Source organism: Alligator mississippiensis, chromosome 1, assembly GCF_030867095.1.
Source record: "Alligator mississippiensis isolate rAllMis1 chromosome 1, rAllMis1, whole genome shotgun sequence".
In the NCBI taxonomy this organism is placed as follows: Eukaryota; Metazoa; Chordata; order Crocodylia; family Alligatoridae; genus Alligator; species Alligator mississippiensis.
The window spans coordinates 246,524,697-246,668,875 of NC_081824.1; the positions used below are offsets into that span (position 1 = coordinate 246,524,697).

The window sequence follows — 144,179 nt, forward strand, 5'->3', positions numbered from 1 at the left end:
AGCCTGACTTTGGACTTGGTTTACTCCGGTCTTGGGCTGGGAATAATATTAACCTGGATGCCATCTGCAAGGCTTGAGCTGTGGGGTAGGGGAGGAATGGAGCTGCCGATAGCGTCCCCTGGCATTGGGGCAAGAATAGACAACCTCCCACCTAATTAACACCATAATTATGCATCATCAAAGTGTGGCAGGAAAGGAGGCGGGCAGTTGGCCTAGAAACAGGTGAGCGGGCCAATGGCAGACCAGCCCCAAGAAACACCAGTGTAACGGGGCTTTCAGATTTCAGGTAGGGTAATATGTTATATATCCAATGTCTATAAAGTCCTTATTTTTTTTGCATTCAGTAGATGTATGAAGTGAAATTCATAGGCTCGTCTATGAAAGGTATTTTGTAAGTTCCTTTTAAGCATTAGAACTGAGAGATTGGAGAAGAAGCGATTGTCTTGTGAGAAGTGTGCACCCACAGGCAATTTGATATTTTAGTCTGTGATGGATTTTCAGTGTGCATTCATTCTGGTGCACAGTTATTTGGTTCCTCCTACATATTTTTCGAGCACTGGATGAGATGTATTATTTCTGGAGGTGCAGGTGTAAGATTTGGGAATGGTGATGGTTCTGTTGTGTAGTTATATTGGGATTGATGGAGGTGTGTTGGTAGGTTTTACGTTTGTTGTCCTGGCATGGTCTGGATCCATTTGGTGTGGTTTGGGTCATATGAAGTTTGCTTCTGGTGATGGAGTTAGTAAGGTTTAGTGCTTGTTGAAAGGCTAGGATGGGTGGCTCTGGAAAGATTGCTTTAAGAATTGGGTGGTCTTCTAGTTTGGGTTACAGTTGTTTGAAGATTTTCTCTACAGGTTCCAGGGAAGCGTGGTATGTCATAACTAATGGTGTGTGATTTGTGGGGATTTTCTTTTTGTACTGCAGCAAGTCTTCATGTGGTATCCTGGTGGCTTTTTCAGAAGTGTGATCTATCTCTCTGGAGAGTTGTATGTAGGCACCTAAACTCCATTAATTTAAATTACGGAAGTTATTCAATTGAGTTGTTGAATACAGTTCACAAATCGGAGGCAATACTAGTGACATCCAAGGGTTTGAGAGGAGATTTTACTTCTGGTTACCTTAAACCCTTTTAAAAGAATATACAGAATTTAAATGATCAAAGTTGTCAGTCCTCTCAATTTAAAATGCTATTATAAAGATGACTTGTGCAACGCTCACTTTAGAAACCTTTCACTGATAAAGATGGGAGTTTTGCCCTTGTCCTCCCAGTGCATAGAGTTGGGTTTCTAAATGTTTGCAAAGCCCTGTGCACACAAAGAGGGCAGTCCAGAGATACTGATGAATAAACTAATATCCTCTTGTGTAATTGTACTTTCTCACCGGAGGTAAATCCAGGCCCAAACAATTCATTTCCAGCCGTGTAACTATCGGCAGAGCTCCTTCTGCCTGTTGCTTAGCCCAACAGCTCTGGCATAAACCTGCAGTACCAGCAGATGTGGGATTCTCTGATTACAGACAGTATGGCAGCCTTAAAGGAAACAGTCACTTACAGTAACTTATGGCTGATGTGATAAACATAGGTTTAAAATAAGGTTTTAAAAACAGAAATGGATCCAGTGACTGTGAATAAGGGTCAAAGCCTCGGTCATTCACATAGCTTCTCCAGGAAGCCAAATGATGTCCTGCCAGTGCTACTCTTCCTACCATGCTCTGGTTTCCCTTCAGCTGCATTGGCGTCTCTCTGCTTGGAGGAAGCTATGACTGTCTGCCAGGGCTATCTCACATTACGAAATCCTGAGCACTGAACTAAAAGAGGGTTTTGTTCCTACTTCATCTTCCAAGAAATGTGCTTTGTTTCAACATCACTTCTTGAATGTGGTGTGGGTTATTTTATTTTATTTTTAAATGTGTACAGCATTGGCAACTAACATTAAAAATATCTTGAGAGAGATGATCAGTTTGTGAACGTTTATGAAAGGAAGAGTCATGCGAGTTAAGCAACAATCTCAGCTTTTGTTTTAAAAAGTAGGTTTCAATACTTCATGTCTGTGCAGTGGTGCTCAATGTTTTCCTTGTGTGGGCTGGATGAGTGGCTCAGGGCCACTCTACAGGCTGGATTGGACCCATGAGCCTGCCCTGTGCCAGCTCCCTTAGCTATGTGCTACCATGTTGCTTCCTGGGGCTGGTCTCTCTATCCCCAGATCAGGCCCTGAGACACCTAGGCATGTAGGAAGTCAGATGGGCTGGATAGCACACTGGATCCTCAAGTCTAGAAATTTGGCAGCAGGAAAGTGGCAGCTGCTGCTACTGCTCCCCCTCTGCCAAACTTTCAGACCTCTGAGAATCCCTGTGGGCTAGATGGATCTGACCTACAGGACCATGCTGGCCTGTGGCCCGGGGTTGAGCACCCTTGCTGGAAAACTAAAACAAAACAACAACAACAAAAACCCTTGAAAATGGGCTCTAGAGAAATGAACCCAACTGATTATTTTAATGATCTTCCTACATAAGGGGCAACTTTCACTTTACACTTTACCTCATCTTTTTATTTCTCTCTCTTTGTAATGCACAAAACCAAACCCACCAAACAAGCAAAACTGTCTAAAAGGTTTTCTTTTTTTCTCATTAAAGTGCTCCTTTGGCTTTTGTGTTTAACATTGGAAGCAGCAGGAATATAGGGCACTTTAATGCATGCTCTGGGGTTGGGGAGGTGCTTCAATTTGAGCTGCTCGGAGAGCTGCTATAATTAAAGCACTACCATGTCTCCTGTATCTGAGTCCCAGCACTTAAAAATAGTGGTGGGGGCACTTGAACTAAAAATCATCCCATGCTCCAATAGACTGGATTAATCAAGTCTACTCTCACAAGCTGTAATTCCAGCATGTTGGAGCAGCCTCTGTGCCTGTGTATAGGCACCCATAAAGTCCAGTCTTGCCCGGTTTCACTAGGGGACTTATTGTTCATGTAGCCTGTGCATTTTCTCATCCTTTAGCTGAAAGGGCAGAATGGCATTGAATCTTTAACATGCAGAACTCTTCTCCTAAAATGTTTGATTTTAAGTATTTATTAACCTTATGAACTGACATGGACTTCAGTGCCACGCTGGACTTGAGCTTGCTCTGTGGGCCAGCAGGTGACACTTCATCATGGGAAAGAGCTGCAGAATTTGGCCCACTCAGTGATTCTGTTACTTCTCTTGCTCACCTGGAGTGCATCCAGCAAGGGCAATCGTGGTATGGGGTACTGCAAACACACTTGCAGCGTCACATACCACACAGTCCAGTGTTCTCTGCATTGCAAGGGCACACTGCCTGTGCAAGCGCTGCTCCAGGTTTTTTTTCCATCAGTTTTTCTGACCCCTGAACATCCAGGGATCAGAAAAAAGATTGCGGGGGGGAACTGGGCAGCATGCACTGCTGAAAAGCGGAGCCAGGCCACCCAGAGCTGTGCTGTGGCTGCCAGCTAGGCTCTGCTTGGTAGGATTGCCACAGCTGCAGCCTTGGGAGGCCCCCAGGACCCCTGGTAAGGCTGCTGGGGTCAGCATAGTGCTGGCCCCTGCCTCACCTACTGCTCCAGGGTAACTTGTCATGTGCCAAAGTGCGCATAGTACAGGCGTTCCCTGGGGACAAGTAGGCATGGCACAAGGTGTGCCACTGCTAGTTGTCCCCAGGGAACCAAGCATCCATGACTTTATACAATTGCAGCTCCATTGCCTTCACGGGGATTACTGCTGGTTTACCATGTCAGTAGTGAGAGGAGGCTCAAGCCTTCCATACCCAGTAAGATTACCTTAACCCAACAAATCTTATTGGGTTAACCAGGTAAAATTTGGTTAAACTTCAAGTTCAGAGCCAAACCTCTGAATCTGTCCTAACTTACTATTTGCAGGCTTTTCTGTAGGGTTTTACAGCACCACATTTTTACTGCTACTCCACAGCCTGACTGCTGCTTCATTTCTGCTATGTCAGAGCTGGAGTCAAGTATTCTTCATTCCTGACTTCCTGTTTTATCCCTCAAATTGCCCCTTAGCAAGACCAGCAAGTATGAAACATCCAGAGGTATGAAATGGGTTCTGTTCCTACAGCTACTTTTCAATATGGCTACATGCACTGCAATCATACCTCCTTTTGCACTGTAGACATACTCTTTGGTAGAGGGATGAGGAAAGAATCCATAAGCTCAGTGGGTCAGAGTGTAGGCACTTGTTCAGAGAGAGGCACCTAAATAACCCATTCCTCTCTCGGAGATCAAAATAACCATGTCTTCAACCACCTACCAACAGTAGCCTCATCATCCTTCACCCTATAATGCACTTGGCTGTTGGGTTCCTGTCTGAAAATGAATGAATCCCTTCCCTCACTTATGGAGATAACCATAGCTGCTAGTGTAGACCATTCTGAGAGACCGAGGTGAGCAGGGCTAATGGTTATTATAGAGAAATGAAAAGTGCATCTCAACTATAATGAACACCAAGAAAAATAAAAGGTAATGATGTAAGATGTGGTACAATCAGATTTTGTGTGTGCTGCTGAGTTGTTCATCCCCTGAGCCCTTCACACACACAACATACAGAATTATTTCTACCTCAGGGGGGGAAAAAAGACAGCAGCCAGTACCTTGTAAAACAGCCAGAGCAGGTCAGCTGAGTCAAGGAAAGTAATCTTGGGCCTGACACTCCATTGCTCTAAGGCCTTTAGCAGCAAAAGGGAGCCTTCTATTAGGCTGAGATGGGTAGAGCTGTTTGAAACTTTTTTCTACATGGTGTAAAGCTAGCAAAGGAGATCTCTTCTGACCCTGCTTGCAGTCCTACCCCCCAGCAGGTCAAAAATATTACTAGAGTGCATGGCATGAAGGCTAGTCTCTTCTACCTGGAACCTACCAAGGAAGCAGAGGCTAATTTAGGGCACTGACAGAAATGATGTTTTGTTGTGTAGTTGGCCACTAAAAGTGCTCTACAACTGTGCATTCGCCCCCTGGCCCTGCTTCTGAGAGGCAGCAGTGTGGGGTGGTGGTCCTCTGTCCCCACCCACCCATGTGTAACCCCTAGGGCAGGGGAGGTCACTTATTTTGGGCGGAGGGCTGCTTACCGAGTTTTGGCAAGCTGTTGAGGGCTGCATGGGTAGTCTCACCCCTTGACAGGTGCCCTGCCCCTGGTCACCATCTTGGGACCAAAAGTCCCCCTAACCCCCCACCTTTGTCACCAGCAGCCCCTCCCTTTGCCCCTGGAAATGTTCCTTTCAGCAAGGGGTTTTGCCATCTCGGAGCCAGAAAAACACCAAATTATATTCTAAAAGCCAAACATCTACAACGTTCATTAATTTGATTTCAAAAAATACTTTTGTTCTGATTTACATGCATTTGTGTAGTATACATAGAGGTGATCATACAATAGTTTAAAATGAAGTGTTATTCTTGTGTACTGTGAGGGTGTGGGGGGCATGAGAGGGTGGATATATGTTTGTGGGGGTGGACAGGTGAGTGGAGTGTGAGTGTTGGAGGAAGGGAGCATGTGGATGTATGGATATGTGGGGTGTGGTTGGGTATGGGGTTTGTGGGGGCAACTGGGGTGTGTAAGGGGGTGTAGGTGTCTGCGTGTATGGCAGTGTGGCTGGGTGCATGTGTATAGTGGGGGGTGTTTTGTAGGACTCGCCCTATGAACACATGCACACTCTCCCTCCCTCATTACACACATGCACACACTGTGTGCTTTACTCACTAGGCACACTGTCTCTGTCTTTTGTCTTCCCCTCCCTCATTGCACAGATATATGCACACAATTCCCCCTTCCTCTCCTGGCCCTGGGGTACCCAGTGTGCCCCTGCTTCTGTGGTCCAGCAATACAGCCATGGCCATGTGGTGCTGGAGCAGCCACATGCAGGGAGAACTCCAGCAGGCAAAAACTTCTGGCATGGGGGTGGGGCCAGGCTGGCCTTTCTCTTAACTCCTTCCCCTAGGCCCACTGCCCCTGTCTCCTGCCAGCTTTGACAGGGAGCCTGGAGCAGATAAATATTAATCTTCTAAACCTTGTAGGTGTCCCATGGGCCAGATAGAATGGCCTGGTGGACCAGATCCAGCCCACAGGCTGGATTTTGCCCACCCGTGCCCTAGAGCATACTCCTGATTGACAACCCCCAATTTAACTCATGGCTCTTTCTGTGAAGCACTCTAAATTAGACCGGAGAGCTGCATGTTTATCCAGCACCCTTAGAGTATCCCTCCGGCTGCTGTAAGTTATACCTGAGGCTAGGCGGGCCTGTGCACAGCCCCAAATTACAGGTCTTTGGCTATGAGCTCTACCTCAGTGGTGCTATGCTGATTTACTGGAAGTGAGGAGCTGGGCTTCAGAGTATGTGGCTAAAAGCCTTATAATAATGAAGGGCTGAGCAAGACCCAGGAAGGATTAGAGACAAGTCCCTAGGTGTGACTGTTTCATACCACTGCGTCATTCCATCAAGCCCAGAGAACAAGTTTTTTCCAAAATCATTGTTAGGATTGTTGCAGCTCTTGGACATATGCAAATTTGTTCCAAAATACATTGGGCTTGAACAACACAATGGTTATTTTGTGTAGGGCCAATCCCAGGTAGAGTTTGGGCATAGGACACTGCCACTGAGAGTCAGAGGCACAGACATGGAAAAGTCCAAGCCAGAATCAATCTAATTTACACAAATTTCTGTAAGTGGTATAGTTTAGATAAGTAGCAAACAGAACACATATTCATCTTTTGGTTTGGCAGGGACCACAAATCTTAGACTAGGTTCTGCCATTTTGAAACCAGTCTTTGTATGCCAAACTTCTGTTCTGGTATGAGTATAGACTGGTTTCTGATCGCATATACTGGTAAAAGTGTAATGTCTTTAGCTGGCCAGAATGTAGTAGATTTTTCACTGCCATGCTTGCCTGAGTTGCATACATTAGATATGCTCAACTGAGAGCAGCTACACAGAAATACCACCTGAGCTACTATGTCTGCTGTGGCACTAAGACTTTTAGGGTCATATCCCATGCACAGCCATCCCTTGGTGGGGTGGGGGTGGGGAGGGGGTGCGAGGAATTGGAGAAACCACCCCGGGCCCTGCACTTTGGGGGACCTTTGGATGGTGCCGTACAGGCCCTGTGGATATCACCATTGGCATGTGCCGAGGGTGCCACCACTCTGCGTGGCTGCCACACACTGCTGGCTTCATGTTCTGGCTGCTTGCTGCCACTGCCCTCCCCCCGCCTTGCACAGGCTGATATGCCCCAGGCCCTGCACACCCCTCATGTCAGCTCTGATCCCATGGTTCTTTGCATTGTAGAACATTGAGTCATTGTATGAGTTCTTTCCCAGTGAATTGTGGGTAAGCTTGTCTGTGCTTTCTGATTTATATTAAAATATTGTGAGAAAGCATTGGAGGACTAGGGACACTCAAGGGGAGCTAGATGGTGTCTATGTTCTCATGGTTTGTTTTTCACAGCTGGTGAGTTGCCCTTACTTGAGCTGTAGTCCATATGCTCTCTAATGACAACCAGTTTGAATAAAGAGCACTACTGCACTGTTATGTGCATAACATAACTGCACTGTTATGTTTCTGTGTATGGATGGGACTCTATTTGAAGGCAATTCCACTATTACAATTCAAGTAATTCTGCAGTCAACAGAAGTCACTTGCTGCCTGTCCAGGTGTGGGAGGCTGAGATTGGCCAAGGACCCTTCTTGGTCCAGAACTCAGAGCTGGAGCATGAGCAGAGGGGAGGCCAAACTTAGCACAGCCCCATGGTGTGCTTACCGTGGCTGAGAGCGGAAGGAAGCTGGGGGTAAGGCTGAGTGGCATTGTAGGGTGAAGGATGACAAGGCTCCTGTTGGCAGGTGGTTGAAGACATGGTTATTTTGATCTCTGAGAGTGGAATGGATTATTCAGGTGCCTTTCTCTGAACAAATGCCTATACTCTGATCCACTGAGCTTATGGATGCTTTCCATATCTCTCTACCAAAGGCTATGTCCACAGTGCAATAAGAGGTGTGTTTACAGTGCATGTAGCCATACTGAAAGTAGCTGTAATCCAGGTAACTCAGGGGCCAGTTGTATGGCTGCTGCAGTAGCCTAGGTTCAACTTGATCTATATTAACTCTTACAAGACCTTGGATGCATATTCAGCAGGTAGCCTGTGACCATGCTGCAAACAAAGGTGATACCTGTGCTGCAACCAAACCTCTCTAAGGTCTCTCCCCTGTAAAGGAATCCTTCTTGCCTACCAGGCAGCTGGGAAGCTGCCTCTGCATTTGGCTCCTGAACCAAAGCTTGTCATGTAAGGCATAGGAGGAGACATCTCTGCACGTTCCTGCCATTTCTAAGGTATTTCCTCCCTACTCAGGAGAATGCTGACTGTTCATAATGGATCTGTTATCCTTGGGAAGTTGGCCAGGACAAGCTATTAATAACTCAGTTCTCTGTACCATGTCACTAGTGAACAGAGAAGAAAATCAGCTGCAAGGCTGTATGAAGAGGCAACATCTCTGAATTGTGCTGTGAAGTTCCCTCCTCAAATGCGTGATGAGAAAATATTTTGGACGTCAGTAATTCCTTCCAGCCATCCAAGTGCTTGGCAGATGCTTAAATATATCTTGGAACCCTTCAGTGAGGAAGGAACCATAGGTCTGATTATCCCCACTTTTTTTATAGCTGGGGGAAATGAAGTACAAAGGGACAGACGTGGAATGGAAATTCAGCGTCTACTCAATATTGACATTGGACTTAGGACACACTACTACCTGCCTGACATCTGATTCCCCAGGTACCTCTCCACTTTTACCTGCTACATCCCCTGCCAAACTGTCTCTCACCCCCTGATGCCTCAATTTACATCTAAACTGACTGACTTCTTTTGCCGGCATTGCATGCCAGCCTCTGGCTTCACTATTCCTTCCATCCAGGAAGAGCACACGCACAGACCAACTAGATGCTTCCTTAGCCTGATGAAGGGTTTTCAACCCAAAAGCCCATGCCTCACACATAGCATCCAAGGCAGCTAAGTTCACCTAGAGCCTCACAACTCCACTGCAACCAGCAAGCTTCCAACCTCAAAGATTAGGGGTCTGGGCTTTCCCTACCCAGGACTGTGTGGGAGTGTAGTGGCTGGAGATCATAAGGCACCTCCTACCCACCTTTCCCCAGGGAGGTCCTCGGTCCTGGCACTTCCTAGGCTAGGGGCTGCTGCACTGCCAGTAGTCCTACCAGGCTTCCCAATCCTGGCAGGGTGCAGTTCTAGGTCATGCCCAGGACCTGGGCCCTCCTCCTTCCCCATAGCCCCAGACCATCCCTCCAAGTTTATCCTGGCATGGAGAGCAGGGCATTAAATGGATTTAAAAAGGAAATAGGTGTGGATGGAGTGAGAAGAGTAGCCTTCACCCTGTCTGCACCTGGAGCTTGGGGAACCTTAGCAGCAGGAGGTTTACCTTGAACACCAGCTGCTCCACCAAACCAGGATCCAAGGAGGTGCAGTGGGGTGTGACGACATCCCCAGCAATGCTGAACACCTTCTCACTTGGAACACTGGTTGGGGGACAGGACAGGTGGTCCCGGGCAACTGTGGCCAGATCTTGCCACATCTGGCTGCAGGTTGCCCAATAGGCCAAAGGGTCTCAGTCTAGCGGCTCCACATCTTTGGCAAGATGAATAGTCACCAAGGCCTCTGTGCTACCTGCCCGATGCTGGGGTTTGGTGCCTCTGGACCCCACCATTAAAGCCATGCCCTTGGCCCGCATGGGCAGCATCTGTCATGGAGGAGACTGGCTGCTGCTGGGAGTGCTGGCACAGGAAAGTGGATCCCCCTTTTCCACGTTCCCCCCTGCCTGTGCCCTTCTGCCTCCCAGACTCTGTTCACCAGCACCTCCATCTAGTGACCCAGGGTTTGGCTGGAGCACATGCTCCCCTTCACCATCAGGTTGCACATGGCTGACAGCATGTGGACTGTACTGGACCACAACAGATCCAGCCATTTCTTGATGTCTTCCCTCAGCCACTTCACCAGTGCCTGCACATCTGGTGACAGTGGCTTGCCCCAGCCAGGAACACTGATCACCTGAAACTTCTGGCTTTCAAGTTCCCTCATTATGGGGATCACCTGGCTAAAGATGACATCACCAGCGCTGATGGTCTCAGTGGCCTCGAGGAATGGCTTGAGGACCACCAACATCTGAAAGATGGTATCCCACTCTGTTGTTTTTTTGTGTTTTTTTTTAAGTGGGTCACTGATCCCAATCTCCCCAAGCAAGGCCATCTCATGGATGGTCATCTGTTGCTCCACCAGCCTTTCTAGCATGAGGTATGCAGCGTTCCACCGAATCTCCACATCTTGGATTATTTTGTGCTGTTTGCCTGCCTGTTTGTCCCACAGTATCTTGCCCTCCTTATTGCTCCTGTGGAAGTAGTCCACCACCTTTCTGCATTTTGAAATGAACTGGCTGGTTGTGATGGCACCATCACTGGCAGCCCTGTCCCCCTCCAAGGTGCCCCTGAATACAAGATGGAACTTGTGTGCCACACAGCAGATGTCAATAAAGTTGACCTTAATCATGTTGACCCCATTGTCAGTGGCCATGATCCTGTGGGTGAGCTCACCCTGCCCAATGAGCCACCCCTGCACCAAGCATGTGGGCCTCCATGATCTCCATTGCCATTAGGGACTCATTCATCACGTCAGCTTGAAGGAGAGCCTACTGATGGCCTGACTGATTGCACCAGTGCTCTGTGAGGGAGAGGTAGGCATGATCTCCACCCTGGCTGTTCCAGATGTCTGAGGTGAAGTGCAAGGCCACCTGCAGACCTGCCTTATGCAGCTCCTCCCTCAAGTACTCCCTGTATGCCTCATACAGGGAAGGCACCACCATCTTGCTGAAGGTAGTGCATGCGGACACTTGGTAGAATGGGGTACGAGTGCCATGAGCTGCCTAAACCCTGGTCACTCAACTAGGGAGAAGGGCTGGCCATCCAGAGCAAGCATCTCCCTGATGCTCTGGGTGATCTTGCTCACCTTTGCAATGTGCCCCTCCTTTCTGTCCACCTTTGCCCCACTGTTCCAGAGTGACCTGCCTCTGCTTTGTGGGGACAGGGGCTTCAGAGTGAGAAGGGGACTTCTTTTTGGGCACACTCCCACTGGTGCCAGGCTGAGGAAGAGCAAGGACAAGGGGGTGGCCCATCCTGAGATGCATCAGCATCCCTGTGGTGCTGAAGTGTTTCTCCTCCTTGCCCTGGCTGATCGTACTTCAGCAGTGTAAGCAGATAGTGTACCTGAGATCATCTGACACCTCAAAATGATCCCATACCACTCTACCCCCTTGTCCTTTGGGGTGCAGGTGCAGATCCTGCCTGACTTTCCCCCCCTCCTCAGAAGGCAGAGACACAACAACAACAGGAGTTGCTGACTCAGCTGAGCCATTTGCCTCCACAACCTCAATGTCAACCTCCTTTGACCTGGCTCTAGGGGAACTTGATGGGGAGTGGAACACAAACTCCTCCTTGGTCCCCAGAATTTTTTTTGTTAGGGCACTTGGGTCCCCTGCTTCCAGATCCAGCTTCTCCTCTGACACTGGAAGGTTCAGGCTGGGAACTGAAATGGGGGTGGAGGAGACTGTCATACTGGTGCTGCTTGTCATGCTGGGGTTATTATTATGGCTGGTGTTATTGGAGGGAGTGCAGATGCAGGCACTGGTCCCACCTCTTTGCTGCCACTAGCACCATAAGCCTCATACCTGCTAGTGCTAGGGAAGAGGCTGTGTCTAAGTTTGGGGAGGGTGGAACATACAGCTCTCCCTCTGCCCCCTCTCTCTCCCTGGCTAGAACACCTGGTACCTGCCTTTCCAGCACATTTTGTATTTCATGTGCTGGAAGAAAATTGGCATCTGGGTGAGTGTGTATGTAATAAATGTATGTGCATTGAGTGCTTTCCTGCAGTGCACTGTGATGAGACACTGTCAGGCAAAGCACTGCTTTCTTTTTCTAGGTGGGAAGGTGGAATAAGAAGAATAATGCAGATGCAGCTGCAAAATGGCAGAGAGCAGTTCACAAACAGCCTTTTATGGTGCTTCTCTGTCCCTCCCCCAGAGCCCTGGGATTGGAAGGGACCTCAGGGACAGATCACTGTCACTGGCCAGCTACAGATGTCAATATCAGAGCAGTCCTCCCTCCACCTTTCCCCTCCCTCCTAGTTTCTCTTTCCCTGCAAGCCCACCTCCAAAACAGCTCTGAAACTATCTGAAACGTTTCAGAAACATTCGAATCATTTTGAAACATTTTCAAAATGTTTGGGATGTCCCCGTTTCATTTTGGAGCTGTTTCAGAGCCTTGCGTTCCATTTTGGATTTGGCGTTTCAGCCTCCGAAACGTCTGAATCCAAAATTTAAACGAAACACCCGCCAAAATTTTGCACCACTTTAGTACATGCACAAGGTTGGTGTAGTCCTCAAACATAGTGCATACTAGATTGTCTGTGTTACCAGATCTTCTGCTGCCATCACTACACCACCAGACTTATGTCAGCTCTATGTGGTTTCACCACAGCATGAGGTGTGCCTGAGAAGGCGCTAGATACTCTGTGGAACTCGGTGCCAGTAGAACGGTTGGGAGTGTCTGCACGTGCTTTCAAGCATGTGTTCAGACAGCTTTGTGCAGCTCAGAAGAGGTAGGGGGGAGCTGTACTGGCAGAGCAGATGGTCCTGCTAATGGAGAGAGAATTTGTAGGGTAGATGAAGCCAGCCAGAGATAGTTTATGTCCCATGTAGTTTACAGTCTAAATAGACTGAAACGAAAAATAAGCAGAACATAATTGAGAGTGGCAGGTGTCTATCAAGAGGAGGTGTTCCTACAGAGAACCAAAAATCCTATGAATTTAAACTACGTTTCCTCTCCCATTGCTGGTGGTGGTGTAAGGCCCTTCTCTGTAGCTCCTGCTTATTGGAACTTCCTCACTTCTCCATCTCTGCTAATGTCAGTAAGAAACTTCTCTCTTTCCTGTGTCCCCTAATTTCTCCCTCCCTCTGGTCTTCTTTGTCTCCATAACTGACTGAAACAGAACCTCACTAATTGCTGTGATACCCACTGCAAATGACTGAGCTTTTAGCAAATTAATGAGTAAAGTGAACAATTAGTTTAAAAAAAAGAAAAAACTAGGCTAATGCATTGGAAAATGTATTGAATTCATTTATTTCACCAGTGTGGTATGCAGGATAACACTCGATAGTATGTTAATAGAAATCCAAGCGAGGAGAGATATTTGGAAGAAGGAGATTGACAATTACCAATTGCTCTTAGAATTTTAATTTGATGCATGCTTTCATTCTAAGCCTGATCTTATGTCAATGGGAAGTGGGCCATTGACTTTCTTGGGTGAAGGATCAAGCCATGAATGCTTGCAAATGCACAATGTATGAAACATAACCTACCTGAGGAGGTTATCAGTCTTCCTTATTGGACTGCGGCTGTGTGAGTGCCATTTTGAACGATTAAAGGTCCAAGGTAAGTTTGAAGGTTAACACTTCCAAACATCAAACTAAGCCACTAAAAGGACATCACATCTTAGTACTAATAACTGTATGGACTTTTTTAAGGCATACATGTTGGGAACAAGACTTCCAAACTGGAAAAAATTTAAGTTCAGTCAAGGTCACTGTTTTTTATTGATCCAATGTGAGCCAAGAATGTTGTCAATGGTGATAGCCTAGTTCACCTGAAGAGTGGACTCCTGATAACAATATATGGCCAAGGCAGTGTGTTTAGCGAGTAATGGAGGCCTTCTTTACTCTGGGGATTTGCCCTGATTTCATCTGTCAGAGAAGCAAGACTTGTGAGGTAATATATTTTATTGGATCAACTCCATAGTTGCAAAGAATGTTAAAGAAGCTTTTGGGTAGGAACGCATCATGTGAAATAAAATTAAAAAATCTTTCTTCTTGCATATTCCCTGGACCATCACATTAACAACACTATTACAGCAATTAATGCAGCTCTGCTGAAACTTCTAGGCATATTACTATACCAAAAGGTGCAGTGAGCTGGTATTACAGTCAAAAGCACCAAGATGCAAATAAGAATATAAAGGGACCTTAGTGGAAAGGAGAATTGGTCTCCAAATGTAGATGGGTGAAGCTACTATTTGCTTTTTCCTTTGGTTCTTATCAGGGGTAAAATTTCCTCTTGTGCAAATAATGTCATTACCCTATATACACTGGCATTGGAAAAAATGAGCTCACACTGATAGCTGTATCCAGGGCTTATCCCCAGTATTATAGAGAATGCCAGAGTCTTGTTGCAGCACTGCCTAAACTCATTTACAATTACAGGGATTTGTGTGCACAGAGGTATGAAAAATTAGTGAGGTATGCACTAGATGGCTTTTCTTGCATTTGAACCATGTGGGTAGTGATCAGGGATACAAAGCGTTTTGTACAGAGATACTAGGCAATGCAAAATAAAATGGTGTGAGGTCATAGTGGCTAGGTATGAAAAAGCAGCTGTTAATAAAATGTGTTGCACATTATAAGCATTTTAACTGGGAGATGCAGCCACAAAGGAAAATGAAGAGAATCCTCCAAAAGTGCAGTTATAAGCATGTTACTAGACCAAAGGGTGCATTGGGTTGGTATTGAAGTTAAACAGCTCCAAGAGACAAAAAAAGATCTGTGACATCAGCAGGAAGCTGATGATTTGGATGCTTTTTGTAAGTTTGCATGTCCTTTTCCTTTTAGTCCTCCCCCCGCCCCAAGTTTGATAGAGTCACTATGTCTAAGCATTCTCAAACTGACAGTTGAAATCTGTCATCCGGCAGACAATGAACTTCCACTGGCGATCCCTGCATGGGAAGAAAAAGGAGAAACGGACATCAGTGAGACAAGGGAAACACTAGAGGCCACATCTATATAAAAGGGTTCTTCAGAAAGAAAATACTTCCTGTCTGCCTCATGCTAGGCCTCTGAGTATTATGTGCTCTTCTATTATGAAAGGCAGGTCAATGTTTCAATGCCCTTTCCTTAACATCAAGGGCATCAGAACTTTGAGTTCATCAGAAGGTGATGACTTGACTGTGATCAAGCCTGAGTCAGCTTCAAAGCAGCGACCTAAAGAAGAGCCAGGCTTGTTCTCATCCATGGTCATTGCCATGTGATGTGTTACTAAGTAATGTGAAATGAATGGATGGGTTTCAGCCCAGTTCTCAGTATCTCACTAAATACACTCCTATACTGGGCATTATTTGATAAATACACTAATAAGTTAATCAAAGAGGCGAAAGAATGAGGAAGTCAGAGATTCTGAACACCCTTGTCATTCTAAGTAGTGGTGTCTTCAGCCATGTGGTGCTTGGTCACTTGTAAAATATTACCAAATGGCAGTTTTTCACAGGGGTTGAAGATGTCAAAAGTTTCAAATACAGGTAATTGTCCAGCCTTGAACCTGTATTATTGGGCTGGTCATATTACAAGAAGGGCTGAAATGGGACATTTTTCTACAAGAGTCATCTTCCATCAGTAGGCTCCCCATAGATGATGCAGCTGTATGTCCTGTCTGTAGGTGCTGCTATGCAGAACTGGGGCATATTTTGCTCTTGCTTATACTGCTGTGCACCTCCATTGACTTCAGTAAGCTATTCTTGATTTACAATGGTGTAAGTGAGAGAGGAATTTCACCCCTGGAGTCTAGGTTGACCAAAGCCTTCTCAGTTCAACTTTCATTTTCTGTATGCTTCATTCAGTCTGTTCGAGATGCTACTCATTTTTTACTAACCATAAGGAACAGCATCTGCCTCGTATTACTTAGCAAGGTTTAAAGCTGTATGGGGTGAAAGTGGAGATATTTCCTGGCTAGCTATATTTGACTGTCATTTGCTCAGGCAAGTGGCTCAGTGCAGTACAAATCATATTTTTAGTTTAATTTTAAGATATTGTCATCAGTGATGCATGTAGCAGGTCACAGGCATTTACTACCCTTTCTGTCTCTCAGGCCTCCAAAACTACAGAAAACCTGGACTGAATAAGGTTTTGCAATTCAAAATGATGGCCCATTAAATTAGCAGCTGTTTTGGTGGAGGCTTTCCATTCAAAAGCTCAGATCTAATCAATAGCAATAGGCAGGGGGCAAGTGGGGCACCAACACTGGCAACCTGCTTATAGGGCATGCCAGTATGCCCCCTGTCTCCAGGAGTCTTTGCCACAGAAAGTGCTGCAAAGCCTACAAACTGGGCAGGTGTGGCCCCATGACCAATAGTGTCTGTAGGGGGTGGGGGAAGGTGATGGAAAAATACTGCTTAACAGGAGACTGCCATGTGAGGCATAGCCCTGGGCCCAGGGGTGGGGAAATGGACAAGGCACTAGACACGGCCCAAGGAGTCCATGACACTGCCTGTCCCTCAGCTGCAGCAGCCCAAGCCCACACTGCTACAGTAGCGGCTGTTGCCCCAGTGAGGAGAGCTGAGGTAGGTACGCTTCTATCCCCTCTTCCTTTTTCTCACTCCTCCTTCCCCTGCTCTCCAGTAGTCAGCATAATTCTCCTCCACCCCACCTTTGCCCTAGGTGGTTCTTTTGCCCTTGGATCTAATCATTTTTTCCCATAAAGGGACATTGCCAGATAAGAATCAGACCTATTTAAAATAATGTTTTACTTTCATGTATTAGTAATACCATCTATTAAGGTTTTTTAAAATGGAAAGACTCCTGAAATGTTAATGAGGGTCTTGATCTTGCAAACACTTAAGCATACAGACATGTGCTTCATTTTAAGGTATTTGAATAAGTATTGTGTTTAAAGTTAAGCGTAAATGTATATGCAAGTCTTCACAGGACCAGGGACATATTTTGCAACACTGAAGCTATTTAATTTATCTCATAAACACATCTGTGAGCTTGGATAGAGCAGCTTGACTTTTACTTTCACTCTCTGGTTTTCATATGCCTGGTGGTGTCTGGGTTTCTAACCTTGCAGGGAAATCAGAGAAATTCTTCAATCCCTAAATAATCTATTTCCTCTTTTTTTTTTTTTTTTTTGTCTGGTGAAACCTAATGAAAGGCCTAAAATACCTGACATGTTTGCATCCAGTGATCTGTCTAGAGGCTTTTGTGCAGCTTACCCTGATGAGTCTCACAGAAGTTAAGAAACTGTTCACTATGTATAACACCACGTATATAATATTATTAATCTTCAGTTAGATGTGCACCAGAAAACGTGCAGTTGGTATTGGCTTTTGTGGCCCATTTCTTTCTCTTCCAAGATCTTTTGGGTTTGGCCCAAAGGCTGTGGCTGCCAACAAATGTATAGAAGCAAGTTTTGTGAGGTGAGGGAATATAAAATGCCCTTCCTCTGGTCACCAGCTGTGAATTTGTCCAATAAATGCTATTATCCCATATCAGAAATCCTGTTTCTTGCATATTCCCTGAACCTTCACAGCTACAACAGGTCTACAATAAGGACAGAAAAGCTGCCACTTACTGGGTGCATCTACAAGTTCATCAATACGCCTTAGTTATTGCGTGGGCATGTCTACACGTGCATCTATACTATCTTAAATTTACTGTGCAGTACATTACTATGCTTAGCCAGGTATAGGCCAGCATCTACACCTGCAGGCATTTAAGTGAATTAACTCTGTGTGTGGACTGATTTGGGACTAAAGTTAATCCTAAATCAGTCCACACACACACACTGTTACTGTGCAATAAAGTGTCTACATGTGTTACTGCTCAGTAACTACTCGGGCATAACTTTGATACTTGCATGACACAGGTATCAAATTTATGCTCCAGTTAGCATAAGTCACCATATTTACTGTGCAGTATGGGTGTGCACGTGTAGACATGCACCTGTACCGCACAGTAGTTTTGGTTACTTTGCAGTAAATGCACATGTGTAGATGCACCCCACATGTAGTTTAGTATTTGCTTAATGAAGTACTAACTAAATGTACAGTAACTAATGTTACTGCACGGTAGCACCACCACACAGTTATTTTATGATGCTTACTGTGCATTAGCCTAATAACACTGTACAGTAGGCTATTAGCACGGTTTTTAACTGCCACGCTACTGTGCAGTGTTATTAAGCTAATGCACGGTAAGCATCTTGTGTAAACGTGGCCGCTTGGTCAGACCATTGTTCCATCTTGCACATATCCTATGTCAAATGGATGCTGAAAGGTGGAGTGAACAGGGTATGACCTAACCCAGAGAAGCCCTAGTGATCCTAGCAGATGACTGGGCAGGTCACAGTGACCAATACACTTCTCCTTTCCTCCCTCTGAGTCAGGGATGCAGTCAGATTTACCCTTGAGTGGATGGGGTGGGTATTTAACTCTTCACCAAGCCATTCCTGGAAGGAGCTAGCTGAGTTGGTACACCCAAACTCACTATCTACATCAGTAATGATGGCTTCACCAGTTAACCTGACCAAGCACTCTACACACTGCTGGCTATGTACCTGCCTTTTGAAAGGTTGGCTACAATAAAGCCCTTTGTCCTTCTGCATGACAGTTTACTCAGACTGGATTGTTAAAGGGCTATCTACTTTTATAAAGGTCTAGAACCAAAAAAAAAGGTTAGATTCAAACACCACTTAATTTGATTGAAGCTCATATTCCAAGTGAGCTTTCTACCCAAGACCCATAACTAAAGACATATTAAAAGAGTTCATTATGGGCTTTGGTCTTGTATCTGAAGAACCAGATATTAGTCCTTGAGCCATACCAGTTAGCTGCCACAGCTGATGAAGCAATAGTTAAATCCAGTACAGCAAATGTTTTATTCTAGATATGTATAATTGGTTGCTGCAAGAAGGGAATGTCCATTTTTTTCTGCCCCTTCTGACAACAGAACAAAGCAAGAGGCAAACCTGTCCACAGCAGAGAAAGTTGTAGTGGCCCCTCGGATGTAATGATCATAAGTATACAGCATCATGTCCACATCTTCCCCATAGTGTCCTGGATATTCTGTTGTTAACCTTTACAGGAAGGAAAAAATAAACAGAATTTACTGTCTGGAAGAAAAGTAGAACAAAACAGCATTTACTGGATGCAGATCCAACAGTAGAATTTTTGCTTTTTATTCTTTAGCAACAGCAAGCTGCAGAGACCTCTATGTAATGTTATTTTGTTTCTCCTCCAGGCAATTAGTTCTTCAGTCCTTTGGATAATTTTAGTGCACTTAGCATTACTTAGAGCATGCTTGAGTATTATATATATAGTAGCAATTCTAGGAAGAAAATGATGTGAAAAAAGAATTGAAAGAGCTGAAAGTCTTATTTCTTCTGTCTCTTTTCAAGCATATTCACTTGCTGTTTTCCGTTTTGTTTGATTTGCCCCAGAACACTGTAAATATTGCCAAGCCAAACAAATACCAGCATTTATCCATTTATGAATTATACTGACATAACATCTAATGCAATCTGCTTTCTTCTTTTCATTTTCCTTCCAGTTTGTAATTAAAGAAACAATGACTCAGATCACAGTTGTACAGTATAATTTATCTAAGGATCTCAAAGTGCTTCTGTAAATATTAATTGATAGTTACAGTCTCCTCAGAAAGTAGGAAAACATTATTATTATTATTACTCCTGTTTTACGGTTGAACAAACAAAATTACCAAGAAGGCTTGGAGCTTGACCAATATCACATGTCACAAGGCGGAGGTTAGGAAGAGAAACCAGCTGTCTGATTCATCATTGCATTGCATCAAGTGTAGGGAGGTGCTAATGAAGTTACATCAATGGAGCTATAGAGAGGCAACAACAGTCTAACCCCACTGTAAATGTGGAGTAACTAATGCATGATGAGTCTTTTTCCTGGGGTGAGCCCCATGGCCCCACTCCCCACCCTTGCTGTGGGAGAGGCCAGAAGGCTCTGCCAAAAAAAACAAACAAAAAAAAAAGGATTGGGCCCCTTGCTGCTTCTGTCTTCAGCAGGCTCCTGTAGCCAGCAGGATGTCTGGGGCCGCCCGGGAACTGGCTGGCTTGTCCCTGGGGCAGTGCCGGGAGGCAGCAGGAGGGCAGCTGGTTTTGCTGGAAGTTGAAAAGGCAGCAGGGATGGTGCACAGGGTGCTGGAAGCCCAGGCAGACTCTGGGAAGTGTTGGATTGGGTGCCACTCAGGCTTTCAGCGTCCCATGCACTGTCTCTCCCGCTTTCTCCAACTGCCAGCAAACCCAGCTGCCCTTCTGCCACCTTCCTGCACTGCCCCAGGGACAAGCCAGCCTGTTCCCTGAAGGCCCCAGGCGTCCTACCAGCTGCAGGACCTGCACTGTTGCAAACTAAACTACACTGGGATGAGCTATCTTTAAAAGCTATCACTCATCTTTAAAACCCCCAAAACTCTTGCATGCGTACAGTGTGGCACCATTAAGCCACACACAGTGACATTTTTGTCACATGTACATGGTAATAGCATCACAGGTACAAACACCCCGCTCCTCTGAAATGTTCTTTGTGTAATACAATGTCAGGCACCTCACAACACAGACAAATCAGCTTGACTTTGAACAGGTTATGTTGCTAGTTTATCTATCCCTATTCTAGCTTATATTAAGAGCACTTGAAGCCACTCTAGTATCATAATAGGGCCTTCCAGGGGGTGCAAATAATTTTCTAGAAATACTCCCAGTGTGGGAACCCTGGACCCCCCCTATCCCCCCAGCAGCTGGTATCTTGCTGGAAGGACTGTTACACTGGCTCAGGCCCCAGAGTAGCAGGTGAAATAACATGTCAGAGGCAAGGCCAGAGTGTATTGTCAAATAACTGTTTGTTGATTCCAGAATCATTTGGTGGCCACAGGAAGCTGAGCATGAGACAAACTGTCTCAGAGCCTATTCTAACTTACACTGTGGGCTGGGTAGGCACTTGCACTTCACCAGAATATGGGGATGGTAAAAGTTTAAAGCAATCTTTTCCCTGCCCACCTACATGCAAAAGGGGCAGAAAGGGCATCACTGATATCTGGTTCACATGTACTAATCCCATGCATTTTTCAGATGGGAAGTAAAAATTAGTGTCCTGACTGCATGATCACTTAAGATCCCTTGGCACTTCTTGTAAGAGCAAACAGTGTTGATCTTAGGTGCACTAATATCCCAAGGGAAGCCTCATTGGTTTGCCCTGGTCTTCCTTCCTCTGACAACTCTACCTCCATGCCCACTAAGCTGTGCTTATTTCCATTCAGCCTTTAATGTGTAATACACATAGGAGTGATGAACAGCACACATAACAAAACTGCCAAAGTAATGGGGTGCAAAGATGAGTCTTTGAATTCTGTCTTATTATGAGTACAGATGCCTGCCAACTCCTCTCATTCTAAAGAGAGACATTATAAATATTGCTATGAGAGGAGGGTTCATGTTCACTCAGGCCTTTGTGGTCTGCCTGTCTAATTCTGTTCTCCATGATGTTAGCTGTGCTCATTTATGTAAGTATTCCCTTAAGCTCACGTATGTCAAGGTCAGCTTGATTGCATGCCATCCTGCAGAGGGGCATGAAGATAATTCACCTCATAGATGTACTTTGTGATATTGTCCTTCCTCTGTCCTTCACCCCTGCTGGTAGTTTGAGGGCCAAATCTGACAAAATATATGAAGAGACAGTTTATTAGTGGGGATTTTCAGTCCTTAGGGTTTGCGCACAGAAAGGAGAGATGCTTTGTAAGTAAGCATCTAGAAGTCTCTCAATATGGTGAAATTCTAAATTTTAGAAACATTGGCAGAGTAGTGTGAAGGAAGCTTGCCCTTTTGTAACTGCTCTGTAGGGAGACAGAAGATTTCCATTTCCAGAAGACAGTATTTTGTAGCAGATTTTCTATTTCACCTCTTTTACTAGCACAGATTTTTTTCCCCTTAAGTTGGTTTTAGATTTTGCTTTGCTTTGTTCTGTTTTTTGTTTGGTTTGATTTAGGGGTTTGTTGGGGGGGGGGTTGGGGTTTTTTGAAGTAATTCAACAAAAATCTGCTGGCAGGAGGAAATATATTTCATAGATTTCATAGATTTCATAGACATTAGGGCTGGAAGGGACCCCGGAAGATCATCGAGTCCAGCCCCCTGCCCAAAGGGCAGGAAGTCAGCTGGGGTCATAGGATCCCAGCAAGATAAGCATCCAGTTTCATCTTGAAGGTGTTCAATGAAGGCGCTTGAACCACCTCCGGTGGCAGGCTGTTCCAGACCTTGGGGGCTCGGACAGTAAAGAAATTCTTCCTTATGTCCAGCCTGAAACGATCTTGAAGTAGTTTGTGACCATTCGACCTCGTCATCCCTGGGGGCGCTCTGGTGAACAAACGTTCCCCCAGATACTGGTGGTCACCCCTGATAAACTTGTAGGTGGCCATCAGATCACCCCTGAGCCTGCACTTTTTCAGCCTAAAGAGCCCCAGGGCGCTCAGCCTGTCATCGTAGGGTCTTCTAAAAGATATTCATAAAATCTCTGAATCCTTAATAAGATTTTTTTTTTTTTAGTTTGGACGTAGTAGTAATTGTTGTGTTTGGTCTCCCTGTGGAAAAAATATCACCTTAGGAATTAATAATAAATAAAATTACAACACCCAGGGAAGGATATTGTAATAAAAGCCAATAAATATTGGCACTTCCACCCCACAAAATCTTTTCCATGTGGGTAAATAATGCTATACCCATTTCACAGCCAAGGAAAATTTTTTTTCCTCTTTTTTTTTTTTTTTTTTTAATCATGTTCCCTTCCTATAGTGCTGGGGAAAGTGGCCAGAAGGAGAGCTCCTTGGAATGTCTCAGCAGCCCTGATCCTGAGGAGCCAGGGCAAGGTAGGAACCCAAAGGAAGGGCTTTTCATTTTGTTTTTGATGAGTTGAATTATTCTTAAAGGGACTGACCTGATTGATTAACCTAGGAACCTGGGAGGCATTGATTTCATTTGCTTTGATTACTTATTTAATTATTTGATTGGATCCTTCAGGGACTGACATAAACCAGCTAACCCAGGAATGGGGGATGCATTAAGTTCATTTTTATCCACTTGAGTATCTGATTGTGTCCTTAAACCGGAGACCTAGATTGATTAGCCCAGAAGCCTGGGCAGAATTGATTTGGGGCCATATACCTTTGGGGAAGAGATGAACAGCCAGCGGTGGTGAAAGAACAGGTTAGGAACTATTTTAAAAAGCTGGACATATATAAGTCCATGGGGCTGGATGGGAGGTACCCAAGGGTGCTGAGGGAGTTGGCTGACATATACTAATGCTAGGAGCATGGGGAACAAGCAGGATGAACTAGCACTCCTGCTTGCAGAAAAAACCTATGACTTAGTAGGGCTAACAGAAACCTGGTGGGATTCGTCCCATGACTGGGCGGTAAATATTGAAGGTTATAGGCTGTACAGAAAGGACAGGGTGGGGAAGAAAGGGGGAGGGGTTGCGCTCTGTCAATGAGCAATATACATCGACCCTCATCAAGACAGAATCAAAGGATGAGGAAGTAAAAGGATTGTGGGTTAGGTTACATGGGGGGCAAGGAGAAAGGGATTTGGTGGTAGGGGTCTGCTACAGACCCCCACACAAAGGGGAAGAACTAGACTCGGGTCTCCTGAGGCAGCTCTCGGAGACCATAAAACTAAGGAGGCTGTAGTCATGGGGGACCTAAACTACCCAGACATCTGCTGGGAGACGCAGACGGCAAAGTCCTACCGTTCACACAGGTTTCTAACCTGTGTACAGGACCTCCACCTGACGCAGGAGGTACACGGTCCCACTAGGAGGAATGCCTTACTGGATCTGGTATTGGCAACGGGGGATGACATGGTAGGGGACCTCCAGATCGGTAGCCATCTGGGGTACAGTGATCACCTAATAATAGAATTCTTCATAAGACATCGAGTGGGTAAGGTAACTAGTAACGGTGAAAGTAACTAGTAGGGTGAAAGTGCTAGACTTTGGAAAGCACTTCAATTTCAATGAACTCGGGCGATTAGTCAAGGACGTACTGCAAAGTAGGAATTTTGAAGTAATGGGAGCCCAAGAAGGGTGGCTGTGCCTTAAGGAAATGATCCTTCGGTCACAAAGGGACATCCCGATGCAAGGAAAAAGAGGGAAAGGGGCCAGGAGGCTTCCTTGGCTGACCAGAGAAACCCAGGGCAGCCTACGGGCCAAAAGGGGAGCACATAAAAAGTGGAAACAGGGAGAGATCACCAAAGAGGAGTATACCTCCTCTGCTCACGCTTGTAGGGAGGCAGTTAGACAGGCCAAAGCTACCATGGAGCTGAGGATGGCATCCCAAGTAAAGGATAACAAGAAATTGTTTTTTAGATATATAGGGAGTAAAAGGAAGGCCCAGGGAGGAATAGGACCCCTGCTAAATGGGCAGAAGCAATTGGTGACGGACAGGGGGGACAAGGCTGAACTCCTCAACGAGTTCTTTGCCTCAGTGTTCCTAAGCAAGGGGCACGACAAGTCTCTCACTGGGGTTGTAGAGAGGCAGCAGCAAGGCGCCAGACTACCATGCGTAGACCCTGAGATAGTGCAGATTCACTTGGAAGAACTGGATGTGTTTAAGTCGGCAGGCCCAGATGAGCTCCATCCGAGGGTACTGAAGGCACTGGCCGACATCATTGCAGAGCCACTGGCAGGAATATTTGAACGCTCGTGGCACACGGGCCAAGTCCCGGAGGACTGGAAAAGGCCAATGTGGTCCCCATTTTCAAGAAGGGGAGGAAGGAGGACCCGGGCAACTATAGGCCAGTCAGTCTCACCTCCATCCTTGGCAAAGTCTTTGAAAAAATTATCAAGGCTCACATTTGCGAGAGCCCGGCAGGACAAATTATGCTGAGGGGAAACCAGCACGGGTTCGTAGCAGGCAGATCATGCCTGACTAATCTAGTATCTTTTTATGACCTGGTTACGAAACGCCTGGACACAGGAGTAGGGTTGGATGTCATATACTTAGACTTCAGGAAGGCCTTCGATACGGTATCCCACCCCATACTGGTGAACAAGTTAAGAGGCTGTGACTTGGATGACTACACAGTCCGGTGGGTGGCGAATTGGCTAGAGGGTCGCACCCAGAGACTCATGGTGGATGGGTCGGTTTTGACCTGGAAGGGTGTGGGCAGTGGGGTCCCGCAGGGCTCAGTCCTTGGACCGATACTCTTTAATGTCTTCATCAGCGACTTGGACGAGGGAGTGAAGTGTACTCTGTCCAAGTTTGTGGATGACATAAAGCTATGGGGAGAAGTGGACACACCGGAGGGCAGGGAACAGCTACAAGCAGACCTGGACAGGTTGGACAAGTGGGCAGAAAACCACAGAATGCAATTCAACAAGGAGAAATGCAAAGTGCTGCATCTAGGGAGGAAAAATGTCCAGCATACCTACTGCCTAGGAAATGACCTGCTGGGTGGCACGGAAGCGGAAAGGGATCTTGGAGTCCTAGTGGACTCCAAGATGAACATGAGTCGGCAGTGTGATGAAGCCATCAGAAAAGCTAATGGCACTTTATCGTGCATCAGCAGATGCATGACGAATAGATCCACAGAGGTGATACTTCCCCTCTATCGGGCGCTGGTCAGACCGCAGTTGGAGTACTGCGTGCAATTCTGGGCATCGCACTTCAAGAGGGATGCGGATAACCTGGAGAGGGTCCAGAGAAGGGCCACTTGTATGGTTAAGGGCTTGCAGACCAAGCCCTACAAGGAGAGACTAGAGAAACTGGACCTTTTCAGCCTCCGCAAGAGAAGGTTGAGAGGCGACCTTGTGGCTGCCTATAAGTTCATCACGGGGGCACAGAAGGGAATTGGTGAGGTTTTATTCACCAAGGCGCCCCCGGGGGTTACAAGAAATAATGGCCACAAGCTAGCAGAGAGCAGATTTAGACTGGACATTAGGAAGAACTTCTTCACAGTTCGAGTGGCCAGGGTCTGGAACGGGCTCCCAAGGGAGGTGGTGCTCTCCCCCACCCTGGGGGTCTTCAAGAGGAGGTTGGATATGCATCTAGCTGGGGTCATCTAGACCCAGCACTCTTTTCTGCCTATGCAGGGGGTCAGACTCGATGATCAATTGAGGTCCCTTCCAACCCTAACATATATGAATCTATGACATGTTCAGAGCTTCAGGCCATCACCTTTGAAAACTCATGGTTATCAAGAAAGGTCCCAGATAATTGGAAAAGGTCAAACATAGTGCCCATATTTAAGAAAGGGAAAAAGGAGCATCCAGGGAACTTCAGATCAGTCAGCCTCACCTCAGTTCCTGGAAAAATCATGGAGCAGATCCTCGAGGAATCCATTTCTAAGCACTTGGAAGAGAAAAAGGTGATTAGGACCATCAGCATGGATTTGCCAGGGACAACTCATGCCTGACGAGCCTAATTGCCTTCTTTGATGAGGTGACTGGCTCCATGGATGTGGGGAGACCCACAGATGTAGTGTACCTTGATTTTAGCAAGGTTTTTTATACGGTTTCCCACAACATTCTCACAAGCAAGCTAAGGAAGTATGGATGGATGAATGGACTGTAAGGTGGATACAAAAATGGCTGGAACACTGGGCTCAGAGGGTAATAATCAATGGTTTGAAGTTGAGTTGACAGCTGTTATCAAGTGGAGTGCCCCAGGGGTCGGTCCTGAGGCTGGTTTTGTTCAATATCTTCATCAGTCACCTGGAAGATGGCATGGAGTGCACCCTCAGCAAGTTTGCAGATGACACCAAGCTGTGGGGAGTAGTACATATGCTGAAGGATAGGGTTAGGATTCAGAGTTACCTAGACAAATTGGAGGATTGGGCCAAAAGCAATCTCATGAGGTTCAACAAGGACAAGTGCCAAGTCCTGCACTTAGAGCAGAACAGTCCCATGCACCAGTACAGGCTGGGGGCTGACTGGCTGGGCAGAAGCTCTACAGGAAAGGATCTGAGGATTACAGTGAACAATAGCTGAATATGAGCCAGCAGTGTGCCTTTGTTGCCAATAAGGCTAATGGCATAGTGGGCTGCCTTGGTGGGAGTGTTGCCAGCAGATCAAGGGAAGTGATTATTCTCCTCTATTCAGCACTGGTGAGGCCACATCTGGAGTACTGTGTCCAGTTTTGAGCCCCCCACTACAGAAAGGATGTGGACAAATTGGAGAGTCCATCAGAGAGCAATGAAAATGGTTTGGGGGTTGGGGTACATGACTTCTGGACAGAGGACGAGGTAACTAGGCTTATTTAGTCTAGAGAAGACAAACCCGAGAGGGGATTTAATAGCAGCCTTCAGCTACCTGAAGGGGGGTTGAAAGAGGATGGAGCTAGGCTATTCTCAGTGGTGACAGTTGACAAAACAAGAACAATGGTCTCAAGTTGCATCAAGGAAAGTTTAGCTTAGATATTAGGGGAAAAATTCTCACTAGGAGGGTAGTAAAACACTGGAACAGATTACCCACAGAGATTGTGAAATCTCCATCTTTGGAAGTTTTTAAGATCCAGCTAGAAAAAGCCTTGGCTGAGTTGATATATAGTCTTGCTTTGAGCAGGGGGTTGGACCAGATGTGACTTCTTGAGGTCCTTTCCAACCCTAATTTTCTATGATTCTATGACTTCAGACAGACTGATCTCAGTTGATTAATCAATGAACCAAGGAATGACTGACGTAAAAATGACCCCAGGGTGCCTGAATGAATGGGTTTAGACTCCCAGGCAGTCATTTGACACGTCAGTGCCTAGTTGCCAGCCATATCAGGGTGATACAAGACCCAGACCCTGAAGGGTATCATCCAGAAAGTGGAGTGGGGTGAGGTGAGGTGAGGTGGAGCCCCACGAAGAAACCACTCTGAGAGGACCTGTCAGGATCACCACCAACCTACACATCCAGCTCCCAAGAGTTAGAGAACATGAAGACATGGTGGGCAAGAAAATTACAGCAGAGATTGATGGCAGAGGTGCTGTCTGGTTCCCCAACAGCGTACACTGGTAAGACATTGGGTAGGCTTTGGTTGTGGCCATACTGCACCCATCTCCAACAGGCTTTTCAGGAGGACTATACCTTCAGACCAGATTCGATGGGAAGCTCTTTAATCTCAGTCATCTCAAAGCAAAAACAAAAGCTCAGGAAATTCTTGTCCATTAAATACTTTTTGTCAACGATGCAGCAATTGTTAGTCATTCAGAAGAAGCAGGACTGCAAAGTCTCATGGATTACTTTTCTCATGCTTGTGATGATTTGGGTCTGACCATTAGCCTGAAGAAGACAGTAGTCATGGATCAACAAGTTGACCACCCTCCTGAAGTTAGAATAAATGATGAAAGCCTGGAAGTGATTGAAAACTTCAATTACTTGGGCTCCATCATCTCACAAAATCTTGGCTTGGAAACCAAACTTAATGCTCACATTGGAAAGACAAGCAATGCCATGGCTAAACTTCAAAAGAGAGTTTGGAAAAACAGAGTGCTCACTCTATCAGAGATGTCCATCTACAGCACTTGCATACTTAGCTTTCTGTTGTACGGCAGTGAAATGTGAACTCCTTATGCCAAGGGAAAAAGAAAACTGAACAGTTTCCATCTTCAGTGTCTCCACCTATCCTGGGCATAACATAGCATAACAAACTCTCTAACTTTGCTGTTCTGGAATGGGCCAGGTTACCCAGTATGTTCATGCTCCTAAGACAGTGATGCTTCCATTAGTTAGGGCATGTGAATTGTATGAGCAATGGCTAAATCCCCAAGGACATACTGGCACTATAGTAAGGTGGCCACTGGCAAATACCAACTTGGACAGTCCAAACTCCATTTTGTTGATATCTGCAAGAGAACCCTTTGTGAGCTGCGCACTGATGGCCAATGCTGGGAATCAGTCGCTTCAGACTGCTGAGAGTAGAAAGCTGCTGTGAAGCAGGGCCTACATCATTTTGAGATGGGGAGTCGATGATGAGATAGAGAAGAGGTGTCAGAAGCAGGCAAGACAAGACAGTCTTGCCAATAATATTAAGATTGATTAATATTAATTATTGGCATGACAACCCAAGTGAGGGCTCCTTCTTGTAACGTCTTTGTGGAGGTTGCTTCAGCCTGGGGTTTTAGCCATGCTCTAACAGAGCAATGCAGCAAGGAACAATAAACTGCAGAATGCCTTGTTCATATTAGGGGGACAAGCTGGATTTGCAAGTAGGATGCTGGTTTGGGTCTCAGAAAGCCTGGGTTTTACTCCTCCCCCCCCCCCCCCCCCCCGATTTTGCCATAATGTTGCCATGCAACCCAAAGCAAGTATCTTCATCTCTTGTCTAGTTACACTGTAACTTCTTTGTATACCATGAATATGCACATAGTGTCCTATACAATGGAACCCCCACCTCTGGCAGGCACAAGTTTGATACAAATAAATAACACTTGTGAACTTGGGAAACTGCTCCCCACTTTGCAAGAGGGAAGGGCTGAAAGAACATGTGGTCATTCTTGGGTGTTTAGTGGCTTTGGCTATTTTGCAAGAAGCCAGTCTCCCAGCCTTGGAGACTGAAGGCTTAGTTCACAGTGAGAGAGTTGAACACACAGATGACCCTTGCACTGGGAACGTGTTGTGAGTGCTGATTTGGACCTATAGTGTCAACACTGCTGAGTTATTTATATGATTCTGTAACTTCCCTGCTCCTGTAGTATCTGCTGCCCTACTCATAGTATCTGATCCATCATAAATGTCATGCACTCAGTATAATTGTGGTGACACTTCAGATGAAGGAAATAAACGCTTCCTTGAAGCTTCCCTAAACCATGAACTCTTAGAAAATGTTGCTTTTGCCTGGACAGTTTAACTGTGACAGAAAGCAGCTGTAGCACAAGACAGACCTCCTGGCACTTAGCAGCATCAGTTATTTGTAGAGGGGAAACGATCATAAACAGTCTGTGCAGACTTTCGGCTGCTCTGGTGACATGTGTTTTGCTTTTGAGAGCAGCAAGTCAAACTTTTCAATTTCCTTGCAACAAGAAAACTATGAGGTCAAATGGGATTATTTAGTAATGTGTCCACATCTGTAAGGAATTTGCTGCCTTTCCAAGTCAATTATGTTTTGGTTCCAACCAGAAAGATATGGGCCACCTGGTCTCCCACCACAAAACTTATTTTACTTTTGTAGCATTTCCCAGACAGGTAAATTTATTCTGAGTTTTTCAGTCTCCTGTGAGGAACCCAATTATTTAAACTATGGTAGAAATGTAGGGAATCCGAAAACAAGGCTTATTGGTACAGGAAAAGAAAAAAACCTCAAGCATTCATAACAAACAAACAAACAAAAAAAAAAAAAGCATATGCATGTAATATGTTAGAATAGATTTTGACTATTGTTATAACTCATACCTCAAGGTATGTAGAAAAAACATTTAAAGCTGTGTCTATGCCTGAATCACTGATTCTCCGAATCAGCATCGAATCTTCAGATTCGGATTTGGCCGAATCGAATCGGGGACAGTGATCCGAATCAACGAATCGAATCACTGTCCCTGATTCGGGCCAAATCCAAATCTGAACCGAATAGGGCCTGCTTTGCACACTCCTAGTAAATAGTCTTATGTACAGTCTGAAGAGTACCACGTCTGTGATTGCCCATTGTATATTGGGAAAAGTCTGTCTGTCTGTCTTTCTTTTAGGAAGGAGCTTTTGTCCTCTGAAGGAACATTTGTTTTTTGCTGCATACAAATGCATAGAATACAAAGTCAAACCCCAAAATTTTAGCAATAGTCCTATTTCTCATGGACTTGCAAAAGGAAATGCTAGATGATAGGTGAAGATGCTAGGCTCTGAGAAGGGAAAGGTGAAATAAAGGAGATAGGGAAACTCTAATGCACAGTGAATCGTCACAAAGATATCCATCTTTATGCTAAGATCAATCAATGGAGAATCTGACAGAAGGCAAGGCAGAGGTACACCTTATAGGCCAACTGAATCAAAGATGCATAAGCTTTCATGAGCCACAACTCACTACATCAGATGCAACGAAAGGACATGCAGAGAATCTGAGGCAAAGCAAAGGAAAATACAGGATCCAAGACCTAGTCCATGGACCGGAGATCAGAATTTTCCCATCTATAATAGAATTACTTTGTTTTTTCTAAAATGCTTCCTCCCAATGTGCCTGTTGGGACACAGCATCTGTTTAACAGTGTGTGAGGATAGGAAATGAAGAATGTTGTATCTTCTTGAAATAGAAAAGCAGAATACAGGCCTGTATGTAGCGTGGGTGAAAGCACACAAGACAATAATTTGAAGCAGGCTCATCACATTCAAAGTTGCTGAGCATGGCCACGTAACAGCAATACCAGCATTGTCAGGACAACAGAATGAATGAAAGATTTGGCCACAAATAAAAAAGAATGATGTTAATTGTCTCATTGGAATGTGCATGATGTCCTGTATCCAAAGAGGCAGAAACTTTAAGAAACTGCCTAAATCTGAGATTCAAAGAGTCATAGAAAATCATAGATTCAAACAGAGCAAGTCTCCCTCACCTGAAAAGAGGTCTAGCAGATACAACTACAAATGTGGAACATCTGCAGACAGCAGAGCAGACTGAGGAATATCCAAACACGTGGCGCTAATTCCTGTAACACAGGCTTTCAAAAATCTAAAAGGTCTTGCCTTTGCCTCCTGCCAGCAAGGAAATCAATATGCTGCTGTTGCATTTGGCTGGTAGCAGGTCAGACTAAGAATAAGACCAGCAGGCATGTAAACATCTCGCATGCATCTCTGCGGAGAGTTCACTTCAAGACCTACTTCTGGTCAAAAAGACTGGAGTATGAGTTTTCCTAAGCAAAACTGTAGGAGAGTCACTTTTTGTAGCAGTCAGAGGAGCTGGATTAACAGCTGTGGAAGATGAAGTCTTCTGTATAGCCACAGAACAAGCAGGAGAAATCAAATTTGCCCTACTCTGGGTTATAGGATCCCTCCTGAATTTAGAAAAATGGCATCTAAGGACACCCAGGAAACTCAGTAGTCATTAGGCCTGTGCAAAGTGGCTAGTATTCGCTTCGGATTTGGCCAATTCAGGGGACAGTAATTTGATTTGATGATTCAAATCACTGTCCTGAATCAATTCAGCTGAATCTGATTCGGAGATTCAGCAGCTGCTGAATCTCTGAATCAGCCAGGCCCATCCCCCACAGCCTGGCAATGGCTGCCCCACCTGCTCCAGCTCTTGGCACTTGGAAAAAAACCCTCCCCGTCTCAGCGGGTGCTGCCGGGAGGGAGGGGCAATCTCTGCTGCCCCCCACTGCATGGGGGGCTCTTCCATGAGCCTCCCGAAGCCCCAAGGCCACTGCAGAAGTGGTGAGTCCTGGGGCTTTTCTCCATTTTTTTTTTCTCAAAGCACTAGAGTCGGGGCAGATGGGGCACCTGTAAAGGGGGTACAGGGAGCGAGGCAAGGGTCAAGGGGCTCTTGGCAGAGCCCCCCATGCATCATGGGGCAGTGGAGGACAGCAAGGATTGCCCCCACCTGGCACAACCCGGTGAGCACCAGGGCTTTTCTTTAAAGGGCTGGGAGCTGGGGCAGGCAGGGCAGCCATGGTGGGGCTGGGGGAGTGGGTGGAGCTTGGAGGGGCTGGGGGAGCAGGCAGAGGATGCAGCCTGGCAGGGGTCCCCCCATGGTCCCCTCCCCCTCCCCCTCCTCCTCCTCCCCTGCCCCTAGCACTTACCAGCTCCGAGTCTGGCCATAGCTCCCTGCTGCAGCAGGTGGGGGCTACTCGAATCATCAAAGCTCTCTGAATCTTTTCCGAAGATTCAGAGAGCTTTGAACTGATTCGGACCTTTTACTTGGTCCCTTGATTCAATTTGGATTTGGAGATTCAGCCATTTAATCAGGCCAAATCTCCTCTGAATCGAATCACCATCCGAAGCTTCACACACACCTAGTAGTCATGACCCACTGTGTCCTTCATTTCCATGATGCCAAGAAAGGAGACCAATGAGCCAACTGTAATACTGTTTTCTGAGAGGCTGCCATCTCTTTGTTAGGTCTTGGACTACGGTCACTAATTCTTTTCCACAAGGAATATAAACAGCCTACAAATGGGAACAACATTTAGGTACTACAAAAAAAGCCTGGAGAGTGACTTGTAAGAGATGAAATGTTCTTTAGCATATGTCTTTACTGTGCAATGCAGTACCACCTGAGCTAGTTCCTTCACAGGTATCAGGAGCTGTCTAGTGATGTTAACATGAAGAGTCCTTCAGGCTATGTACCCTGGTTTCTCAGTGCAGCACGTTTGCCTCTGGTACCCAAGCTAGGTCTAAATAAGCAATGCTTGGAATCTCCACACTGCATTTCACTGTGCTGGATAGACATACTCTTACTCTGCTCCCTCAGCCATGCAGATCCCATTCGCAGATGCTGGAATTGTCCAAAATGGACATATATCTAGTTTGGCCCCTTAAACAATTAGCTTGTTCTATGTATGTAAGACAACAGTGCAGTGAATTTCATGGTCAGTTGTTTGGGGAGGACATGCTTAGTAAGCTCTGCACAGAGGAACACATGGAGTTAGTATATCTGCTTCAACTCACCAACATGAGTATGAGCATCTCCGGCTGTAGCGGCAGCAGTAAAATTGCCATTCCCGATCCAGCACTGAGGGAAAATACTGACTCTGGAACCCAGCCACGAGGCCATTATTTGAGCAGGTCTGATACCTGAGAAAAGGAAACAAGACACGGAGACACATTAGTTTTCTGTTGGCCAGTTAGTTTCCAGGGGTATCAAACTCATTCAGCTTTGTGGGGCACATGAGGGGTGTGGGGCCAGTTTGGTAGCTGAATTGGATCTACAGACTGGCCCTGTACTCTGGAGTCAGAGAACAGGACTGGCCTGGTGCTGACACTGCATGAAGGGCCAATGCATGGGGCTGACCTGAGACACACAAGCAGCAATACAAGCCAGATGATAAAGTGTACATAGGCTGAGCCTGGTGGCTTAGTCAGGATACTGATACTTAGTTATGGTGAGGTGTTGTTAGCACATTTGACTTTGTAGAGGTGTTACTCTGTGCTTGACGGCCTCTATTATGTTGCAGAAACCCAACTGAGTTTCCCTTGAGGGGACTGACATTTGCATTGTTTATCTGCATTCCTAAGGAATGCTTATCTGAGTTCCTAAGGACTGTTTCTTCTAAAAGCAACACCTCATATACATGTTAAGTGCATGTTAATATTCATATTCATGTTAAATTGCCTAATTTGGACTGCCCTAGTCTGCATTATCTTTAATCCTCCTTTACTAAGGATTTGTTAATTCAGACTGGAGCCAATTTTAATTCGGACTACAAACGGCCACGTGTATGAAGCGGTGGCTGTAATCTAGATTAAATCTAGAAAACCATAACATCTATAAATGACCTGAGTGTTTTGGGTTCATCCCAATTACATTTTTAGGTCTTTCTCTACAACCATCAAGGTAGGAAACTTAAAATGAAAGCTTGGGCTTCTCGTGTAATCATGTGTCTGCAAGAGAGAGCCCTTTAAGAAAAATACCACATCTTACAAGATATGTGATAAAATCATGAGATCCTAGTAAAGCTATATATTGTTTTGCATGTGGTAAAACTGAGTCTCACTCTACATAAGGAGAGTGAAAGATTAGCCCAAAATTTTAGGAGTGCATTTGCAAAACAAGAATCTCATCAGGGTTAGTCAAATTGTATCTATCTGCTACGTGCTATCTGTGCTCTGGAAATTAACTGCCAACAAATACATCTGTGCACTTTCTGAAGCATGTACAGACTCTCTAAACATACAGACACAACTCTGCAACCCTGATGTAGTTGGACATAAAATCTAGAAGTGGACAAAGTGCTAATTCTTCTGTAAGGAGCTTGCTTCTTTTGGGGCGAAAATTGATAGGGGCAACAGTATGGCGCTGAAACCGCTCTGGGCCTGTATTCATGGGACTTGGTGGCATCTCTGCAACTGACTTCAATATGCACTGGATCAAGCCCACAGAAAAGCAAACTTGAAGGCAATGAACTAGGCATGTGTGAGTAGAATTGGTCCACACAGTATCTGGTAGCAACTCTTGAGTGCTCCCCCATTCAATTAAAGCATTCTTTTAACCTCATTCTTTCTTCAGACAGTATTATTATGAGTGCTTACTTCCTTCCATTTCCTTTCTCTTTTTGAAGAAACAGACCTCAGCTCTGGCTGCAGCCAGGAAGGCTGGCAGTCAAGCTCTCTTACAAGCCTTCACACTCATGCCAAAAACAGATATACACTTACAACACAGCCAAAATCACTTTCAGAGATTGGCTCTAATGTAACAGATGTGAAAACATTTCTTTGGGTTCATTTACAACTTAATTGGGAGAGTCTGGCGTTCCCATGGGAATGGCAAGTCATCGAAATGTGTTTTGCATTTGGCAAGGCTGTCATCTGTTTATGCAGGTGACACGGTGGGGAAACTAGATGCATGAGTGTTTGCATGTGTCTAGTTTTGGAAAACTAGGCTCACTAAAGCCAGGGTTTTTAGTCTGCCCTCCATATTTAAGCCCTCACAAATAGGAATATCAACAGAAGTAGGGAAGTAACCTGGAAAACAGCAACACACTTTGACCAACGTGATTCAGTAGGAGTAGTGAGTGTTCAGCATCTCAGAAAAATCAGGCCTCTTTTATACCCACAGGGTGCCTCTCTTTTAGGTGGTAGTGCTTAACTTTAGGTGTCTGAATTCGAAAGCCAGGAGATATACCTTTCCCACAGAGTTTGTGTGTATAACCATGGCTATTTGTATTCCTTGGCTTGCCCCTGACACATGCCACGTTGCCCTAAGCCATTCTGCATTCCTGTACTTTATAGGATTCTTTCAAAGTCCTTCTGCAGCAAGGGACTGTCACTTGCTTGGCATCCTGCCAAGTTAGGGATTTTGGCCAGTATTCAGGGAGTTTCACAAGTACTTGGAGAGAAAGTTGCTGTTTTTTGCTACAGAGGCCATGGAAACATATGACTAATACATTGTATAAAACACTTTGGGCAGCTTCAAATGAACAGTGCTCTCTAAATTAAGGAGAGATGTTAACATTCAGAAACAAAAGGGAGGGCTCAGTTGTGCATATTGTTGCAGTTAAAAGTGGGCTTTTAAACCTAGTGCAGTTACAGATTGACATGACATCTCATTTGATTAGTAGCAGAAAGGCTTTAATAACAATACCACAAACAAGCTATAACAAACACTAAATGACAGAAAAAGAGACTCTTATTCAATATTCAAAAAGTGAGCTATCACCGAAGTCCAAGTATATGTTTAGCTGCAAGAGTGTTTTCTCACCAATGCAGGCCAGGAAGCAGTTTCATTACAGCTTTCACTGAGCAGGATCCTTTCTCATGAAGAACTGGGTGCGATGTAGTGATTTATCTCTGTTTCTCTTGGAGCACACACCTTACTGGCAATTCTGTTTTGCTCTTATACTGTTTAATTGTATAGCTTCAAAGCATTTTTTGTGATGGTCAGTTGATTAAAGTCCAAACAAAACAGGGAGGAAGAGGAAATTAACGTATTGCAATTGTTAACTGTTTGAATCCTGTTTTTGGATTTGTCTAGGTGTGAAACTTGATTTTTCTTCCAGTTTCTGACCAGTCCAGAAGTTGTAAGTCAATCAAATGTGATGGGTCTTGATTAGCTAAATGGGATACCTATGGGCATTGATTATAGGACTTGTTTGGGGGTATTTGTTTAACAAAGGGGTAAATTTGCAATAGCTTGCACTGGCAATGGTCTGTTTACAAAATCCCAGACAAATATTGCATGATTGAGACATTTGCAACACCTCAGGCAGACTTTGAATGATTGAGACATTTGAGAAATGAGGCTGTATTAACAAGGCACATGTAGCATGCATGCCCATGCATTTATCACATACAGGACACATTTCCTGTATTCAGTGTACCTTTTACAGGTTCTGTTTTGAAATTTTGAAATGGAGTCACACTTTACAGCTAGCCCCCTATACTGCAGTGGGCTGAAGCAAAATCATAGAGCTTAACACTCCCATAAACATATCCGTATACTCCTATGCCAAACTTTGGGGAAGTTTTGATCCTGATCCAAACTTGGGAACACACCTCATAAAAATATGATTGGAAACCAAGATCAAGAGAATTTCTCTTGCCATGTTCTTTGGATCCCACTGGAAAAATAACTGGGTGTAGATTTGGAACAGAGACGGAAATAATGTTTTCATTTAATAATTGTATTTGCATTACCTTTTAAAGCCAAACGAAGGAAAATTTGTTCTAGGAAACCTGAAAAAATGTTTCCAACAAAAAACCTCACTACAAGTCCCAGGGTTCTGCCATTGCCCCTGTATAAACAGGTTGGGTTCTTCCAGTTCTGCTGCAAACATGAAAGCCACTGAAGAAGGGGAAAGCTGAAAATAGAGTGTTTTTCTTCATTTCTTAAGTCTTATAAACATTTAGGTCTCTCTTATTCTTGCTAGTTTCCTCAGTTAAAATCCAAATATTCTTCCAAAGAGGAAAAGAGAATCTCCCCCAACCTGGCATGAGTATTTGTGAGCTTATCTAAAGTCTCTCCGAGTTTGTCTCTCTTCCCAGCTGGCCATTTTTCTACAATCACAAAATATCTCACGAAGAGAAAAGAAAAATAAACTCTTATTTGGCCTGCTGATTTTAAGTGTTAATATTGAAAACAAGCCTGAATTTTGGAGTGCTTTTCTCCTCTCTGATGTATTCATTAGTCTTGTAACAAATCCAGCAAAACAAATGCAGTGAATAAAAACAACCACCCAGGGCCTCTGTTTTATTGCTTCTCTGGAAGAAGACAAGTCTTTTTCATTTGCATGACATCCTTTAGCACCACTTGATAGCACTACTGCTGTACAAGGCATTTGAGAACAGAGCCCTGGCACAGCACAGGGACCTGTTAGCCAGTGAAACATGGGGGTGACTAAAGTAAGAGATCTGGTTAGCTTTCAGGAGGAGGTTCTTGAAGGTTGTAGGAAGCTGGCTGGGGTTGTGTGGGATTAAAATATAGTCAAGTGTGTTTTTACTTGGCCCAAATATTCTGCAGCTGGAGCTGTTTTTTTAGACCTGGTGTTTAGGCAACAGAAGGAAGGGTGGAGCTCCACTGGCCAGTAGAAGGAGGACCGGGAAACTGCCGGGATGGCAAGGGCAAGGGACTTCAAGCATCCTCAAAAGGGGGTTCATTGTCTCTCACAATGGCTCCAGCGGAGAGGCCTGATTCTCAGGTACATCACCCTTGCACTGTGAAGGAGTAAAGGCACTCAAGCATAGCTGAGAATCAGAGTCTTAAAGCTTAGCTTTTGTATATTTTTACTATGAGTTTGCCTCTTGGATGAATATATTGCAAGCCGTCCCTTGTTTTGTTCTGTATATAGTGCCAGGTGTTTTAAACAACATTCCTGTTCTTCTGCTTTAAAGTATTTTATCACTTCAACTTTCCCTTTTAAATAACCAAATACTGTAATGAAAGCAAGTAACCTCCCTACACCCACCCTCTAATTCAGGAGTGTCAAGCTCATCTGACCCATGGACCCTCCTCTTCCTCACCCATGCCAGATTCACCACACATGGCGCATGCTCCAAGATCTGCTCCATGGATGGTGCCCACCCTCTCACCCCTCAGGTCTGTGCCCTGTTAAAAGATGCTGTTTGAACACAATTTTCCTGTGTCATGTGAGAGTGTCAGCACCTGTGCTTACAAAAGCAAACACGCTTTAATTTTAGTGCACATATCACCCAGAAAGCCTGAAAGGTGTACCTGCTGCAACACTCGTTCCTCAGAGCCCATTTGAGATGATGGAGGTTGCATATCATGTAGCCACCAGGCACAACAAACTGACCTGGTAGGCATTGTACTGTATTCACTATCACCAGATCTACTTCCTGCTGCACCCTTGAGGTTCCAAAGAGCAAGGAGGCCTGACCCTGCTCAGCATATGAGGTTATGGCCCAGAATAATAGAGATGCTGCCTAGGAAGAGCAAACAAGATCGTTCCTTCTCAAAGAAACAAGAAAGGCCTCAGCTAATGAAGTATCAAGCACACTATCTTTCCAGGAATGAAAGGATTGGCCTAAGCACCCTTTTTTCCCATAAATCTCTCTTCTGGTGCAACACTTCCCAAAGATCTACTATTTCTAATATCTAAAGCTAAAGTTTCTCCAAGAATAGCAACAGCTACTGTCCACCGGCCCAAATTATGTTTTGTAGACCAAATTGTGTTCTGTTTTATATAAATCCATTATTTAAGCAGTAAAGCCCAACATAATGATCCTTCAGCAGTCCATTAAGGACAAGTGGGGATAAATTAAGTGCTTGAAGGAAAGATGAGGGCACTCAAAATACTTCAGCTCAGACTGAGGGAATCTCACCCGGTCCATTTCCAGTGAATGCAAGCTAGTCCCTAAAGGCCACTTCTGCCCAGGCTACAGGAGATCTTGCTGCCCGCTTCCTGAGATTCATGTCACCCACTTGTCCAAGACTCTGAACATCCCAGCTGTCTTCTGCTGCTGCTGCTGCTGTTTCACTAGTTGAATATTTCCCTCAGAAGCTAAATAATCACTGGGGAGTCTGGAAGTGACTCTCTCTTCCCATACTCCTTCACTGCCCTTTGGGGAGGCAATCTCTCCCCCACGGCTTTACTCTTTTTTGAGACTAGCTACTAAGGCCAGCACACCCACATAAGCAACCCTGTTACCATTTAAGTCTATAGAAATATTCTCCCTGGCCTCAGTCCACTGCATCTGTGTTAAAAATATGCCATACTCTGCTTTTCATATAAACCAAGAACTGAGAGAAAAGTAACTTGTTTATGTCAGATAGCACAAATGGGAACATTTTAAAGGGCACTTTAAACAGCATGTAGCCTGCTTACCAGGTTTGTATAATGCATCCACAGACTTGAAACTCAGCATTAGTCAGAAATTCAGTACCTAAAAGAGTTATCCACAGATGTACAGGGATACACTGCCAAAATTAACAGGCAGCTTCTACAGATAATTTCTTCCTTAGCCTGTAAAGTAGTCTGGGCTGTGGTGTTGCGTGAGCTCTCATTGTGTACATGTGCACTTGTAATGCATATGTGTATTAGCAAGAGAGCGAAAAAAAGGGAAGTGAGGAGTCTATGCATCTGTTTTTCTCTTTCTCATCCAAACACTTTCTCAAATTACTAACCAAAGGAAAGAGGAATCAGGTCTACATTTAGATAGCACTTTCCTAAAAACGTGTACTTTGTGCTTAGAATCATAGAAAGTTAGGGTTGGAAGAGACCTCAAGAGGTCATCTAATCCAACCACCTGCTCAAAGCAGGACCAGCCCCAACAATATCATCCCAGCCACGGCTATGTCTAGCCAGGTCTAAAAAACCTCCAAGGATTGAGAGTCTACAACCTCTCTGGGAAACCTGTTCCAGTCTCACTCTCCTAGTGAGAAAGTTCTTCCTAATATCTAACCTAAATTTCCCTAGCTGCAATTTGAGACCATTGCTTCTGGTTCTGTCATCTGCCACCACTGAGAATAGTCTAGCTCTGTCCTCTTTAGAACCACCCTTTGGGTAGCTGAAGGCCACTATTAAGTCCCTTCTGAGTCTCCTCTTTTCTAGACTAAATAAATCCAGTTCCCTCAGCCTTTCCTCAGAAGTCATGTGACCCAGCCCCCTAATCATTTTCGCTGTCCTCTGGCAGACCCTCCAATATCTCTCCATCCTTTCTGTAGTGGGTGGCCCAAAACTGAAAACCGTACTCCAGATGTGGCCTTGCCAGTGCTGAATAGAGGGAAATAATCACTTTCCGTGATCTGCGGGTAAAACTTCTATCAATGCAGCCCAGTATGCCATTAGCTTTCTTGGCAACAGGAGCACACTGTTGGCTCATACTCAGCTTATTGTCCACTGTAACCCCCAGGTCCTTTTCTGCAGAGCTGCTGCCCAGCCAGTCAGTCCCCAGCCTGTACTGGTACATGGGATTGTTCCATCCAAAGTGCAGGACTTTTCACTTATCTTTATTGAACTTCATGAGGTTTCTTTTGGTCTAATCCTCCAATTTGTCAAGGTCACTCAGAGTCCTAGCCCTACCCTCCAGCATACCTGCTACTCCCCCAAGCTTGGTGTCATCTGCAGACTTGCTGAGGGTGCGCTCTATGCCATCTTCCAGGGCTTGATGGAGATATTGAACAAAACCAGCCTCAGGCCCAACCCCAGGGGCACTCCACTTGATACCAGCTGCCAACCAGACATTGAGCCATTGATCACTATACACTGAGCCTGATGATCCAGGCAGCTTTCTATCCTCCTTACGTCCATTCATCCAACCCATACTTCCTAAGCTTGCTTGTAAGAATGCTGTGGGAGACCATATCAAATGCCAAAAGACAAGGTATACCACATCTACTGGTCTTCCCACATCCAGAGTTAATCATCTCATCACAGAAGGCAATCAGGTTGGTCAGGCATGACGTGTCCTTAGTACATCCATGCTGACTGTTCCTAAACACCTTCTTCTTCTCCAAATGCTTAGAAATGGATTCCTTAAGGATCTGCTCCATGATTTTTCTGGAGAGTCAGGCAAAGCTAAGTGGTCTGTAGTTCCCTGTATTCTCCTTCTTCCCTTTCTTAAAGATGGGCACTATATTTACCCTTTTCCAGTTGTCCGGGACCTCCTCCAGTCAGCACAAGTTTTCAAAGATAATGGCCAGTGGCTCTGCAATCACATCAGCCAATTCCTTCAGCAACCTCAGGTGCATTGCATCCAGCCCCATAGACTTGTCCACATCCAGCTTTTCTAAATAGTCCCTAACCTATTCTTTCACCACTGAGGGCTGCTCACCTTCTCCTGAAACTGTGCTCCCAAGTAGTCAAAACTAAATTAATAATATTGAGGATATCACACAGCATTCAGCTGACATTATCTGATGAGGGGCTGAAGGAGGCAGTCTTTTACGCTTGTTTATGTGGTTTTTTTGCAGGCTTGCTATGGTCGCTTCTACACGTGCATATTAATCTAATGCAATAAACTCCAGTGCACATCATGCCAGAGTTTACTGTTCCCAGGCACTGCATTTATATGTGTCCCCAGGACTGCAGCATGTTGAGATGGGTCTGAGCAGCCCATGATGGCAGGGGGCCCCAGGGGTCAGCCTACCAGCCCAGGACTGCTCCAACCTGGCTCAACATGCTGTGGAGGGGCTGTCTGGGGCATGAGGGTACTCCAGTGCAGGGCAAACCAGCAGACAGCCACCTCACTGAAGCACCCTCATGCCCCAGCCAGTTGGGTCAGCAACTACACGTGCAGTGCTGCACACAGAAAAACTCTGCAGCAAGACAGTACTTGTATTTACAAGTTTATTAGTTGCAGAGTTTATTAGTTGCCTGTGGCCTAATAGGACCACATGCATAGATGCCAAGACATTTATTGAGGAGCTAATTAGGCAACTGCAGTAAACATCTCATGTAGATGCACCCTGTTGGATGCAATCTGCTCCTTTCCAAGGAGAAGAAAATGTCATCTCATAAATATGTTTTAAATCGTCTTTGATGGGCCATTGCACAGAATCTGGAGAAGAGGTAAATTTCATCCATAGGAAGAGAAATCAATCAAGCTTTTTCTCTAGTGGGAGAGTAAAATTTTACTTTGGGTCCCTGGGAGCCCCCTTCAGCATAAATGGAACTGAATAAATGTATCCTATCTTTGCATTGTGTATCCCTCTTTCACAAGGCATTCTTCCTTAGCTGCCACAATGGAGAAGTGCTTAACAGGGATTGGGCTAATAATTATTAGCACCTGACAGTATCCCCTGGAACTCTCTTACTTGCTTTCCCTCCTCCCCCCCCTGCCCAAGTGTTACAATCTGCTTGGCTCACTACTAGATGCCCCACTGGCAGATCGGGGCAGGGGGCTGGGACCTGCCCCACCCCTGCAGTTCTTTCCAAGTCCTGTGCCTTGATCACCTGAGCAGGGATAGGGCCTGGGATCTGCCCCTGAACAGGACAGTTCCCAGCCCCTGGTCTGTGATCATGGGGCAGGGGCTAGAGAGTTGGTTCCCTGCTCAGCTCGTGATCGCTGAGCTGGATGGGGAACAGGCTGGGTCACCGTCTCCCAGCTCCCCACTCCCTGATCGCAATGGCAAAGCAGAGGCTGGGAAATAAGGCTCTCCCAGCCCCCACTTCCCAATCACTAACTTGGAGTGGGAGGGCTTGTAGCTCCCTGCTGCCAGGGCAAGGGGACATAATCCCCAGTGGCACAGCCCACCTTCACAGCAGGCAGCTCCCAAGGGCAGGGAGCAATCTCCTGCCCCCGGTGGCCAGCTGACCAGGAGCGTATTTGTTCCCGGTCAGGCATCTACACAGGTGCTACTGCACAGTTAGTAATAGCAAGTAATTTTGCTACTTACATTTGCAGGTAGTAAGCATGTACATGTGTAGATGTGCATGCCTACTGCACAGTAAACTACACTACTTCACAGTAAAGCATCTCATGTAGACACACCTAGGATCTTGTTCGCCAAACAATCTCATAGAAGCCAACAGACCGTGAAGTCAGAATCTGTCCCTTAAATATAGGCTTTGATTTAGCCAAGCCCTTTAGCCCATGCTTAACTTTAAAGGAGTTAACATCTATCCCAGCCATAGATGTTCCCAACCATTGATCCAATAAAAGATATCACTGACAAGAATTCTTGCCTCTTGCATAACTCCTGGACCATCACAGCAACAACATCGCTTCAACACTGCCTCAACTTTAGGCACATTAATAGAGCTTCCTAGAGTTTCTGAAGGGACAAGTAATCACCTAGTTATCCAACTCTGGCATAACACAGGAGACTGAACTGCCCCTCCTGTTAGTCCTTATTGGGACTACATGTTGATATCTATCCCTATTTAGCAATGCACGTGAGCATATGTGTAAAGCCTTCTCCATTCATTACACAAAGCAAACATATGCTTGATTTCAAGCATTTGCTCCTTTTTTTTAAGCAAAACGTGTTCTGAAGCATCCTTTTTTTAAACAATCAGGCCCATAATAGTGAAAGATAAGTACAGAGAAGGGGGTAAAATGTCTTCCTTTTAGCATTGAATTCCAACTTAAGGTTTCTCCTTCCAGGTATTTTTTTCAAAGAATGTCTCCTGGGTTTCTGTCTGCTGTGCAAACTTCACAATAGATGAAGGAAGCAGTTTGTTAAAAACACCCAGTGAGGCCGTAACAGGAGTGACTGGTCAAAGGTTGCCTTCTGCTGTTTCTGAGGTATATTTGAGAAAGGAGTGAGAAAGTGGAGGAAACTTAAAATATAGCTGTAAATATGATGAAAGGCTTTGTAAATTGGGACTTCCACGGAAAGGTTAAAAGAAGGGAGATGTGTTCAGGCAGAAAGCTGAGAAGCCCAGGTGGCAGGGAGCACTGCAGTCACCTGGTAATATGTCAAAGGAATGTGACAGTGAGAGCAGAGAGCATTAAATTTATTCTCACCGATCAGTGAAGGCAGGGCAGGAAGTGAAAGGAATCAACTCCAGCAAGCAAAATGCAGACTGAATATTAGGAAGGACTTCGCAGTTTATTGCTTGTCAATAGAGCAGGCTGTCACTGGATGCTGTGGGATCTCCCTTACTGGTGATCAGAAAGGTGAAGCCAGATTGCCAGCAATTAAAGCTGATGTCCTAATGGTGAAAAGTCAACCTGAACCTAGCAAGCTATTGGACTAGTATTGTCAAAGCAGGGCAGCCGCCGCAGCCAAGGACACATAAGGGATTGATGTGGCCAGTATCATATCTGTCTGCCTTTGACTCCCCAGCTCGAATAACCAGGGATTCATTTATAGCTGAGTCAGCTAAAGGAAGCTTCAGCACAATCCTGGGGATGAGCAGTGAAATTTCTCTTTACCACAGTGATGCTGAGATTGGCAGAGAAATAATAAAACCCATCCTGCCATGAGGAATAATGTACTAGGTCATCCAATGGAGATCATTGCCAACTGGCATGGATCCAACTCAGGAAACTAAGGGAAACAGAGATGGCCAGACGGGGACCCAATAACCCAGATTACGATCCATACTGGACTAATTTTTTTAATGGTAATTTTTAAGATACCACAGTGCTGAGCACAATAGAGAACTGGAAACAAGAAGTGCCTGAGATAGGTAGTTTGGGATGAGTACAATAGGAAGACGAGGAACTAAGGGACTTAGAAACACAAGTGCCACCAAATTTCAATGGCTGCTTTTGAAAACCCCACTTGAAATCAACAGGGAAGCAAAAGTGATCAATATAGCTATAAAATGGAATAGGTTGATAAAAGAGTTAGGAAAGCTAAGTTAATAGAGAAATACTTAAAATAGATGAGACAGGCTGATAGAAAAGCCAGTTAAATAGAAATACCTCATAGAAACAAGAGCTAGAAAGAGAAGGTCAATAAAGTCAGAAGAGAGAAATATCTAATATAGGTTATAGACAGAAACGGCAGAGAAGAGAGAGAGAGACAAAAGAGATTGGGAAAAGGGATAGAAAAAAGTGGAAAGCTCTCAGAAATAAGCAAGAAATAAGATGAACAATATATTGAGGATAAAGGCTCCTAAAGTACATGTAGCTCTGGTAACAATTGTTGCTACATGATTCAGATAACAAAATTTATTTTTGTGTAGAACTGCACAGCATCTTATTTGTCAGAGATGATTACTGTCAAGGATTTTTTGAGACAGACAAATAGTTTCAATTTTAAACCATAGGAGGAACTCATTCAAGAATTATTACACAATAAATACAAATTGCATCAAAGTTTGAAAAGGACTGGCCAATGCAGTATTAACATTATGTCTTCCTGGTTATCTTTATGCCCCTGTCTACTTTCCAACCCTCCCTTTTTCTTTCTGGTCTTCTTCCAAAGTGAAGTTTAGAATTATATTTTTTTCTTAGCAATTGCATCAGCCATAGGAAATTATAACGTGGGACTAGAGGAGCATGGATAATGTAGAACAAAATGCAAATCCCTTGAAGATCAAGGGTTTCATATTTCATTTGGAATTTTTGAAAATGCTCCTGTTTTGTGGACAAACCTGCAATTCAAAATTTGAGCAAAATTTTAAAATACGTTTGAACTTTGTGAATAGGAATTGGACAAACTCAATTAACTACAAGAATGTTTTTAGAACATATTTCATGAAAAGACCATAAAGAAAAGAACTGTTCAGGTCACATAATAATCAGGAATAGAATGCCATAAATATTCCCAAGAAATTTTTTCTTCCCTTTCCCCCACAAAAAAACACAATCAATTTTTCAGATTTTAATTCTTATAAGCACAGAAGAATGTATACATTGAACTGAAGCTGATTCTATTGGCCATTAATAAGATCTTTCCACTACATGCTCAGTCATTATCAGATAAATATTCACTACCATCATCACACATTAGCATGAATTTTTGGTCCCTGTAATGCAGATGTGACTAGTAAGCAGCCCTGTACTGGGCACAAGCCAGATATCCTAGCAACAAAAGTAAAGAGAGAAAAACCAATACTGTACTGGAAAGAAGCTACAGCAGGAGACTTGTAATCAGGAGTGTTGGATTCTCTTCCCAGCTCAGTCACTGATTCCATGTTCAACTCTGAGTAAATCACTTTCCCTTTCAGTGCCTCAGTTTCCCCATCTGTAACATGACAACAGAACTATCAAGCCAACTCACAGATGGAATATGAAGCAAAATTAATAAATGTTTGTAAAATGCTATGAGATGGTCTAGAGGAAAAGTGCTATAGAAATGCAAAGTACGATCCTTGTAAAAACTTCTGAGTGCACCATTTCTCTACCTAGGAAAGTCATTTATAATCATTGTTACACTAGCAGTAATGTCCCATTTCTAACAGTGCTAATATCCATGCCCCACCCTCAGGCACTGCAATATCGTCTCCTTTGCAAGCTAGTTTTAGCAGTGTCCTACCATTCTGTTCCAGCTCTGTTGATCTCTTCCCACCAGCATTCAGTTGGCTCCCCCAGGCCCTGTGGGGTTGGCATGCACGCGTAGTTCCACAGTCTGTCAGAGCCTTCCTCCTTGCTGAATGTGCTTCTTACTGCCACTATCACCTGCCCATGGGGGCACTGGAAGTTGAAGCCCTGACGATACACGTTAACCCACTCATCATTATCCCCATAGTTATATTGTGGATAGTAATAGTCTGACTGCCCATCCCAAGCCACTGTCACCAGTGGCAGGAACACACAGAGAAGAACAAACTCCATGTTGTCTATGTTCCTGGCTTAGAAATGCCCCACCAGTTTGTTGTGTTGGCCTTTTTATATTGCTGCTAACATTTGGCTTCCAGATGTTGTATGTCTAGATCCAAGTGCAGTGTGTCACTGCTGACCAAAACTTATCTGAGCTGAAATACTGGTTACAGGCTCTTCCAATTACATTTAAGGTGGAATTCTACAAGTACAGTAATTCTGCAGCCCAGAGGCACTGGGGTTTCCCAAGAATGTAAACCTTTTATAACCCTTTATTGTAAAACAACTGTATATGATGTTGGTACATACTTTATCCATCATAAATGGATAATATGCATGATTCAGCAACTCACCAGACAGTAGTTAAGCATGAAAAACCACTTCATTCGAAATGAGATCTCTATTTACGTGGGCATAACCTGGAGAAACACTGACCTTTCAGGTTACAATTCTCCATCCTTGGCTTTTACTCATGTATTAAAAAAAACAACCCAAACCCTCAAGCCAAATATTTCCACAAATTTTAACAAGCAGATAGTTGGGGGAGGAGAGAGGCAAGACTTTTCCCATTGTAAATATATCCTTTTTATTTTTCCTTTTTGTAGCCTGGATGGATGAGCTTTGAGTGTTCCAAGCTCACTTTTGTTGAGGAGGGGAGGATGGCAGGTTTTCCCCAGAGAAGACTACGTTCTGTTATGAGTAAGTGTTGAGCCTTGGAAAACTGCCCCTCACCACCCAGCATGCTCAAAAGATGTTTGTGCTAAAGTCACTAAATATTCTCATAGACCCTTATTCAAGAAACCATCCCTGTCTGAGGACAGCACCTGTTTTAAGTATGTGCCAAAGTCCCATACAGGTCAAGACAGCTTAAGTACTTCCCTGAGTGAAGGCCCCGTGGAAAGACATTGTGTTTGAGTGCAGGCCTCTAAGCTAAAACTGCAGTCAACTGACTACTCTTTAGGACAACTCCAGAATCACTGTCAGTAGCACCTTAGGTGTCTATACATGTACTCCAAGGTGTGTGTGGGGGGTGTTTTAATTAGAGTGGCTCCCAGAGAGCCACTGTAATTAGAGTGCTACAGCATCATGTGTATTCAGCACCTCAAGTTTCAAAATGGCAGCAGGAGTGCTTTAACTAAAGTTCATTTGAAGAGCCTTAGTTAGAGTGCCCCGACCACCATTTTTAAATGTGGGATGCTGAACAGACATGGTGGTGAGACTTGTTGGAACCTTCTAATTAGAATGGCCCAGTGCTCTCAACTAATCAAGTCTGCTCTGATGCTTTCTAATTAGAACGTGTGGGAGCAGCTGTATAGACACTCTTAGTCTCTGGGTTAAGCAGACAATCATGGATCCCAGTGGCAGACATCTCCACTGGCACCTGCCCTGCCATACACTGCCCATCCTATACAGCTTGAAATGCCCATGTCTTTCTGCCTGCCAATCTATCCCCACGCTCTGCACTTAGGCAGCCCTGCCAAGGCTAGAGGGGTGGGCTCGCCAAAAGAGGAGTGTACCCCAGACAGCTCAAGGTTCGATCCATCTGGGGTTGCTGCTCAGATGGAGCTGCATAAGATAAGTGCCTTTACCAGGTAATTCTGGATCTCAGAAACTCCACAGGAAAACGACACCCAACTTTAAAATGGAGGGTACCTGGCTCTGGGCCTTAAGCCTTCTGCAGCTCTCAAGAACATGGGTGACTAGGGCCTTAGAAGACTGGGAAAAGACAGGGAGGGAGAAGAAAGTCCCACAGTATTCCCCTTTGCATATGTATTACAGTATAATCCTTAATGGCAGTCTCTCTTGGAGTTTTTCAGATAACATGGGTATACTAGCTTAGAATTTCTGTACACACTTAGACACATGTTCAACAACTTGGAGTTTTGTGTGTATTCTTCCAATCAGGTAAATGAGAAGTGGATAGTAAACTACATGCATTTACAATGCATATGCAGCTCAATTTACAGCTCATGTTAATAATGACTGTGGCTCAATAGATTATAGTAGAACTTTGCCAAATTATGTCACTGGAGGATTTGGTTCATGACATACTGTTAGGTTAACAATAATTTGGATTATTGAGAAGCATTGGATTTGCAGCTGAATACAAGGCATGACCTGTGGCCTAGCAATGCTGCTGACCACAAGGCAGAATGATAGCTAAGCCAGCCATTTGCTTATGCTAAGTACCATCTTAACTGTGTTAACCATTTTTCTGGAAAGAGCAGCAAATAAGTCTGTGCACTATGAACCAGCTACAGCGAGGAACGAGATAAAGGGTGGGGATGGCACAACTCAGGACAGAAAAACAGATTGGATTGTGGAAGATAACATGTAACCAAGATGAACATATGCAAAAGGGTGGATGGTGATTGGTAAAGAAACCTCCAAAGTCCGCCTATTGGCCTAAAGGGTTCATAGCCTTAGACACGTGCTCGTAGCAAAAAAGCATGTAAATTAATAGAATAAATAGGCAATTTCATGCTAACGAAACAAACAGTAAACAGAGGCAGAGCTTAACATAGGAGGAGAAATGGGTCGAACATAGGAGGGGCAATGGTAGAATAAATGTTAATGAGTATAAACCAAAGTGTATAAATGTGGGGAAAAAGTATTGTTCACTGCAGGTCCCCCGTTTGTTGTTTTTTTGGGATTCTTGTCCGAAGCTGTCTCCATTCTGAATAAAGCTGTTATGAGCAATGTGTGCTGGTGTTTGCTCCCTGCTTGCTCTGGCTAATGAGTAACAGGATCCATGGGCAATTAGATCGTCATCTCCCTAGTCGTTGGACGCCATGTGGAGTCGGGGTCTAACACATGCATCACACAACAGTAGTAAAAAGGTACTCTCCAGAGGTTTGGATTAACTTCCAAAATTAAATTCTTTTGATGAATTATTAAGTGGTACTTCATTAATGCCTGTAAATACACAGTCACAGCAAGAGGCTGTCGCAGGATATCTATTAGCTATATTCCCTAGACTAAACCTGTGAACCAGCCTCATTCATATCATAATTCAATTAACCAAAGCCCCAACCTAACCTGTTTCCCACAAAAATCCCCCCCCCCCATTCCCCCCGCCCCCTGGCCAATTCTAGGTGTCTGTCACCTGGAAAATTTTCAGTGTTCTAAGCCAATGTTTCACACCCTTTTCCATATCAAGACACTCCAAGGTTCCCCTCTTTCCCCAGGGTATAGTTCAGTATCCTGACTCCAGTTAGCAACACAAGGAAGGCAGTATTGATTGCCCATGGAGCATGGTGATGCTCAGCCATACAAAGTGTCACAGTCCACTGGAACATCCAGCCTAGTGGGTAGAGACAGGAGTAGGACCAGGGATGCTAGGGTGGAGTTCAGAAGCCTAGCCAGCCTAAGGACGACCTAGAATTAGGTGGTCAGGAAGCAAGCTGAGGTCAATCTGAAGTCCAAAGTACTAGATGCACAACCAGGGAAGACAGAGAAGAAGCCAGAGAAGTTACCAGGACAGGTACCAGAAGTTACTAGCCCTGTTAATCAATCTTCAGGGCAGGAGCCTCAGCCTTATCCTTGTGGCGGGCCAGTAGGGGGTGCTCCTATGTTGAGCCACCCACCTCACGCACCCTACCATCTTCCAGGCTCCGAGGGCCTCCCTGGGGGCGCCTCATGTCTGGCCAACCCCCTTCCTGGAGCACACCCGCTAGCCTGGGGATAACACTGCCACCACCCAGGGATGGGCTTGATTCTGGCTCTGTGCACCCTGGGAAACACAGGCTTAGTAGCCCTCAAGGGTACTTGATTCACTTCAAGAACTTGGGATGCTTCCCTCAGTCAGAAGCACAAGTAATGGTCTCCCTTAGTCAGCTGAACCAAGGGAACCCCAAGGCATAATCTAGACCCACTCCCAAAAAGTCTCCCACGCTAGGTACAAAGGAGAACTTTGTTGCTTACAAGGAGTAGGGTTGGAATAGGGGACAGGGTAGAGCAATATCAAAGAAATCCCATAGAGCAAACTGGCATGGCTGGGTAGCCTTTGATCACACATCTGAGTTACTGCAAGCTATATATCTAGTTAGATCTCAGGTAGCTTACTCACAAGTATCATTCAGAGGCAGGTAGAGATGCCCTCTGGAGGCAAGCAGTTCCTTAATCATGAGTTTTGTGAGAGAACGAGTTTCAGATGGTCCAGCTCTTCTCTCTCTCTGAGTCTTTCTCATGGCTGCTGCTCCCTCCTCCTGGGCAGTCCTTAACTTATGACCTCATTTATCTGGTCCAATGGAGGCCAGTACCTGTTGGCTGTCAGCCAAACAATTTGAAATGCATCACTAGTTTCTGGGCAGACTGGCAGTTCCCAGCTCCTCAGGGAGCAAGCCCCTCACCCAAGTATGTGATGCCAGTCACGTAGGCAGAGGGAGCAGGTTTCCCCCCTCCCTCAGGAATGTATCCAGCTCAGGTTACCTAAAGAGATAGGGTAAGGTGTATACCCTCTGCAGGGCCCATCTTAACCAAATTGTCACAGAGCCGAGTTTTTGGGGAGAAACAGAGGTGGCCTTCTGCCACAATCCTTATACTAAGAGATCAGTGTCCTATAGGAGATATGGTCTGACTGGGGATTAGGACCTATAGGAGAGAATATGGACATGAGTCATATGGGAACTATGACACCCCTGAGGCACCATGGCAGCTTGAGCAGACATACAGGTTAATGGCCACCCAAAAGGAGCATGTTTCAGCACTGCCAAATCAACCTTTATATTTACCTTCTGTTAAATAAGTGTTTGAAACAGGCTTGCACAGACTGCATGATATGTGTATAGCATCAAGGGTCCAGTTCCTGACTTCAGCTGGAGTTTGCCTAAGAGAAAACCTCAAGATGTTAAAATCTGTCCCTTTGGGAAATTACTTGCCTTTTACTTTTACTTTGAAAAAGTCAACTCCTAGCCTTACAGTTTGCTGTTCTCATACTCAAAGTATGAGTATACTCATCACAAAGTAGCAAAACAGAAAGCATCAAGGTGGCAAAAAGGAGGTTCTCAGGCTACTTGTTAATGGTTCTTTAGTTAACACTATTAACGGTACACATTAATTCATAACATTTTCTATCACAGCTTCAGAACTATACAAGTCAGTCCATTTAAAAAGGGTGATAGTTGCTACCTTCTACTGTGGCTGCCCCCAAGCATTGCAGTAACACTGTTGTACACTACTGTACTGCATCAGTATTTCAAAATACCAAAGGATATTATAAAGTATTCTAGACCACACTGTTACATTTCCCTTTGCAGTTTAGACCACCCCTGGAAAATACATAAGAATTATTTTAGCTTTAAATACTATTACTATAGTTTTGCTGTTAATTATTTAAAGCAAATTTATGACTTACTAGATTTTGCACTGGAACGTTTGGAAAAATGAAAGCTCTATTTACTGCTTGGCAAAAAACAGAGGTACTAGACCAGTGGCAGAACCATTTAGGATGCCAACTTGTTCATTTGCAGAGACACCGAGGCTCTAATTCTGCAAAATTTTACTCAGGGGAGTAGCACTATTGACTATGCAGATGACCACAGTTAAGTCCTAGTTATGATTTAAACATAAAGGGAACCCAATGCTTCTTCTAGATGGGAATGAATTTTACTCCATGTGAATAAAGGTAAAGCTTTGAATTTAGTGCTGGTGAAGACAGTCAGATTGATAGTCCTGGAGCCTGAAGTCATCTGTCCTTGGAACAGGCAACAGTCACGGATCTTCTTTTCCCCAAACTTTCCTGTTTCTAATCACCATGGCCATTATGTCGCCTCACAGAGCAAAAAGGGAGTTGTGTTTCTATAGCCATTTCATTGTGCAGCAGGGTCACACCTTTTGATCATGTTTTCCATTTTTAGTTACATGTCAGAGGACATAGTTGGGATGTCTAATAAAACAGCTGTTTAGGTGAGTCAGGAACTGCTGTCTGTGAGTTGGGAGCTTAAGCTGAATTTGATTGCCACTTACACCATCATTCCATCTTGTATTAGTCCTTTTTTTCTTTTTTTTTTCTTTTTTACAAGGTATTGCTGCATTTTATACCAGCTCAAAGATTTCTGCTAGTTCCTGGAAATGTGGTTGGAGACCTCTCAGTGCTGTGAAGAAAGATGAAGCCACTAGAAAACCATAGATAGAAACTGTTTGTCAAGGCTTCCTCAACATAGCAGCACTTTCTAATACCACTGGCCTGAAGTGCTTTGATTGAGTCTCGCAACCACTTCAAGAGGCAGAGAAGCATTCTCATCCTGGCTTTATAGGTTAGGTGTCGTGACCTGATTGTTGTTAAGCTGTGGCTCAGTGGCAGTAGGAGGGTCCAGCTGCCATAATGACCATAGCAGAAGGGCCCTGTCAGATCCGAAGAAATATGCAAATTCTGCTAAATGCCTGTCATCTACAATCTCAGACAGGACATGAAAAGAAGTAACAGAACTAGAAGCCCTGCAGTTCTGCTGTCATTATCTAACCTTTAGGAACCACTGCCTCCTCAAAATTGACTTACACACAGATAGAAGTAGCCTGCTCAACCTGGGGTCAGCTTCCCCAGGCACAGCAGGGGATAGCTGCTCTGAGAGGAACTTACGAACAGTTATGAGGAAACATTAAGGTAGAGAAATAAGGGGAAATACATGCATAGAGCTCTGTTGTGCTCACCCATTGCATGCTGTGTACCTGTGGGAGAAAGACAAGGCAGTGCTTCATTTGCAGATATTGTTTCGGTGTTGTTGAAAACTTATTATTAGTAGTATTTATTTTTCTTGCCTAGGACCTGCAATTATAGACCCTAGTGTTCAAGGTTCTGTAAAAACACAGAGCCAAAAAGATGGTCCCTGCCCCAAATTGCTTACAATCCAAGAAAAAGACAATTGCAGCAGACGGTTACAGGCAGATGGTTGGAGGAGTATGAGGAAGCAATGAGACAATATTAGTCAGCATGATAGACAGTGGTCTCAGCAGCCTAGCAGTTAATTTTTTTTGTGGGCTTTGTGGCAAAGGAGAATTTTAAGGAGGAATTTGGATTAAAACACAGAGTTCTGTGGATGTTTACTAGGGTGCTCCCAAGCATTAGAAGCAGCTTGGGAGAAAGTATAAAGGTATAATCTAAGAGGGCTGACATCATGGGCTGCTTGAAGATAAGTGTCAGTCTTTGGTAATGTGGGGTTAGGCCATTAAGGGTCTTGAAAGTGAAGGGGATTTGATAGCAAAGGGAAAGCTAGTGGAGGGATTCAAAGAGAGGTTTGGCCAGGTCAAAGCAACAGGCAAAGAGAATTATCTTTACCGCAGAATGCGGGGTGGATGTGAACATGACAAGGCTGCATTAGTCAAGGTTAGAAAAAGTCATTGCAGCACTCACGATGCAAGATGGCAAAAGCGTGGAAAAGGGTTTTATCTGGCAGGACAGAGGGGAAATGCTATGGTCTTAGAGGGGTAATGGAGAGAGAATATGCAGAACTTTGACCCTGCCTGAGTGTCAAAGTGAGCCTCACAAAAGAAAACTCTTACAGGTGCCAAACTCCATTGGGACTAGTACAAGACTGGATCTAGCACCCAGAGCTCCAAGTGCAGAGGGATTACACAGCCTGGTTGTACCTAGACAGGGGTGAAGGTACTAAGCCCTAGCCCTGCAGGGATGCAGGCAAGAAGGGCTAGAAGGAGAGTAAATCTGGCTCACCCTTTTCCCACAACAACAGCATGCAGGTCTGGACACTTTAGTGTCCAGTCACACTGATAATGTGAAAGAGGTTTGTGGAAGAAGTGCAGAAATGCTTTGGGAATTGATTGGATTGACTTAGCCTGAATCAGATGACCTGAATACATGAAGCTTCTCTAAAAGATGACTCAGTTTGGGAGCATCTTCAGAACAGACTGTAAATATCTGAAGAGCTTAACCTTTGGGAAGGAAGAGGAGTTAGTTCTTGGGGTAAGTGGGGGTATAACAAAGGATCATGAAGGGAAATTAAGCAAGTGAAAATGTAGACTGGATCATAGGTAGAACAGCCCAACAGTGAAATTTGTCAGGTTCTGACACAAACCTACTGAAGTCAGTAGGTGTCTTTCCATTAACTTCAATGGGTTTGGATTAGTCATTAGATTGTAGAACAGGCTTGCAAAAGATGTGAAGCAAGTCTCAATGCTTTGAACAGTCTGCAGGAGACTGAAATAAACACTAGTAAGGATATAAATGGATAAAACTTGCAGTGGCAGGAAAACAGACTTAATGACAAAATAATAGGGCTGTGTGAAGCTTTGGGTGCTGATTCAATTTGGAGGAGATTTGGCAGCCAAATCTACGAATCTGAATCAAATCAGGAGACCAATTAATTTTTCAATTTGGAAAAGATTTGGAGAGCTTCAGCAATTCAGGCAGTCCCTGCTTGCTGCCGCAGAGAGCTGGACCTGGACTCTGTGCTGGTAAGTAGGGGCGGGGGAGAGGAGGGTGGAGGAGACCACGGGGGGACCCCTGTCAGACCCCAACCCCTGCCTGCTCCCTCAGTCCTCCTGAGTGCCCCCCAACCCCCGCCTGCTCTCCCAGCCTCCCCCTACATGGCTGCCCTGCCCACCCCAGCTCCCGGATCTTTAAGAAAAAGCCCCTATACACCGGCTGCTGCCAGGCAGTGGGCTAATCCCTGCTGCCCCCCACTGCCCCACACTGCATGGGGGGCTCTGCCATGAGCCCCCTGACCTCTACCTGCTCTCCCAACACCCCTGCCATGGCTGCCCCATGTGGCCCCAGCTCCCAGGTCTTTAAAACATTTTTTTTTAAAGCCCTGCACTCATTGGCTGCTGCAGCGGCCATCGGGGCTTCTAGGGGTTTGTGGTAGAGCCCCCGACACAGCACGGGGCAGCAGGGATCAACCCCACCCCTGGCAGCAGCCGGTGAGTGGAGGCTTTTTTTCTTTTTTTTTTTACAGAGCTGGGAGCTGGGAGAGCAGGCAGAGGATAGGGGCTCATGACAGAGCCCCCCACACAGTGCAGGGCAGCAGGGATCACCCCCAACCTGGCAGCAGCCAGTGAGTGCCAGCATTTTTTTCAAAAAGCCGGGAGCTGGGGCAGGTGGGGCAGCCATTGCTGGGGCTAGGAGAGCGGGCAGGGGCTGGGGCCAATTCACTAATGCACATGGAGCTATATAGTATGTTTGAGAACATTGCTATTGCCAGTGTGACCGTCTTGCTTCTAATATCCATTCACGCGCCACCTTGGCATGTGTGCCTGGTGTTGGGCACAATGAGGTCTCATGCAACCTCTGAAGGGGGCCTCGATCACTCTGGGGAAGACCCCAGAACTTTCCTGCCACGACTTTCAATGTATCCTCAGTGGTGGGGTCTCCTATTGGAGGTCCCTCAAGATCGGTCATTCCTCCCAATGCATGTTTGTGGTGCTCCACCTCCCCCACACCCCTTCCATAGGCCAGGCTTCGACAGGCCACCTGATCTTGATGCAGCTTGCCCCCTGGTCTTGTTGGTTCTTAGTTTTTGTGCCCTTTTTGGTAACTGGTCTTATTTTCTTACTATTGAACTTGGGGTCTGCTGGGTGTCCACCTCTCCTGCATGCCTCCCCAGCTGTATACCGGCTGCCTGATGACTCTTGCATGCAGCTTCTGTTTTTAGGGTATCACCCACACCCCGTCAAAGTAGGGCTACAGACAATGGAAAAAAGAAAAAGGATAAAAAGAAAACAACAAAGGAACATGCACAGTCAAAAAGGGGAAAAAGGAAAGACACAAAAGAAAAGAGGGCTGACGAGGAAGGAGAGGTCAGGCTGAATAGCCCTTCCTCACTCCCAGCCCTAGAGCCTGTGCCTGGCCATGTCCCACAACACTGCTCCACTCTACGCCTCTGTCAGGATCTTCCTCCACTCTCCCCCAGGTCGAATCCTCTCCTGCATGCCGGTGCTGCCTATGACCAGTGTGGAGAGCTTCTGCAGCCTCCGCTGCCTTGGATGTACCCTTCCAAGCAGGATCTTCCTCTACACACTGGTGCTGCCTGAGGCCAGTATGGAGAGCCTCTGCTGTCTCCCATGCTCTCCTCTCTTTCCTGCAGGTGCTGGCTTTTATTCCAGCTGAGCAGTGGTCATTAATGACATCACCCACCCGTGCCAACTCCAGCTGTAGATAAGCATGGCTGACGAACCGTGCAGGCGTTTCTTCCTGGCATAGTTCATCCTGCATCTGATGTCCTAAAGCTAGTAAGTGACCCCTGATTTCAGGGGTTTTCCTCTCAGTGTGAGTTACCCCCATCCCGGGTCCCTGCCATGGGGAGGGTTTCTTGCTTTCCCATGACTGTACCCCTGGGACAGCCAGGTATACTCTGTTTGTGGTCTAGATGTGGTCCACATTATTGAACAAGCCTGAAAGTAAAAGTTAAGTTCAAGAATTCTTCCATGCACAGAGATCTGGAGGGAAGGTCCAGGGACAAATTGCATAAATATAGCCAAGTGAATCTTAGATGTCCCTAGAGACTTCCATACTATTGATAGAAGGTTTTTTTAGCCATCATATGCAGTATTGCCAACTCTCATGATTTTGGCATTGTTCTTAAAGTCTATGCTTTAGGAATGTGAAAAACTTAATTCTTTCTTTTATATATATTATATATAAATAAAAGAAAGAACTACATTTTTCACATTCCTGAAGTGAAGACTTTAAGAACAATGCCAAAATTCATGAGAGTTGGTAACACTGCATATACCATCTAGATCTATTTCTCAGGATGGCTAAAACATCAATAGGAACAGTGTCATTTTCTAACTACTTCCTTAGGACATTTCCCAGAAGTCACTTTAAGTTGAATATTAGGGAATATTTGAATACTTGGATGAGTTACACCCAGGCAGCAAGTGGAGTAGTTCCAAATGACCTGAAAGTCATTAAGTAGATAAGGAGATCAGAAATAACTCTCAGCCAATGCATAAAATGAAACTGAAGCTAAACAAATGTGAGGGTTACGTTCTGAAAAAGTACACTGCTCTTAGCTTGGGTGGAGGCGTAAGGGGTAGTTTCAATAAATTACATATTAGTTGCTCCCCTCCAGTGGTAACAAAGGAGTTAGGGGACTTGTAATAAGGTGCATAGCTCAGGAGCTGAAGCCCAGCCACAGGGGGTTAGAGGTTAATAGCCTAAGAGCACTGAGCCAGCTGATAGGGATGATTGGCTGGGCCCTGGAGGAAGTTAAAAGCTCCCAGAGAGATAATGCTGGGGAGGAGGGAAGCTGGGTGGGAGGGCAATACTGAAGCACTGTGATGAAGCCTTTGCCCTGGATGGCGATATTTTGTTTATTCTGTTTAGTTTCAGGTAGGAAAGGGGGAAGACTGGCTCCTGGGCCTGGCTGATGAAGTAACAACCTACTACAGGACTCCTGCTCTGAACCATGAAGAAGGTAGCAATAATAACAATAAAGACTTGTATGAGCAGCAGTATAACTGCCCCAGGCAGGCTGTCAGTGCTACCCTGAGGCTTCCAGTATAAATTAATTGTATTTAACTCAGAAAGCTGGTTCAAGTACAGTAAATCTTCCATAATAGTTACAGTGAAAAAAATCCGCTTGATGAAACCTCGCAATTAAGGTTTCAGATGTCAGGACAGAGTGTAGTACTTTCCAATTACATATAATTACTAAAGAGTCCTTTATTCTGGTGCTGTTATGAAAACACAACTTAAAAAAAATAATTTTCATTATGTTATTTAGCATGCTTGACTAGGATCCATAGCATATCTCAATCTACAGTTCCATCAGATCTAAACAAGGTAAGGCAGTATGTAGTACTTGAATGGGAAACTGCTTCAAAGGGCCTTCAGTGACTCAACAGGAAGTTGCGTGCTTCCTTCTGAATCAATACTGAGTCTCTGCATTGGGCTAGGGGCACTGTTCTACTGGAGAAGCCATATTTTAAGTGAGTTGTAAAGCTGATTTCTCCTTTTCAATGTAGTTTTTCTGATATTTTCTCCAGATAAGGTTGTTAGAGCTACTGTCTCAGCCAAACTCAAACTTGATTACATCTGTGCTATCTTCTTTTTAATGGACTTCTTGAAGAACAAGTAAAGTGGATTGGAAACTTTATTTGAAAGTGTGTTGGATTTTTCTCCTAGAGTTCTTCTCCAAACTATTTATAAAGGGTGCTTGTACACCAGTGGGGGGGCAGGGTTAGTCCTTAGAGTTGCATTCTGTGCCCCCTAAATTGAAACACTGGGTTTTTAATTGAAACCCACTGTTTCAATTTAGGGATTTCCATCACTGTTACAGTGAGGGGCCCAAACCTTTTTTTTTTTTTTTTTTTGGCAGAGCTTGCCCACAGCCAGGGGGCAAGCTGGCAATAGTTCAAGCGCCCTCTAAGCTGCAGGGGGTCTGGTCCTTTCCTCTGAGATGGCAGCACCCCCTGGGGCTGCCCAGGTAGGCTGCTAACAGGCTGGGTGCTGCCCAAGTTCAGAGGCAGCATCCAGCCTGATCCAAGTCTTTCCCAACCCTGAGCTGGGGCAGCACCTAACCCATTAGCAGCCTACTCAGGTGGCCCCAGGGGGCACTGCTGCTGTGAAGGGAAGGACTGGGGCCCTTTGCAGCTCAGGGGCCACTCAGTCTGCCAGCACCTCACCCTCCAGCCACACGAGAGATGGGCAGGCTCTACCAGAAAAAAAAAAAGGAATGGGCCCCTCGCCACTTCTGCCTTCAGCAGGCACCTGCTAAAGGCAGAAGCAGTGAGGAGCCCAGTCTTTTTTTTCTGCAGTCTGCCTGCCCCTCCCTCGGCCAGGGGTTGAGCTGACTAATAGCTGCAATGTATCATTGCAAACTAAACTATATCGGGATGTAGTTTACTTTGCAACAATGCAAACTCATTTGAAACCCCCAAAACTCCTGCACGTCTGCAGTGTGATGCCATTAAGCCACACAAAGTGACATTTTGATCATGTCAATGGTAATGGTAATGGCGTCACGTGTACAAGCGTCTAATATTTTTTATTTAAATTTATATTACAACACATAAAGAACAAAAGACTTTTAAATAGATTAAAAACTCTTCCCCTCTCAATTATTCAAATTTCAGTCTCAAACTATTTCTGATCTCATTTAAACTCCTGCTGACTCTCTAACCATCCAGAGGGTCTGCTAACTCAAACACACAACATGAGATTTTAATTTCAAATGCAAGATGTACTAGACTCTCCACAACCTTCAGGCTCTTTTGACATTGGGAAGAAGAACAACAGGGACACAAGCCCAGTTTTCTTTGCCTCTGTAGATCAAATATAAACCTGGTATCCCCCCATGGGCAAGCTACAGAAACTTACCAAGTAATCTGTGGAAAACTTTTTTAAAGAGGGCCATAGCAGTTATCAAAGTTCACAAACATGCTACCAACACATGATTTAAGATGTCCCATTTCCCAGGGCCAAGCCATCAAACTGAATAGGTTTAAGAGGTCAGTTATCTTCAATGTTTGCCAAGAAAACAAGTCCACGCAGACGGCGTGCAGAGGCTTTTCCAGAATGAGGATTTCATGCAAAACTTTTCACACGCTCTCCCAAATTTATACCATGACCCAGAGATCATAATATCACTGCAAAATGCTGCAGGGGTAATTCTGACTTAATCACTTTTAATAACTCTGCACAGCCATGCAAGGGTAAATCTAAGGTCAGCACCAGATTGATCTTTGATGTTAAAACGGCAGGAGCTTTAATTCTCAGACTGGTCATGGGAATGAGATTGAGCTGAAACTGATCACTACGTATAATGCAACTTCATGAATAAGTGTTTCAGTTTTAACTATTCAAAGGAGTTTTAATTATTCAAAGGAGCTAATCTTTGTACTTGTTTGTACCAGCACAGAGCAAGTGCTGAGTGGGTGTGAAATGCTGCTGTTCATAGCTGGTGCTGTTTGACTCTTATTTTGCACTCTCTTCACACGAATATCAATGACTGATGATGAAGAAAGTAGCATTGGTATTTTAACCATTAGGATTCTTGGACTGGTGAGGTGAGGTAAGATCTGATAAAGGACACTTGAAGCACAAATGTGTGCCCCTTGCCTCTCCCAGCTCCATGAGTTGGTCCAATAAAAGATATTATCTCACTTCACTAATCTGGTAATGAAGAAGCAGGCCTCAAATCTTTCCCTTCAACTGTGACTGAAACTGAATAAAATTCTATGCCTTGTATTGCATGGGAGATCAGACTAGATGACCACTGTGTTCTCTTTAGGTCATAAGCCCCATGAAACTGTCAATAAAAAAGTGACTGAATATGCATTAAAATCCACTCCTAGGGTATGCCGTCTTTCACTTCCATTCTAGTCACTGGACTTTTCTGTTTTTTGTGGTTCTTCACAAGGGAAAAAAGTGAAAGAATCTGGAGAAATGGTTGCTGAATTTTGACACTGCTCTTTCCTGTTAATTGACTGCCTGGCTTTTCAACCCCATTCAACCATCTATAGTTTCTTGTGTGACTCTGACCTCTGACCTGGGACATCCATCAAGCCACTAACCACTGAGATTTTGCTGGTTGAAATGAAAACTTCCAAGTGGAATCTTCTTGCCAACCTATAATTACCCCTGGGGTTTCTGATGGATTCTGCTCCAGCTCCTGTCTTCAACCATTGTTCAGCATTGAGCAGCTACTTACTTCAGAAGCAGTTGCTTTTTGGCAGATGCAATGAGAGGCTCACACACACCTCTTGCAGTCTACCTCTCTTGTCTGTCCTGTTGTGTTCTCTCCACATCCCTTCAGTTCCTGCTGCTGTTCTCTGCACCCAGCCTCCCATTTGCATCTTGAGACCAGGGAAAGCTGTAACCACGTCTTGCAGCTTTAGAGTTTGTACAGGCAGACAGCAAATGTGACTTTGCAAGGCTCTGCCAAATTAACAGCATCTATCCTTAACTCATAAGAGACACTGCTGCTCTCCATGTGTATCTCTCCCCCCACCCCCGTGTCTCTGTCTGCTTCTCCCTCTCTATGTGTCTCTCTGCACACCTATTTCCAAGTCTCTCTTCATCAAGCGATCTTAACTTGTCAGAAACATCTATAAATCTTCCAATATCTGTGAGCATGAGTCCATCAGAGTCCTTCCACTACCCTCACTGAAAGAGGCTCTCTCCATTTATCATTAGAACTAGAATCTTTGCTTTAACATCACTCTATTTACAGCTTTTGTGTAATTGAAGTTATATAGCTCCTTTCTGGGACGCAGTTCTTTTGACCCAGGGATTGCCTAAATATCTAACTTGCACTGTGTTGAGCATACAGTTAGCACTTAAGAAATAAAGAATCATTCAGAACATCCCCAAAGTGCTTTCCAAACTTTCAGCTATATTGGAAGCCTCAGACAAAATGATTATACAGCAACTTTGAGGGGGTAACAGGAATGGGAATAACCCTGTCTACCTAGTTGCTATAGCTGGGGAAATGCTGGTAGGTAGAATGCCTACAATGGAACAGGGTTAGGACACTAGGGTGCACGTATCATAGGAAATCTAATAGGCATGGGTGACTACGGCCTAGGTTTTGTACCATGTTCAATACACATCACTTCTAGCAGCACAGATCCTGCTAAATACCTGCTGGGACTTTGACTTGGTACTAGAAAGATCATGTTAGTTATTAGTAGTTTCATTGCACAGTGGTTACTACAAGGGTTTTCAGGGCAGGGTAATGGAGTACTAGGACTCCTGGTCTCTGTAGTAATCCTTTCTGCTACTGACTAGCTGTGTGACTGTGGACACCTCACATCAAATGTATAAAATAGACAGTGAATCAGCCTGGGGCCTTTGGGTGCTCCAGCAATACTAAAAGACAAAGACAACTGATTGATAAATAAATTGGAATAGCAGACAGTCACACATGATCATGTCATGAGAAGCATCATTCTATTCATGAGAAACTCAGGAGAGAAGCCTGTAGAGACTGAGTTAAGGACTGAAATTCTATCTTTTCTGTTCAATCTTTTTGACTTCCAACAACCTGGATGACAGAGCCTTTGTGCTGACACCATACAGAAGGAAAATGAGATCCTTTACATGATGATAACTGACCTAGACTGTGGCTTTCTGAATTTTTGTAAAACATTTGGCCCCCCAAACTTTGCTGTAACTGTCCCGAGGGTGTGTTTGTTTTCCTTACCCCTGTTCTACCACATTTGCCTCTTCTTACTTTGACTAAATCACAAAATTTAAAGCCAAATCCGGCTAAGATGGCCATATTTTCTTTGACTTCCTCCTAAAGGCCCAAATCATCCCAGGCATCTTGCAATCAGAAACTGGTTTCTTGGTTCTTTTTTAGAGCTTGACTCTCCCTATTCAGCTGTCTCTGAACCTGAAAATATTCTTAGTCAAACTGTATGTCCAGGTTTGGCACTTAGAGGATGCCATCATCAGAGCATGTATTGTCCATCCAATTCTGTACAGTATCGGCTATACTTAATGCCCACTGAAGCAAATGGAGTGACTCTCATTGACTTTAATGGTACTGGACTCAGGCCAATGCCCGCTGAAGTTGTCAGGCATACTCTGTCAAATGAAATGGGCAGGGCTACGTTCACCATAGGAAAGTCATTCCTGTGCCATGCCAGTCCTGCAGACCCCTTTTCTTGATGGTGAATATGAAAGCAGCAGTTTTTGCAGTGGCTAAGCAGAGCACCTGGGAGTCAGGATTTCTGGGTTCTCCTGTTAGTCTAACCATCCCCATTTAAGGGAATCTGATAGGTTACCAGATGCCCTGACATTTTACTTGGACAAGATTTTCAGGTGAAGAAGAAGGAAAAACTGCAGTTCCAGCTACTGATTTTGACCCTAAAGGCACATGAATTGAGAAGTAAAGTCTGAAAACTTCCTTGGAACTACATGTGGGTGAATCCTACTAGGATCCTGACTGTCCCATTGAAAGCTCCCTCGTCTAGCAAAATTGAGGCTGTGTCTATGACAATCAGGTGCTGAACTGCAGCAGACCTGAGCTGGCCGCAATCTAGCTCACTTCAATATATCAGCAGTGAAGACATGAGAAACATAGGAGGCAGTGCAGGCTGTATATGAGCACACAGGTGTCCTGAGCACTAGCTAACACTACTGTACCATATGCCACTGTGTCTTCACTGCTATAGGTACCTGCGCTAGCATAACTAGTGTGGGTAAATAGGACACCAGCCCCAGGTGCCATCTGAAAAGGCACAAGAATGTCAGCCTGCTGCTGTTTCTCACCCAGCCACTACCACTACCACTGATGACCTAGCTACTACCATTGGCCCAGCCACCTCCCCTAACCTGGCCACTGCCACTGCCCAAGGCACAAAGCTTTCTACGTACACCTCTCAGTACCTGATCTAGCTACACTCAAACTAGCTAGGCTAAAGCATCTAGGGTATGCCTCTATTTATACAGCTTACACTGGTGGCTGCCATGTAAACATTGCCCTGAGTGTGGCTTGCAACTCCTGTAGCTGAGCACCTGGTTACATGGCATTTACAAATCTCACTGTATTATCTTATGAATGATGAGCGGCTAGGGTTCACCTTTCCTGCCAGGCTATTTATCAAATGATGAGCAACTCCTGCCATGCTGCTTTAGAGAGGTGACAGCACAGTGACAGCTTGAAGAAAGGTTGTCTTCCCCAGGGAAATTTCAGGGGTTTCAAGTGAAAACTTGGAATATGTAGAATGCAGCAAAATCTGACAGCAAGCCCCTCCTCTTGCGGAATCTGCAAAAAAGGGAAAGTACAACTGGGCACCAAAGATTCAGGAATTCTCCAGTCATTATTAATAAGAATCTATCTGAATAATTGGCGTTCATAACTGGAAGCCTTGTGACTCACTCTCCATGGTAATAGGACTGGATAAGAAATGGCAGACAGGTAGACAGACATAAATTTCATTGACTTATGATTTTCTTGTTTTCCTATGCCTGAGGAAGCAAAGGGTAGGTCTGCCTCACAGAAGGTCTGTTTAGTCGCAACACGAAGGAGATAAGCCCCCTCCCCTCCCCTTGCATGCACCAATCCCAGAAATGAGGTAGGAAAGGCAAACTGAAGGGTGAGCTTGGCACTGTGCTCACAACCTGTACTTCTAGGATGCCCAAGGGCATCAGCTACCATTTCCTGCACACAAAGCAGGAGTGGATAGGTGAATTTTATTTCCTCAGTCATGCCTGGACCCTTTGGTACCAGGATGGAAAAACTGCATCTGTCTTATGTCTTAGATTTTAAGCTGTTTGTGACAGGGACCATCTTTTTGTTCTGTGTTTGTACAGCACCTAACACAATAGGATCCTGGCCTTTAACTGGGTCTTACTACAGAGTAATAGTCATCCTCATCACTGGCTGGAATTTGCTTCATCAGTGCAACTTTCTTTCTCGTGTAGCTGAGCCACAGCAGTTCTCCTCACTCTTATAGCAAGCTTGACGGAGACCCAGTGCAATGTGACCTCAGTGACACTTCCTGCAAGAGTGGTAATGGTTTTGACCTGCCCTCAGTAGCAGTTAGACAGATCTCAGCTATGAGACTAATCATCCAACTATGCAGACTAATAGTACCCATTGCTGCTAACCTTTGACAGCAATGGCTCTATTCCCATACTACTGTGGTTACAGACACTGATGGACTATGTGCCCAGAGTGGGAAGGCATTTTTCAGACCAAAAACTTCAAGGGAATTTATAGTACCTGGCTATGTGATATCTTTCTGACCCAGTACAATAACAGAAGGGCTTTCCTACAAAATCCAGTGATGCTGTTATTCTCCAGGGCCACAGGCTGTCTCTACACTGCACCTTTGCTAAGCAGCCCTCAGTCACCATTCAAAGCAGTGGTGTGTTGGGCCTGCCTGATACTGCGTGTTCAGCAACTCACCACAAGCAGTCTTTCCAGGTGTCCCAAGAGTACTGAGCCACACAGCAGGTCCATTTTGTACAGCTGTCCCAAAACAGTTATTCAAACATCTTGTACTAGAACATACCTGGCACATTTGCCAGCAGGGCTTGTGCCTTTCACCCAGGTATTCCTGGCAAGTTTGGCAATAGTCCAGGGGTTTAAAAATGAATAAATATTCTTTCACATGGGGACCACTTAGCACCAGTTTTCATCTGTAGTTGTGCTCCAGCCCAATAATGTTCCCAGGCTCAGAATACCTGATCTCTAGCTGTGGCCCTAATTCAGTCTTATACACCAAGGGAAACTGTGCAAATTTCCAGAAAAGTATTTTCTTATCTTCATGTCTACTTTCACACTCTTAAAATGCTTTTTTTCAAGCACGTTTCATGAAGGTGAAAGATCTAAGATTAACAAGGCCTGGAGATAGAAACAGTGATCTTCTGTTTTAAGCACAGACTAAAGCAGCTGTGACCTGCCATTGACCTGCTGTGTGACCTTGAGTATGTCACTTCAGTTCTCTGTCATTTTGTTTTCTCTCCCACTCATGCTCCAGCCTGCCTATTCAGAGAGTTAATACTTTAGGGTCAGCCTGTCTCTTCCTACGTATGATGATGCCCTGTACAATAGAACCTCATTTTCAGCTGGGGTCTAATAATTAAGATTGTATAGCAATGGGAACTCTTCTTTTGCACTGTCTACTGTTAATCTGCCTAAGCATCCAGCTAGAGGAACTGTCCTTATGCGGTAATTTAATTCATTCCTTGGGCATTTATATATGTGCTTGGGGGGGGGGCTTTATTTAGACCGGCTGAGCCGCTCTAACCCAGAGCATCAGGTGTATCAGCATATCACGTGGCACTGGAGTGTGCTGGAGTACAGTAATTACCATGCTCCAACAGACTTGATTAATCGAGTCTGCTCTGATATGCTGTAATTACAAAGCATCGCAGCAGACTCTATGTCTGTGTATAAGTGCCCCTTGTGACCCATTCAAACCTGGGAACTTCCACCAGATGTGCACATGCAAGAGCATATTAATTATACTCATGCTGGTTTCTGTAAGATTGCTGCTATTGCACGAGGAACTTCACTAACACCAGCGTGCTCTTTTATACGTAGGCTTCTGCAGATGTAGCAGCCAAGAACGCAAGCTAGTCAGGAATTATCTGATGAAAATGTTTTTGTCCAAAACCTGGTGATTTGTTTATACCAACATTGAAATTTGATGGGGGTGGGGAGAACAGATCAGTTTTAACAAAGCTTTTATCCGAAATGGTTTCTCAACTCCAGGATAGAATTTCTGATCAAAATACTTGAGAGACATCCCATCTGGGAATAGCCTGGAATCAGGACATCCAGCTACATAGAGGAGATGTAGGTTCTAGTCCTGGTTGAACTTAAGTAGCAACTGGAATGTGAACCTGGGTAGAGTGGATTTCAGGAGAAAGACCTCACCACTGGCCTATTTGCTGTTGTCTCCCTTGCCTTTCCCACAACAGACTTTCATGCAGAACTTTGAAAGGTCTCAGTTTTGTCACAGTGTGGAACAGAAACTTCTAAAAAGCTTAAAAAATTTGTGGGATAGGAAAATCATTTCTCACCCCGCACGAAGGGCAGCAACTTTGGGCCACAAGTCACTTCAGATAGATGAGTTTCTTGACATTAAATGAATCAGGCATTTTCAGAAGCCTTTTTCCTCTCAGTAACTAGATTTCTCTCTCTCTTTTTTATTTCTTTCTTTTTTTTTTCGTGTCCAGCGCTGTTCTGCTCTGAAAAGTGCCTGTAAGCTTGGCACAGTGGGGGTTCTGTATGGCATCACATATTAGATTTGCTCATTGCACAATCACAAAAATCAGTGGGGAGATTTTCACCAATGCCAGTGGACTATGGGTAATAAAAGAGCCTTTCTAACTGATACCCCTGTAAACCTGGTCTTCGATGTGAGAGTCCATCCTGTGTGTTTAGGAACTCAAGAGGTTAATCAGTTCAGCATTAATGCAAATTATAGGCATGGAAATACATTCAGGAAGAAAAGGCAGGGAGAGCAGTCTTCTCTTCCTTGTCCAATTCCTGGTGCTAGGGGAGCTTGTGATGATGTAACAGGCTCTGTCATGGGGTGAACAGCGCTTCTCCCATTCTGTACTACAATCAGCAGTTCTGCTGCATTGACTTTATTGCTCAGTGCTTTGTTTATCCAGTGAATTGACTAGCAAAATACATGTTAAGATCCCAGCTGAACCACGCCCGAAATGCTGACCATTCTCCTAGCACAAGGAAATGCCTTTTCTGATCATTGCCCTGCATGTGGCTGAAGAAAAACAGGAAAACCCCAGAGCGGGTGTTGCCAGAGATTCCGCCTCCCATCAGGCATCATAGCAAAAGGAATTTGCATAAAAAAATAGATCTGCCCAGGAGTCTCAATATGATCTCTAACCTCTGTGGCACAGCATTGTAAAACATCTCCACACAAGCAACACACAGGCAGGGTTTCCCTGTAACCAAGCTAGGATGTTATCATTACATGGGGGGGAAACCTGATTAGGAAAATTCATTTTACTCTTCCCTACTGCACCTGTTGTCTGCTTGTTGCAGCTGCTCATTATCTTACACTCTGATACTCTGGAGAAAGGGCTGTCTTTTTGTGATGTGTGTGTGTGTAGAGCTTAGCACAATGAGGCTTTTGACCTCAGCCTCTAAGCATAACCATAAATCATCCTCATCCTCATTATCATCAACATTGAGCTTATTACCTTATCCTGAACGCTCTGGTTTTCAGAGAAAACTCCACTGGTAATAACAATACTGATAATCAAGGGAATCAATGCTGCTTTCACTGGGAACACCCACTTTCAAAAACACAACCTCCTCATTCAGTATTAAGTCTTTGAATAACGCTTTTCACTCTCAGTACTAACTCTTTTTCAGAGTCAGCCTTTCTCATCATCCCTGCAAAATGCTATTTTCACAGTAATAATTGGCTTGTTCAGTTTGTGGGTCTTAATATGTGTCCACCTTCCTGTGAAGCAGGAAAATATGGTTGTCTCTTGTTTTGATAGAGGGAAACAGACATACAGCCATGAAGAGACTTGTCCTCAGAGTCTTGCAGAGAGTTGGTAGAACAAGAAATAAAACCTCCAAGTCTTTTGCAAGGGCCGTGAAGTCACCCCTCTCCCCTCTCTGCCTTCTCCCTCCTTTATCTTTGTGAACATGTACTCTCATATATCTTTTCCTTCTGCCATCTTTCCCACCACTTTCACCTCTCATTTCTGTTCCTCTTCCTGTATCGCCCCTCAGCATGTCTGTGCTGTGGTTTCACATCACTCCCCCTAATATATATTCATTCTCGCAACTGGGGCCCTCCACCCATACCAGAAACTTTAATTTGAAAGACCTACAGTGTCTTCTTACCAATGGTGAATTATCTTTTGAAGCAAAAAGGTGACCTTTCCTTTTCCACATAAAGAGGAGCAGCTAAGTATGGATAGGCTGTCCCCTGGGACCAACTTATATTGTGATCCACTCAGATTTTACCCAAGGAAGTGTCTCTAAACTCAATGTGTGCTTGGTTGGGAGATTTTCAGCAAATATGTATGTTGCTGTAAGTATTGCAGTAACTGGTTTTGGTGAAATAATATAGTGGATGATACTATTCTGACTGGGCAATGCTAACCAGTCTCCCCAAGGCCTCATACTGGATGTCATCATCCTTAGAGAACTTAGAAAATGGAGGTCCTGCCCATGGCACTATCTTCAAAATTAGGAATGTTAGGGTCATTAGGTATGAATCTAATCTAAATCAGGTGAAAAATCTCCTAAACAAGCTTTAAATCTCGGAGCTGTTTGTAAAGCAGTCCTTCAAGTTGCTCTCTTGTTCCCCCTTAAAGTTTTAGTGCACTTCAACTTTTGAATCTAAACCGTGTTGCTGGAGGACTGCCTGGCTTTGCTTTGGCATGCTTCTTCCCCTGGATTTCTGCCACACTAACAATGTTAGCTACTTTAATTGTTATACTAAGAACATGGAAAATGCAGCTCATGCTAGCTTGTGGCTGTGCTCTTCAGGCTGAGGGAGCCTTTTGCACTCCCTGCATGTCCTGCTTGAGAAGATAACTTTAACACTTGGCCAAACTTCACTCTGTCACTGGGCTGCAGAACCATTTCCCCCACCCCATCTCAGGTCTATCACAGAGGAATTTGTTTAACGGAGGAAGGGGAGCTGGATGAAGCCTTTCCATCTGTGTCACTGGTTATATGTGGTGGAAGGCTGTCCATTGCTCTTAGCTGGCTTGTTCTTCTATCCGTTTATCTGGTGCTTGATAATACCCTGTCCTTAATCAGGAATGCCCAAGCTCTAGAGTGCAGCCTGAAGGCCAAGTGGAGACCGCAGAGTCCTATCACACTGCCCACAGCTGCCTGGTGTCTATAGCATCTATTAAAGCTGTTCGACTGCAAGTAGAAATTTTTTTAGTCAAAACACTGCAGGTAGATTTGCAAGCAAAATTATGTACTTGGATACCACAGACATGAGAGTGGCACATCTGTCTACAGCAGGTCATTTCAATATGAAATATTAGGTCTCCTGGCAAGTTGCCATTGTACCCTTAGTGCCACAGAGCTTGGGCTTCTCTTTAACGTATGCTCAAAGGCTCCATTAAGGATCATCCCTATAAAGATGATTATGCAGAAGTAGCCTAAGGGCTGGCTTTTCTTCTCTGTCCCAACATTTCCCCTGTGGTAGTTTCTAGCTGCAGAGATGGAGATGTGATCTCATTCTCAAGGCTGTTCCAGGGAATGAAGGACGGCTTCTGATGCAGGAGATGTGGAACTGATTCCTGATCCCATTAAAATTTATTGTGTGACCTATGGCAAGCCACTTATTCTACCACATCCCTCAGTTTTCCATCAGCCAATGCTTCACAAGGGTGTTGTGAGAAGAAAAATTCATTAATTTTTCTGAGGGGCTCAGCAACTCCAGTGATGAGTGTCATGCAATTGTCTAGATCAGGGGTTTTCAATCTTTTTTTGGTCAGGGTACCCCTGGCAGCCAGTCAAGACGCAGGGAGTCCCCCGGCAGCCAGTCAATGAGCTGTGGGAGAAGGGAGTGCCCCGGCTACCAGGCAATGAGCATGGGGGGAGCGGTCGCCCATGCAACAGCAAAACCAGAAGTGCCAGTGGCATCTCCGCACCACTGCTGCGTGCCCCCTGGGGCCTTCCAGAGTACCCCCAGGGGTACACGTACCCCCAGTTGAAAACCCCTGGTCTAGATCACTAATTGTCAACCAGGGTGCTGTAGCCCTCTGGAGTGCCTTGAGATTCTTTCAAGGGTGTCACAGAGTACCACACAATGTTATAGCTCTGTCAGGTGTGCAAGCATGATTCACAAGATAAACCCAGAGATTTAAAATTGGAATCTATGGTGTTATAAACTTTCTGACCTATTGTGGTCTGTCTGAGTTCTTTGCAGTTTTTTTTTCCATATTCAAGAAATGAGTGAAAACTAAGAGCTGGTATTTTCCAAAGGGGTGCCTAGAGTCTTATAAGCAGTGTTTTGAGTCTAAAAAGTTTAAGAGCTACTGGTCTAGGTGGCTGAAGGCATGGACAAAAATGCACATTGCCTCATGTAATTTACATTACTTCATAAACCAGTATAAATTACATCAGGATCAGGAGTGGACAGATGTGTCACTATCCCTCACCACTAGGTGGCCTGTGACCAGCTAGAAAGAGAGAGAGAGAAAAGCTAAACTGGTGTATCTTATACCAGAAGAGTTTTATCCCTGTGTTTTTTAGGTGTAATTATCCACAGCTTTAGGTGACATTACCATTGTTTAGGGGTTTGGGTCATCTATCTGCTAATCTTTTACACAGGTGAAATACCAATTACCCCCAGCTTAAGTGAGTTGCCTGTCCTAGCATAATTAGCCCATAGGCCCTTTGCCCTGTGTCCCTAGCCAAATTTCTCTGGCAACTGTCAGCCTGCAGCCCAGAGACGAGATGAAATTAGGTGATTCTTATGTGAACAGGATATATAAAATGCTTTGGGGCTCTTTGAGATGAGATGGATTTTAAAAACATAAGCAATTCTAAGTAAAATCCTGGCCCTGCCAGAATCAATGGGAAAGCTCCCAGTGACTTCTCCAGGGCCCGGATTTCTTCCTCTAATTACAAAGTCTAACCTCTCAGCAGCGGCAGCCCAAGTAGGTAAAATCTAGATCAGCCAACCTTTGGCAAACTGAACAGAGGCTCCCTGGCCAGAGTCTTCCTCCTCCTCTCCTTTTATCCTGTCTTTATCTGAAAATGAAGATCATTCAAGACAATGGCCTCTTAACCAGGCAGTTGTGAACAGGATACAGCGCTTGTGAGAGCAGCTACGGGGAAAAGAAGGGTGCCTTCACCTGCCACAAGACTTTGTCTTTGGCAACATGGGGTCTCAATAAGGACAAAGTTGGGAACAGCCACTCAACTACAGACAGTAACTAGAGACAGGCCCTCACCCAGATCCCAGATTTCAAACATCCTACTTTTTTTCTGGATTCAAAATCCAGACCTGCAGTGGGGTCAAAACCAGGGCAAGTGGTCTCTCTATAAAACAAACCCAAACCCCAACCTTGAATTCCCCTCATCTCTAGCTGTTTAAAACCCTGCATCATGTGGCTTTTGCCTCTCTCACCACTTACATTAGAACTAAGCAGGATCAAAGGCATCCTGTTGTCACTGAGGAAATAGTTCTATGCGCCTCCCCACATCACCCTTTCCACCCCACCTCCAGATGAGTCAAAGGGGACTAGGACTGCTAACATGACTGGACACTGCGCCTGTCGAATGAGTCAGTGTCAGCCTATTTATGCTCATAGACTGTTGGTATATGTGAGTGTTTATATTTGGGGAGAAGGAAAGATTATGAGTGAAGATGTCACTGTATGAGTACGGTTGCACATATTTAGCAGGAAGAAAAGACAGTGCTATCGTGTGTGTGTGTGTGTGTGTGTGTGTGTGTGTGTGTGTGTGTGTGTGTGTGTGTGTGAAAGTGAAAAACCATGTCAGTGTGTGAGTCTCAGGGTTTAAAGCCATAGGCCAAAGCATTGATGTCAGACAATATGATGGCATAAATCAACCACAGACTGGAGGCAGAGCAAAGGTCACGCACGGCCATGTATGTGACATCATCTTCAGTATCACTAGGGTCGAGTCATGAATAATTTCAGCAGGAAATCATTCTCTCAGACCACATCTCAGACCCTGGGATGTTCCTTTCCCCTCAAGGGAACACATCGAGTAGAAAGGGCCAAATAAACTAAACTCAGTGCTGTGGGTCTGCCACCCTTTAGTTGATGAGTTCTCTGTTGAACACAGTTTCTGGGTGACCAGCCAACAGTCAGAAAGAGAGTTTATTCATTCTGCACCGTAAAGGACAGGGTTTGTAGGAATGACAGGAAAAAATGGGGCACTGGCGGAGAAGTTAAAGCTGACAGATGTCAGTGTGAGGTTCAGAAATGAGCTTCAAGGGGGTTTATTACAGTGCAGAATTTTTTTTTTTAGGGAAATGAAGATAATGAAATTAAATTAGTTTTGGGCCATTGCAAAGCTCTCAGCATGTACTCTTTCCCACAGTCTCAGTTTGTGTGTGGAATGTATGCTCAAAAGCAGAGAGGTTCTTTCCAAGCCAGTTTTTAGTGGTCCACTGCAAGCCATAAAATGGATCTACTATGCATTAAACCCATTGGAGGTGACAGGGATAAATCACATAAGCAGGGGGCAGTGTTAATGTAGCTTTTTGTACTGATGTTTTACGGATAAACAGAGAACTTCTGTGTCCTGAAAAAAAATGTGTGGAGGGCCAGTGGACATGGACAGAAGAACATATACCTAGGTGTAATTTACATTTATTTTGTATACTACTGTAAATTACACCAGGATCAGGAACAGACAGACATACAGCTATTCTATATTCCTACACTCCTATCCTGGAACATAGGAATGCCTCATCACTAGGTAGTGGGGAAAAGGAATGGTTTGCTTGCCATGAGCAAAGTGCTACCCCAAGATGAATGCAGACAGACAAAACCTAATACTGTGTAACTTACACTGGCGGGATTCTATCCCTGAATCTTTCTCCATCAGTTTAGGTAAAATTTCCCTGGTTCGTGGGTTTGTGTCACACAATCACAGAATCATAGAATAGTATGGCTGGAAGAGACTTCTGGGGGTTATTTAGTCCAAGCCCCTGTTCAAGGCAAGATCTTCCTATCCAAACCATCCCATAAAAGTCCTTGTCTAATTTATTCCTAGAATTATACAATCAACCCTGTTGCACATCTACAAGGAAAAACAAAGACACCAAAAGCACCCTACTCTGCTTCAAGTAAACCAGGAGGATGAGGACTGTCAGTGTCCTGCCACTACAAGGGATATTAAAACGCACTCAAGAGATCTGCTACTACTGTCTTACATGGGTATAATGCCAATAATGTTGAGGTCAACATGTAGCCTGTCCAGGCTCTGATTCTCCCCTCAGTTATACCAGAATAAATCAGGAATAAACTCAGTAAAGATAATGGTATTGTTCTGCCATAATGAACTGGAGAATGAAGGTCATGCCCATGAAAAGGGAGAGTGCCAGAGACTAAAGGCTTCTGTTTACCTCCAGGCTATGTGCAGCATGTACAGAAGCAATGTTCACTTCTGTACACTATCACCCAAGTAACATGCCTCTGTCCTGACCCACAGAGAAATCCACAAGGTCTAAATAGTTCATTCCTTCTCCATTGGCCATTGTGTCTCCTGACTGAGACAGCCAACCCAGGGACTGTTTGTGAAGTGGTCTGAGGGGCCTCCTAGACAGCGTTTACCAGAGTTGTCCCCACCACACATGAAGTGAGTCCATATATATATCTGACACTCCACACATTTTTCTCCATATATATATATGGAGAAATAAATATTGTATTTATAAATAAATAAATAAATATTATATATATATATATATATATATATGCATGAGTGAATGCATAGGCCTTGCCTACGTTCAAGAATAACCCAGGAAGAGCAATCAGTGGACGTCAGTTGCTATAGCTGCAACACTGCTGCCTCTTTAAGGTTTTGTGCCAGCTGAGATAATTGCAATTTGTCACTGTTCAGCTTGCTCTATGCTCATTGCTGAAACTGGAGCTATTTCTAACATTAAGCAACTTTCTGCTCTCTCTCTCTCACTCACACACACACACACACACACACACACACACACACACACACACACACACACACACGTTGTAGCTGTTCCATCCACTGCTAGCTCTTCCCTCTTATGCCTGTGTCAGGCGTACACCAGACAACACTGTGCAAACAGCTGCATGCAGCTCACAGGGAGAAGTCCAGCTGCAGCAAACCAGCTGTTGAGCAGCTCTTGGTCTGGAATGTATCACGCAGACTCCACTGGGGGGACTCTATACATTTTCTGGCAGAGATTGCAGACAGCACCTCAAAGATAGAGGCAACATGTCATAGCCCTCAGAAGAGCTCTAGCAAGCCACGACATTGGCAGAAGCCCACTGGTACTGGGACACTACACTCATCCCGGCAGTTAGCTCCCTTTGGCACATCTCCCCACCATTTCAGGTAGGTGCAATGTGTCCCTTTCAGCCCTGCAGCCTCCAGGGAGAGAGTCCATCAGAGGGGTTTGAAGAAAAGGTAGAGTTCAGTAGTCCCAGGGGATTGTCTGCTGCTTATTTATTCCTGGTGTTCCAAGTCACACTGGGGGGATCTTTCATAGTTTCATCGTTTCATAGTTGGTAGGGTCAGAAGAGACCTAAGTGGATCATCAAGTCTGACCCCCTGCCATGGGCAGGAAAGGATGCTGGGGTCAAACAACCCCGGCTAGGTGGTTGTCTAGCCTCCTTTTGAAGACCCCCAGTGTAGGGGCGAGCACCACTTCCCTTGGAAGTTGGTTCCAGCTCCTAGCTGCCCTGTAAAGTAGTGCTTCCTGATATCTAGCCTGAATCTACTCTCAGTCAACTTATGGTCGTTGTTCCTTGTTACTCCCGGTAGTGCTCGGGGGAACAGGGACCCTCCCATTGCCTGCTGGTCCCCCTTGGAAAGGTTATAGGCAGCCACCAGATCCCCTCTCAGCCTTCTTTTGTGCAGACTGAACAGGTTCAGGTCCCATAGCCTCTCCTCATAGGGCCTACCCTGGTGTCCCCTGATCATGCGAGTGGCCCTCCTCTGAACCCTCTCCATGTTGTCCACATCCCTCCTGAAATGCGGCGCCCAGAACTGGACACAGTACTCCAACTACAGCCTGACCAATGTCGCATAGAGGGGGAAGATCACCTCCCTGGACCTGCCTGTGATGCATCTATGGATGCATGACAAGGTGCGGTTAGCCTTCCTGACCGTATCCCCACATTGGCGGCCCATGTTCATTTTGGAATCAATAGCAACTCCAAGATCCTTTTCTGCCTCTGTGCTGACAAGAAGGGAGTTCCCCAGCCTGTAGGTATGCTGCTGGGTCTTCCTCCCCAGGTGCAACACCTTGCACTTGTCCATATTGAAACCCATCCTAGTCTCATCCACCCACCTCTTTAACCTGCCCAGATCTAGTTGTAGCCTGTCCCTCTCTTCTAGCATGCTCAGTTCTCCCCACATCTTAGTGTCATCTGCAAATTTGAACAAGGTGCTTTTCACCCCTTCCTCCAAGTCGCCAATGAAAATATTGAACAGTGTGAGCCCAAGGACTGAGGCCTGGGGGACCCCACTGCCCGCATCCCTCCAGGTCGAAAATGACTCATCCACCACCACTCTCTGGGTGCGGCCCTCCAGCCAATTTGCAACCCATCTGACTGTGTAGGCGTCGACACCACAGTCACCTAATTTTTTAATGAGAATGGGGTGAGAGACAGTGTCGAAGGCCTTCCTAAAGTCCAGAAAGACTACGTCCACCGCGACACCTGCATCCAAGGCTTTTGTGACCTGGTCGTAGAAGGCCACCAGGTTGGTCTAACAGGACCTGCCTCAAATGAACCCATGTTGGTTGCCCCTAAGCATGATCTCCCCTGCTGGTCCCTCACAGATGTGCTCCTGGATAATTTTCTCAAAGAGCTTCCCCAGGACCAAGGTAAGACTAACGGGCCTATAGTTTCCTGGGACCTCTTTCCTCCCTTTTTTGAAAATGGGGACCACATTGGCCCTTTTCCAGTCCTCTGGCACCAGACCACCATGAGTGCTCATAAAGCTGTGCCAGGGGTCCCGCAATGACCTTTGCCAATTCCCTCAGCACTCTGGCATGGAGATCATCAGGACCTGCTGATTTGTACACATCTAGTCCCTCCAGAAGTTCCCTGACTAGGTCCTCACTGACCCTAGGCCTGGCAGCACCTCCCCTGGGTCAATCCAGAATCCCAGTGGGGGGGATGTCCCTGTCCCTGCTCAGAAATATGGAGACAAAGAATCTGTTAAAGAAATTAGCTTTGTCATCTGGTGCTACCACCAGATTACCAAGCATGTCCTGAAGAGGCCCCACATTACTTGGTACTTTCTTTTTACCCCCTATGTATCTAAAAAAGGACTTCTTGTTATCTTTGATCCGGGTTGCTGGTCCCAGTTCCATCTCTGCCTTAGCCTTCCTAACAGCCCCCCTACAATCTCGAGCCAAGGAGGTATACTCCTCCCTGGTGATGGCCCCTCCCTTCCATTGGGTGCACACCTCCTTTTTGGCTTGGAGACATTCCTGGATGTTTTTGGTGAGCCATGGGGGTTTTTGAGCACTCGTCCCCTTTGATCCGCATTGGGATTGTCACCCTTTGGGCTTGGAGGATCATCTCCTTAAGGAACGACCACTCTTCCTGGACTCCCAACTCTCCTCCCCTCCAGGACCTCAGTGCCTCCCCGACTAGTCTCCTTACTTCATTGAAATCCGCCCTCCTGAAGTCCAGGACTGCTGCCTTGCTGCAGGCCTTTGACACCCTGCGCTGGATGGTGAACTCCAGCAGGCGATGATCACTGTCACCCAGGTGGTTGAGAACCTGCAGTCTCCTCACCAGGTCATCACCTGTGGCCAGGACCAGGTCCAACAAGGCATTTCCCCTGTGGGACCGTGCATCTCCTGGGTTAGGTGGAGGTCCTGTAACTCAGCTAGGAACCTATAGACCTGGCTGACTGCTCTTTCCAGCAGATGTCCGGATAGTTTGTCACCCATGATGACGTCCCTTGACTTAACTGCCTCCACAAGCAGACCTGAGAATTCCCAGTCCAGCTCTTCCCCCTGGTTACATAGCCTGTAGTAGACCCCCACCGTTAGGTCCCTTTCCCCCCAACCCCCTTGTATTCTGACCCAGGGCACCTCAGTCTGCCCTACCTCAGACCCAGTGCTGTTTGCAGAGGATGTGTATTGCTCTTTGATGTAGAGAGCCACACCCCCACCTTTCCTCCCTGTTCTATCCCACCTTTAAAACCTCCTATTCTGCCCAAATGGGATGGAGCCTTAAGGCCACACAGAGCTTCTGCAGTTGTAATCTAGCGTGCCAATTAATTTTTGGTTTTTTATATTTTTTTAACAAGCAATCATTTTAGCATGTATACCCCGCGTGTCTTTAAAGCACCTGCCCTGTCCCCTCAGCAGTTGGTTGGGTCGTGTGGAGAGCTGATGAGATTGCTGCTGCCTTCATTAACACAGTTGGCCCTTCTACAGCTGGCTCTGACTTGTTTTTCTCCAGCTTGTCCTCAGGTGAGAACTGCCTACTTCCCTTTGAAGTCATCAACTTCATGAACATAATTTGGTTAAACTAAAGCAACTCTTTTAACTTTTACTTAGCTTGAACTGTGCTTGTTTCTTTCCCTGAATGGATGAAGGGTGTTAGAAGCACGAAAGCACAGCCCCTATCCACACAAACTGGTCTGATAAAATCCATTACCCCACCTCACACATCTTGCTTTTCTTTTAGCTGAGGCAGTAAAGCAGCTTATGCTTTATAACCCAAGATGCTCCAGAACAAACTCTACCTGCAGACAATCCATTCAAAGATTCCGTGTGACAAGTATTGACCCAGATGGCAGCCTGCATCAGATGGACATCTGGGTCAATAGCCTGTAAGGTGTTTGCAGATGCAGAGTTGTTGAAGGACTAAGAGTATGTCGACATCATAGTGGCAGCTGGGTGCTCAGCTTTCCCACTAAGAAAATAAGCCTCTCCGACTTGCTCCCAGTCTGCACATAACCACTGGAAAGAGGCAGAAGGATACGGGGGACATTCCCCAACCTGCCACTAATGAGCACACTGGAGAGCCAGGTTTTTACTGCAGTACCAGGGGCATCCCGATGGCATCCTCATTGCCTCATTTCCAGAACTGATGCATGTGGGGTGGGAGTGGGGAGCAGAGCTTATTTCCTCAGCATGCAAGACCAACCACCAGCTGCCACAGTGTAGACATAGCCTAAAATCCATATTATCTCATTATCACTTGCTCTCTTGAAAAGAGAGCACTCCATCTAATTCTCTCTCCAAAGTTGAAATTTCCAGCGGGAACATTCACAATTAAAGGAAAAGCTTGAAATATTGGGATTTTTCTATGGCTTGGAAATTATGATACTCCCTCACCTCACTGTAGAGGCTGATGAACTTGCCATAGTCTTAGCTATCAGAGATGGGTCTCTAGCTCAGCTGTAGAGGGCTAATACTTCACAATCGAGAGGCCCCATGTTCAGAACATGCTGCCAGTGATCCACCTGGGGACTCTGCACTGCACTGGCTCAGCGCTGTTCTGTCACCTTGAGTAGTGCATGGATTTGACTTCAGAATCACAGCTGGGCAGAGCTGGACCAGAGGTTGAAGACAGACCATCCAGGGAAGTCCTTGGCTCTGTGGGAAAGGTTGTCAGTGAATGAAGATGGGGACCTTTCCCTGTATGCTCTCTTAGCACTGGGAGGTACTCAGCTCCAGGAGCAGCTAGACCAGATTCTCTGCTACTAGATGATTGGTGCATCTTTATTGTTGTGGGCTCTGCTGTGATACTTTTCACCTCATGAGCCTCTGGCCTGCTGTCTTTCAGGTTAGACTTAGAGTCATGGTCTAAGACTCAGCACTTACGGTCATGAAAGGTCTTGTGGCATTTTTCCTAAGATTAATTTTGACCCAATTTTGACACCAGATTCAATGCTGCATTGAAAAGGAGCTGCAACCCAAAAGTAGGAAAGACAAAGATAGATTTCCAGGCATCTTAGTCCCCTATTGCAACCAGGCTTCACTATTTTAGTTTACAAGTATCCCATGAGAAATTTGCTGTGTCCTGTCCCCACTTTCTTTTTAAGATGGAATGAGGATACAGTGCAACCCACAAAGAGTTAAACCTTCTCTCTTATTTCAAATCTTACCATTATGATACTCAACCAGTACTTACCTGCTAAGATGCCAACATGGCTGGACACTTCTGTGGATATGTGAGCAGCCCATATTCTTATAAATGGATTGCTCACCCACCTACAGTTAATGCCAAACTGCTGCAACATGCAAATGATGGCCCAGTCCCAGATGCCTGGCTATTAGGCACATTAGGCCTATTAGGGCATGGCTATTGGGCGCAATAGCCTCAGAGCAGCCCTGAGACTGGACTAAATGACCAGTCTAAATAAAAGGTCTAATAAAAGATATCAAATTCATGCAAAGAACCTTGTTTGCCTTTGTGCTAGGAATTTTCTTGTGATACATAGAATTACAGTCCTTATCCAGCAGGAAGTATTCACAAAAGAAAACTGCAGACAAGCAAACAGGCTTTCACATAGCTTGAGTTCTAGCTTAGTCTTTCTTGTTTACCAGGACGCATACTCTTCTTGAGCTCTATATAGCACACCGAGACATCTAATGGCTGAGTAGAGTACTACTAATAAAGGTATCATTATCAGAGCTGGTTGGGATTTTTTTTTTCTGTTTCTCCCAGGGGGAAATTAAGATTTATTTGTGGGGTGAGGAGGGAGGGAGAATGGCAAGATCTTTAGACTGAAAACCAAAACCTTTCAATTTAGAAACATTGCCACTGCATCAAATAGGAATTGTGGTAAGGTACTTACTGCCTCCACTCTCCAATGAGCTCAGCTTCACCAGCCCAAAGCAAATAAAATACGGCACCTTGTTGCCCTGCATTGTGTTCAACCCTGTGCAAGACAAAGACACTCCTTGCCCCTGAGATCTTGTAGTTGAACAAGATAAACATAAAAAGAATGTAGTCCTTTACACCAAAGTCGCAATATATTTCCTCTGAAAGGTGTGTCTCATCCATACTGTGTTTGGTAATGAACCCCAACCACATACTTATGCATTCAGAACATAACCTATACTCCCACACACCTGCTAGTAATGTACTCCAATACCTGATCATATGCACATGAATCCTTGGCATCTCAAACAAAGATTTGTAGTTTTTTGCTTTGAGTGTTCTGGAGATAACACACTGTCAAGCTGTCCTGAGGGGATGGGTGGCAGGAAGTGGGGGGCAATGTCATGGATAATTGCTCTGTTTACACATTTACAGGAGAATATGAATTTTATTTTGTTTCCCTACAGTCACCTATTGACTCAAGTGGCTGAGTCTGGGTCATGTGCAAAATCATTACTCTCCTCTGGGGAATGAAACTGCTTTATATGTCTGTGCTCCTGATGTTGCTGCCCTGTTGGTGTGTTGGCTCCTGGCTAGATACTAGGACTCACGTTGGTATCTAATGAAGTGAACTCAAGTTCATGAAACTGTGCTTTCAATATATCTTAGTTAGTTTACAAGGTGCATATCTACCCTGCCTTCTCACTCACCTGGGCATGACAGAAATGACCCCCTTGGTGCAATCTAGCTGGCGAAAAATATCTTCCTAATCCCTGCAAATGACATGCATGTTGGCTGTGCCTTTTGTGGCAGGAATTCTCTGAAGTGTGCTCAGTTTCATGTTGGTGGGGGACCTCGCACCGAGGGAACATTCTGGCCCAGCAGCAAAAGCTCTTTAAGCCCCCTGTCCTGCCGAGTGACATCCCAGCACTACTTTCCCACAGAATTTCACCTTTGTGACCTCCAGAAGCTCCAATATCTTCTTTGCTTGCTTCACAGGATGATCAGTGTAATTCTCGAATAGTTCTCTTTGGTGACCTTATGTGCTGGCCTTGTGCATGTTTCAAATGGTCCTGGTTCATTGCTAAGGAGAGGTGTCACAGTCCATTTTTTATGTTGATCAGCTATGCTCTTCCTTGCCAGGGAAACAAGATAGTGGAAATCTCTGATTATTCCGAACTTGCTCATTCTCTCACTTATTTTCTCATGCACAGAGGATGGGATAGGATTACGGTTTTCGTACTCTGTCTGCATTTCAGTTAACCTGGGCTATTTTGCTGATTTTGTCCCACACCTTCTTCCTATTCATACACACATATTTCTTTTCTGAGTTTGGTAGGTCATCTCCCCTGGGCTAGCTGGCCTATACTGAGCTATAGATTAAAGCCCAAATACTGCTTACACTCAGGCTGGTAGCCAGCTTAGTTTAGAGTGTTGTTGCAAGCTAAATCAAATGGGCACTGCCAGTCCTCAGTGCTGTTCCAAAACCCACTCCGGGCCATGTTTCTTTGGCCATCTACTTACTCTTAACTTCTGTACCAGAAGTTGTAAAGAGTTAATTGCTACGTGTCTATTCAGTGTTTAACCTCTGCAGTGCCAGCAACATTCCTATAACATCTGTACAGGTGCCCAGGCATGGTCTGGTCTTGTCTCAGCCTGGTCTGGATCCATTTGGTGTGCTTTGGGCCATAGAAATGTAAAACTTGGCAGTACATCACCACCACTCCCACAATAACTACACCCCACAACAAAACCATCACCATTCCTGGATCTTACAGCCGCACCTCCAGAAATGTAATATCTCATCCAGTGCACTAAATGCCCTGATGAAAAATATGTAGGTGAAACCAAACAACAACTACATATCAGAATAAATGCACACCTAAAATTTATCAAAGACAAAAATACCCGATTAATATCTGGTGATGCACACTTCTCACAATACAACTACTCTCTCTCCAGTCTCTCAGTTCTAATCCTCAAAGGGAATTTACAAAACACCGTTCATAGATAAACCTACAAACTTCATGTCATAAATCTACTGCATACAAAAAATCATGGACTAAATATAGATATTGGATTTATGGCACATTATAAATACTATCTGATACCCCAGGTAACCGCTCTACAATCTGATGCCCCAGGTAACCACTCTACAATTTACCAGCTACATTCTATCACCAGGTCAGCATTGTCTCCTTCTCCGCCACCTACCTGTCTTGCATCTATTGTCTCCCATTCCCTCTGATCCTTACTGCCACACATTTACATTTTCACAGATCTGCATTTTGCACATTGGCTTTTATTCCACCCTGGACAGCACACACACACCAGCAGACTTTCCCTATACCTGAAGAAAGGTGTTTGTGTTTGAAAACTGACTAAGAACAATTTTTCCAATTGTTTAGTTGGTCTAATAAAAGATATCACATTTACCAAAAGAACCTTGTCTGCCTGAGTACTTAGACCAACACAGCTATAACCAATATGCCTAGTTACCCAAATCAGTTCTTCATTGAAGCCATATCCTCAGAGATGTATGGCTTTGCAAATGCTAAGTTTTGTTGTATACTTTGCATATTACTCACTGGGAAGTTTTCACATGACCATTCTAACACCCACTACAAGTTACTGGAACGTGGTGATGGTCATCATAATCTCACTCATTTTGACTGATGCTTTTTTACTGACTACATCACTGTCACCGGGATCAGGTGCTTTGAGTAACACATTAACTGCATCTTTGATACAGATTTGAAAAATAGTCTTTAAATAGATAGAGATAACACACCCACAAAAAACTGCAGAGCTGGGTAGCTGAATTAGTCTGAAGTCAGGCAATGGGTAGGGCAGTGTACCACCTTCAAGACTAACTGGTTCAGAGATATGGGCTTTCATAGACAACAGCCTACCTTATCAGGTACTCTCAGATAGCATCTGACAAAGTAAGTTATTGCTTATGAAAATTCATGCCTCTCTGAACCAGTTGGTCTCTAAGGTGGCACCATGCCCTACTTTCTGCTAAACATATATAGGTAATGGGTATTTAGGTACATTGGGGAGAGGAAGCATAATCTAGTAGTCAGGGAACTAGCGCAAGAATTGAAGCCTCTGCTTCAGCACAGACTTCCTTACTGACCTGGGACTAGGCACTTAAAGCGAGATTCACAAAATAACTAGGTTTCTAAAGGTGCTGCTAGATGCCTTGAATAATTTTTATGCGTGGATACTCACACTAGCTAAACCCAAACTCCAAACCTTTTAAGTATTATCTATCACCAGTCATGGGTAAAACCTGTCAGAAATGTATAATACAGGACAATATGTGTACAGCAAGATTTTTTTCCTGTGCCACAGTACATTGTACAGCATGCCTAGCATAACCAGGTCCTGGGCCCTGATTCATGTTCTGAGGCTCTACTGAAATGTATGATGCTGCTGATGGTTGTGATGATGATGATGATGTCAACTCAAAAATGGTGGAGGAAAGGCAGCAGAAGGCATAACATGGCAGGGTTGCCTCTGTGCTTTCCATGGACCAAGTTGATTGCTAGCACTTGACTGCCTGGCTGAAATATGGAGTGCTCCTTGATGAAAAGGAGGGCTTTGTGCATGCTATCCAGGGCCTGCTAATTGCCAGGAATAATTACAAAGTATTTATCTGGAAAGAAGATGTGCCTAACATGTGCACAGTGCATACCATCATCAGCATTATGTACCACAGCTTTTTGTTAGTTGAGAGAACATTGAACAGTACAATGCTGTAGCCAAGGTGATACATCAACAATTAGCATATAATTAAATGCTTACCAATGCCATCACCCCTTGGCACAAATACAGGTGTAGAAAGATGAGAAAATCAAAATTTACTGGGATTCAGTGGTCATCACAGATCATACTATGCTACACAGCTGGCCATATATCATGGTGGTGGATAGGAAGGCCAGGACAGTATTACTCATCAATGTTGTTTTCCCTCTAGACCAGTGGTTTTCAACCACTGGCCTTTTCAGGGAGAGAGCACACAACTTTTGTGGGCTGAAGCTCGCTTGATCAGATGCTATGATTCCTCTAGACAACAAGGTGGAGTGCATAATTGGAAAAAAGCTAAGAGGGTACCTCTACAAAAGCTGAGGCAATCTGGTGTCTCAGGGACATCAGTGTGTTACCAGTAAAACTGCACAGGAATGGAGTTGACTGTGAAGCCTTTAAGAATGCTGTGTATGGGGCAAACCATGCCATTCATACAAAAAGTTGCACTTTTGGGGGCAGTGAGGATTACCTGAACAGTTGTCTTTCTGCGAGTAAGTAGGCATATTTTTTCCCTTTGCAGTTGCCATGTTCTGTACACACATCAATACACACATCTGTACACATCGGGCTCCATCCGAGGATGCTGAAGGCACTGGCCGACGTCATTGCAGAGCCACTGGCGGGAATATTCGAATGCTCGTGGCGCACGGGCCAAGTCCCGGAGGACTGGAAAAGGGCTAACGTGGTCCCCATTTTCAAAAAGGGGAGGAAGGAGGACCCGGGCAACTATAGGCCAGTCAGTCTCACCTCCATCCTTGGTAAAGTATTTGAAAAAATTATCAAGGCTCACATTTGTGAGAGCCCGGCAGGGCAAATTATGCTGAGGGGAAACCAGCATGGGTTTGTGGCGGGCAGATCGTGCCTGACCAACCTAGTCTCTTTCTATGACCAGGTTACGAAACGCCTGGACACAGGAGGAGGAGTGGATGTCGTATACCTGGACTTCAGGAAGGCCTTCGATACGGTATCCCACCCCATTCTGGTGAACAAATTAAGAGGCTGTGATGTGGATGACTGCACAGTTCGGTGGGTGGCGAATTGGCTAGAGGGTCGCACCCAAAGAGTCGTGGTAGATGGGTCGGTCTCGACCTGGAAGGGTGTGGGTAGTGGGGTCCCGCAGGGTTCGGTCCTTGGACCGATACTCTTTAATGTCTTCATCAGCGACTTGGACGTGGGAGTGAAATGTACTCTGTCCAAGTTTGCAGATGACACAAAGCTATGGGGAGAAGTGGACACGCCGGAGGGCAGGGAACAGCTGCAGGCAGACCTGGATAGGCTGGACAAGTGGGCAGAAAACAACAGGATGCAGTTCAACAAGGAGAAATGCAAAGTGCTGCACCTAGGGAGGAAAAATGTCCAGCACACCTACAGCCTAGGGAATGACCTGCTGGGTGGCACGGAGGTGGAAAGGGATCTTGGAGTCCTAGTGGACTCCAAGTTGAACATGAGCCGGCAGTGTGACGAAGCCATCAGAAAAGCCAATGGCACTTTATCGTGCATCAGCAGATGCATGACAAATAGGTCCAGGGAGGTGATACTTCCCCTCTATCGGGCGCTGGTCAGACCGCAGTTGGAGTACTGCGTGCAATTCTGGGCGCCGCACTTCAAGAAGGATGCGGATAACCTGGAGAGGGTACAGCGAAGGGCAACTCGTATGGTCAAGGGCCTGCAGACCAAGCCCTACGAGGAGAGACTAGTGAAACTGGACCTTTTCAGCCTCCGCAAGAGAAGGTTGAGAGGCGACCTTGTGGCTGCCTATAAGTTCATCACGGGGGCACAGAAGGGAATTGGTGAGGATTTATTCACCAAGGCGCCCCCAGGGGTTACAAGAAACAATGGCCACAAGCTAGCAGAGAGCAGATTTAGACTGGACATTAGGAAGAACTTCTTCACAGTTCGAGTGGCCAAGGTCTGGAACGGGCTCCCAAGGGAGGTGGTGCTCTCCCCTACCCTGGGGGTCTTCAAGAGGAGGTTAGACGAGTATCTAGCTGGGGTCATTTAGACCCAACACTCTTTCCTGCTTATGCAGGGGGTCGGACTTGATGATCTATTGAGGTCCCTTCCGACCCTAACATCTATGAATCTATGAATCAATACATGGATGAACCTGAGGAATAACAACAGCAATAAGACACATTGTGGTTCCAGCTCCTTAACTTAGACCCAGTCAGCTCTGTGGGCCAGTGTGAAGTAGGTGGGGTCCACACCTTGCTCTCACGTTGTCCCCCACCACATTCTTTCCGCCAAATAGCATTGTTAGAGGCATTAGGCTGGAAGGAGGACCGCATCTTTCTAAGGGGATTTTGCCTAGTCTTGGGGCAGGAACACAGTGGGGTGTGGTAGAAGGAAAGTACTTTGTCCCTCCCTCCCATTGCACATCCACACAGGATTCTTCCCCCCAGTATTTGCATAGAATCCCTTCTAGGAAACTCATAGGAGGCAAGCTCAGAAATGGTCATTATGGCCTTTCACTCATTATTGAACTGAAATCAAACAGAATCCTAATTGTGGATGGGCTTGGTTGCTTGGTTGCCTGTCTGTGAGGATGAGAATTAATACCACAGAATTCTCACAGCGCAAAGCCACGCAGGCATTTCAAGCCATGTAGCTTCTGGGCTTTAGATATCCTTCATAAGGCTTCAGGAAAGTTGTTCTTCAGGAAGAGTGTTGCATCCTATTTTATATGCAAATTTCAGCATTGGCAGGAAGGTCACATTGTCTCCTGATGACAGGACAACAAAAGCAATATCTGGCCATTGTTTTCTTTGCATATCAACTGGACAACCTTGAGGCCTGCCCAAGTGGAGCAGCACAATTTATAAATATCCTGTTCCACAAGATCACATTATCAGGTGCATCAGAGAATGACCCTGGTGAAGAATCAATTGAGGTTGGCTTTTTCTCTCTTCTGGATTTTTTTTTCTCTCTTCTGGATTTGTTTAAAGACCTCAGAGATTCCTCTTTAAGGCTTCACCTTCTGAGCTATCTAATGATGATAATTGTAAGAGGCTGCAACCAGAGGAGAGAAAAGAAGAACCATTTGCCAGAAGGAAAATGTGTGAGTAATACACATTGCTGAACAGCAGCCAGCTTGCTTCAGCAATGGTTGTGTGTTTCTCCTACCGAGAAATGAGCAAACTCATAAAAAGAAGAGCTGGATTGGCGCGTCAGAAATGCTGAGTCAGGAGGGCAGAGTGCTGTATCCAATGGAAATGTACCCAAGAATCAGTGCCCTTAATATGTTGCAGATAAAGACAGTGAATTTTCACTGATGTTGCAGTCTCACTTTCCAGCCCTGTTATGCTGCTTCAGTGTTACCACAAACCAAGTGTGCACGGAGGAAGGAGAGCACCATTTCTTCTTAGAAACCTGTGTGTGGTTATACTGGGTAGTCTGGCAGAACTATTTCTGCAGCAGAGTATACTGGGCTGGGGTGGGGGGATTAATTAATACCCTGTCTTGATTCATCTCTGTCTTCCTATAAGGTCCCTTGTCATTTTGGATACAGTCTTTAAACTGCAGATTTAGGTTCAACTGGGTCATATTTGGGCTGGCCCCATATAAAGTTAGCTTGGCAGCTGCCTATTTGTGGGGCTGACAGGGGGGTCATTTGGGCCTTGTCTCATTTAGACCAGTCTCTTAGACCAACTTAAATAGTTGGAAAAAAAAATTTAACAAGCTTTAGGATTTAAAAATCCTCTGAAAGCTTGCTAAAAATTTTCCAACTATTTAAGAATAACTCCGGGGAAACTTTTCAAACCCAACTTAACCAGACCAACGGAGCCTAGCAAACTCCGTGGGAGCAATCGTTTTGTCAGAGTCCTCCAACGAGGGTTCAAGCGGGAGCTGTGCCTGGAAACCTGTCCAGCCTACACCATACCATCTTCGGTGTAAGTAAATAATCTTTTCAATCAACTGTTACGCCTCCGTGACTAATTCTAACTCACGTGCACAAGACCATCCCGTGGTTTCTCCCACCCTGCATGTCCGGGCTGACGGCCACAGCCCGCGTGCACCGGAGACGAGTCCGGTACAACCCTGGTTCGCCCCCGGCTTGCCCATGGTGGCCAGAATGGGATTGGAATCACCGCCGCACATGGCGACGAGGGTGGGCTCAGGGCCCGGCCCACACACGCTACAGGGCCTTTACAAGTAGTATGCGTGTTGGAGCAAACCCACAGAAGGGATGCATAAGGTGCTTCCCTGTTCCCCATACCAACAAGACTAAAGACACTGAATAAACAAGTCATAATGAAGAGTAATAGTATCCTCTTACTTGGTGTATATATGTTTGTGTGTGTAACCTTTGTGCATAAAGGGCCCTTTTTTTCCTTCCTTCTGCAAGGGGACACCCTTCCCATATAAAAAAAAACAAAGCAGAGATTAGGCTCTGCCAGAACGCTTTGCATCTTGTAACACTGAAAGCTCATGGGTTTCTCACTGGCATTTTCACTCCTCCTAAACTGCATGTTAATGAGTCTGACCTTTCTAGTAATTTAATTCCAAAACCAGCGTGGTGGCAGCTGAGCCCCAAGCTGTCATTTGACAAGAGCCAGAAGAGAAAATTAGTACTGCTTTGAAATCAAAGCACAGGCTGCTTGCACAAGCCTATATGGGGATCCCCTAATGAAAAGCAATCTTCCCCCACATCTGCCCATCATCCCTGTGTCTTTCACACAGATGTTGCAGCCTCCTTTGCTGATAGGAAGGCAAATTTTGCTGCAGTTTCCTTGTGCCTTGGCAGAATAACTCCAGAAAGCTCAAGCTCATCTGGGATCTTTGGTTAGCACCCAACAAACCCTCGTTTGCACATGCACAACTCAGGGTTCATTTAGACATAGACTTTAAGGGCACAACCACGTTGCCTCTGCTGTGAACCCAGGAGAACCGCTGAGAAGCACATGTTGCCTTCTCATTCAGGTCATGCTAAAGGCCGCTGTTCACCTGGCTTAGCACAGCCCTCCCTGAGCATGTGCCAAAAATATGCCCAACAAAGAAAGCCTAAGGTCAGCTCTGGGCATGTGCTCATGACAGCCCTAAACCAGCTATATTGGCCCATTTCTGGGCTTTGGTATGTACTGGATGAGCAACCAAGGCATGCTCCTTGGTGGCACTAACTGCATGGGGTTTGATATCATTTCCTCTTATTTGCATTTCAGTGGGCACGTCTACAAGTGTGACACATGTGACACAATAAACTCCAGCGCAGTTCATGCCAGAATTTATTGCTCCTGGGTGCAGTGTTTATACAGCTCAACCTGCTGTGGAGGGGCTGGCTAGGGCACAAGGGTGCTATAGTGTCGGGCTAGCTGGCAGGCAGCACCAGCTACACAACTGTTGTGGAGGAGTAAATAACTCCGCCATAAAATAGTAACTGTGTTGGGCAGTACTATCCTACAGGAGAGTTCATTAGTTTATTCTAGCCTAATAGCACCACTAGTGTATAAGATGATGCTTTACTGTGAATCTAATTAGGCAACTCCGCAGTAAGTGTCTCATGTAGATGCACCCAGTGGGCATGTTTACGTGTTCATTAATATGCAGTAGTTACTGAGCATTTAATTAAATACTTGCTTAATGAAGTACTAACTAAAGGCACAGTAACTTGTGCTACTGAACAGTCGTACTAGTGCACATGTTTTAGTGATGCTTATTGTGCAGTAGCCTAATACTACTGCACAGTAGCATATTAGCACAGTCTTTTCCTGGCACACTACTGTGCAGTGTTATTAGGCTCCTGCACATTAAGCTTCTTGTGTAGATGCACCCAGTATCACCAAGAGGCCCCAACAGATAATGAGAGGCCTGTTTTGCTGGGCACTATACAAGCAAGAGGCAGTCCCTGCCATGAAGAGCTTCTAATTCAAACTATTCAGAAAAGGGGGGTTGTGGGGAAAAGGGGAGGAGGGTTCTAGAAAAGTTTTCCTTTTTTTTTCATTTTAATTCAATTTGCAGGGAAATGTTCAAGCCAAATTATGAAATAATTTGAATTTTGGTTTTTTTCCAACAAGATACCACTTTTCCCTCAGAAAGCAAGTGCCTTCCATGAATAAAAATCATTTAAATTAAAAAAAAAACCCTCATTTCCTCTTGATGACCAATTTTAACTGATTTTTTTTCACCAGCCCTACCTACAGTATAAACAGGTAAAGAAGTAAGAGGTTAAGAAAAGGAGTGTCATTATTATCCTGTCTATTCTGTCATCTAGATTCTCATACTGAGCTCATCACTGTATTATCTGAACACCTTCCAGTATTTCATTAAACAGTGTGATTAATATCTGTCACCCAGTATTAATCCACGCTGTATAGAATGGAACTGAAGCACCAAAAACATTCAACTCTGTGACTGGGGTTCCTAGGCATTACCAAAGTACAGCTAATACATAATTAAATGTTTTCCCTGCTTTCATAAAAGAAACCCATGGCAGAGCAAAAAACTGAGCACACATTTTCAGAGTGACTATCCTACTACGTGAACCACAGGGCTAGCTCCCCCACCCTTGCTTTTTATACTATTCATATAACATTCAATAAAAAAGGCACGGTACTGCAAACTCTTACTCAAATAATTTTAAAAACTTCAAAGTTCTGCCTGAACCTAGCAGTCCCTAAGAGGGGATTAGGAGGAGATTCAGCCTGATTCAGTGGCTGAATCTCTGAATCTGAATCCAATCAGGGGACCAATTAAAAGGTCCGAATCAGTTGAAGCTCTCCGAATTGATTCAGAAAAGATTTGGAGAGCTTCAGTGATTCAGGCAGTCCCCACTTGCTGCCGCAGGGAGATAGAGCCGGACTCCATGCTGGTAAGTAGAGAGCAGGGGAGGGGAGGCTGGAGGAGCAGGGAGGGGACCATGGGGGTCCCCTGCCAGGCACCACCTCCTGCATGCTCCCCCTGCCCCCCTGAGTGCCCCCTGACCACCATGCGCTACCCCAGCCCCCCCTGCCCCATGGCTGCCTTGCCCGCCCCAGATCCCAGCCCTTTAAAAAAAAGCCCTGACTCAGTGGGTGCTGTCGGGCAAGGGGGCCATCCCCGCTGCTCCCCACTGCTTCACACTGCATGGGGGGCTCTGTCACAAACCCCCTAACCCCCGCCCACTCCCCCAGCCCTCCCCCCCCCCCATGGCTGCCCCTGGCACTCCCCCAGCCCAGCCCAGCTCAGCTCCCGGCCCTGTAAGAAAAAAAAAAAAAGCCCCTACTCACCAGATCTTGCAGTGGCCTCGGGGCTCCTGGAGGCTTGTGCAGAGCTCCCCATGCAGCATGGGCCAGTGGGGGGCATCTGGGGTTCACCCCACACCCCCCAGGCAGGAACCTGTGAGTCCAGATTTTTTTATAGGGCCTGAGCTGGGGTGGGTGAGGCAGCCATTGAGAACGGGCGGAGGATGGGGCCTGGGTGATTCAGAGATTTGACTGATTCGGCAGTAGCGAAATCTCCGAATCAGATTCCGCTGCGCTGATTTGAGACAGTGATTCAAATTACCAAATTGAATCACTGTCCCCCGAATTGGCCAAATCTGAATCCAAAGCAAATACTAGCCACTTTGCACAAATCTAATAGATACTATGTCCTTTTGGCAGCAATAATCCAGGTTTATTGCTTTATTTTTGGTTTGTCATCTTAATATTACAAAAGTCAAATAAACAGTATTACTGAATGAAAGTTCAGTTAGCAAGCTTAGCAAGAGTATCCACTTTCAACCTGGCCTTCTCGCTCACTCCCCTCAAATCCTATTTGAAAGCAGTGATTGGAGAGCAGGAAGTGATCAAATTGGCCAGAACCTGAACCCAAAGAAAGAAGTGTGGCTTCTCGTAAGGAGCACTACAATCTGCAGGAAAGTATTGCTAAAAAACATAATGGGAGGAAATAGGAAGATCTGTGCTTATTGTCAGTCCTGAAACCAGATTCAATATGCCTAGTCTAGAATTAAAATAAAGATTGTTTTCCAATATGTAAGCCTTAAAATGTCAGAGTCAAAATGATTCCTTTCCTGATCAAACATCATCATTAGTGCTGGTCAAAGGAAAAATGGAAGTGAACTCTCTCATGAACAAAAAACAATTCAAAGGACAAGATTTTTATTTTGACATTTTCTTTGAATTTTTAAATCATTTTGACAAAAATAGAAGGAAAACTTTTAATGTCTTCAATCTTTTTTCAAAAATCAGTTCAATGAGGAAAAGCACTTCCCTTTTTCAAAAATTCTTTTTCACTGGAAAAGGAGAAAATGAGAGAAATTTTTTTGAACTTTTGAAGCTTAGAAATAAAATGGTAGCTTTGGGGGAAAAAATTGGAAACTTCCATTTTGAAACTCACCTTCAAAACATTTGGTTAGCATGAATATTTTTCATAAAGAATATCAGCTGAACAAAAAGCATGTTCTGACCAAAAAAACAACAAACCAAAAACTTCAATGGAAAATATTTGTCATCATCACCAATACAGAACACTAATTAGTTAATTATTCTGCTATCAGGCTGGAGCTAGAAAAGGCTCCATTTTCCTTTCCCTTGCTTGGCTGCACAAGACTGACTGGAATAAAGAGAAGAGAAAAATATATTGTAGAGCAATGGTCATAAACTCCTAGAAGAAGGTTTCAGACTGGATATAAGGAAAAACTTCTTCACCGTTCATGTGACCAGACTCTGGAATAGATTCCCAACGGGGCTGGTGCAGGCACTTACCCTGGAGATCTTCAAAAAGAGAGTGGATGCACACCTTGCTGGGGTTATTTGACCCCAGCAGTCTTTCCTGCCCAGAGCAGGGGGGCTGGACCCAATGATCTACAAGGTCCCTTCCAAACTTCTGTGAATCTGCGACCTGAGTTCAGCAAGGTGCTATAAATTACAACATGCCTAACTTCAAGTACATGTATAGTCCCACTGAAGTCTATGAGATTGCTTGTGTACCAAAAGTTAGGAATCTGCTAAAATACCTGGCTGAACCAAGGCCCTACTGCTCTAATTCAGCAGCCCTCTGAGTTTAATTGGGAATGGATCAAGCCCTTTGCCAGGCGTGGGTAAAATGTGGCCTGTGGGCCACATGCGGCCCACCAGGCCATTCTATCTGGCCCGCGGGGCCCCTAAAAAATTTTAAAAATTAATATTAATCTGCCTTAGGCTGCCTGTCATGCGGCCCTTGATGGCTTGCCAAAACTCAGTAAGCGGCCCTCTGCCCAAAATAATGGCCCGCCCCTGCCTTAGGCCTAATCTGCACTTAATTCTTACTGGCAAAACTGTCACTTAGGAGTCTGACTTTTTGCCAACAATTATACTCTGCACACAAAGCTCCTACACATCTTCCCAAAATGTGATTTATCTGATCCAATGCATCAAGTGCCCTCATGGCAGCTATGTGAGTGAAACTAAACAGCAAGTATGCACCCGAATGAATTCTCACAGAAAAAATCTGAAGGACAGAGCTGGACAGAGCCACACATGCACCATTAGGAACACATTTCTCACAGGACAACCACTTCTCTGCTCTCATTACACTCATGTTCAAGGGAAATCTACCTAATACCTTTAAAAGGTGAACTTGGAAACAAAATTGTGTGTGTTGGCTAGACACTAAGAACCAAGGACTCAACGCTTATATTGGTTTTATGGCTCATCATAACCTACCTGATCCCTGAATTCTCCCCACACACAAAAGGTAAGAAAGACCATTCTCCCTTTTGATGGGCCTTGTTCTCCCAGGGAGAAAATCTGGGAATTTTTCTCCCCCTTCATATAACTGTTTTTGGCGGGTTTTTTACTGCGCTGTGTTGACTGTCACTGCTCAGGCAGAATGAAGAATACCTTGCATTCAAAAACTTGTCTAAATCTATCCCAACTATACAGTTGGTCCAATAAAAGTTATCAGTGTTATCACCCTAAGAAATCCTTGATTCTGCGTGAACTGATGCACGCGCGCACACACACACATGTTTGTGTGTGTCTGTGCCCACATGTGTGTACAAAAGGAAGGAAAAGAGAGAGAGAGAAACAGAACAGAAACCAGACACAGCTCAGAAATGCAATCCTGAGAAAAACCTACAGAGAGTTTTCTGGGGGTGCGGTTTGAAAGAATTTGGTTGTGAGCAAGGAAGTTCTTTCAAGTTTTTTTAATCTTCTGGGGTTCAAAAAACCAGGGCTTTGTAGAGGAACATAATAGCATTTAAGTTATCTGATGTTACCATAATTTCTTTGGAATAATCTATAATCTGATGAATTTGGGAGTAACTGGGGGGATGGGGGAGTCAAAGGAGTAACCATAATAATCCCACTATACAAAATACTGGCATTGGTATAAAATTTATCATGCATATAAAAGAATGCATTCAGAAATTAAATGCTGATTCCACCCTCTTTTTTTTTTTGCCATTGAAAGGTAAAGAAATGGGCCAAAATATAGGCCTTGTTCAGTGGTTCATTGTCTCCATTAGTGGTCTGATTTCCAGAGAAGCTGTTATCTGCAGCTTCCATTCATAGGAATAACACTTCATCTATTTCAATTTAATTAAACTACAGGGATAATGTAAGTAGGGAGGATATCCTTTTCTTTCCTAGTGTCTGGAGGTGTTCAGCCCCTCAATAACAATGAGGAGGTTCACAGGAGGCGAGTATATGAGGGCCTGAGGGCCCCCCTCAGGAAGAAGGTAGGGTAGCCACCAGTCCCTAATTGGGCGGGACAGTCCCAAAATGGGAACATCAAGTCCCAGTCCTGAAATGCATGATTCTGGGAAAGCATTTGTCTCAAATTCACAGTATCCAAGCAGAGATCTGGGTTTCCTGTTCACCAGGGAAAAAATGTGGGAAATGGAGGGTTTTCCCTTGCAAGCTCCAGCCTGTGGTGAGTGGGGCACAGGGGCCACCACAAGTATGTGTGTGCATGTACACATGCATCTGGCCAGGAATACAGCCCCAGGCAGCAAGGGGAGAGCTCTCCCACCTGCCTGCAGGTAAGGTGTGGGGGTGGGACAGATTGAGGCCCCCATGGAGAGGAAAGGAGTGGGGCAGGGCCTGGGGGCACTGCCCACCCAGGGGAGAAAGGAGGAGGCTGCTCCTTGCCATTGCGTGCACACCCAGGGAGGGAGGCATAGGGGGGCATGTGTCCCGCAGATTCCTGCATGGGACAGGGGCAGATATGCACTGCTAACTGCAGCTTTAGGGCTTTCTGCTCTGATGCCCTCTCCCCAGAAGTCCCATACCACCATGGCAAGGTGCCCCTGCCTGTCCAGCATCAGTTCTGCATGAGCAGGGGTTGCGTCGTCATGGTGGCATGACTGATGTGGGGCTCCCGAGGGAAGGCCAGCAGGGTGGGGAGCCCTGAGCCCACAGCGGACAGCCCACATCCACCCCCGCCCTGCCCTCCACATAAGGGCTCCGCTTAGCTCTGCTCTGGCTGTGCTGCCAGGAGGTTGGGTGTCATCTTAGCCCCCCAACCAGCAAAAATAAAAGTCAGCACCTATGAGGAGGTTCTGTATTTAGATGTCTGCATATGGATTTTGGCGCAGTTCCTGCAGCCAAGTTGGAAGATGTTGGCATTAGTTTTCACAGCCCAAGGTGAGGCCTTACTCAGATCAAAATGACACAGGGTGAAATTTTCAGAAGTGTTTAAAGGGTGATCTGCACACAGTTTTTGCACCACGTGAATTATAGATGTTTGAAACCACAATAGTTTAATTAGACTGAAACAGGTGAATCATTGCTCCAGTCAATGGAATCTGCAGCTGAACAGCACCTCTGGAAAATCCGACCACTTACTGAGAAAACGGACCGCAGATTTGTTACACCTAAGTGGAATTCTATTCCACTCTATTCAAGTCCTGAAAATACATCAGTGTGTTTACTTTTGTAACACACTGTCATCCTATCCTTACACCGGAATCAAAAGAAAGCAGTTAGAAAGAGGAGGACCCACCCACCTTTTGTATTAATTGTTTTTCAGAGACTCGAGTAGGGTGGGAAAGAGTCTGACTTAGGAATTTACTTAAGCTTACATAAGGTCCACTTATGTGCTTAATAGGTGAAATAAAATCTAGCCTCATGTTGATATGCTGATATAAAGGTGCTTGTGTGAGTGTAGCTTCCTAGTGTATTGTGGTATTGGGATATGTGTGTATGTCTATACAGCTTAGTCATGGTGATGGGGAGAACATTCCAGTTCAGGCAACCATCAGCATCAAAGCCATGTTGATACAGCACCAGCTTGGTTGGATATGCGAGAAAGTACAGTGACATGTAAACCTTACATAAATATCACTCAAAATGGTGGCAAGGAAAAATGTGAGCAGTGAGCAGAGTCAGCATTCACTGTGGGTTCCAGAGCTGTGCCAATGCAGTGGCTAAGCATAAGGATACCTGACAACCAGCTCCTGAAACAGGTGCAATAAATACTCCCAACTTCCTAATGGTCATCTCTCTACACATGGGCAAAAGAAGAGATTCAAGGACACCTTGAAGACCAATCTAAAGAAATGTGATATTCAGGGATCCGGGTTTTCTGTTCACCATGAAAAAACATGGTAAAACCCAAACTTTCTCATTTTAAGGAGAAAAACCCAGATTTTCTCCTGTAAAGTAGAAAAATGCAGGCAACAGTGGGCTTCCCGTTGCAGGCTGACAGAATTGCAGCCTGCAAAGTGCTGAGGGGGGCTGGGGAGAGGGCAGTCAGGTAGGGAGCACGATGTGCATGAACAGCTCATGCCCCTGGCAGCTGAGGGGGGGCACGGCTGTGCCAGCAGTGGCAGGAGAGCAGCAGCAGTGGCAGGAGCATGGCAGCGGTGAGCAGGGAGCTCCCGCAGATGCCACCGGCACTGTCCGCAGCGGGCGGTAGGGTAGTGAGTGCCAGCCAGGGGTCGGCGACCACCCACGGACTGTCAGTGGCGGCCAAGGGTGATCATGGACGCCCGCAGACGCCGCCAGCAAGTGGAGACTTCCTTGCAGGCACCACCGACAGTGTCAGCGATGCCTTTTTGCAGGGGGTGCGCCGCCACATGGCCACCAGGCAGCCTGGAGAGCAGCTTCCCGCAAGTAAGTTTGGCAGCCAAGGATGGGGGGATTGAGGCCCCCACAGTGAGAGAGGGAGGGAGGGAGAGAGGAAGAGAGGCAGGGATTTGGGCAGGTCTGGAGCTGGGGCTGAGGCTACTGCCCAACTGGGGCAGTGTGTGGGGCTTGGGGCCCTGGGCCACAATGCAGAATGCCACAGGGCCCAGGCAGGGAGCAGGATGGAGCCATGAGTGGCTGGACCAGGGGGTGGGGTGTGGGGCTGGCTCCCCGCCCCTGCATGCACTCCCAGGGGGGCACATCCTCCCTTAATTCGTGTTTGGAGTGGGGGCAGATGCAGGCTGCCCACTGCAGGCTCAGGCTCCCCACCCTGCTGTCCTCCCCTCTGGGGCCTTCACAGCCCAGCCTGATGATGGGGGTGGCAGTGCAAAATTGTGGCCCTCACTGCTGCTGGGTGGGCAGGGGACACCTCATCATGATGGCACAGAGCTCCCAGCAGCCACAGTGAGCTTTCCCATGCAGTCCCACTCTGCCCTGCCGTATTGGGTCTCTCCCACTGTGCTGGGGAGGCCCTGGGGAGAGGGCAGCAAGGCAAGGAGCCCCAAGCCCACTACCACCAGCCTGCATCCACTACCCCCTCCCCCACAGTGAGCTTTGCTCTGGTCATGCTGCCTGTGGGGGAGGGAGAGCTAGGATCCACACTCCACTCTGCTGCTGCAGGTGCTGCCTCCCATGGATGGCAGCTGGGGTTCAAGTGCTACTTGGAGGGGCAGGGAGCTGTGGACCTGGGTACCTGGTCCCATAGTCTTGGCAGCTGGGGGCCCCCTCCAGCAGGGCTGGGGGTGACAGAGGGCTGTGGGTAGGGAATGAGGGGCATCAGCAGGGCCCAGGGGGGTGTGGGTTGGGAGTAAGGGGCATTGGCATGGGCAGGGCACTGCAGTGCCACAAAGTAGTGGGGGGGGGGAGCAGCCACAGCTGGACCCACATCCTGGTGAGTGAAGGGGGGTAGTGGGAGCTCTGACTTTTCATGATAAAAACCCCCCTAAATCAAATGCCAAATTTTAAAGTTATTTAGAATTGATTTTATTATAGTGATTGAGGCTTCCAATTTGCTTTAAATTGTAAATATATCAATAAAATGTTGTGTTCAACTGATACCTATGTATATAGTGGCATTTCATTTTAATCATGGAAAAACATGAAATCAACAGACGTTGATTTTTCATGCCAGAGGTTAACACAAACTAGCTGTGAGGCAGGTAAACCCTGCCTTTCTGTCACTCAACTAAACTCCCCTCTTGGAATAACACAAGCCTAGCAGACAACACACAGATGCCAGCTCAAGTGCCAAAGGAAATCCTGTGCTATCTGTATCAGACAGTCCCAGTGGTTCCCTAGGGCAATCTACAAGGCCACGGGCTGTGTGACAATAGCTGCTCTGGTCACAGTTTTGAACTGCACTGCTCAAAACTCTTATGAGAATTCCTACTTCTAAAATACCCAGTTTCTCACTAGCTCCCCTTTTTGTGAGCAGGAAGGCATGGCTCCATGTAAAGAGACCCCCTGACCCAAACCCCAAGCTCCCACTTGGACCAGGAAAAAAATCCAGATCTCTGCAGCCTATAAATAGAAGGTGATACTCAAGACCAATTGTGGGAAAGAACCACACAACCAAGGGCATCTATGCTGGCTTTGCAGAGGGGATGTGAGCCAAGGGCTAGGACAGAGCCAGAAAGCAATGTTGAGCAAAGGCAAAGCCTCTGCAGCAGGCCTGCCACAAAGGTCAGCCCACAGAACATCTGGGGCCTCCCCAGTGACCTGCTGGTTCTATAATGAACTCCATGCTATACATGGCTTGGATCCCAACCCCATCCAGAATATGACCGGAGTCACCTCAGGGAGGAGGCAGCCTTGAAAGTGCACAGCAAGGAGGAGTAATGCATCAGTAATGCATTTCAAGACCCACAAGAAAGCTGCTGATCAGACCTCCTGAGGAAAAACTGGACTGTGTAAGAACTAATGGCACCTCCTGCAAGCAAGCCAGGGGTTGTCTAATAAGAAATGTTGGTCTTGCAGGGTTATTTTAGTTAGGATGAGCCTTCAGCAGCATATGGGTAAAATAACTATTGCGAAAGGCAAAACTTTAGTAAAGAAATCTGATTTTCGCATTCCCGAGTGACACTCTCTCATGTTGTTCTTGGACAGAGACAGGGGAAGGAGGCTCAGGCAGTGTAGTTGGCAAAAGGTGGCGTGCTGTTCCGCAGCTAGTAGTGCCAGGCGGCAGACACAGCTCTTCCTTCCTGGTGGAGTGTTTTGCTGATCAGAACACAGATGTCCCCTCTCCCCCTAGGGACAATCTTGGCAAATTTTCCAGAGATACTCTTGGAACCTTTCCCTCAGACTTCTAGGAGTGGCAGCTTTGTTTCCTCTCCGATAATGCACCTTTTCCCATCTCTCAGCGGTGAGCTCTGTTGGAACAGCATTGTATATAACCATGCACAAGCAGGCCTGGGTGACCCCCAGTAGCCTGCAGCATCTGAGCCTCAGAAATGATACATCATAACGACCACGGCCTGTAATAACCATAGTAACAGTTACAGAACTATCTCTATGTTGTTTCCAGTTCCACAAGAGAGTCTGTATTAATTGTGCTTTCTTTTGATAGCACATTACAGGCTTTTTTTATCAGGTGTTTTCTGGCTATAGTGTGCGAGGGAGGCCAGGGGGACCAAAGCAGATGCTCCTGTGGACCCTTTTGAACAACTGGTTGCCTGGATGCACAGGGGACTGGCTTTGATGCATGGGAAGTCCTTTCCATTCCTATGTTCTTATGCTTCTCCCCCAGGACTCCCTCAACCCACCCTTTGGTTCTCACAGCTACTGGTTTACAGCATGAACCAGGTGCAACTCGCCCACCTACAAAGCAAGCTCTCCGGAAAAGCATGTAGCCCTGTGTAGAGCTCTCCAAAGATTATTATTTAGGGAATTCTGAGATTTCCTTCATTTCTTCAACTACTATAAATCTAACAACCCCTCTATCCTTTTTTAAAGCTGTCTCCTTAGGCAGAGTATCCTTGAGAAATGCCAGTTCCACGCCCAGACTGGGAAACAGAAAAGGAGCCCCAGGAATAATTTGTTACCCAAGCTTCCCTCTGGTCCACAGCAGCTGGGTGGTTCTTGCTTATGTCTTTTTTTTTAGTACCTCTTAATAAGAACGAATAATATTTTCCTTAAATTTATTGGCAAAGGCTACATACTATAATGCCATCCAACTGCCCTCCAAAAGAATGCATGACAGTTGAATATTAAATTCAGCATTCAAATGCCTCAAATTTAAAAAAATCCCCACCAGCCCCAAAAGCAGCACATTTAAAAAAATGTGAGCAATGTGACACTCTAAAGTAGGGGTGTCAAAGATACAGCCTGCAGGCCAGATCCAGGCTGCCTCAGAGTTGATTCTCGTGGTACATGCTGGACTGGCCTGGTGTGCAGGGCCTGCGGTGTGTACCACATACAGTACTTGCTCTGTGATCCATGCCATATACAGTGTAGAATCATAGAAAATTAGGGTTGGAAGGGACCTCGGGAGGACATCTAGTCCAACCTCCTGCTCAAAACAGGACCAGCCCCCAACTAAACCATTCGAGCCAGGGCTTTGTCAAGCCAGGCCTTAAAAATTTCCAAGGATGGAGACTCCACCACCTCTCTGGGTAGCCTGTTCCAGTGCTTCACCACCCTCCTAGTGGGAAGGTTTTTCCTAATATCAAACCTATTCTTCCCTTGCTGCAACTTGAAATCATTGCTGCTTGTTCTGTTATCTGCCACTGAGAACAGTCTAACTCAATCCTCCTTGGATGAGACCCAGAGAGAGAGACGGAGAGACCTAGAGAGAAACAGACAGACCGATCCATAGAGAGAGAGAGAGACCCAGAGACCATCCTCCCTGGCTGGTCCCAGATTCATGCTGCAAATGCCCCCCCTCCCTCACCCCCCATCCCAGCTTGTCAAGAACTTACCTCGCACACGATGCCTGCCCCAGCCAGCCCACAACCCATGCTGCACATGACACCTGCAGGCAGCACAGATCCCAGACTGGCTGGAGTGGGTGCTGCATGGATCCCAGAGATGGTGCAAGAGGCACTAAATCCAGCAAGAGAGGCAAAGGGGATCTGCTGGTCTGATCTGGACTTTGGACCAGCCAGACACGACTCATCTGGCCCTTAGGGTCCCTGAGGGCCAGCTGGGTTTTACACCCATGTTCTAAAGCATCCCTCAGCTGCACAGCCCCATGACTGGTTCCTGCACCATATTTTCTCACATATAGCAACCATGGAATAAAATATGCCCCTTCTTGGTCAAAGGCAGAATGAATGAAAAAAGTTCTTTCCCTGTAGTAAGTAACTGAGTGGCACCAGCAGCTAGGGCACTGAGCCTACTCATTGTTCTGCTCCATTTGAGTCATGTGCAGATTTTACTTTCACTTTCACTGGGTAACCAAGAGAAACTGCTTTTACCATATTTCTCATATATGATACACACTAAAATTTCCAGCAGCTTTTTTGAAGGGGGGAGTGTGCATTGTATGCAAGAAAACGCAGCAATTATCCTCATGTCTGGCACTTCAGAGTCCATGGATTCTCTGTTCCCCTCAATCCTCCACCCCGCTAATCATTATTCCCTCTCTGTTTCAAAAATATTAAGTAAAACACCACACACAACAGTAACAAGAAGAAGATAGGCCTCTATGAGCTCAAGCCCAGTTGTGGGGCATTTCTAGCACTGTTTTAAAACCATGTTCAGCACTCATCCTGTACTTGCTCTAATGGTGCTTGAATGTCTTTTTGCTGCCATCCAGGTGCCTGCCTGATGTTTGGCTTCATAAGCCAGAGAAGCAAAGGGGAGAAAGGTCTCCCAGAATCACTCTTGGCATTTCAAGTGCCTCAGGGGGGAGGTGCCCCTCTGGGAAGCCTGCTTGCATCTCTTGAAAAAGTCAAAGGTTCTTCGAGATGCCAGCATCATGCATCTTCTGTGAGCAGCCAGCAACAATGTCAGGGAGATATCTTCCTTGACCACTAGGGCTTGCATGGCCATGGCAAAGTAGCTCTTTTTGATTATTTTCATAGAAACAAAGCACCTGAAGGCCAGAACTGGGCCATGTTGCACTGTCCTCTGTTCAGGGTGTCCCATTGCTTCAGAACCTGCTGTTACTGCCTACATGTTGTCTAAACTCACAATCCTGCACAAAAGGAATACTTTCAATGATTTCCACAGACAGATGTCAACCACCCCCACTGGGGTCTCTAAACTGATTTCTCCAGAGTAATAACAGTCTGTGAGTCGCAAGCTTCCAATTTATGATCAATGTCCCATTGTCTGTTGTCAGGCAGTGCTTATGTTGTTGCCTCTCCCAGAAGGACTGGGGTGAAGTTTGCACACAACTCTGGGACAGTGGTCTCTGTACCTGAACATTTTGCAATCACTGGAATCCACATCTGAGATCTCTCTAAGATCAGGGCTTTATTGTGTTAGCTGCTGAACAAAAAAATGAAAGTATTTCCACCTAAGAAGGCCTCAGAGTACCAAACAAAGTTAGATAATTTTCCCTACTGCTATTTTACATGCATTAGAAGTGTATTACCCAGTGTCACAGAGAAAGACCTTGGCTGGGCAGTAGTGGGGAATATGTCCTAAGGTGCCTGGGTCTGTGCTGTAATCACTGTTTCATGCTGCCATCCCAGCAAACTTCCCTCTCTTATAGTAGCTTAAGGCAGTGTGATCAGCTGACACTATGGCTCTACACCTGTATTGTCCTTTGGTCTGATATTTCTCCTTGAACCTTCCAGTTTTTTCCTGGTGCTGAGATGGAGCAATTTTTACACACAGGATTTCTTCCTTAAATTAAAACCAGCCCCACTGGGGTTTGCTCATGTTGAACTCAACCTTCATGATTTAGGCACATTCTGCTGTTGAAGGGCTGAATAATTTATAGGCACCACCTGGCAGGAGCAGAGACAATGACATTTGTAAGGCTTCCATGTGAATAATACAGATACCTATGATATACTGAAAACAGGTAGCACGAATGATGAGCTCAGCCTCAGTTCATCTCTCTTGCTCCCCAGTGCTGCACAAAAGACATCAGCCAACATTGCCAATCCTCTCCTCGTCCACCATCCCTACAAGAACCTGAATGTGTCTGGCTGGCAATGATACCATGGAACTCCCTGCGGGGTTGCAGTTTCAGTGCCTCCTGTTCCTGTTCTTCCCTCAGTGCTCTCATTGAACCCCACCACACCCTCTGCCAGCTTCCTCCCTTCCCCCACCTCCACCTATCGCCCCCCTTCTAGCCTCCAGCCCAGTCTTTCCTCTATCTCTAAGCACACAGTCCCCATAGATTCATTTCTCACTCTGCCCACTCCCAGTCGTAAAGGAAGACCATGCACCTGTGGAGAGGAGATAAGTCATAAGGGCATTCCAGGGAAACAGGAGGGCTTCTTGTACTAGGGAGATGGAGCAGGTTGGAAACCATTACAAAGAGGAATTGCTTTCTTTTGTGTCTACAATCCCAGAGACCCCAACGTAATGACCCTCTGGATAGCATAGCCCAGACAACACCTGCTGGGGGGGTAGAGATTGGGCCAAGCGCCATAATTGTGATTCACATTTTGGACACCCCAGAATTCAGATGCATTACAGAAATGGTGCTTTGCTTCATGCCCCATCTTAACTGTAAAGTGACCAGTTTTCTAAGGGTTAATTCCCCTAGCATTCTCTGTCCTTTCTACTCAATATTTTGGGCTGTGCTACTACATTTATTGTGTCTTTTTTCAGATAGAAGTCAGGGTAGATATGCACCTTATAGACTAACTAAATGAGATGCATACAGAGCTCAAGCTTTGAGGGGCTGGAGCTCACTTCATCAGAAGCTGTGTTTGATGGAGTAAGATTCACTGCATAAAAGCTTGTGCTGTCTATATATTTTATGTAATTAGTCTATAAGGTGCATATCTACCCTGACTTCTACCTGACTTCAGACTCATGTGACTAACTACTTCTCTTTTTATGTCAGATACCCATGGCACTGGCCTAGGTAAACTAGGAGGCCTTGTTATTGTTATATGAGTAGCACAGTCATCTTTGCACTAAATAAATGTTAGAACAAAATATACTGGCCTGCTTTTAATAATCTTCAAGAACAGAAATTCTACTACCTCCCTAAGGTAGTCTCTTCTAGTGTTTAGCTAGTAGCTGCCCTCATAGTGAGAGAGTTCTTCCTAATATATAATCTACATTTCCTTTTTTTTTCTTTTTTTGCAATTTAAGACAATTACTTCTCATCCTATCCCTTGGGGGTCACAGAAAATAATTTATTACCATCCTTTCTATAGCCACCCTTCATGCATTTCATGTATTTGAAGAACATTATCAAATCCTTCCTCAGTTTTCTCCAACTACAACCCTCTCTCCAGTTTTAACCTGTGTGATACTATTATTAAGAGCCTCTGCTTTTCTAGGGCTTAAGTGGTCTTATGTAAGTTCTCTGAACAGGAGCCTAGTTCCTTCTTCATGAATAAGGTTCAGACACCTGAAAATAAGGACCACAGGAGCTACCATCTAAATGATCTATTTCTCAGAGGAGAATGCCACAGAGGAGAAATAAACTAAACATTTGGCATTTCTCTATTTAGAAAGAAATTGCTACATGTCTGCTCTATATCATCCCCCCTTGGATGGAGTTGGTGAGTGGCTGTCAGCACACTGGAGGCTTTTAAAATATAAAAGCCAACCTAAACTTCTCTCATCTGGTCTGCATAATCTCCCTGATCTCGCCATTCCTCTGAACAATGGAAAATTGCCTGAATATTTAAACACGTATTGTTCTTAGGGAAACAAAATGTTCAGCTAGTTCAGTTGCCGTGGCAACCCCCACTTCTAAAAATACAAAAGATACAATCTCTAAAAAATAAGAGAACACGTAAAACAGGCTATGAAAGAAAATGTTTCCCTGTCCCTGACCGTGAACAGCAACCAGGCCACTGCCTCAAAGTACCCTTCATTTCAATCTTGACAAAGGATTCTGGGTATATTTACGCACAGATGTATTGGTTTATTTTAAATCAATTTAACACCTGATTTATGTAAAACTCATGCAAATCACCATGTGAACTGGTTCAGAGCTGGTTCTGTTGGTTTAGCTCGCATGTATAAATTCACAGCAGCAAAAGCTAGGTAAGAACACAAGCTACAAAGTTAATAAGTCAAGACAGCTATTTGTTGGAGGTCAGAATGTGCTGGGATAAAATGAGAATTGTCAAAAGTCAAGCTAAGTTAGACCTCTGAAAGTAAATGAAACAATTAGCAAAAGAACATAAAGGAAATGAAAAATACTGTAAGAGCAGAAATAACATGGTAGATATTAGAGAGGGTATGAAAGGAGATGGATTACACTGGATGTGCCATGTACATATACTCTATCTCTAAAGTATCTACAATTTGCCACTGTCAGAGACAGGGTTACTGAGCTATGTAGACCATTGGTCTGACCCACTATGGTACTTCTTATGCTCTTATCTGTGTCCCAAAACAATACCGAGCCTCATTTTACAATAATGCTGATGTCAAAACAAACACAGGGCAAAGCAAAATGGCTAAGGGGAATGATTGTAGACAAATGGAATTTATCATATGTGAGATTGAAGCAAAACCCAGAGATTTAAATATGCTCAGATGAGATAATCACTATCCCAGGATACTTAAAGAACTGTCACATACATGGGATTTGTAAGGAAGTAGTCCAATCAGGGGTGCTACCATATGCAAAATAATTCTATATGCAACGGAGAGATGTTCTTACCCAATTGTCTCATCTCAATAGTGTTCAAAGTTTTGAAACATATTTTGAAGGAAAGAAGAATTAAAGGCATGAAGGTTAATGGAAAATGAGACAAAACACAACATGGGTTTTACCAAAGATAAGTTGTTTCAGACTTACCTGTAGTTTTCTTTGATAAGATCTTCTTTTAGACATAGGGCCAATGTGGTCCCCATTTTCAAGAAGGGGAGGAAGGAGGACCCGGGCAACTATAGGCCAGTTAGTCTCACCTCCATCCTTGGCAAAGTCTTTGAAAAAATTATCAAGGCTCACATTTGTGAGAGCCCAGCAGGACAAATTATGCTGAGGGGAAACCAGCACGAGTTTGTGGCAGGCAGAACGTGCCTGACCAATCTAGTCTCTTTTTATGACCAGGTTACGAAACGCCTGGACACAGGAGTAGAAAACACACGCTTACCCAAAGGTAAGCGTGTGTTTTCTACTAGGTTGGCGGATCTCCTCCGGCGGGCTTTAAACTAGGCTCATCGGGGGGAGGGGAGTACGAGGGCAGGGGAAGCTGTGGACCACCAAACCATGTGGCACCAACAAGGACAGCCCAGCCTGAAGAAAGAGAGCATTGGGAACCTGAAAGCCATGGGGAGGCCAGCACTACAGAACAGGTAAGGAACAAGAAGGTAAGAAACAATGGGCCCCTTGGGACTCGGAGCGGGGGGGCAGCAAAGACACCAGTCGCAGGGCTCAAGTGCCTATATACTAATGCTAGGAGCATGGGGAACAAGCAGGATGAACTAGCGCTCCTGATTGCACTAAACACCTATGACTTAGTGGGGCTAACAGAGACCTGGTGGGATTCATCCCATGACTGGGTGGTACATATTGAGGGCTATAGATTGTATAGAAAGGACAGGTCGGGGAAGAAAGGCGGGGGAGGTTGCACTTTATGTCACTGAGCAATATACATCAACCCTCATCAAGACAGAATCCGAGGTTGAGGAAGTAGAAGGATTGTGGGTTAGGCTACATGGGGGGCAGGGAGAAAGGGATTTGGTGATAGGGGTCTGCTACAGACCCCCACACCAAGGGGAAGAAATAGATGCAGGGCTCCTGAGGCAACTCTCGGAGACCATAAAAGCTAAAGAGGCGGTAGTCATGGGGGACCTAAACTACCCGGACATCTGCTGGGAGACGCAGACAGCAAGGTCCCAACGTTCATGCAGGTTTCTAACCTGTGTACAGGACCTCCACCTGACACAGGAGGTGCATGGTCCCACTAGGGGGAATGCCATACTGGATCTGGTATTGGCAACAGGGGATGACATGATAGGGGACCTCCAGATCGGTAGCCATTTGGGAGACAGTGATCACCTAATAATAGAATTCAACATAAGACGGCGAGTGGGTAAGGTAACTAGTAGGGTGAAAGTGCTAGACTTTAGGAAAGCTGATCTCAATGCACTCAGGCAATTAGTCAAGGACGCACTGCAGAGTAGGAGTTTTGAAGGGATGGGAGCCCAAGAAGGGTGGCTGTGCCTAAAGGAAACGATCCTTCGGGCACAAAGCATGACGATCCCCGAGCGAGGCAAAAAAGGGAAAGGGGCCAGGAGGCTTCCCAGGCTGACCAGAGAAATCCAGGGCAGCCTAAGGGCCAAAAGGGGAGCACATAAAAAGTGGAAACAGGGTGAGATCACTAAAGATGAATATACCTCCTCTGCTCGTGCTTGTAGGGAGGCAGTTAGGCGGGCCAAAGCTTCCATGGAGCTGAGGATGGCAACCCAAGTAAAAGACAACAAGAAATTGTTTTATAGATATATTGGGAGTAAAAGGAAGGCCCAGGGAGGAATAGGACCACTGCTAAATGGGCAGAAACAATTGGTGACAGATAGGGGGGACAAGGCTGAACTCCTCAATGTGTTCTTTGCCTCAGTGTTCCTAAGTGAGGGGCACGACAAGTCTCTCACTGGGGTTGTAGAGAGGCAGCAGCAAGGCGCCAGACTTCCATACGTAGATCCTGAGGTGGTGCAGAGTCACTTGGAAGAACTGGATGCCTTTAAATCGGCAGGCCCGGATGGGCTCCATCCGAGGGTGCTGAAGGCACTGGCCGACGTCATTGCAGAGCCACTGGCGGGAATATTCGAACGCTCGTGGCGCATGGGCCAAGTCCCGGAGGACTGGAAAAGGGCCAATGTGGTCCCCATTTTCAAAAAGGGGAGGAAGGAGGACCCGGGCAACTATAGGCCAGTCAGTCTCACCTCCATCCTTGTTAAAGTCTTTGAAAAAATTATCAAGGCTCACATTTGTGAGAGCCCGGCAGGGCAAATTATGCTGAGGGGAAACCAGCACGGGTTTGTGGCGGGCAGATCGTGCCTGACCAATCTAGTCTCTTTCTATGACCAGGTTATGAAATGCCTGGACACAGGAGGAGGGGTGGATGTCGTATACTTAGACTTCAGGAAGGCCTTCAATACGGTATCCCACCCCATACTGGTGAACAAGCTAAGAGGCTGTGATGTGGATGACTGCACAGTTCGGTGGGTGGCGAATTGGCTAGAGGGTCGCACCCAAAGAGTCGTGGTGGATGGGTCAGTCTCGACCTGGAAGGGTGTGGGCAGTGGGGTCCCGCAGGGCTCGGTCCTTGGACCGATACTCTTTAATGTCTTCATCAGCGACTTGGACGAGGGAGTCAAATGTACTCTGTCCAAGTTTGCAGATGACACAAAGCTATGGGGAGAAGTGGACACGCCGGAGGGCAGGGAACAGCTGCAGGCAGACCTGGATAGGTTGGACAAGTGGGCAGAAAACAACAGAATGCAGTTCAACAAGGAGAAATGCAAAGTGCTGCACCTAGGGAGGAAAAATGTCCAGCACACCTACAGCCTAGGGAATGACCTGCTGGGTGGCACAGAGGTGGAAAGGGATCTTGGAGTCCTAGTGGACTACAAGATGAACATGAGCCGGCAGTGTGATGAAGCCATCAGAAAAGCCAATGGCACTTTATCGTGCATCAGCAGATGCATGACGAATAGGTCCAGGAGGTGATACTTCCCCTCTATAGGGCGCTGGTCAGACCGCAGTTGGAGTACTGTGTGCAATTCTGGGCGCCGCACTTCAAGAAGGATGCGGATAACCTGGAGAGGGTCCAGAGAAGGGCCACTCGTATGGTTAAGGGCTTGCAGACCAAGCCCTACGAGAAGAGACTAGACAAACTGGACCTTTTCAGCCTCCGCAAGAGAAGGTTGAGAGGTGACCTTGTGGCTGCCTATAAGTTCATCACGGGGGCACAGAAGGGAATTGGTGAGTATTTATTCACCAAGGCGCCCCCGGGGGTTACAAGAAACAATGGCCACAAGCTAGCAGACAGCAGATTTAGACTGGACATTAGGAAGAACTTCTTCACAGTTCGAGTGGTCAAGGTCTGGAACGGGCTCCCAAGGGAGGTGGTGCTCTCCCCTACCCTGGGGGTCTTCAAGAGGAGGTTAGATAAGCATCTAGCTGGGGTCATCTAGACCCAGCACTCTTTCCTGCCTATGCAGGGGGTCGGACTCGATGATCTATTGAGGTCCCTTCCGACCCTAACATCTATGAATCATACATCTATGAATCATAGGAAACTAGGTAGATCAAATCAGGAAACTAGGTAGATCAAATCTATCTTGATTTCAGCAAAGCCTCTGATATAGTGTTGCAAGAAATTAATGGTTAAACTAGGGGAAATGGAGATTAGCACAGGAACTGTGAAGTGGGTGAAGAACTAAGAAGACAACAACAGTGTGCAATAAAAGGGAAAGTATCAGGCTGTAGGGAGGTTATGAGTGGTGTCCTACAAGGACCAGACTTGGGACCAATCTTTTAGTATTTCCAATAATATGGCTAAAACAACAGGACTACGGGAAAAACTGTGCTGATGATACAAAGTGGGGAGGCATTGTCAGTATGGAGAAAGACTGGAATATCAAGCAGGGATAAAATGAATGATCTTGAGAGCTAGAATAATAGAAATGGGATGAAAATTAGTAGTGCAAACTGCCAACTAATGCACTTAAGGAGCAACTAACTGAGAAATTCTGCTGCAATGTAGGGGCTTATCAGTTGAAAAAAAAAGAGGAGGGGAAAGATGGGAGTATATTAGCTGATTACATGATGACTACAATATGATGCAGCTGTAAGAAATACAAATGCAGTGCTTGTGGGGGGTATCTGGTGAAGTATTCCTAGTACATATAGGCAAATGGTAAGGCTAGTGTTCAAGGCATGGGTCAGACTTGATTACTGTGCATAATTCTGGTTGCCTATTTGCAAAATAGATTAATTCATGCTAGGGTAGGTGCAGAGAAGGCTTACAAAGTGATCAGAAGAAGTGTGGGTCTATCTGACGAGAGAAGGCTAAAAGCTAATCTTCACCAGACAAATTAAAGGATAAGAGGGGATATGACTGCTCTTTACAAATACATCAACATGTAAACACCAGGGAGAGAAAAAAAATTTAAGATAAAGGACAACAAAGTTATTTAAAAAAATAGGTGCAATCTCACTGGGTGCATCTACACGTATGCTTTACTGAGGAGTAGGCCAATTAGCTCTGCAGTAAAGCGTCACAGTTTACATATGTGCCGGAATTACCGTACAGTAGATTAACTGCGCTGTAAGATAGTACTGTCAGGGACAGTACTCTCTTATGGCCAAGTACTTACGTGCAGTCAAACACATATGTAGACTGCGACAGGGGCTAGTTGAGGCATGAGGGTGCTAAAGTGCCGGGGCTGCCTACTGTCTAGTCTGGGGCTGCACACCCAGGCCCTCTGCCAACCTGGAGCAGCTCCACCCTGGCTCTAACTGCTGCAGTCCCAGCACATGTAAATGCTGCACCTAGGAGCAGCTGGCTTTGGTGCAAATTACACCGGAGTGTATTTCATTACATCAATTGCTCATGTAGATACACCTGCTGTGGATAACTTTAGGCTGGAAATTAGAAGGTTTCTAACCATCAGAGTAGTGCGGTTCTGAAACATCCTCCATTTGTCTCATGGAGCTTGATAGGTTTATGAATGGGTTTATCTGACATGGGATAGCAGGGGCTAACTTCAGTGGCCAAGGATCTCCCTTTCAGTCCTGTAATCCTATGTCCACAGATCAGTCCCAGAGTGTCCACACATAAAGTTTCACTGATTTAAGCCAATGGGTTTAAATTCATACCTTTAGTGAAGCCAGTGCTCTGTGCTGCTCAATGGACAGAACAGGATCACAGAAGCAATTCCCCAGAAAACCACTTGGAAGGGAGAGAGGAACTAATTTCATTTCACTTGCTCATTGCCATAAGCTGCATTTACAGCTCCAGGTGAGAAGACAAAGAACTCATTCCACACTGTGGCACATCAGTGAAGACAGAAGCCAAGATGATCAGCCCTGGCTGCTAACACTGGACCTAAAAGACAGCCTTAAACAGCAGGTAGCTGCACATCCTCTGTCTGGACTAGCCACTACAAAATGACAGATGCATGCATGTATGAGTGTGTGCACACATGATGCTTCAGTGTGGTGCAAAAGGGTTAAGGCACATTCACCCAAAAGTCTTCTCTATACCATTTACAGGCTCCATCTCATTCTTACTAGGTATGGAGCCATATCCTTATGGGGCCTTTGTCAGTGCTGAATTTATTCTCACAGCATGCCTACTAGTTAGGGCTACATCATCCCTGTTACAGACACAGGACTGAAGCTCCACATGGTTGAGTGACTCACCTGAGGCCACAAAAGTAGTCTGTGGAAGAACTGAGCAGCCATCCCTTGAGTCCCCAGCATCCAATGAATTTTCATAAGACTGCCCTCATACATTGATATCACTTCTTTGTGTCATCTTCCTCTCCATCTTGACCTACTCTCTCTTCCTCTGCTCCCCACCAGCACTCCCTGCTAATGGAGCCATGGTCCCCTGCTTCTGCATTTCAGCCCCCTAGCTCTCTTCTCATGGGTACACACTATCTGATTTCTACCCCTTTTTTGGTGTACCCTACTATTAATGATTATCCAATTCTGTTCTCACAGCTGTAGTGGGTCACAGCAATAGCAATGCTTTACACCAGTGGGGGCAGGCATACCACAAATTAGACCTGCCCCCTGTACAAATGCCACTCCAATTTCCTTCCCCTGCCTGATCTGCTGGTCTGCTTTCCGCTCTCTGCCCTGTATTCCCTGGGCCGCATGCCACACACAGAGCATGCCTGTGCCATTTGTGGCACACCTACAAGAGGTTGGCCTCTCCTGCTCTACGCAGTACTTAACTCTAACTGTCGGCTCTGCAAGAAAATGTTAGTGATTGTCACACTTGCCATGACAGACATGGGAGGCAGAGCTGCCAAAAGTCTTGGGAGAGCCCTGGGCAGACACTCAGAGTCACCTGGTTTATATACCTTAGGCACTAGGCAGTAACATTTCAATTGCCACAAGGTATTGTTGAAACAGCCTAAAATGAATTTCATTGAGGACAGTTTTATGGGCACTTAAAACAAGCCGATAGCCACGTGCACTCCCCGACCAAGCAGAGCAAGTTGTAACTCATTGCTGCATGTGCTGTTTTGTGCAAGCTCATCTAGCTAGGCGCATTTGTAAGCTGAACTGTAATTATCCTGTCTGTAGAAATACGATTTATGGGAAAAGTCTCTGAGGGTTTTACACGAGCCACATTTTGTGCAAGGGGCCTTGTTCATTGCTGATGTCATGAGGTGGAGGTGAAGACATTTTTGTCTAAAATGTTATAACTCATTAAAGTTACAATGCCAATGGAGGCCATTTTCCTCCCACCTATACCCTTTGCAGTCAGGATCCTTGCAATCATCTTCAGAGAAGGATTATCACAGGGAACCCTCATTTCACAATCCCCCTGTCATTATACCAGTTATATTAATCCAGCCTCCCTGTTGCAATTACTTACATGGAAAAGAAGCACTGAGGAAATGCTTAGGGGTTTATACATACCTCCTATGCCATAAGTGCTTTTTGGGAAAATATTAATCACCCAGGCTATATTTTCAGTGGCATCAAGTTTATATTTGTCTCAGCAAAGAAGAGTTCAAAGGGAAATAAAATGAGCCTCAGAGTTATGTAATGTAAAGCAGCCTAAGGGTTCCTCTAACTGGACAGAGTGAAGTAATCTCAGAGGAATTGCTGTGTGGGCCACAGATCCAATGTGCTCTGCCCTGTCCTCTTCCAACCCTTTATTATCTGGAAGAGCAATTGCTTGACACCACCCGCTGCTGTATACCACCTGAAAAAGTCCATTCTTCCACTGCTGCCCTCTCCATTAACGTTCTGCCTTCTTCATGCTGATGGATCACGGCACAACTGGCAAAATTGGGTGAAAAATCTGTCCCAGGGTATCTCTCTCCTTTGTAATTCCCCTCCCCTCAGGTTTTTTTCTCCATCTTTGCGCTTCTCTGCTCATGCTTCCTTAGCACTTGGTTTTTTTAACCCTGCACTCAGGTTGTCTGGCAGCCAGCTTCCTTTCTGTGGATGACATCCAGCTGCCTGGTTCCTTTTGTCCCTTCACTGAACTGTGATCAAAGTAGACTGGGACAATTTGGGGAGCTCACTGGTTTTGGTGGCTGCCACCACAGGCTTGGGTGAGCCTGCAGTGACATAGCACTAAATTATCTCATAGTAGAAGTGATGTCCCACATAATCTAATACACAAGCCTCATAATGTTGCTTGTGTGCTAGACCCAGAGATTTCTGCATGGTCTGTAAGCTATAAGTGACAGACCTGCTTAGTGAGGGGAGTGAGCTGGACATTGGCATCTCCTTCACCTCCTGATAGCCTGTTGATGAAGAAGCAGTCAGGGGGTTGTCCCTGCTCAGCTTTGGGGCACTACTTGGGGGACGAGAGACAGTGAGTGGGAACTCCCAAATAGAGCAGCACCTCTTCCCTCATCCGGGGCACTTCCTGGCACACCCAATGGCAGTAAAACCCAGGAATTCCCTTGGCAAACACTATGTCTCCATTTTGTTCCCACTTCAGAACTCTCCTGCCCAGCAAGCCTTTACTACATCAGTCAGAAATTTGGGGTGGGAGCATAGGTGGCAGATGGGGCTCGGCCCCCTCAAAAGCAGGGCAGCAGGTATGGTCGCAGGGCAGCCCAGACACAGGTTGCTGCAGCAGGGACACACACACACACACACACACACACACACACACTCACTCACTCACTCAGATACCCTGCACAGCCAGAATCATAGCCAGCTCAGCAGGCAGGTAAGTTTCTTTAAGTTTCTTTCAATCTCTTCTTTTTATGACTGCCTGGTCTGGGGGGGAGGAGGGCAGATTGAGACTCCCACAGTGCAGGAGGGAGTGAGGTAGGGACAGCAGTGAATCATTCATCCCTGCTCTTGCCCCGCTCCCTGCTGCACTGTGGGGATGGTCTCATGACCCTGCCCAGTCAGGGCCACATTCACTGTGAATCGGGCTGTGGCGGGGCCAGGTCATGGGGCAATCAGAGCCCAGAAGCTCATCCAGGGGCACGACGTAGGGGAGCCAAAGGGGGAGGAAGCAAGTCCTCCCTTGGCTCCCCTGCAGTACACGCAGCAGCATGAGCCACCCACCTACACCCTTGGACAAGCCACTGGGCTCCAATTGCCCCATGGCCTGGCCCGGCCTGAACGCAGCCCAGGCCCCACTCCCCCACCGGAAACAGCCCCAGCCTACAGCAGCAGTCTGCCCTGCCTTGTGCAGATCCAGGGGCACACACATTCCCCCCTGCCTCCCAGGGTGTGCACAGTGGCAGGAGCCACCCCCTCTTAGCAGCCCCTGGACAAGCCGTGGCTTCTTTCTGTGCCCACCCTGCCCCAGCTGCAGCAGCAGAACAATGATGATCCAGAGTGGGATGGGAGCAGGGGTCCCAGGGACTCCGGCCCCTCCAGCCTGGCAATGCAGCCAAGGCTGGCTCCCCTATGGCCATGCCCTGGGCAGTGCAGAGGTGGGGCCAGTGTTGGGAAGGCAGCTGGGGCCGAGGCTGGGGCTGGGGCCAGTGTGGGGCTGGGGGGTAATGAGTTTGTTGGCACCGTGGGCAGCGGTTTCGGGCAACAACCCCAGGCACAGGGGAAGGGGTGTCAGCACAGGCACAACGGGCCCTAGCTCAGATCCCAATCCTGGGCCCGGCTCAGCTCTGCTCACTCTCAATCTATGCCCAGTCCCAGCCCCAGCCCCATGGCCCTCCCTCCTCCCTGCTCCCCTTCCCCTGCAGACATTCCCACAGGGGAGGCGGGGCATGTGTGCATGTGCGTGCACGCTCAGCACCCCCAAAATATTTTTTCTCCCTCTGCCTATGGGGAGGAGGAGGGGGAAGGGGGGGAGGAGATGAGTGGGGTACTCAGGGAGATTTTTACTGTCCAAGACCAGGGGGAGGAGTGGGGAAGGAGGCAGTGAGATCAGTTGAAGAGCAGTAGCCTCACTGGCCAGCAAAAGCCCATTAGTGGAGTGCCTCTGCTGAAGAATCCCACTTCCCCTGTGTAATCTGTCAGAGCCAGCCCCTGCCACTCAGGATTCATTTCCCCAGGCAAGGGTCTCCCATAGCTTCCAAGCTACCTGCCAGGGGCCATTTGGCAGAAAACCAGCCAGGGTTTCCTTGGACATTTTGCTGAAAATTTTCCCCCAAAGCCTTTCCTGGTATCTACTGGGGTTTCAACGAAATAAGCATGTTCCTCTGAAATGTTTCACTTATGATGAATTAGTATTTTCCAACTAAAAATGTATAGTCAGAACATTTCTGACCAAGCCCTGGCCTGCCCTTCTGGCTCTTTCATGCACTGGCAGTAAGCTGGATTCTAGCTCTGATTTCTCAAGGCCCTGCTGTCTGGCCTCATGGCACAATGATTCTCCTATCATGAATGGGAGAATCACTGCCATACCATTAATATCCCTGGGTGCGTTCACATAAGACATTTGCTGCAGAGTAGACTAATTCACTCTGCAGTAAAACATCTCTGACTACATGTAAGGAGCTGTTAGGCCAGAGTAAATTAATTAACTCTGCCGTAGTACTGGCAAACATGAGTACTTTTCTATGGTGGAATTTTTTACTCTGCCGCACACACTTTGCAATGGAACAGTGAGCCAGGCTGAAGGAGCCCCAGGCTGGTAGGCTGACCCCTGGGGCTCCTGCCAGCCCTGGCTCAATGTGCTGCCAACCTGGATGCAAGTGTAAATGCTGAACTGGGGAGCAATAAACTGCAGAACGAACTTCATTGAAGTTTATTCATTCAAATTCATTTCACATGTATATATGCCCCCTGGGAAGGAAGCTGGAGAACAGTCAGAAACTCCATGGCCCAGAAGCAGAAGGTGCAATGCTAGACAGTAGCCTCAACACAATGGTGTTCTCCATGCAGAACTGCTGAACTCAGCAGCATTCCAGACAAATGCCAAACGCCACAGCAAATTCTCCAAGTGAAAAATAGCAGAGGACACCAGGTTCAGGTCATGATGGTGCTTCATTCTGCTGGCCTCACAGTGCACCAGCATCCCATCCAAGAGAGAGAGATAGGGAGGGAGAGGCTGCAGCAAGGAACAAAACAGGTAACCTAACAATGGGACTAGGGGCAAAAGTTACACATAAACCAGTTTAAGTGATCAGAAACTGGTTTAAACCTGTAACAGAACAAAAGCTCAGTGCACATGAACCAGTTTCTTAATGACTAAAGATGGTTTAAGATAAACCTGGTTGAATGTAGTATCAGACTCAGCTGATTTGGGTCAGACTGGTTAATGAAACTTCTGTCCCAGACCCCTTCCTGGTTGAAGTTAAATCAGAGTCCCCCATCATGCCTTCCAGCCCTGGCTGAGCTGTGCTGTCTGGCCCAGAGAGCAGGGCTGGCCCTGCCCCACCACTCCCTAGCTGGAGCAGTGAGGGCTGGATGACAAGGGGGTGGTGGAGGCAAGGGCAGCTGGGGATACAACCCAGTCTACAGGGGGGAACTGCCCCTGCCCCCCTGGACACACTCTGTCTCGGGTCTGGGGTGTTAAAACACCCCTTCCCCATCTCAAACTTACTGCTGGCTGGAACTGTGGACTACAAATTGCAGAGGCACCTGGAAGCAGGAAGAGGAAGTAATGAGCAAACCCTACAGCATCCTGCTGCTGTAATTCTGGACTGTAAATCCCAGAGACCTCAGGAACAGCAGGAAGAGGAAGTGAATACATAGCCAGAGAGCCATGCTCTAGTGCCTCCCAGTTTCTGGCCTAAGCCACTGCAGGCATGTGGCTGCATTTCCTGACTCAAAGGTAATTGTATGGTCACTTCTGTTTCAATTTAATCTGTGCAGTTTAGACTAACCTGCAAAGACTGAATCAATTCAGTCTCGGGCTTTTTGACTACCTGTCCCTAGCCTAGGTGAGCGAATGAGGCACGAGCCCTAGACACCACCTGGGGAGAGGAGGAATGCTGAAATGGAGACAGGGGGTACCTCAGCCACCCCACCCTGTCCCCTCAACACTCTGCACCTTCCACGTAGTGGCTGTAGCTCCAGCGGCAGGGAGGGCAGAGTAGCAGTGGTGGTGTTTTCATAGATTCATAGATTCATAGATGTTAGGGTCGGAAGGGACCTCAATAGATCATCGAGTCCGACCCCCTGCATAGGCAGGAAAGAGTGCTGGGTCTAGATGACCCCAGCTAGATGCATATCCAACCTCCTCTTGAAGATCCCCAGGGTACGGGAGAGCATCACCTCCCTTGGGAGCCCGTTCCAGACCTTGGCCACTAACTGTGAAGAAGTTCTTCCTAATATCCAGTCTAAATCTGCTCTCTGCTAGCTTGTGGCCATTATTTCTTGTAACCCCCGGGGGCGCTTTGGTGAATAAAACCTCACCAATTCCCTTCTGTGCCCCCGTGATGAACTTATAGGCATCCACAAGGTCGCCAATCAACCTTCTCTTGCAGAGGCTGAAAAGGTCCAGGTTCTCTAGTCTCTCCTCGTAGGGCTTGGCCTACAAGCCCTTAACCATACAAGTGGCCCTTCTCTGGACCCTCTCCAGGTTATCCGCATCCCTCTTGAAGTGCGGTGCCCAGAATTGCACGCAGTACTCCAACTGCGGTCTGACCAGAGCCCAATAGAGGGGAATTATCACCTCTTTGCATCTTTTTGTCATGCATCTGCTGATGCACGATAAAGTGCCATTGGCTTTTCTGATGGCTTCGTCACACTGCCGACTCATGTTCATCTTGGAGTCCACTAGGACTCCAAGATCCCTTTCCGCTTCCGTGCCACCAAGGAGGTAATTTCCTAGGCAGTAGGTATGCTGGACATTTTTCCTCCCTAGGTGCAGCACTTTGCATTTCTCCTTGTTGAATTGCATTCTGTTGTTTTCTGCCCACTTGTCCAATCTATCCAGGTCTGCTTGTAGTTGTTCCCTGCCCTCCGGTGTGTCCACTTCTCCCCACAGTTTTGTGTCATCCACAAACTTGGACAGAATACACTTCACTCCCTCCTCCAAGTCTCTGATGAAGACATTAAAGAGTATCGGTCCAAGGACCAAGCCCTGCGGGACCCCACTGCCCACACCCTTCCAGGTCGAAACCAACCCATCCACCACGACTCTCTGGGTGCGACCCTCTAGCCAATTTGCCACCCACTGGACTGTGTAGTCATCCAAGTCACAGCCTCTTAACTTGTTCACCAGTATGGGGTGGGATACCGTATTGAAGGCCTTCCTGAAGTCTAAGTATACGACATCCACCCCTCCTCCTGTGTCCAGGCATTTCGGAACCTGGTCATAAAAAGAGACTAGATTAGTCAGGCATGATCTACCTGCTACGAACCCGTGCTGGTTTCCCCTCAGCATAATTGGTCCTGCTGGGCTCTCACAAATGTGAGCCTTGATAATTTTTTCAAAGACTTTACCAAGGATGGAGGTGAGACTGACTGGCCTATAGTTGCCCGGGTCCTCCTTCCTCCCCTTCTTGAAAATGGGGACCACATTGGCCCTTTTCCAGTCCTCCGGGACTTGGCCCGTGCACCATGAGCGTTCAAATATTCCCGCCAGTGGCTGTGCAATGATGTCGGCCAGTGCCTTCAGCACCCTCGGATGGAGCTCATCCGGGCCTACCGACTTAAAGGCATCCAGATCCTCCAAGTGAATCTGCACCATCTCAGGGTCTACGCATGATAGTCTGGCGCCTTGCTGCTGCCTCTCTACAATCCCAGTGAGAGACTTGTCTTGCCCCTCTCTTAGGAACACTGAGGCAAAGAACTCGTTGAGGAGTTCAGCCTTGTCCCCCCTGTCCGTCACCAATTGCTTCTGCCCATTTAGTAGGGGTCCTATTTCTCCCTGGGCCTTCCTTTTACTCCCTATGTATCTAAAAAACAATTTTTTGTTATCCTTTACTTGGGATGCCATCCTCAGCTCCATGGTAGCTTTGGCCCATCTAACTGCCTCCCTACAAGTGCGAGCAGAGGAGGTATACTCCTCTTTGGTAATCTCTCCCCGTTTCCACTTTTTATATGCTCCCCCTTTAGTCCGCAGGCTGCCCTGGATTTCTCTGGTCAGCCAAGAAAGCCTCCTGGCCCCTTTCCCTCTTTTTCCTCGCATCGGGATCATCTCCCTCTGTGCCCGAAGGATCATTTCCTTAAGGCACAGCCACCCTTCCTGGGCTCCCATCTCTTCAAAACTCTTACTCTGCAGTGCATCCTTGACTAGTCGCCTGAGTTCATTGAAATCAGCTTTCCTAAAGTCTAGCACTTTCACCCTACTAGTTACCTTACCCACTCGACGTCTTATGAAGAATTCTATTAATAGGTGATCACTGTCCCCCAGATGACCACTGATCTGTAGGTCCCCTACCATATCATCCCCCGTTGCCAATACCAGATCTAGTAAGGCATTCCCCCTAGTGGGACTGTGTACCTCCTGCGTCAGGTGGAGGTCCTGTACACAGGATAGGAACCTGCATGAATGGTGGGACTTTGCTGTCTGCGTCCCCCAGCAGATGTCTGGGTAGTTTAGGTCCCCCATGACTACCGCCTCCTTAGCTTTTATGGTCTCCGAGAGCTGCCTCAGGAGCCCCGAATCTAGGTGTGGGGGTCTGTAGCAGACCCCTACCACCAAATCCCTTTCTCCTTGCCCCCCATGTAACCTAACCCACAATCCTTCTACTTTCTCATCCTTCGATTCCATCTGGATGAGGGTCGATGTATATTGCTCATTGACATAGAGCGCAACCCCTCCCCCTTTCTTCCCCACCCTGTCCTTTCTGTACAGCCTATAATCCTCAATATGTACCGCCCAGTTTTGGGACGAATCCCACCAGGTTTCTGTTAGCCCTACTAAGTTGTAGGTGTTTTCTGCAAGCAGGAGCGCTAGTTAATGTGATGGTGATGCCTGGGCAGCAGCAGTCAACAAAACCAGGGGAGGGTCATAGAGGGGTAACATTCTCACCTTTTTTCCCACCAAAAATCATTTTTAAGTTCCTGCTTGACACAGATGTCAGCAGCAATAAAAGGAAGTGACATCTCCCTGGACTGCCATGAACCTCTGGCCAGCTTGTCCTGTTCCTTACAGCCACTGCCCCTGCCCTGTGTAGAACCAGAGTCCACTAGCAGAACTTTGGACACCTCTCAGGGCCATCTGGCAAGTCCATCTGGCATCCACAATTCATGGGGAAACTGAATTTCAGTGTGTGTGCATGCATTTGTCTTGTGCTATTTAGTCTCTGAGCTGTTCGGGTAAAGGGCTGTCTTACACTTTGTACTTCACAGCATCCAGGTATTTACAGAGCTATAGATAGTATTTACTTAGGCTGCACTTTGCGGAACATGGATAAGGCACATTGCTGCCAGGAAGAACTCACAGAATGCATCAGACAGACATAGATACCTTACATCTTTCACTTCATCGCCATGGAGAGAAGATAGCCCCTTCTTGCTTCCTCCACATCCACATTGCAACCTTGTTCATGCTCCTATCTACATGCATGTGGTAGTTAGGGAAACCCAATCTCATGCTTCTTGGGTCAGGAAGGTTTATTTCCCCCAGTTCATAACTAGTGGAATTCATTATTTGAATTTATTTCCCTTTTTCCGCTACAGCATCAGACCCTGGTCACAGCTGGAGGCAGGGTACTGGTCTGGGGGAACGTGGGGGGCAAGGGTCTGAGGCAGTCACAGCAAGTCCTAGAGACCTACACACATGCTAGCTATGTAATTCTTGCTTGTATGGTCAGGATTAAACAGATCACAAGCTCTGGGGTCAGGAAGGAGCGTTATTCAGGTCAAATCAGCATAGATCATAGTGGTTTTTCACCTTTGCCCCCAACACTGAGCAAGTTCAACTGCTAGGACATCCTGGGCTTGTTTCATATAACCAGCTTCCTGCTATCATGGAGGCTTTGGGCACTGGAGCAATGCCTTGTTGTCTGGCATTGGCTTCTGCTGTTTAGTTTCCTGAGGGCTCCAGAGTTGGTAAAATAATTCATAGATTTCATAGACATTAGGGCTGGAAGGGACCTCGGAAGATCATCAAGTCCAGCCCCCTGCCTGAGGGGCAGGAAGTCAGCTGGGGTCATAGGATCCCAGCAAGATAAGCATCCAAATTTCTCTTGAAGGCATTCAATGCAGGTGCTTGAACCACCTCCAGTGGCAAGCTATTCCAGACCTTGGGGGCCTGGACAGTGAAGAAATTCTTCCTTATGTCCAGCCTGAAATGGTCTTGCAGGAGTTTATGACCGTTCGACCTTGTCATCCCTTGGGGTGATCTGGTGAACAATCGTTCCCCCAGATCCTGGTGAACACCCCGATAAACTTATAGGTGGCCATCAGATCACCCCTGAGCCTGTGCTTTTCCAGGCTAACGAGCCCCATAGCTCTCAACCTGTCGTTGTAAGGTTTGTTTTCCTGACCTCTGATCATGTGCATGGCTCTTCTCTGCACTCTCTCAAGCTTCTCCACATCCTTTTTGAACTGTGGGGCCCAAAACTGGATGCACTACTCCAGCTGCAGCCTCACCAAGGCCGAGTACAATGGGAGAATGAGGTCCTGGGATTTGCTTGAGAAGCATCTATGGATGCAAGCCAGTGTTTTGCTTGCTTTACTAGACGCAGCATCACATTGAAGACTCATGTTCATTTTGTGGTCAATCATGACCCCCAAGTCCCTTTCATCCGTAGTGCTAACAAGCCGAGCCTATAAGGATGCTGCAGGTTTTTCCTCCCAAGGTGGAAAACCTTGCATTTTTCGGTATTAAACACCATCAGGTTCTCATCTGCCCATTTCCTGAGCCTGTCAAGGTCAGCCTGGATCACCCTCCTGTCCTCAGGTGTGGGTGCTTTACCCCAGAGTTTGGTATCTTTGGCAAACTTGGCCAATCCACTCCTGACTCCAATGTTCACATCATTAATGAAGATGTTGAACAATATAGATCCAAGGACAGAGCCTTGGGGGACCCCACTGGTCACAGGGCACCATGATGATTGACTTCCATCAACCACCACCCTCTGGGTCCAACCACAGAGCGAATTTCCCAGCCAGCAAATCGTGGTGGAGCCAAGGCTGCAGTTGGCCAGTTTTGCCAAGAGGTGATCATGGGATACCAGATCGAAGGCTTTTTTGAAGTCAAAATATATGCCATCAATCTCCTTTGCCTTGTCCAGGTGATAGGTCACCTGGTCATAAAAGGAAATAAGATTGGTCAAGCAAGACCTACCCGCAACAAACCCATGCTGGCTATCCCTCAGGATGTTGCTGTCAGCCAGTCTGTAAAGAATGGCCTCTTTAATAATCTTTTCTAAGACCTTCCCTGGGATAGGGGTCAGGCCGATGGGCCTATAGTTTGCCGGATCCACTTTCCTCCCTTTCTTGAAGATAGGCACCACATTGGCCTTCTTCCAGTCTTCAAGCACTTCACCAGAGCACCAGGAGTTCTCGAAGATCCGTGCCAGGGGCTGTGCTATGATGCTAGCCAGCTCCTTGAGTATCCTGGGGTGTAGATTGTCAGGACCAGCTGACCTGAAAGTGTCCAGCCTCTCAAGGTGTTACTTCACGAGGTCAGCATTGATGGAGGGCAGGGAATCTCCCTCGCCCAGACCTCCCTGTCCCATAGTGGGCAGGGGCGTCCCATGGGACTGATGAAAGACCAATGCAAAGTACCCATTTAATAGGTTGGCTTTTTCCTGGGCATTGGTTGTCCGTTGTCCCATCTGGCTTAGCAGGGGTCCAATGTTGCCGTTGCTTTTCCTCCAGCTCCCCACATACCTAAAAAAGGACTTTTTATTGTCCTTGATACTTGTAGCTAGTTGGAGTTCTGTCACAGCTTTGGCTTTCCTGGTTTGCTCCCTGCAGGACTGGACCAGTGTGGAATATTCCTCCTTGGAGGTGGATCCTGTCCTCCATCCTTTGTAGGCCTTTCTTTTTAGATACAGGAGGGCCGCTAGTTCCCTGGAGAGCCAAGGGGGCTGCTGTGCCGTTTTTCTGCCTTTCCTCCGAGACGGAATATCATTAGCTTGTGCATCAAGGATTGCTCCCTTGAGGAGCAACCACTCTTCCTGAACTCCCCTCCCCTTTGGGTCACGGTCCCTTAGGGCCCCACCGACAAGCCTCCTGAGCTTGCCAAAGTCAGCTTTCCTGAAGTCAAGGACTTCTGTATTGCTTCCTGTCTTATCCGCTTTATGGCAGATGGTGAAGGTGATCAGCTCATGGTCACTGTCACCCAGCTTCCCATCGATTGTTAGGTCCCTGATTAGGCCATTCCCAGTTGCCAGTACCAGGTCAAGCAGTGCTTTACCTCTCGTTGGCCTGTAGACCTCTTTTATCAGACAGAGGTCATCCACGCACGAGAGGAAGCTTTGCGACCTCTCGGATTTAGCTGAGCACTCTTCCCATGAGATGGCTGGGTAGTTGAAGTCGCCCATGACAACTATGTACCGGGAGCATGCGGCCTCAGCCAATTCCCCGGCGAACTCCTGGTCAAGCTCTTGACTTTGGGTGGGAGGTCTGTAGTAGACTCCCACCATCGTGTCCCCTGTGCCATGTTCCCCATGGATTTTAACCCACAGGGTCTCTAGCTGTCCACCCTGGTCACCAATGTCAGCTTGCAGGGATGCGCAGCTCTCCTTGACATAGAGAGCGACACCCCCGCCCCTTTTGTCTACTCGATCTCTCCTGTACAGAGTATAGCCGTTTATACCCATGGTCCAGTCATGGGTGGAGTCCCACCAGGTCTCTGTTATCCCTATAACATCATAATTATTTGCATTAAGCAGGACAAGTTCCTCCTGTTTATTTCCAAAGCTTCTGGCATTTGTGTACAGGCAGGCAAGTGTCCCCTTGGGGGCCCTTGCCTTGCCTACCGGTTGTTCCAGGGCTGGGGCGGGGGTGGGCTCCCTTAAGCACCTTGGACTGCTGGCTTTGCAAGGGTTGCTCAGTGGGCCAGCAGTGGCAGTAGTTCTCCTGTCCCCCGGTGGGCTTAGTTTAAAGCCTGGTGGAGCAGGTCAGCCAGTCTGACTGAGAAGAGCCTCCTCCCCAGGGGAGAGAGGTGGGGAATTGCCCCCAATTTGACCAGAGTTGCTGCTACTGGAACTAGGGCCACAAACTTTGCAGCCAGAGATAAAAACACACTTGCCATTCCAGTGGCTGCACCCTGGTAGAGACTGGATAAGTTAAGGGCACAGAGGAAACTGTTTTAGCAAATAGCCTGCTTGTGTAGGCTGACGCTGTGGGGAAATGAGGGACATATGGCTCAAGGAGCAGCTCCTGAGGAGACATTGTAAAGGTTAACGTATAAATATCTCCAGGAGGTGATTAAGCTGGCAGACAGAAACATGGCCGGAAAACCCTGCCTTTCTGATACGTAAGCAAGGAGGAAAATATAGGGCAGGGGTGGGCAAAATACAGCCCATGGGTCAAATCCAGTCCGCCAACTGGCTGAATCCAGCCCAACAGTTTCTCAGCAATGCTCCACATGGGGCTGAGCTCCACCCACTCCCACCAGGGCAGCCCACACTTGCACTCCCCTTAGTCCCAGCCCCAGCCAACTCACAGCTTCTGGCAGGTCTGTTCCCAGTGTGGCTGCAGCTGACCAGATGTTCCTCCGCTCCCCTCACTTCCAATGGGAACAGCCAGGCTGAAACTTCCCACCCTGCCCCCTGCTGCGCCTACCAGAGCGGCGCAGCAGGGGGCAGGAATGGAAGGAGGAGTAGCCGCTGGAGGCAAGGGGGGCACAGCAGCACCTGGCCGGCTGCAGCCACATTGGGAACAGCCCCATCGGAAGCTCTCCAAGCTGGCTGGGGCGACTGGGATTGTTCTGCTCCCCTTGCCTCCAGCTGTGGCTTCTGCTTCTGCCACACCACACTGCACCACTCTTGGAAGATGGGCAGGGGGAAGCTTCAGCAGGAGGCTCCTGCCCAGTTCATGGAAGTCTGGCTCCAGCTCCTGGCCACCTTCCACCCACTCTGCCCACCCACAGTGGCTGCTCATAGACCCGGGTGGGCAGAGTGGGTGGAAAGCAGCTGGAAGCTGGAGTCAGAGCTCCATACGCTGGGCAGGAGCCTCCTGCTGAAGCTTCCCCCGGCCACCCAGTGGCATGGCACAGCATGGCAGGGGCAGGAACAGCAGCAGCAGCCACAGCTGGAGACAAGGGAAGCAGAACAGCCTCACCAGCCCCAGCCAGCATGCAACCCAATCTGGCAGAATGCTGTTCCAGATGCAAGGGGCCATCCCAGCCCAACCCATCCCTTCTGTGCCATGGTGTGTGGGTTCCAGCTTTACAGTGGGGAACCATGTGCTCCATAGATGGGCCAGACCGGGCTGGCTCCATGCCATGCCATATGCGTCCCGGCCTTGCAGACAGGAACTGTGTACTGCAGCCGAGACAGGATGGACGGGGCTGGCTCCCCACCTCCTACCATACCCCCAACATACTCCCACAGCCCCCACACACACTCCCACCACCCTGTCACCATAACCCCACACCATACCACATCCCCCACACATACTCCCACACTCCCCACCATATCCACACACCTCACCCCACATCATACCTCCAAACACACCCGGAGTCCCCACACACACTCCCACCCTGCCATACCCACACCCACATCCTCACACACAACCCTACCTCAACCACATACCCCACATTCCTCCACATACACCCCTCACCATACCCATACCCCACATATTCATCCCCCACACCTTCACACCCACTCCCCAACCACACAACTCCCACATAACCCTCTTAACCCCTTACACAATATGCAAGAGTATGCCTATATTTTGAGCTATTATGCAATCTTCTCTAGATATACTAGCCAAGCACACAAATCAGGGGGGTGGAATTTAAATAAAATTAAAATAAGTTATAGTAGATGTTTGATTTTTTTTTCAGTTTCAAGATGGCAACCTTCCCCACTCCCAAAAAGAGTACTTCTGGGGCCAAGGGAGGGACTTATGGTGGCAAAGGTCAGGTGTTATGGGGCAGGACTTCTGGTACCAAGATGGCAACCAGGATGCAAGGCACCTGTCAAGGGGCAAAACTAGCCTTGCGGCCCTTGCTAGCTCACCAAAACTCATTAGGCAGCCCTCCAGCTTAAATAATTGCACACCCCTGGTATAGGGTCATTCGAAAGGAGATATAGGCCTGCCAATGAGGTCAGGAGGCCACAGGCCAGGCCAGGCCCAAGCCACCCCCATTAAGGCAAAAGAGGAGATGTGCTGGGTGTGCCAAATATAAGCTATTTACCACAGAATCACCTGACCCAAAGAACAAAGAAGTAGCATAGCTCTTGAGAAAGGGGCATTGCAGCAGGGTAAGGCCATTAACAAAGGTCTGTCATACAACCAGAACCACCTCCAACTGACACATTACAGGCAATCATGTGCCAGGACTCTCAGATGCAGGTTCTGAGAGATTCACAGAGCACAGGAACTGGATCCAGATTTACTGGACTTTTCCATGCAGGTTTAAGCACTACTGAGTAGAAAAGGTGACCTCCTTTCTGATGTTGTCCTAGAGGGTAAAGAACAAAGTAAGGCAGCCTGCGTCAGACACCAGACACAGAGTAATATTTCCTACAAGAACTGTGGTTCCCTGCAGTTCCTCAGAGAGAAGTGGCTGGAGACGGCTGATATCTCCCATCTCCCTTTTTGGGAATGTGCGCGCTAACAGCTAATAAAGTTAGTGGCCAGTCAGGTCATAACCAAAGTTATGATACAAAAGGGTATAGATGGCCCCAAGAGCCGTACTGGAATCTGATGTATCCATTTGAATAGACTGCGAGCGTCTTGATTACTTGAGGGCTTTCAGATTTTGCCTTTACCCATTTAGGAAGCTTTATATCACAGCTAGCAAAGGACAGGTGTTTTTGCAGTTTGGTTGCTCCCATGGGACATAGCACTCTGTACCAGAGCAAGATTTCCAGCAGGACCTGACTGTAAGGAACTAGCGAGTATTGCAGCACTGCTTTGGACTGGCCTATAGTGTTTTCAATGGCACCAGCTATTTTTCATTGACAATAAATGGAAAAGATAAAGAAAGTTCTAAATAGCTAAAAAAAAAAAAACAACAACCCCAAAAACTCTGAATGGAAATGCACTTACTGAAGACATTGCTATACTTAATGTCCATAATTTATATAATATCCATACACACAATTGACATGTATACAATAGCATATGAGTAGCATATAATGGGATACTGTTTTCTAAAACTACATACTGCAACCACAGCTGCTCTCAAACATATTTACCCACTTCTAGAGTGGGTTGTACTCAGGCTTTTTATGGAAGAAAATGTCTAACTCTGATAAGATTCAGTGCATCACTAAACAAAGAGACTGAATTAAAACCAACCTTGAAAAAGAAAAAAATCAAGGGAAGTCTCAGTTAACAGGCCTGCACAGAGTACCCTTAACTACTCCCTGTTGGATGTAAGCCATAGACACTACAAGGCTTTTTATCAAAGGTTCCAGCCAGAAATGTGTCACAAAGCAAATCTGAGACTTTGTTAAACAGCTTGTAAACTTGAGAATGCAGAAATTAGTTTCTGTCTGCATACATAATGGACACCCAGAAGACTTTATACATGATGCAAAGGCTTAATTGTGAAACCAACGTGAAATCATGCAGCTCATTTTTTAAAGATCTGTGATCTGTGTCTGTCCAAAAACAAAAAAAAACTGTGTTTCAAACAGTAATGGAAGTATCACAGGGCTAGAGAACAGATAAAACAACATGTGCTTAGTTTTATGTATGAAAACAAAACTTTCTGGGTTTCATGTGGTTTGGGGCTGCATGACTTTGTTTTTGAGCAGCACAAGTAGGTAAATATTTTCCCTGGTGAATCTTAATTTTACCCAATCATAAAGGGGACTGAGGTATGGGAACACATCTAAGGGCCAACATTTAAGAATAGGAGAGTAAAGATAAAGGAGCTGCTGAAGTCCTGCTTCTCAAGTAAATCCCAGGACGTCATTCTCCCGTTGTATTCGGCCTTGGTGAGGTTGCAGCTGGAGTACTGCATCCAGTTTTGGGCTCCACAATTCAAAAAGGATGTGGAGAAGCTTGAGAGGGTGCAGAGGAGAGCCACGCGCATGAACAGAGGTCAGGAAAACAGACCTTATGATGAGAGGCTGAGAGCCATGGGGCTCTTCAGCCTAGAAAAGCGCAGGCTCAGGGGTGATCTGGTGGCCACCTATAAATTATCAGGGGTACTCATCAGGATCTGGGGGAACGTCTGTTCACCAGAGCACCCCAAGGGATGACAAGATCGAATGGTCACAAACTCTGCCGCAACTGATTCAGAATGGACATAGGAAAGAACTTCTTCACTGTCAGAGCCCCCAAGGTCTGGAATGGCCTGCCGCTGGAGGCAGTTCAAGCACCCACTTTGAATGCCTTCAAGACACATTTGGATGCTTATCTTGCTGGGATCCTATGATCCCTGCTGACATCCTGCCCCTGGAGTAGGGGGCTGGACTCGATGATCCTCCGGGATCCCTTCCAGCTCAAATGTCTATGAAATCCTCATCTAGAAATACCACTGGCTATGGATCTTTAATGACCCTAAGGAACCAGAATTTATTTTCATGTCTCATCCCAAAGTCACCACTTGGCTGCTAAGGGTGATACCCCAACTCCACTGAAGACAACAGGAGTTTTATATTCAGCCTCATTAGGCCCAGGAGTTCAGCCCCCATGGCCTTGCTGTCTGCTTTCTCCATGTTGCCGTGTTTGCACGATATACCCTCCCACACTATTCACCACACCACTATTCAGATTCCTAAATCAAGATGGCCACAAGAAATCTGTCAGTCATAGTTTCATAGTGCTTAGAGGCGGATGGATCATCAGGTCCGACTCCCTGCCCCGAGTGCAGGGTCATAACACCCCAGCCTCCATAGTAAATTATTTTTGTGCAAAACACATATTTCAGATGCATATATTTATTTAAATGCTTTATGCACAAAGTGGGCATGCCTACATGTTCATTAATATACAGTGGTTACTGCACATTTAATTTAGTACTTGTTTAATGAAGTACTAACTAAACGTGCAGTAACTCACACTACTGCGCAGTAGTGCAGCACATGCCTTTTTAGTGATGCTTACTGTGCAGTAGCCTAATACTACTGTGTAGTAACGTATTAGCATGGTTTTCACCCAGCATTCTACTGCGCAGTGTTGTTAGGCTACTGTGCATTAGGCATCTTGTATAGATGCACCCAGTATAAACTAACAGTAAGAAATGCCAAGCACAAGCCTTGGCCGAAACACTGGGGAATCTTACTGTTCGGCCTGCTGTCTTTCCTCCCCAGTATTAGTATGATGATAACTCACAACTGCCTCAGAGAGAAGAGTGCCACTTACTGAATCACAAGCCTTACTTCCTACAGCCTGCTCCTGCGTTTGGAAATCTCCCTTCCAATCATTCACTTTGATTTCCTCCCCTTAGCATCTGAAAATCTACAGAAATCACAGTATAACACTGAGCACAAAAATCAGATGTCCCCAAATTCTCTCCATGTACCACCAAGGAAACATACAGAAATCTAATCCGATGGAGGATCTGATTGAGAATTCTACTTGTCTCTACCAACATCATGAGGCAGGAAATCCAAAGGCTCTGTAACTATCTGGCAGCATTTCTAAAGGAATATCAGCTTTAGCATGTGCCTTCACCAGTGAAACTGAGATTTATGTTTCCATGTACCTTCAGGCTTTAAGCTTACTGACAGTCAGTATGCTCAGAAGGAGGGGCAGTCCATGGATAAGAGCCTCACTAGGTGAGCGCATGGAAATTCCAAAATCTTTGCTTGGTGTGAAGCAGTGAAGATGGGACCTATGACTGAGTTGCTGGTTTGTGACTCAGAAACTAGACATTTCAGTTCCCATCTCTGCTTCCTGTGTGATTGTGGGCAAGTCGTAGTGAGCCCATTTTTCAGTTCTTCATATTTCAATCAAAGATGATAGTTCCGTCCTCCCACCTTTTCCTTGTTCTATTTATTTCAACTTTGAGTTTTCTGGAGCAGTAGCTGTCTCTCACTGTGTGTCTGTGCAGCACCTCACAAAAATCAGGCCCCCAGTCACAGATAGAGCCTCTAGGCAATATCATGATATGACTAATAAATAAGACTAGCAGGGGAGCATTGGGGTAGAGGGCCATGCTTAGACTCTATTGACTGTTCACTGGTCCTGTCATTTCCTATCTATTTTGCCCTGGCAGCATTAGCTCATTGGTCTGAGCTGCAGCTACAGCTGCTGAACTATAGCTACAGCTCAAAGCAGATATGCACAGGCCACTACATAGTCTATGTCAAATATAGCATTGTAAATGAAGGCAGCCAGGTGGCTGGGGACACGTGAAAAAGAAAGGGGCTGACAATTGGAATATAGATCAAAGGGATGTTTTGAGACAACAAAGGATTGAAAGGGGGCCACCGACCAACTGTAGGGACAGGAAAGGTTTGACTGAGGAAGAAAGAAGGAAATGAGAGTGGAGAGGGATTGAAAAAAGGGGAAGGGCTGCAAGTGGGTGTGTAGCAAACGCATTTAGTAGGCTCTAAATACTAGAGCAATGGGGTCTTGGCCCTGTCTATGGGCACTGGACATGGCTATCCTCTAAACTAGTGTTTCTCAACCTTTTAAGTAGCAAGTACCCCCTAACTTTTGAAAATGTTAATAAGTACCCCAACACTCAATTTTCCAGGTGATTTTATATTTACAGACTGATATGTTGGAAGAAGGGCTGTGTATATAAGGCTGTGATATGACAGGTGTCTGATCTGGTGTGGGTAGGGTTCCACCTTTTACACCAGGGGTGCACAAACTCATGTATGTACCTGGGCTAGAGGTGATGTTGGCCAAAGTTAGGAGGGCTGAACCCAGTGCTACACAAAGTGCAGCACGCCAAACTATTACTGGGGAATTTAAAGCACTGTGCAATGTGTGGCACACCAATTTTTTTACCATAGTTTTGAGAAGAGGAAGGGGCAAGAGAGAGAGGAAAAGATGGTGAGAGAGAGAAAGAGTGTTGGGGTACCCTGCCTGTGTCTTGCGTACCCGTGTACCACAAGTTGAGAAACTATGCTCTAAACCATGGGTGGCCAACCTGAGGCATACATGCCCCATGTGGCGTGGGAAGCCTCTGTGTGTGTCATATGGCACATCAGGAAGGTGACAAGAGCAAAGTGGCTGATAAGGTAGGAAGCAGAAAGCAAAGCAGCAGATCAGGCAGGAGAAAGAAATGAGAGTGGCCCTTGGGGAGCATGCAGGGCTAATTTGTGGCATGCCTGCCAAAAGGGTTGGCCCCTGCTGCTCTCAATCAGGGGTTGGCAAAATTTTAGCAGCAACAGGATAAATTAAGGCAAGCTAGGCCAAAGGCAGGTCACTGGTTGTGATCTGGCTTCCACTGTTGCAGCTTCAAAGTCCTGCTACCACCGAAGTGCCATCAATATGCTTGCCACTGCCAACACTTACAGCACCAGTTTTCCCGGCCACAAAATTGCCAGAAATGTCTTGGCCTCATGGGCTGGATAAAATTACTTGGTGGCCTTTGTCTGGCCCTTGGGTTGTAGGATTCCAATCCCTGCTCTAAACCCTTCTTGCTATTCCCTTTGGAAGGGAAGAGAATTATTTCTATGAATGCATCAAATTGCCCTCTGGGCCATCAAAAAGATCCCAGAGTATGACAATAAGCAAAAAGTAACAGGTTTTGTAAATACATATGCAAATGACTTTTTTTTTCAGTGCTTGGAATTCCAAATATCCCATGCCAGCTTTTAATAAACCCTAATGAGCCATTACAAGTATGTCATTACAAGTATGTCCTTTAGCAAAGACAGACTTAGGTAATGAGATAGGAATGCAATATCCTAGAGGATCAAGAGGAGGGTCCAGTTTCCACAGTAATTAACTTGATATGATCTTCCTGTTATATTTATATTGTAGCGTCAGTCTCAGCGGTTGCTCTGTGCCACTCAGTACCATATTATCTGGGCTTCAGCAACCCCTATGTCATCCATTTTCTGAATCCCCAAGAACTAGAGCTTATTTTATTGCCAGCATTGATGATTCTACCATGAGTCTTGCATCATTTACTGCTTGCTTTAAATCTTCCATTTCTGGAGAGCCATGTGATAATGGGAGAATTGCAGCCTTGTAAGTTTCTAACCCGCAGGCTTACTAAGAAAAAGCTTGCAAATACAAAAGGCAACCTCAAAAATCAGAAGGCAAATGAAATCAAGGCCTCCACATGTATTGGTTTGAAAAAGAATACCATGATTGTTAAGTCAATTTCATGATTATTTGAGGAATGATTTGTGATTTGGAGCAGTAGATGTCAACAGTATTTTCCGGCAGGCAAAACGTAGCAGTACAAAACTGGGGGTTATAAAATGTTGCCCTGGATCTTGTACCTATCCTTTTATATGAGTTCAAACACTGTCTTTTGTTTGGATGGAGATTTCTAAGACAGTCTGACTCCACTGGAACCAAACTATGGCTAGTATGTGAGAACAAGAGAAGCCACAAGGCAGAGATGGACATTTGCTTTGGCCCAAAGGTTTCTAGGGTAGCGTGTAAGGACCAGACTGACAGAAGCAGGTCACAGTGAACAAAGTAATTCTTGACAAACTGTTGCTGTACACAGCAGTGTTTTAGGTCATGCCTAAGCTAGGTTATAGTGCTGATTCAAACCCCAGTGTTGATATGTTGACTCAATCTGACTCGCCCAGCTATTTATCAGTGTAGACCAAAATCCCTAATGTGAACAAGCCCACTGCTGCACTTCTATTTTGTAGAATTCCCTCTACATAACCTTGAAGTTGCTTTTCCTATCTGATGTCAAGGTGAACAGACTTGGGAATCTATGAGACAGGTAGCAAATGCCCTGGGCCTGGGCAGCACATAATTCTTTCACAACAAGAACATGGACCATTCAATGTCTTCATATTTTCTCAATTTAATTTAGTCCTTACCTGTAGTAGCCAAACCAACATGACCCTAAAATGGAGTATTTCCTTGAATAAAAATGTAGGAGGCTCATGTTACTACCACTCTCAGCATAACAATATTCACTAATGCTCCTTTAAAGGCCCTCAGCTCATAATAGTCTAACATTATAGTCCACCATATTTCTTTGTATACCACATGCCTCCTAATAAGATGCACACCTTTATTTTGGGAAGACATGATGAAGGGGGAAAAGATTTTTCAAGAATTATGGCTGCATGGAGCAGGGACAAATCCTAGTTGTCACCTTACTCACCCTCCCTTTCATGCTTAACTGAGAGCCAAAATCCTAGTTGCTGCTGAAGACTGGTCTCCATGAGTAGATCTATGATTCTGAGAAGAGGTAAACACCTTCTACAAGGTTCTGAAACAGGAGGAGAGACCAGGAGTAGCTAAAAGTCTACAAAATTGTCGGAAGTTAGCTTGATAAGTGGAATATCAAGATCATCAAAAAACACAGAAGATCAGTAATACGTGTGGAGCAAAGAACAATAAGCCTTTAAGTCAAGTGACACTCTCAGCTGCCTGAATAGAAATGCTACTGCTGCTGTGAACAAGAATCACGGTGGGATACATCTATTCTGGGCAGAAAATAAGCTTCCCCACTTAAGACATGCAGCCCAATTTTGGGGGGTGATTTTTGGGAAAGGGGGGTGTGTGTTATGTGAATAAATGTGGCAATGAAATGCAGCCTCCCCTATGGTAACGTATAAAGTGTTTAATAGTTTGTGCACAACAATGTACAAGAGGCAATAAACAAGGACATTGCATCCAATACATTCTATAAGAATAATTATTTAACATGAAACTTAGCACTTGCAGCAGAAGGGACAAATCAACTTTTATAAGTTCCCCAAGAGATTTACTAATCACTAGTAAACAATGTCATGGTACCTGGAAGCACAGTCCATGTTAAACAACAGATATTTAAAAAAAGGGGGGGATACAGACTCTGAGTTACAGCTTTGTTTTGTTTGTTTACCTCAAACTACATTCAATGTGCAAACCTAGACAGCACCCAGAGGTCTAGGGGGTTGATGGATGGGAAGTAACCATACAATGATGTTCAGTATCATAGCTTTATGTCTCATCCTTAGGCAACACCAGAAATACAACACCACTCCTGACACATGCCAGAGCATTTCTTCAATACACACTCAAATGAGAGTGCCACCAACACTACCTTTTGAAGCTACCCAATTTTCCTTGGAGGTTTCATTTCATGTATTAACAAGCCAAGCCCCCTTCATTTGTGAAATCTAGTCAGGATACAGGTCAAGAAAATAAGGCAAAAGAGGTTTCAGTAACTTGTTGCTCACTGAAAAATTAGAGGGGAGGTAGGGAACATGTTCTGAGAAAATATATTGCCCTGAGAATTAACAGGTCTAAAGAATGTTTCCTTCCTTCTCCCTGTTCTCTTGTGAGGGAGGTAAGGAAATGATTCAGATGAGGCCTGAAATCAATGGAGGACACTTTCAGCATCTCTTCTCATTTGAAGTGTCTTAAACCTAATAAATCATCAAGGTGTGCACCTACGCATTCATTAACGCGCAGTAGTTACTGCACATTTAGTTTAGTGCTTACTAAATGAAGTACTAACTAAATGTGCAGTTAGTGTTCAGTAGCGCTGACAGTTTTTTTGTGATGCTTACTGCACAGTAGCTTAATAACACTGTGCAGTAGCATATTACCACAGTTTTTGACTGGCATACTATTGTGAAGTTTTATTAGGCTACTGCACAATAAATCTTTCACATAGATGTGCCCAAGGGGTAAAAGAAGCTTGATCCTTTTTCTTTTCTATTTCACAAGAAGTTTATGATTATGTAAGAGATAGAAAGAAATATACAGGAGAACAGAAACAGTGGTTTCTACTAGGGCTGTACAAAATTGGCTGTATTCAATTTGGATTTGGATTCAGCCCGAATCAGGAACAATGATTCGATCTGTTGATTTGGATCACTTTCCCTGATTTGATTCAGCCAAATCCGAATCTGACGATTCGATGCTGATTTGGCAAATCAGCAATTCGGACACACGCCCAGCTTTAACAAATTTTTTCTACGTACCTTGAGGTAGCAGTGCAACTCATGATCGCTGCAGTACTGGGGCAGATGTAGCATCTCACAGCAGCACCGGGGGCTCTCCAGTGTGTTTGGCAGCGAACCTAGAAGTGGGCCAGAAATACTTCCGGTCCACTTCCGGGTCTCCTGGGAAGTGCGCTGGGGGGGGCGGCCCTATGGCCCCCGGCTCAGCGATCAGCCATGGGGGGACCCCAGGTGCCCCCCCTGACCCATGAGGCACCAGTCGCTGAGCTGGGGGGGGGGGGGGAAGGAGGGAGGGAGGGAGGAAGCCCTGCACACTCTCCAGTGGACCCAAAAGTAAACCGGAAGTGCTTCTGGTCCACTTCCACATCTGCTGCCAAGAGCCCTGGGGAGCCCCTAGCGCTTCTGTGGGACTCTGCATCTGCCCCAGCAGTGCAGTGGTCACAAGCCCCTGCTACCTAGAGGTACGTAGAAAAAATATTTAAAGCTGTGTCTATGTCCGAATCTGTCTGAATCTCTCCGAACTGAATCGGAGGATTCCGAATAGATTCAGGGAGATTAAAGGGTCCTCTGATTTGATTCAGATTCAGAGATTTGGCCGCCAAAATGGACCAGATCTCTGCCGAATTGAATCATGGACTGAAGCTTCACACAGTCCTAGTTTCTACCTCCTTCCCTGATCCATTCCCTTCTCCCCAGAAACACAGTTAAGGTATATATTCCTTTTGTCTCATTCAGTGAAACACACATGTGGACACAAACACAATTAAGTACTATGCACGGAGACAAGAACATAAACAGCTCCAAAACAAAACAAAGCTAAAGTCCATGTAGGCACACACAGGTTCATAAAAGCACTTTTGCTTCTTCTCAAACAATAAAAAACATCTGCCCAGGAAACCTGAGACCCTAGGTTCCTTTTCCCCATTGTACTTCCTGTGTATGGATTTGCATAGATACCTCTTTGTTTAATGAGCTGATTAACTGATGGCCTCCTCTCAACTGAGATATGCTCACTTGCAAGTCACAGGAGTTACAGGACTCACTGTATCAAAGTTACAGGTAGCCTGAGTATAGGCTGACATCTTGTTCTTTAAATCCCCAGTTAGCTAATACAGTTTCGTGGTGCCCATCACAATGAGATGGGCACCATGGTCTGGATTTGTCAGTCACTGGGCACGTTGACATGTTGCCCTACTGTGACATAGTGACGAACTGCATTGCTGTACGGTGCGCTATAGCAACATAGAGATCACTTGAGTCTACATGCGATTGCTAGCTATGTCACCATAGCAGCCCACTCCCTACTTATAGTGCACCACTACAATGACATAGCGGGCAAATCTTCCTGTGCACTACCCATATGGCACAGTATGGGCGGTTACTGCACCATGTTTTCATACTTCCAAAAAGCACAGTATTAAAACACAGCACAGTAATAATGTCACCATATGGTGACATGTAGACTTGCCCATTGATTATGTACCTTATTACACTCCAGACCATGCACATCTGGAAGGAAGAATAAAGCCAGTGTCTTTTTCCTTTCATACTGTTCCCAGTCCTAGTGAATGAATCACAAGTGCAGACCTGGGTGGGAGAGAAACTGCACCAGTGGAAACAGGTTGTACCAAGGTACCAAGAATAGGACTGAGCATCTGCCCAAGTCATCATTCCTAGCCCTGACAGAAGACAATATGGGTTAGTCAGGGAAGAGAAAAGCCAGACACAACAGCAATGATGGAAGAGGTGACGAGTAAAACTGCTGGAGGAAGGGAATGGTAGCATCCTGTGTGTCATAAGAAAGGAAGATTGAGCTTTGTTATGCCTTTAGTTTTTCCTGGTTAGTGTATACAAGGTATGGAAGGTCTGTTGGAAATAGATTTGTATTAATAACATTTCAGTATATTTATAACTGTATTTTGTCAGGGGTATAATTAGGAAGTGTAGGCAGCTATTGCTGCGCCCCCTCTAAGCTGATGCTTGGGGTGCTGCTTCACTTGCCCAATTATAGTTACACTACTGTATTTTGTCCCATCAGATTCTTAAGCATGGTACCAACTTGGCATCTTAAAAGTTCCACCTTCAAGTAAAGAAAGTCTTATTTCTTTTTGTCTCCCCCCCCCCCCCAACTCCTCACATGAACTCAATTTTCTTAAATTGAATGATCCCATTATATTTAGAAAACCCCTGCAGAACTGCAGGAATTTTAAGATCCCAGGACATTAATTTCACTGACTGCTGAAATGTAACTACTTTTGGGAGAACAGCTGTTTAGCAGGAAAGCAGAAAAATAGAGACTGCTAAATTCACCAACAGCAAGGTGTGCCAGACTAAACTGATTTCATTCTATGATAAGGTGACAGGTACTAAAGAGAAAAGAGCAGTGGATGTCATATACCTTGACTTTAGGAAGGTTTTTGACATTGTCTCCCATGACAGTCTCATTAACAAGCCAAGAAAATACAGACCAGATGAAATTACTGTAAGGTGGTTACATAGCTGGTTCAATCATCCTGCTCAATGAGTAGAGTCATCAATGGCTCAATGTCTAGTTGAAAGGAGGTATCAAGTGGGGTTCCCCAGGGTTCTGTCCTGGGTTTGGTATTATTTAATACTTACATTAATTACTTAAATGATGGGATTGAGTGCACACTTAGCAAATTTGCAGACAACACCAAGTTGGGTGGTGCTGGAGATACTCTGGAGAGTAGGACTATGATCTAGAATGACCTGAACTGGCTGGAGAAATGGTCCACAATCAATCAGATGAAATACAAAAAGGGCAAGTGCAAAGTCCTACACTTGGGATGGAATAATTGCATGTATACAGACTTGGAAATGACTAACTAGGCTGCAGTACTGCAAGGAAGAAGGGGGTTACTTAAGCACAATATGAGTCAACAGTGTGCTTTTGTTGTAAAAAAAATGCCAACAGCATACTGGATTGTATCAACAGGAATGTCACTTGCAAATCGAGAGAAGTGACTGTGTTCAGCACTAGTGAGGATACTGTGTTCACTTTTGGGACCCACACAATAGAAATATGGGGACAGTTTAAAAAAATCCAGCAAAGCAACAAAAGTTATTAAGGCCTGGAAGGCAAGACTTATGAGGAAAGGCTGGAAGAATTAGGGTTACTTAGTATGGAGAAGAGAAGAATGAGGGGTATTTGATAACAGTCTTCAAATACCTGACAGGTGATTTGTAAGGGACCGGGGGATAGGTGGTTCGGTCTAATGCTTAAACTACTGATGGAAAGCAAGGGCCCAGGGCTAAATCAGAGGGTAGAAGCCATATTAGCAAAACCAGAAGGAAAACCAGGGGCAGAGTCTGCAATATAGTCTAGGGTCACAATCTGGGGATCAGATACCAAGTACCAATCCAAAGAATAATCCACAGGGCAAAGTCCAAGAGCAGAACCAAACCAGAGTCAGGAGCCAGATCCAGATGAAATCCAAAGCCAAAGTCCATAAATAAGCCAAAACCAGGGTCAAGGACTAGGAGGCTTGCCCTAGCAGAACTGTTGACTGGCCTGCAGGTCCGGGGCCCAGCTGATGCTGAACGGATAGTGGTGTTCCTAGCTGCCAATCAGGATGCTTACTGCTCCTAAACTGAGGCAGAGCTCATTAGCTGAGGCTTACTGCAGGTGTGGCTGCTGAGGTTCTTGGCCCAGGCTGGCCTGCCTGATCAGAGTCCCTGACACAATCACAGAAAGGAAGGAGATGGGCTTTCCTCTGTGGCTGTAGAGAACAGGTTTGGAGCACTGTCCTCAAGCTTCAGGGGAAATTTAGGTTATTGATTAGGAGGAATTTTCCGACTATGAGGGTGGTCTAGCACTAGAACAGGTTTCCTAGAGAAATTGTGGAATCTCTATTCTTGGAGGTTTTCAAGAGGTGGTTAGGCAGACACTTGGCTGGATGGTTTAGTCAAGGATGATCCAGTCTTGAGCAAGTAGCTGGACTTGCTGACCTCATACGGTCCTTTCCAGTCCTATTTTTCTATGACCCTGTGATCAAACAGAAGCTGCTGAGAGAATATAGACATAGAGCAGGGGTAGGCAAAATGCAGGCCATGGGCCGGATGTGACCCGCCAGGCCACTTTATCCAGCCCATGGGACCCCTAAAAAATTTAGAAAAATTAATATTTATCTGCCCCTGGATGCCTGTCATGCGGCACTCTGGCTTGCCAAAACTCAGTAAGTGGCCCTCTACCCAAAATAATTGCCTGCTGCTGACACAGAGAATGTGGCATGAGTTTTAGCCATGGTACTTCATTAACACTTTCTCTGTGAAAAAAATGCCCAGAGATCTTTAGTAATCACATGCCCTCATTCTTTTTTACATTTCAAAAATATTTTTATTAGGGATGTGAGAAATGGGCCCTATTCGATTCAGATTTGGATTCGGCCCAAATCAGGGACAATGATTTGATTCATTGATTCAGATCACTGTCCCTGATTCAATTTGGCCAAATCTGAAGATTCGATGCTGATTCGGAGAATCAGTGATTCAGACATCAACACAGCTTTAAATGTTTTTTCTACATACCTTGAGGTACCAGCATGGCTTGTGAATGCTGTGATCCTGGGGTAAATGGAGCATCCCACAGGAGTGCAGGGGGACCCCCGCATGCTTGGCAGTGAACCCAGAAGTGGACCAGAAGTATTTCCGGTCCGCTTCCATGTCCACTGGGTAACACACTGGGGGACCCCCCCCTGTACCACCTTGGCTCAGTAATCCACCATGGGGGAACCCCAGTGCCCCCCCAAACCCAGGAAGTACCAGTCGCCAAGATGGGGGGGCGCACAGTGTGGAGGAGGCAGCACACTCCCTGGCGAAACTGGAAGTGGACCAGAAGTGCTTCTGATCCACTTCTGGGTCTGTTGCCAAGTGCGCTGGGGAGCCCCCGCCCCCCATGTTTCTGTGGGACACTCCATGCATCCCACCATCACAGCATTTACAAGCCACCTGCTACCTAGAGGTATGTAGAAAAAACATTTAAAGCTGTTTCTATGTCCGAATCAACGAATCTTTCCAAATTTCTCCAAATCGATTCAGAGGGTTCCAATTCGATTCAGAGAGATTAAAGGGTCTCCTGATTTGATTCGGAGATTTGGCCACCGAATCAAGCCAAATCTCTGCTGAATCGAAGCAATGACCGAAACTTTGCACAGCCGTAATTTTTAGCAACATATGCCAGGGCCACAGGTTCCTCCCTGACTCCACACTGTAGAACCTGTGGCACTTTCTGCAGTGGATGTTTTTAGAAGTATCTCATCCCACAGAGAGCTTTAGAGCTGTTTAAGCCTAACTGCTTAGTAAGAGAGATCAAATAGGATGGTTAAAGACAATAGACTTTAAATTGTTTTAAGTTTGTGACCATATGAATAGCCACAATATGCTAGACCTTTATGAAAATCTGGCCTTATTTTTCCCTCTCATGTTTTAGATCGATATACCAGTTACCAGGCAGAAAAGACCCCACAAGCTATGCACCTCTGAAAAGAGAAGCATGGAATAAAATTGACTTACTAAATTGAAAGAACTAATTATTTTCTAAGATTTTCTCATTATTAATGGAAAACGGAGAGGATGGTGTGCTAACTTGAAGCTAGTTATGTGACAAAAGTAATTAAAGCAGCCCATATGGATTTGCAGACCACCCACCCACCCCAACCTTTAATCAAGTGAAAACAAAGCATTAATTTTTTTAAGAGCAGCAGCTATGGAAAAATATAGGCCTCCAAAAAGCCTGTTATTAGATACTGCCAAGATAATTTTTCTTATTAGCAGTTCCGTTAATTTGGCAACATGAATAAAACACCAGAGGCTTCAAGTTGGTATGTCATGTAACTTGAAGCTGTAGTCTCTTTGATAGGTCTTTCCCTTGTCTCTCATGTGTAGGAGATGTGGATTAAGTGTCAGGAGGCCTAATGTGATCATGCATGATGATATTCTCAGTATTGCCAAGTTTTCACACACTGATCTCACAGATAAAGTAATGCTTTGGAGGCCTGATTCTGCTCTCATTTATACCAAGGTAATTCAGGAAAGTGATGGGTTTATTAAGGGTGTGAGGGGAAACTGTGTAAATTTACAATCAGACTCCTTGTGTGAGGTGCTCTAAAAGTATGCCATTTCTAGGGGTGAGCTGAAACACATCAATCACCTATGCCTGAAGAGCTGAACATGCACAGGCTTTGGAGTGTCTGACCCTTAAACCTGGATTTGGACCTCATGGTCACAAAAGGCTTCAGGGTGAAAAGACTAAGGGTATGTCTATACCATGACCCTAGCATTTCTAGGGAGGGGTGTTCTCATGCATGCCCTGCCAACCCAATCACACACACCAAACCCAGAAATGAAGCAGTGAAACCTCTCCATGGACTGCGCTCACACATGCTAAAGACCAAAGCTGACTTTCCCCTCCCCTCTCCCATGGCAGCTTCATCACTATATTTCTAATTGTGGCATCTGTGTGTGGGAGAGGTCAAGTGGTGTGTATTCAAGAGCATCTCTCCCTAGGAGCACCAGTAACATATCCTAAATGCTTTAGGAGCCTCTATCCCATTTACTTTTATGGTATGTAACCTGTGCCAGCATGCTAAGGCCAGGGGATGTGCCGGATTTTGAGTCCTCAGGGTGCCAGTAGCTCTGGGAGACCCTCAGGCAGACTACTGACTGAGGGGTCAAATGGAAAGGTGTGTCCCTCACCCTTACCACCCAGGAATCAGCTCTGAACCCAATGAACATGTATTCTTGATTATACACAACTAATTTATATACAAGAAAAATAAATAAACAAACAAATATAATAACAATAGTTAATAACAAAATTAACAATCTAGGATAAATTCACAAATACATTAGGTGGATAATTCCAGCACACTGGGTGGTCCCACTTGTGTTACACTACCTAAATAACTAAATTCACCTCTTTATAACCCTTTAAAACAATCCCTACCCCCCCATAACCCAATGGGTTTCTTTCTGGTCACAATCCACTTCCTGTAATAATAAATGGCAACACAGCTATAACTATGATCCACCACTAGATGGCAGGGGCAAGGCTTCTGCTGCTCTGGAGAAAATGGACTCCTATATTCCTTTCTGGTAACACAGCAAAACAGACTAAGAACAGCTGCTACATGCAATAGTCTCCCTGTTGTTTCCTTTATTAGCAGATTGATCTCTTAAGCAGTTCCTTTCTGAAAATATACTTACTGCAAACACCAGTGATTAGGTGTCCCCTCACACACCCATGCTGGTTTGTTTTCTCTCAGCCCACTCCCTCTCAGGGCTGTCTCCCCCTCCTAACACATCCACCCGCAGACAGGGGTTTCCCTCTGCAGGTCTCTGACTCTGCAGCTAGAGCCTTCCCAGCTCCCAGAACCTTACCAGCCTTGCTTACCAACCCCAACCCCACTCTTTCCCTGGCACCTGTGTCCCTGGTTGCACACCTCCGAACCTGGTGGAGAATCAACTTCTCATGAGATGACACAAGCTCTCCCCTGTCCTGATGTCTGTTCCCTGGCCACGTTTCAGCTCAGTCTCCCCTGGCTGAGGGACTAAGTCTGTGCCCCCTCTGTCTAGGGATGGAGTTGGCTCCTCCCCAACTTCTCTTCTTTTCCCTCCCTCAGCTTTTTTATGGCTCAGTAGCAGCCAGTCAGAGCCCCTGGTTTGTAATGTGGGCTCTGGTCACAATTCAAACGCTCCAATAAAAAGCATGCACTATGCACTGCATACTCTCCTATCTGGTAAAGCTTATGCACCTTCTACAAATTTGCTGCCCTTTTCTTGCAGAGCTCTTAAGCACAGCTCACCCACTCAGCTTGCAGCCAAGTGAGCTTTGCAGCTGTTACAGGTACATAGGTTTGTAGACCACTTGAGTCATGTCTAGACTAGAAAGTGTTGTAGCCATATGTTTCCGCAGCAAACAACCACCGACTTTGCTGTATCACACAGCATGTGTCAATATGC

At 45.9% G+C, this 144,179-nt stretch overlaps 1 protein-coding gene and 1 long non-coding RNA gene across 4 annotated transcripts; one reads left to right on the plus strand and one right to left on the minus strand.

The window, feature by feature from the left end:
* Window positions 1-13,153: 13,153 nt before the first annotated feature.
* On the minus strand, window positions 13,154-47,231 carry DPT (dermatopontin). Its single transcript, XM_006275549.4, has 4 exons — window positions 46,846-47,231; window positions 33,465-33,590; window positions 18,849-18,956; window positions 13,154-14,826 (listed from the first exon to the last, which is right to left on the minus strand). Exons 1-4 carry the CDS (start codon window positions 47,142-47,144, stop codon window positions 14,760-14,762), a joined length of 600 nt encoding a protein of 199 aa, XP_006275611.1. The 5' UTR covers window positions 47,145-47,231; the 3' UTR covers window positions 13,154-14,759.
* Window positions 47,232-47,719: 488 nt separating this feature from the next.
* On the plus strand, window positions 47,720-74,812 carry LOC109280408 (uncharacterized). Of its 3 annotated transcripts, none has more exons than XR_002086726.2 (3): window positions 47,720-47,828; window positions 57,167-57,311; window positions 58,411-59,182. It is a non-coding gene; the product is annotated as an uncharacterized LOC109280408 (long non-coding RNA). The 3 variants fall into 3 exon arrangements; XR_002086728.2 differs by lacking the exon at window positions 47,720-47,828 and adding an exon at window positions 74,255-74,812 and having other exon boundaries at window positions 51,337-57,311; window positions 58,411-58,501; XR_002086725.2 differs by lacking the exon at window positions 47,720-47,828 and having other exon boundaries at window positions 51,326-57,311.
* Window positions 74,813-144,179: the final 69,367 nt, after the last annotated feature.

Excerpts from the sequence above, each read along its gene's own strand:
- DPT (XM_006275549.4), bottom strand. The coding sequence starts at position 47,144 with ATGGAGTTTGTTCTTCTCTGTGTGTTCCTGCCACTGGTGACAGTGGCT. Across the intron at positions 33,591-46,845 it reads AACAGAGCTGGAACAGAATG|GTATCAGACCTGCTCAAATA; the intron begins GTAGGACACTGC and ends TCCTTTTCTCAG. Across the intron at positions 18,957-33,464 it reads AGATGCTCATACTCATGTTG|GTTAACAACAGAATATCCAG; the intron begins GTGAGTTGAAGC and ends CTTCCTGTAAAG.